General features: G+C 39.0%; 1 protein-coding gene across 5 annotated transcripts; it reads right to left on the bottom strand.

Moving 5' to 3' along the window:
* Nucleotides 1-5,325: 5,325 nt before the first annotated feature.
* Nucleotides 5,326-71,858, bottom strand: tfpia (tissue factor pathway inhibitor a). Of its 5 annotated transcripts, none has more exons than XM_036577531.1 (7): nt 71,596-71,858; nt 31,814-32,014; nt 16,199-16,369; nt 15,037-15,120; nt 13,182-13,247; nt 8,805-8,984; nt 5,326-6,501 (listed from the first exon to the last, which is right to left on the bottom strand). In XM_036577531.1, exons 1-7 carry the CDS (start codon nt 71,660-71,662, stop codon nt 6,434-6,436), a joined length of 837 nt encoding a protein of 278 aa, XP_036433424.1. In that variant the 5' UTR covers nt 71,663-71,858; the 3' UTR covers nt 5,326-6,433. The 5 variants fall into 5 exon arrangements, with proteins under 5 accessions (XP_036433424.1, XP_036433418.1, XP_036433409.1 ...); XM_036577525.1 differs by having other exon boundaries at nt 15,037-15,117; nt 31,814-32,017; nt 71,596-71,857; XM_036577516.1 differs by having other exon boundaries at nt 31,814-32,017; nt 71,596-71,856.
* Nucleotides 71,859-110,056: the final 38,198 nt, after the last annotated feature.

The raw sequence follows: 110,056 nt of genomic DNA, 5'->3' as shown, positions 1-110,056 counted from the left end.
TAATATCATATAAATAACTATTATATACAGAATATTAGAGTATACACATGTGATATACACATTTGTAAAAGCTGTGCAAATAAGCACTCTCAAAAATAGTTCCTCAAGGGTTCTTTAGTAAAGATATTTGTTCTATCTAAAACCATGAACACTGAAAGAACCCTTTGCTTGGGTTGAATGGTTCTTTGCATGGTGAAATGGTTCTTCAGATTGATGGAGAATGTGTTGTATATGGTTCTGTATATCACCAAAAGGGTTCTTCTATGGTTGTCAAGCTTTTAACAATAGAAGAACCGTGTTTGGTTTTAAAAATGCAAATGGTTCTTTGGGTGTTCAAGGTTGTATATAGACCCATTGTCTTTACTGAAGAACCCTTGAAGAACCTTCTTTTTGTGTGTGATAGAAGGAGTTATACTGTGATACAGTAAGGAGGTGTTTGTTAGGTTCAGTTATTTTATTGGCTAAGAACTTCATACAATATCTATACAGTTACTGTAAGTGTGAGGGACAAAAGGCCCCTGTTTTACCACTTTCTCAAAGATAATCGTCCTCCTGCAATCAGAAAGCTGTGAGAATCTACTTGAATTTGGGGCATTCTGCATAAGTAATCTGTTTTAACACGTCGTCGCTGTCCAAAAAAGCCATGTAGCCATTGTGATCTTTATTTTTATAAGATTTTTTTGAAAATAGCAACTGCTTTTTACATGGTATAAAATTTAATGATGAATGGACAAATAGAAATTATCAAAAAGTTTCCAAAACAAAGATAAATATTATGCCAATATTTTTTTTTAAAAGTACTTTCTTCCTTGCACACGTAGGATGGATTTCAAAGTATTTTGAGATACTAATACCTGTTCACTTCTACTGAAGTACACTACTCCAAAGGGCTGTAGATCCCTGCCTATCCACTTCCTCAGAAATCAAGGGCATTAAAAGATTTTTCCAAAAAAAAGCGAAATCAAATCATTAGGATGTGAACGGTTTTTGTAGTTTGATATGATATTAGATATTAAATATATTTGATATTAGAACCGTTTACACTGGAACCAGATGACTGGATCACTCTAAAAGCTCCCTCGCAGAAAGTTATTACAAATAATGGTTATAAACACACTACCTGATGCTGGAGACAACGTTTTATGATCGTTTTGAGATAAAATAGTCCATGGAATCCATCCATTGTCGGCAGAGGTGTGCATGCAGGGTGCTGTGAAGCAAAGCAGTCCCCAAAGCAAAATGGGTTTTCTCAGATGTTCCGATGTTCTACCATCATTAATATTACATACAAAACTATTACATATAAAAACAGCAAATGCAGATTCACTGGTCTTTTGGATAGTTAATAAAAACAACGGCTATATTTGTGTTGTAGTCATGGTGACGTCTGGTTCCTATCACCGTCACTGTAAAGGAATCTGAGTCTATAAGTTTCTCTTACAATGAACCATTTCACACCAACCACTCTGAATGACTTCACAGCTCAACCACTGAATTATGTCAGTTAATAAAAGAGAGGAAAAAAGGTGGAATTGTGTTTAATAGAGAGGAGGGTTTGCTGCAGTAACAGCCTCGACTCTTCTGGGAAGGCTTTGCACTAAATGTTGGAACATTGCTGTGAGGATTTTAGTGAGGTCAGGTACTGATGTTGGGTGATCAGTTCTGGATCCCAAAGGTACTGAATGGAGCTCCATCACTCCAGAGAACACAGTTGCACTGCTCCACAGCCCGAACCTGGGGGGCTTTTGACCCCTCTAGCTGACGCTTGGCATTGGGCACGATGACCTTAGGCTCATATGAAGCTGCTCCAATCCTATTGGTCAATGCTTTTCTATAGACAGGTTGTTTGTGCACAATTGAACACCTGTATTATTAGCAAAGGGGGCACCTTAAAGTAGGTCAGTTCACTCATTACAAGGACTATGATTAGACTTTTGAACAGATAGTGTAGCTTTGGGTCTACAGCAGAGCCATCTTATGATTTAAAGAGATTGGACTGAATGTTTTAGTTAAACAAGTTAAGTTTGCATTAGTTGTTTTCGCACTAGTGCAGATGTTGCTGTGTTGTATGTTTCATGGTGACCATCTGGTCATAGTGTGCTTGTTTAGCAGTAAGTGGAGTTACATAGAGGCAGACTGTAAAATCTAATGCAGGCAAACATTAACATTAGTATTTTTATGCTAAATTATATGGAGTATACAGTCGTATGCAAAAGTTTGGGTAAAATTACGTTTTGTTGATTTTCTATGTGAAAATAAGTGAACATGTACAGTCCCGTACAGAAAACACACCTCTGCACAGTTTAATATGCAATTATAATATTATTAATTGCTGAATTTAACATATTTGGAAAAAATAGAACATAAAATGTGGGCTGTGCAAAAGTTACGGCACACTTATTGTTTTATTTTTTTCACAATATGTTAAATGTAGCAAACAAATAGAAATTGTGCTCTAAAATGTGCAGAATAAGTACCATATTTAAGCATGTGCTCACTTTTTACCTAGAAAATCAGCAAAACGTCACTTGACTGAGGGGGTGTTCAAACATTTGCATACGACTGTATTTGTGAGTTCTGTTTGTAACAGATTTGTGATCTACTTTTTCTCTCTTCCACTTTAGTCTCTCAGATTTAGTTCCTAATTCATGCCTTGGGTTTAATTTCTTTCTGTTCTGTTGGTTCAGCTGCTGCTGTGCTCTCAGTTTGGAGATTTAGCATTTTATTTTAGACCACACGCTTTCCAAAAAGAGAAAAATAGCTCCTAACTAACTTCAGCTTCAATGTTAGTGGTTAGAAAATAAGAAAGAAATCATTATACTGGTACATTTTGCTTAAAGGGCCAATATCATGGGAAATTGACTTTTCCTTACTGTTTTTTATATGAATAGATGAATTAAAGGTAGTATGTAAACATTGATATGGATGTGCTACGAAGTTCCACTTCAGTTCTATAATTTGCTCAGTACTCGAAGAGTTTAAGACCTCAGGTTGGTTTTTAGTTACCTTTTTTACTACATGTGAAGTAACACTTTTGCTAGAGTGATTAGGCTTCACTGCTGATAATTAACTGAAAGTAAGTGTGTTACAGATTACTGTGCTGCTTGTGAGTGTGATCTACTAGCCAATGCTGGGCCAGGAGCTGTGTTTATATAAATAAGATGGGAAAAATAAGAGCAAAAGCTTCCATTAATAGTTTATTTCTACCCCCAAAATGGTGCTTTAGACCAGGACACCCAATACATATCAACACAAATAACTATATTCCTGCTGTTTTGGTGAACAGCAGGTGTTATAAGATCTTTTTGAGAGAGCTAAAGGTAAAAAGTGCTCCGCTTTTACTCCAGAGTTCAACAGCAGTCAAATGAATCGTAATTGTGCTCCATCCTGTGTAGAGATACAGAGAAACTGACTAATTATAATGTTAGAAACGCTCCTTAACCCAACCAATAAGTGTTGTAACAGTGCCATCTAGTGGCTAGAAAAGAAGAAAGAAATCATTAAATAAAGAAATCATGCCTAAAAGGCCAAGCTGATTGGAAATTTGCTTTTCCTTATTTATTTATTATTTTTTTTAATAAACATAAGGTATTAGTAGTTTAGTAGTTTAAGGTAGCATGAAAACACTGATAAAGTTTCATAACATACCTATAACTGCCAAGTCCATACAGTTCATACACGGAGACTAAGCTGCAAAAACAGACCATTTTGAATTCATTGCATTTGTGATGACGAAAACCAACACATTTACATATACAGGCTTATTCAGCCTACAGCAGTTTAGCCCCACCCCCTCACACCAAAGTTACAAGAAGTGTTTCATTCTGTACTGCTTTCTGAATGAGGCCAGCCAATCACAACAGAGCTTATAGACATACATCCATACATAAGAGCATGATAGCAAAAACAGTATGTTTAATTGTAGAGTACAAATAGAGGTTAAAAATATTAATGTCATCTAAAAATGAATTATGGCTGTTTAGGTTCATAAAATCACACAAATGTCAGGCGAAAAAATTTTAAAGCAAGAAAAATGTAGAATGAGCCCATTAATGCCAAAAAGGCGATGTCTAGGTGATGACAACCCCCTGGATAAAATAAAAGTACCTAATTTGTCATTTTTTGAAGAACATTTTGATTACTAGGTCAGACATGCACATACACTATACTGACAAAAGTACTAGGACACCAACACATCACACCTACAGGAGCTTTTATGAACCCCATTCTAAACCCATAGCCTTTAATATGGAGTTGGTTCCCCTTTACAGCTATAACAGTTTCCACTCTTCTGGGAAGATTTCTACAAGATGTTGGAGAGACTCTGTGGGAATTTTAGCCCATTCATCCAAAAGAGCATTTGTGAGGTCAGACACTGATGTTGGACGAGAGGGCCTGGCTCACAATCTCCATTATAGTTCATCCCAAAGGTGTTTGATGGGGTTCAGGTCAGGGCCATATCATCATCCCTCCTCCAACAAACTTTACAGTTGGCACAATGAAGTCAGGCAGGTAATGTTCTCCTGGCATTCGCCAAACCCAGACTCGTCCATCCGACTGACAGATAAAGAAGCGTGATTTGTCACTCCAGAGAATGCATTTCCACTGCTCCAGAGTCCAGTGGCGTCGTTTTACACCACTCCCCCCGAACGCTTGGCATTGTGCTTGGTGATGTAATGCTTGCAGGCAGCTGCTCGGCCATGGAAACCCTGCCATGAAGCTCCTGGCGCATCGTTTTTGTGCTGATGTTGATGCCAGAGGAGGTTTGGAGCTCTGCAGTTATTGAGTCAGCAGAGCGTTGGTGACTTTTATGCACCTCAGTGCCTCAGCACTCAATGGGTGACCCCGCTCTGTAACTTTACATGGTCTGACACTTCATGGCTGAGCTACTGTGGTTCTCAAATGCTTCCACTTTTCAATAATACCACTCACAGTTGATGGTGGAATATCCAGGAGGGAAGAATTTTTGCAAACGGACTTGTCTCCTATTACAGCAGCATGCTCAAATTCAGTGAGCTTTTTAGAACGACCCAATCGTTCACAAACGTGTGTAAAGGCAGGCTGCATGGCTAGGTGCTTGTTTTATACACCTGTGGCAAATAGACTGAACAAAACACCTGTATTCACTGATTAGGAGGTTTGTCCCAATACTTTTGTCCATGTAGTGTATGTGCTGAGAGTGCTAATACTGTTCATGTTACTATGTTAATAGCTTATACTAGCAATACAGTTGCTATCACTTTGCTGCCATGTCCGATTCTGCCAACCTGTCTTTAGTTCAGCTGTAATTTAAATCCTTGCAGCTTCTATTATTGTTTTTTTTTCTTTTATTGACATTTTGCAACATGATTATATGAATGAAAAATAAGCAGCAGACACAAACAGAACTCTTTATCACGGTTCTTCGTCATTATTCAAAGATACAAGGACACTGACAAACAAGAGGATTGAGGTACAGACCTATGATACATACAGTAATGCAAATACAGTATATACACAGTTTGAATTAACAGAATCAGGTTAATGAGGGTGAAGTATGGGCTCTCTAGGACCCCAAACACTGCACATATTTATCATTTCCCTGCTACATAAACAAATAATGTATTGAAGTACATGCACTTTGCATTTACATCATTTCCACATGAATGATATATAATCATATTGAATATATCAGCACAATCTGTTACTGCCTGAAGTCATCTGAAAGGCAAAACTGTGCTGATGTAATGTTTTTATTCATGTACATATTTGAATCAAGTAAACTCAGTGAGTCACTGTTTCCAGTGTACAACTCAACTCCATTAATGAAGGGCTTGAGAACTGACTGATGAATCAAATCCGTTACAGTACAGCATGGAAAATGGCAAAATGTACAAAGCATGGAGTCAGAGAACAAGTCAAGTACGGTCATATGCGAAAGTTTGAACTCCCCTGGTCAAATGATATGTTTTGTTGATTTTCTGAGTGTAAAAAAGTGAACACATCCTCCACGGAGAACACACTTCTGCACGTTTTAATGCACAATTACCGCTTATTTACTGAGTAAAACATATTGAATAAAAAATATTGGAAAAATAATAAAACACAAAACACATGTTATTTTTTCCGGCATGCTAAATTCAGCAAATAAATAGAAACTGCACACTAATGTGAAGGATAAGTGTGTTCCCTGCAGATGGTGTGCTAACCTATTTTCACTTAGAGAATTAGCAAAACATGTCATTTGACTGGGGTGTTCAAACTTCTGCATACAACTGTAAAGGCTAAACAAAGCACAAGATTAGCAGTTTATCATCAATACACATCTTGTAATATAAAAAAATAAAAAAAACGGAAAAACTTTCAGAGCTGTTAGCAAACATTTATAACTGACTTAAATATTCCATAGAGGAAAAAGGTAGTGTTGTATACGATTCCATGGAGTTGTTGTGTCTTATATAGATCGGAATAAGATATTGGAGGTCTTCTTCTTTATTCGGATTTGCACTGGCATTTTGTGACCTGTAAAAGAAATCAGTTTAAACATGAAGTTTAAGCATGAAACTGTTCTAAATAGACCCACTGCCTTTACTACAGAACCCCTGAAGGACTATCAGAGTGTATGTAATGGATTTATGGATGGGTTTTTCCCATTTTCTAGCTTTCAATAGCAGGCAGAGCTGCTATGATCAGTATTAATAATTCCAGTGAGAGATCCTCTGTGTTTGCTAACACTTGCAGCTGAAGCTAATGGCAGTTTAGCGATTCAGTTACTCTTCTAGATGAGGATGAAGTTGCCCAGCACTATTATACGACCAAATGTAAACTAGAACAGTATGTTAATGTGCTGATTGCTGTTTTGTTTAGTCGTCTCCAATTCCACCCCTAGTTAGGACTCCCCCAATCACACAATACCACCAGCGCTAGGAGGGTGAAGGCCAGCACAGGCTTCTTCCGAGACCTGCGAAGCGCCACCACATCTTTTCGTACTGCCACTTACGCAACGTCATTAGACAGCAAAATGCGTTCGGAGGAAAATACCAACCCCCAGATCTGTTACGTCACCTAACTAGCATCACATTGAGTGATGGGGGAGAAGGTGGGGGGGGGGGCAGAAAGAGTGATGCCAATTGTGCTCTCTTGGAGTCCTGGCTGCTAAGATGCACACGGTGTGGGCGCAGTGCGTCATTTCATATCAGCCAATAAGCTAAGCTAAGCTAAGCAAAGTAGCTAATAAGCCTAATTAGATGCTTTAGAGTGACATAAAATGACCAAAAAGACCAATAAATAATAATCGTTGTTATTTTAAATAGTTCTAGTTGTCTCTCGAGCAGAAGGGAAACGAACTAGGATTAGGACTAGAGCCACAAACTCAGCTGGTTGTCTTTGAATGTGGGGTGGGTAAACACCTGTATAAAGCCAATGCTTCTTTATTAAACCCTGCACTGAAACGTGCGGCTGGTGCTTGTTCAGGATTAACGGAAGAGTGCAGTATTCCAGACAATGCTTCGGCACTTTTCGTGTTTCGGTAGTTATTGCGGAAATGCCCGAAATCATATAGGATGTAATGATTGGTTGGACTCTGTATAATCTGCCTAGCAACCAAAATACATTTTGATTGGTCATATTTGGTTTACGCCCTGTGATGGACTGGCGACCTGTCCAGGGTGTATCCTGCCTTCCGCCCAATGACAGCTGGGATAGGCTCCAGCACCCCACCGCGACCCAGAAGGATAAGCGGTTTAGATGATGTATGTATGTATGTATTTGGTTTACTTTCAAAGAAATAACAAGACAAGTCATCAGTTTGTGCCGTCAGTATTCCGTACACCATCTTCCACAGAAGGAGCAGTTTTCCGTACCGTGTCTTCCTGCATTTTATTTTAGTTTTATGAAATCTAATTGCATTAACTGTTTATATGTTTTTATATTAACTAATATAAACAATGTGTGCAATGAATGAGGCTACCATGGGAAAAAAAGCCTATTGAAGTGAGTGGTGTGAAGCTGCGCAGCTGCAAGGAGTCTGATAATGTAACGTAGCTGACGGTGTGAACTTAGATTAATGACTCAGTATTAAATATACTGTATTTCACGGTGATAATCCACTGTTTAATATTCGCTGGAGTGTTAAATATGATGTTTAAATGTGCTAAAATGCATTTTAACTGGCCATGAAAGTTTTTCCTAACTCATTCACAGTGGCATCCCTTTGTTTCCCCGCCTGCCATTTTCATGTGACGCTTGGTGATGGTCAGATTTGATGTCCAGACTCAGTTTAGATGGTCTTGCCAACCATTTTAATTGAAACAAGCATATATGACAATGTCTCAGATGTATTGTTGATAAATGACCAAAAAAAGTGTTTTTTATTAAATAAATTGGAAAATTTGCAAGCGCATGGAATACATAAATAAATGTATGGAAAACTGCGCTCTTGAGACCATATGACAAAATTGAAGTTATCGATCTGGCAAGATAAGTTTTCTGTTTTTCCAATATCGAGTACAAAATCCTGTTGTTCCACTGCAGTGCTGCCTGCGCTATCCCCCCGAAAGTAAGTTCTTTGCTGTTGTTATGCTTTATTGCTTGGTTATGAAAACATTCTCTGTCTAATCTACAGTCATATATTCAGAGTTTGTGCTCCACCTTGTGATAACTGATCAAACCATTATTATCATGGCAGTTTTTGTTCAAATTCTGTACAATAATATCAGCACTTGCTTCAGAGTTTAGCATGAGGTCTAATCAGTGAACACAACAGCATTAATGAACTTCATCAGTGTAGAAATAATATGAATGATTGAGCACTAGTGACGCGTTACCTGGCATGCACTTTTTCATGCAAAGCTTCTTGGTGGTGAAGTTGTTCTTGTTGCCCCCACAGCCACTGTAGCGGAACACCTGGCAGCGTTTAACCCTCTGGCTGTACACATATCTCCTCTCAGAGCCGGCACAGTCGCCCCGATTAACCGGACTCAGGCAGATGTCTGGAAGAGTGAATTCTGAAATCATAGACCGAGAGGCATGAGAAGTCACAACAACTCCAAAGCTCCGAAACAACACTCAAGTGCAGCAAAGAGAAAAATCATCACATTCTCCTCTATTAGTGAGCGAAACATGGACTCAGGGAGGGTCTCTGAGCAAGCTGAGAGCATTTCCCTACATGGAAGGTGGGTGTGGTGGGAGGGGAGGCTAAATATGATATTACTGGTTAATATTATTTGGCCCTGCCTGCTGGTACACGATGATCAAAACTCAAGAAACATGAAAAAAATGACTAAACTTTCATTAAAGACAATAAACATGTAAACAGGAATTTTGTCTTTTATGATATGATGAATCAGCTTAATATAACCAAGGATATAAAAAAGGTTCTTTAAAGCTATTATATAAAATAATCATATAAAGGCTAAAAAGTTATTTCAAGTTATCAAGTATAAAAGTTGTTTTTTTGGGCCAAAAGTGCAGATACTAAACTTTTAGGTCAATACAACGTTTCTGGTTGTGAGTAGAAGATGAGACGTTTCATTATGATTTGCATTTGATGAATAGGTAGAGTTTTGTTTTGCCGAAAAAAAAATGCTTTATGGTTTTTGACATCTGAACAAATGCAGTAAGTCTAAACCAAACCTGTTGTTATGAAAGGTGAGTTGAATGTAAACTGTAATTCATTGTATAACTCACTGTGTAACTCCAATCAGGTATTTATGGTTGACTTGTATACAAGAATGACAGTAATAACTCTCCACTTTTAAAGCTTCAACTTTATAAGCTGTTCTCTATCCCACATTTATGCATTTTCCAAGCTGTTCAGCCCAAAAAAATAAGATATTTGTTACAAAAATATTTAATCTATAAAATAGTTATTTTACATTATGGATTGAAAATGCAGAATAACCTCCAGAATTCAAAAGTTCAGAAAAGAAAGCAAAGAATGAAAAACGTAAAGACAGACAGTGCCTACAACACAATGCTCATTCAGATTTCTTCATTCTGTATAAAATGCTTTTGCCTCTTTACAGAACAGGTGGTGTCTAACAGGTGCAAATCAGACTAATGGTAAAACTGGTAGTCAACCTCAGTGGTTCCTAAATCAGTCCTCAGGAATAACAAACAATGGAAGTGGTAGCTAGTGAGACTGAATAAGCTGGCTGAAGGTTTCCTTCACTGTCATACTTGCATTGTTTAGTTAACCCCTTAACAAGTCTTGGGCCTGCCGGCGGGCCCAGACTTCTATTACACACTTCAGTAACCCAAGAACAGTTTCATTAGTTAGCACTGAAGTCCCTGTAGTTACTGGATAACAAGCCCGTGAGGGAATTGAACCTGGATCTGTAAGCTACAATAAGTGCTTTTGATTTTGCGGCACTAGGGAATGCACTAGTACCAAATATCAACAGTCCTTTATGAAACTCACTAATAACTTGCCTGGCACAAGCGCAGTGGGTTGCAGTTGTTATTCTCAGCACTGTAAAAAATCATGATGACCTGAAAATTTGAAGATGAACTGACCAACAGAAATGGTCGAAATTACTTGAAAAAACATTTTTCCATTAACTTCCATTAAAAATGAAGAATGTTAATCTTTGTCCTGTAAATTTACTTTTACCTCGTATCTCCGAAAAGGTAACTTTACAGGACAAAGAAAAACATTCTTAATTCTTAAAGTAAATGGAGAAATATATATATATATCTATATAAGTCTGAGAACTTGGGCTGGAGTCCTAGGAAGCTTCTGCCTGTAGCTAAAAGGCCAGCCCCCCCACCAACATAGCTGTAGCAGGCCTAATGCAGGACTGAGGAACAGGGAGGAGATGGGGTGGCGGCGGGATTGCAAACACTCCGTCACGGAAACAGAAGGTGAGGATGTGAATTTATAGGGTGTTAGATTGGAAGAAGGAGGTATTTCAGGCATGTTCCTCCCCCAAACTTTAGTTATAAAATAACTACTGTATATATATATATATATATATATATATATATATATATATATATATATATATATATATATATATATATATAGTGCACTAATTATTTTACAACTTATCTGCAATAAGAAAAAATGTATATCATGACATCCTGTATTATAACATTACATTTTTGCCATATTTCCCACCTCTATTTGAACTTGAACTGGTTCTGTTTAATTTCATTAAACAAATTATGCAAGTATTTTACAGATTTGGCTTTATCATGTCTGCACACTATTTATGGAAGCCAAACTTTCCAGCTATAAATAACAGGCAGTGTCTGAGCACCAGGCGGTGATATCTTCTCTAACGCAGAGAGCATTAGTTCACTGTCGGCTGGGCAGAAGGGGGGAAGAATAATGTCCGCTCTGCTGCCCTCTGGCCCTCGACACACAGGACATTCGGCACGCACACACTCCGCCGCCTGCCCTCCCTCATCTTCTTACAGTGTGCGCATGAGTGAGTGTGTGTGTGTGTGTGTGTGTGTGTGTGTGTGTGTGTACTCTCATATTTCTTACAGTGTGTCGACCAAATCTCCTCACAAATAATGTAAACAAATCGATTGTTAGGTCTATTCTGATAATCGTGACATCTGAATATTCATTTTAATCAATACTGAATATTTAATCCAAATGATCTGTCTGTCTTTTAGGGCTGCACAGTACTGATATTACAAGTGAGCCTGCTAGTAAATATGTTTTGTGTGTTGTGTGAGAATCCTGACCAATCACAGATGTTTTAAATGAATGGTTTTTTGGTATTTTGATAAAATAAGACATATGAAATCATCATTTTGCTCAAACTGATGCAGGTCAGCCTTTAACTACGTCACATTGAATGTGTTTACATGCACGCAATAATCTGATCCTACTTGGATTTCTGCAGTTGTCTGATTATGCAAATGGTCATTTAAACAGCACACTGATTTCTTAGATAGGAGTAAGGTCTAGAAATCTGATTAAGGAATCTGATAAAGAGGCTGGATTTCAGCTCAGTAATCAGATTTCTCAGTGCATGTAAACTCTTACTCTGATTTCTTTCGGATTTCTCAGTCTGAGCATGTGCGAAAACAGACTGCAGTACCAGAAATAAGCGAGCAGTGTTGCCACGAGACACTTCTGGAGCAACGCTCAAACGAAATACATGCTTGATGAAATGAAGGATTTAAATATTCTTCATCTTCTAGATGATGTATGTTGATATTTTCATTTAAAGCAGCTCAATGTTTAAAAAAACCTGCGGTATGAAGTTTGAGTTTCACATTACGTTTACGTCACATCTTCTTCTGTGAGTTTATTGGCTGGTTGCAAAGCAGAAATCCGATTACTGTCTGACTCATGTAGACCTGGAGTTTCCCATTATCTGATTACTCAAGTGCATGTAAACGCGTTGATTGGATTACTGATTGTAAATGCACTCATTGTGGATTCACCAGTGTGTTTTACAATATCGTAATGCATACTGCTATAGCAACATGAAATATAAATATAGTACAGCATTTTAGTCATATAGTAGGTACATTTCTATCTATCTGTCTATCTATGTACGGTAAGTATAGTTGGTAAAGGGTTGGGCTTGGCTGATCAGGGGCAGATTAGGAGTTAATATTAGATTAGTATTTAGAAAAAAATCATTTTGGAGACATATACACTACATCACTGTTCAGAAGTTAATAATCATTGCTTTCCATAATCTAAACATGTATTTAACAGATGCATGTATAAAATAATGCTTATGTAATCGTCTTGTTCAACTTCACAGGTTCTAAATAATTAGTAGGACACTAGAAGGAAAAAGGGATGACAAACAGAGCTAAACAACATATAGTTGTGCAGATGTTAACTTATTTTCACTTAGAAAATCAACAAAATGTGTAATTTAACCCGCGGTGTTTAAACTTTTGCATACAACTACATATGTATGATATTAAAACAACTGAAAAACTCTTCAAGAACGAGTATCCCCAATTCCTTTTATTGGTGATTAAATCGCAAGGCCTATAAGTTGACAAAAAAAACTGTAAATTAATAATTACAGTATTTATAGATTAATTTCACTTATTTTTTGTTTCCAACTTAATCATTATAATTGAAAAAAAACCCAAAAATCTAAGAATACCTTTTGGTTCCAAGACATTGATATTTAAATCTACACTGCACAAGTCAATATTATATATAAAATGACAACAATTATTAATAACAATTATTAATCTTAACTCAAAGCTCTTACTTGTGTCTTTCTCTACCTGTGGCTGGATGCCGGGCAGCAAGTGTACTGTGGTCTCTGTGAGCCTCTCTGAAAGGAACAGAAGTTCAGTCAAGGTCATATTGTTACTCAGGTAATAATTTCATATTTACATTAAATATAACAGTTTCAAAACATTATTTAGACATTGAGCTGTTAGCTGACTAACTGTACAGTAACAGATGGCACTAAACAAATATATATGTCAATTGTGAGATTACTGTGATGTTCTATAAACAGTGTACAGTAGCTGATATTGCCTTGTATGTAAATGATTTTTATAGATGTGCAGTTCCTGTTTCTGAAGACAGGTGTCAGTATATCCTTCATCATTAACAAATGCATGCATTTCTTTTAAAATAGTGTTAATAAACATAGTAGGGCTGCCACGATCAGCTGACTGCAGCAGCAATTTCACAAATCAGTGATTAAAATGTTCTTTTCCAATTAGTTGGCATTTTACATTATGATGTGCATTTTAAATTCTCCTACTGATCTGTTTTTCACAGTAAGAAACAGAGCCTGATAGACTGATAGTCATATGCAAAATTTGAACACCCCCCTCAAGTTAGGCCTAAAGTCTATTTTATTACATTTAGACGGAGTTTAATCTAATTTTAATGACTTTAGTTCAATTAATTTTTGATTTAGAGAGAAAATTAAACTCACAGAACAATATAGACATACAGTCGTATGCGAAGGTTTGTATGGAGATTACATGTTTTGTTGACTTTCTATATGAAAATAAATTAACACATCCTCAATGGAGATTACAGTTAAATATGACACTTTTCTGCAAATGTTAGTGCGCAACTTCTATTCATTTGAGTTTAATAATTTGGATGTGTTAACTTAGTTTCACTAAGAAATTCAACAAAACATGATGTCATTTGGCCAGGGGTGCCCAAAATTTTGCATACGACTGCACATTCACTTCATGTGTCTTTGCATTTTGTGATTGTTACATATTTTAATGTTTCTCTAGCTTGTCCATTTTAAGAAAAAATAATGTAACCTTTGAAAAGATATAGTTTGTTATTGGTGAACTAAGTCTATTTGTTTATTTCCTTATTTATTTACTTAATTATTTATTTATTTGGTCTGATTGTTTGATCAATCATGAAAAGAACTCTTCTGTTACTTGATTACTAATATAATCAATACTGACAGCCATATGTGACATTAACACTTAATAACAGTGACTCTTCTTTGCTAATTAGGCTAAGTATTGTAATATTCTCATATACATTAAAGTCACAGTATGTAATATTTAGAGATTTGGAGACCTCTCTGGTGGAAATGTGCACTTGCATGCAACGTGTGGGAGAACATTTTGTAACATGGGCTATGTATCGGACCCCTTCCCCGAGGGGATGAATCTGATGATTATGAATATTGAAAGAGAATTCAAAGAGAACTCAGTCTAAACTTGGTGAAGGACGTGTAGTCTGAGGATGTGAGTGAATTATTTACTATCATCATCAAATCTTTATCAGTATAACATTGATTTTTGCATGTGAGACCTAAACATTGAGCTGGACCTTCTTTTTGAGCCTGTGTGTGTGTCGTTAGCACATAAAGATGTAAGATGTGGTCCGAAAAGCTCCCAACCCGACGCCTCTGACTTTTAAATGATTATTTCAGGCTTTACAGAGGGACTCACAGCAGTGCAGGCTCACCATATTTTAGCCTGTTTATAGTCTCCTGACTCCGTAATGCCACTTCTTTCGATTTTAACAACATTTGACAAACAAATCTTAGTGCAACTTTACTGACACTACAGTGAAAACACAGTTTATGCATGATTAGCTGAGGAGCAGATGTGGTGTAGCTTTTTTACCATGTGTAATGAGAGGTGCTCCAGAAGGCTTGGCCACATCCCCAGGTTTTGGGTCACGTCTGGGCTCCTCAGTGTCATTACCTGCTGAGATAAGAACACATTTCTCTTACCCTCTGCACTTTAATTTCTCTTTAAAACATCTTCTGTCATCACAGAGTGCTGGATATCGCTGGTTTATTGCATAATTACTCAACGGCTCTGTTCTGCTAGACACAATCCAGCGGCTTTTTAGGATTATTTATGTGTTGGAGAGGCATCTGAGCCAGCAAAGCCTATTTGAATAAGACACAATTGTCTCCTTGGCCAAAGCAACACTTGAGTAACTTTGGCTTCGCTCCACTTGCTGAGAAGCCTTTTCTTTGGTGCCGACAGTGAAAATGAACACAGCTAATTAGAGGCAGGTTGAATATGTGACTGGATTAAAATAGTCAGACGCCAAAGTACCACAGGGTGAAGGTAGTTTAGGGCAGAGCAGACAAAAAGGCCAGGAGACTTTATCATACTGATGGTTTGAATGACAACTTTGACTGTTAGTAACACTCTTAAAGCGGAATTCCACTGATGTAGAAACAAAAATGTTCATGATTGAACAATTAAGATGGAAACAAGGCCATTTAGAGTGGTTTGTTGTGCAATGCTTCATTGTAGAGAAACTTACTGACTCAGATTTCTTTACAGTGAAAATAGCATTTCATCTGCTTTCCTAACTGACCAATAAATCAGTGTCTTCTGAGCTTTTTTAAAGCTGGAAAAAAAATCTTTGAGGACTATTTTGCATTACAAGGCCATGCATGTGCCTCTCTGCCAAGAATGGCATTTAAACAGTACATTTTAAAGGAAAACCTTCTCAAAACTATCATAAAATATGATTTATCAGACATCAGGCAGCAAACTCATGATTTCATGTAATAGCTTTCTGTGAGGGAGCTTTTAAAGACATTAAACTCTTCAGATGTCTGGTTCCTATCACCACCACTGTGAACAATCCAGGCTCTCTAGTTTTCTACAGAACAGCGCAATCCACATCAAACCACTCCGACTTTGTTTGCATCTTAAAAATGTAATTATAGAGAAATTTCAAAACATTGGTGGAATTCCCCTTTAATCAACAGGGCCAGGTTAACACAGAATCCCGAAAATAGCTTTAATATGCAGCACATACGCTGACATCTGTTTTGGCACTCTTTAAGGGTCTTGAAGTTGTTTGCGTTCCCGAAGCAGCCGCCGTAGAAGAAGCGTCTGCACTCCTGTTTCTTGCTGTCGAAGAAATAGCGGGGCACCAGCCCCCGGCACGGACCCGGCTCGTCCTCCAGGTGACACGGACTCTTATTGGCTACAAGGGAGGGAGAAAGGAGAAGAGTCAGCTTGGGAAAAAGGAGAAAAATAAATTGCCACAGGCCGTAAATCATGTGCTTTTTATAGCCTCTGCAGTCTCTAAGTGAAGCCTAGTGGGAGAATTCTCACACTCTTGGGAGCAGCACATACAGGACACTGAAACGCTGCACATTAGCCTTTAGAACTGCCAGTTATCAGTGATAAAAAGAAGTGTGGAGTCATTTTATATTAATTATAGTCATAAGTCTGGACACATCTGGTCAAATGACATGTTTTGTTGATTTTCTAAGTGTAAATATATTTACAGATCCTCTGCAGAGACACACTTCTGCACATTTTAATGCACAAATACTGTTTATTTACTGAACTAAACACATTGCAAATAAATAAAACATAAAAAATAAAATGTGTCATAATTTTTTTGGTAACACTTTCTATGAATGTCATCTTTGTAAGCATCTATAAACACATTCATAACATGTTATAATGCATTCATAAGGCATTATAAACATGGCTATAAATATTTTTAAAAATGCATTATACATTATAGCCATGCTGATTATGCGTTATGAATTGTTAACATAATACATTATAAGTACTGATCATAACAAATTATAAGAGCTCATAAGTTGTATTAGTCCTCTCTAAGTAAAGTGAAGCGTACTGTACTAAAGCCTCCTCCAGTGAGGCTTCAAGTTGAAGTATTTACTGAAGGATTTACTGAATCACTAAAACATACACAGTAAAGCACATTACAGGCTCCAAATGTCAGAGTTTAAACTAGTGCTGCCATCAGTGTTTTACCCAATGTGGGAAAGGTAATGTACACCACCGTTAGCCTGGTATTTGTCTTTACTTTACACTCTCCAAGCTGGGACTGACTTCTTTGGCACTGACATTATAACATGTTATTAACACTATTTATAATGCATTATATTAACAATTCATAATGTATAATAAACATGGCTATAAAGTGTAATTCAGTGTAATTCATTTTTATAATTGTTTATAATCATGTTTATAATGTTGTATGAAGGCATTATAACATGTTATAAATGTGTTTATAGATGCTTACAAATGCGACATTCATAGAAAGTGTTACCAATTTTGTTTTACAATATGTTAAATTCAGGCTATAAACACTCATTGTGCATTAAAATGTGCAGAAGTGTGTTCTTTGTAGAGGGTGTGTTGCTTTATTTTCAGTAAAATCAACAAAACATGGCATTTGACCAGGGGTGCTCAAATTTTTGCATATGACCAGGTCTGAAACATGTAGTACATTTTTGGATTCTAAACTTTCAGCGCAGGCCACGATTATATAGAAGAGGAGATATTTCATTATAATTTGAATTTAATGAAATATTAAGGCTGCAGCCACTTACATATTTCTCAGTAATTATCCATAAATCAATAAATATGAGCTCGTGAGCCGTGATCTGAAACTCTACTTCTGGTTGTACTTGCAGTGAGCCATCAGAAACCACTTTATTCATTCTTAACGTCAGTTTAATGTTAGTCGAAAAAAAGTACTTACTTTGAACATTTATTAAACATTATAGATGTTCAGTTCATCAACTAACTATCTGGTGAAACTCCATATATGACTCTCAACAGTGTTAAGGTTAGGGTTAGGATTAGGACCAGGGCTGGAGTTAGGGGAAAACCGTGAATGTGATAGATGTTTACACACTTGAAAAAGATGGTTCTTCAAGGGTTCTGTAGTAAAGGGAATGGTTCTGTTTAGTTCTGGATGTTTCTTTGCATGATGAAATGGTTCTTCAGACTGATGTAGAATGTGTTGTATATGGTTCTATATAGCAAGGGTTATTCTATTGTTACAAGCCTGACACCATAACAATAACAAAACCATTTTTGGTGCTATATAGAACCATTTTCAAAAAGGCTCTACACAGAACCTTATACAACACATTCTCCATCAATCTGAAGAACTGTTTTACCATGTAAAGAACCATTTAAGCATGACATAGTTCTATACAGAACTCAGTGTTCTAAACAGAACCTCTGCCTTCACTAAAGAACTCTTGAAGGACCATCTTTTTTAAGTGTGTAGTTGAACATAAGTGAAATGTTAGGTGAGCACCTGTTAGGCATTTACAGTGGGCTTTCAAATGAAGTGTTACTGTGATTTTTAATGCACTGAAACTTTCACTCTGATGAGCTCTTTTCTTTAACGCTTGAGGGGGAAACATCGAGCAGTACTGGTAAAAGGTTATCAACTCAAACAGCCCATTCTGTTAAAAAAGTTTCGGGTGGTGCTATGTGATTGAGGGAGTCCTAACTAGTGGGTAAAACTGGAATATGACTAAAATGGGGAAAAAATTACCCCACCACCACCACCAATACTCACTAATTATTGTACTAACTAATGTGAGTGTTTTCAAAACTTACCACTGAACTTAAAACTCAGACTTGGGTATTAAAACTCAGACTTGGGTATTAAAACTCAGACTTGGGTATTAACAAGGCCTTAGACTTTGACTCTCACCTCTGGTGTGAATGTAAACTGTACAAAACATATACTGATTATTACTGTAAAACATTTGTGGTTTAAAGCAATGAAAATATTGATATTTATCAAGAATTTCATCAATTTTTCAGAATTGCTTATCGCCCCAGCCCTAGTGCATGCAATCCTGCTGTGTGGTAAGAAAACCTATTCTATATATTTTTATTTACTTACTTACTTTTTATTTATTTTTTTACTTATTTATTTATTTAAATTTCTGACATCAAATCACACAGAAAAAAAACAGAATTACAGACCCTGTCAATACAGAATGTAAACAGAATGTAACTGTAATTCATTATTCAATATTACATACTGTAAAATACATTAGGTAACATATAGTAACTTCACTCAAATAGTAAAGCAAAACAGCAATAATAATGCTACATTTCTAAGGGTTAAACTGTATTTGTGCAGATGGTACGTTATCAAGATTTAAAATAATAATAAGCTTGTTATTAAACATATTGACCCACGCTTTTAAAGGATTCTGAATGTCCAGCATTTAAACCTCACAGAAACCTGAAAGTCAGCATAATATAGCATAACATAGCATAATATAGCATAACATAGCATAATTATACACCCCCACAAAAATACTTCTTCTCCATGGCTGTTTATTGCGGAGCTCTACATCAGCAGGCAGCTCTCACTCGGCTGAGAGATTCCCCTGGCTATGCGCCAGGCTGGGTCAGGGTGATTGATGTCCTCCAGCTTCATCTATAGCACACATCCTGCTGATAAACGGCTGCCTCGGACCCCCAGGCCCTCAGATAAAAACTCAACACCTTTTTATCTTTGTGATGCAGAATTTATTGATGGAAGCCAACAATTGAAACACTTCACTTTAGGCAGATATGCATCACATCAGGTAGCGCTAACACTGCATTCCCCTTTTCCGCTCCATCCTATCTGCTACGTGTTGTGGTCCAAAATGAGCTGCAGTTTGGTCTAGTCTCATTATGATTGTCATCAAGATCATGGTTACACCAAAAACTCCACCTTATTCACTTAATATCATGGTTTCCTGGTCCACTCTCCACCCTGTTCTGTTCCTGCTGCTGTTCTGTAAGCTGTCTCCTCAGCTCCGCCCCCCTAACATTACACTCACCTGTCTCTTATTGTTCGTCCCACCCTTTAAAGGGCCCATATGCTACATTTGTCTTGTTCATTTCTGCTGTTTGTTTAGGTTTATGTAACAAAAACAGTCATAATTCATTTTTACATTACCATTTTATGTTCTCTCTTTATCCCTGACACTCTTCAAATGATGTTTTTTCAAAGATCTTTTAGTAAAGAAGATGTTTCTATACAGAACCATGAACACTCAAAGAACGCTTTGCATGTTTAACGGGTTCTGTACATCATAAAAGTGTTCTTCAGATTGGTGGAGAATGTGCTCTAAATGGTTCTATATAGACCTTTTTTGAAAAGAATTCTATATAGCACCAAAAAAGATTCTGCTGTTGTTACGATGTTTAGCCTGTAACAGTGGAAGAACCCTTTTTGGTTGTATAGAACCATTTTCTGTACTAAAGAACCCTTGAAGAACCATCTTTTGTCAGTGCGATTAAACAGGCTGTTTATGTCACTGTGCCTTTAAGACTGATACATGTAAATATGTGAATGTTCTGATTGGCTGCTCTCCATTGTGCTTCATTTAAAAAGCAGTCCAGGCTGAAACACTCCAGCATGGATGGGCGGAGCTAAAGTTGTGTCGACTGAATGTATGTTAAATGTGTTGTTTTAATGACATCTTTATTCATGTTTTTAATACAGTTTTGTTTTCCATGATATGGTCTTTTTAAACAAAGTTTCCTCAGTAGCCGCGTTTACATGCAGCCTAATAATCCATTGATAATCCAACTAATAGGTCAATCGGCACAGAATACGTCCATGTAAACACCTCATTTAGAATAGACTAGTCAAATAAAAGAGTTAAATAGAAGAATAATAACCGTGTAAACGCCTGTATCTGATTACATTCCCTATCAGAAAGTTTAAGTCTGTTCTGATCATGTTCGTCACGTCATAGTGAAAGTTTATACCGTTCAACATGGTGGAGCAGAAACTGGTCTGCAGAGGAGACGAAGTTTATGCTCTGATCTCTAAAAGACGGCGGTGGGACGGACGTCCAGCTTATCTGTCTCAGAGCACGACGTCTTCCTCTCGGCCTTCTTTAATAAGGACATGTGAAGGACGTTTTCCTGAGTCTGACATCATTTTAAAGCAACTAAAAACACAAGCGCTGCTCACTGCTGCTCATCTCTCTCTGACTGGACTCACGTGATGCTCGTTGTCATGGTAACGTCTACACTAAGTGGTTCTCTACGCATACATGTCATTACTTGTAGTGAGTATGTAAACAGATTTTCCACCAGATTGTTGAGCAGAGTGAGAATAAACACCTCAGTCTTAATCTATAATCTGAATGTGTTCAATCAGATTGGCAAAAATCTTTGCATGTAAACACAGCCAGTGTTTCTTGTCTAATTATAGCTCTCCTCTTTTCTCAGGCCTTTACCTAACATTACTTGTCCTCCTATGATTTTTTGCCCTGTTCTCCTCTCTGCTTTCATTCGTTTTTAGTTTTCTCTGTCATTTGATATTTAAGCCCCAGTACTTTATTTTTCTTCCTGCTCATTAATCCCTGCTCTAAACTTAGAGTTCAATAAACAAACCTCGCATATGTATCCTGCCTCCTCATCTTTGGCTCTCGCATTACACAGCAACGGCCTACAGAACTATTTTTGTTTGCGGAGCGTAAATAAACCAGCATGTTATTAATTCAGGCCCATACTCATATTAGTTATTATTGTAGATGTGTTGCAAAGTGCATATGAGCTGACTGTGGACAGAGCTCTACCATAGAAAAGATTCCTAATCATCATTAGACCATCATCATTGTTGTTTTTAAACTATGACCTTTTAACTGTAGTGGGCTTACCTGACTTTTATTACCACAATTCACACTCATAAGATAATTATGAGGTAATATCATTGTCCTTGCTTCAATCACTGGTTCTATAAAGCCCCTGAAGACCTTTTCTCTTTTTCACAGAACAAAGATCCTTCACTTTTTGTTTGTAGGCACTAGAACAGTCAACCAGTCATCCTCATGGAGAATAATGATATCTTAAAAATGAATTCCAACGATTTTACCAATTTTCTACATAATTAAACGGTTAAGATGTAAACAATCTCATTCAGAGTGGTTTGGTATGAAATGTTTCATTCTAGAGAAACTTGCAGAGTCAGAATTGTTCACAGTGGTGGTGATAGGAACCAGACGTCTGAAGGGTTTAATGCCTCTAAAACCTCCCTCACAGGAAGTTATAACATGAAAAGGTTATGAATGCACTGCCTGATGTCTGAGACACTTTTTTATAATAGTTTTAAGACAAGATTTAGGCATAAAACATAAATAAGTTTTCTTTGGGGGCTCTTTTGCCTTACAAGCAGAGCGTTCTAAGGCAAAACAGCCCCTATTTTATTCAAATTTATCACTATTTTATCATCATTAACATTACATATTAAAACCCAGAAGAGCAGGTTTGTGTAGGTTCACTGGTCATTTTGACAGTAAATATAATGTCTATATTTGTGTTGTAGACATAGTGACCCCCGGTTCCCATCACCACCACTGTAAAGAAATCTTTTAGTAAATTTCTCTAAACTGAACTGTTTCACATTAACCTCTCCAAATGACTTTGTTTACATTTCAACCACCAAATTATGGTGAACTTTTGAAAGAATCAGTGGAATTCCGCTTTAATAAGACACGTAACACTATGACAAGTCAATTACCATTTATTTCTAATGAGAGATGATTAGAATATCAAAAAATAAACAGCCTAAATAAGACAGAAATGGATTTAACCAGCGTAACAGATGAAGTTATCTAATGCTGTCAGTATTCGCCTTGTGTAAACTCGCAGGCCACAGCGGGCAGTGGAGCGATGCCTAAATGGACATTCACACACATGAATAATGCATAATGGCAGTTCTTGGGAACAGCACCTTGGGAGCAGATAGAAGAGGCTATGTTTTAGGGTGGCATTCCGTTTTGCTCCCTTTGATGGAGCTTTTAGTCTGGCCGCATGTGTTCCTGACCGTTTCTCAAGGACACGGCTGTTTTCAGACTCACTATTACACTTTCAATATTCCAGAGGAAATGGATTTTGAGGATATCACTCATAAAATGGGCCAATCCCCCAGGAAAACCTTTGAAGAAAACACCTCCACCCCCCCAGCGCCTTACATGTACTGACCACACTGTCCACTAGATGGAGACACAAATCTGCCTCATTGTGAGCTGAGCATTAAACCTGATAACCTCGCTCCAGCATCCAAAAGCAAATTAATCTCTCCCAGAGCACAGAGGAGGAAATTATAATTCTTAATCACAACACTCAGAAGGACTGCATTCAACAGAGCGTCCATTCAACAGAGCGTCCATTCAACAGTGTCTAATAAGTGCTAGAATGCAAATGGGGGCAGTGGTTTAAGCGTTAAGAGCAGCGATATTGAGATGCTCTCTGTGTTTTCAGAAAAGTCTTTCTGAAGCTGCTGAAAAGTTGGATGGCTGTGAGGTTTCAAAGTTGCAATGCTGGAAAAGTGCAGAGGCTCTGGGCAGCATGTGAATCACAGGAAAATGCTAACGGAGGCTGTATTCGAAGGCAGGAAGGCACCCAGTCATGTCCGAATCAAACGCTTGCATAAAATGCTGCCCGCTGAGACACCTCCATCTGGCCGTGTTCTCTGTAGAGGATGTGTTAACTTATTTTAACTTAGAAAATCGATGCATTTGACCAGGGGCGCCAAAACTTTTGCACACGACTGTTCATGGCCTTCACAACTCAACCGAATGCTTCTCTGCAGTTCAGCAGTTCAGAAAATAGCTTTTTATCTGTGCCATTATGCTACAGTTGCCTCTGCGAGGTTATGATAGTCAGTTATTACGTTGTCTACTGTGTTTATTATTACTATATTGAAAATGTTATTAGAGCTAATCTTCTAGTACCTGTTGTATGTAACCCAGCTCTAATGCAGCAAGGTGAGAAAACAGCAGAAGGGACCGGCACCAGCACAGTCGTGGAGACAGACTTTTAACTGTTCTAAAAGATTTTTTTTAAGATTTTTGATGAAAAATAGAACAAATAGTGAGTAAATATTCACTTTGTCACCTCTAATAATTACGTAATTTATAGGGAGGTCCCTTATTTTTGCCTCTTGATCCAGTCTGAGTAATGTTGAGAACTGGCTGATGCAGATGTGATATAATATCTGTGTTTTCATGGATAATATAGATACAGAATTGAGTAAGATATGCTAGTTTGGTGATTATTACTACAGTAAAATAACTGATTTTTGGTATTTCTGGACTGATGTGCCTCATTGCTCAAATCCGATCTCTGATGGTTCACACTTGTTTAGGTAAGTGATTCAAATCTGTCATTAATGTGAACGAACCGGCGTCCTGAAATGACCCTCATGCGCACATCCTACTCAGTAACGTCACGTGAATGAATCACACGCATCATCAGCACAAACTAACGAGCAGAACGAGCTTCGCTGAGAAGATAATTAACTCTGATCAGCTCTCAGCTTCATTATTAGAGCGAGATGAAGGAGAAAAAGGTGAGATGTGTTTCTTTTCCACCGTTTACAGGCTTTAACTTCTGTTCGGCGCTGTTGCCATGGTAACGCTGAATGATGGCACACGCGCAGTGGAAAAAAAGCACATGAATTCCGATCTGAGCGTCACATTAAGGTCGCATGGCCATGAATCGAATACGTATCCGATCTAGGACCACATATGAAAGTGGCTAAGGTCAGAATTGAAAAGGTCAGATTTGTGTCCACACAGCTCTGAAAGCATCAGATCTGAGTCACATTGGCAAAAAAATCAGATTTGTGCCACTTCAACCTGGTAATGTTAACATAGCCTTATTTTTAGCATTTTTAAAAGCTACACTGTGTAAGATTTTCTTGTGAGTCGCCCTGTAAAGCCTGAAACAATCATTTAAAGTCCGAGGAATCGGGTCAGGAGTTTTTAAGGTCAGGTCATACATCTTTATGAATTAACATCACACACACAAAAAGAAGGTGCGGCTCAATGTTTAGGTCTCAAATGCAAAATCAATATTATACTTATGAAGATAAGATGACAATAGCAGATCATTTACTGACATCCGCTCAGCGAAGGGTTCTGAAGCACAAACCATGTTACAAAATGTTCTTATGCATGTCTCTTGCAATTACACATTTCCACCAGAGAGGTCTCCAAATCGCCAAAAATATTATGTAGTGAACCTTTAAATGACCATTTTTTTATGGTGTGTTAATACTGACTTATGAATGATTGACCTCCTTGATGAATTGGCTACCAGTAACTTTAATATTCTCTAATAAAATCCGTTCATTTTTGATATGTGAATTATGGTATACATTTTGAACTGATTTCTAATGTGAGATAACCCTTTTATAATGTTAAGCTGCTTCCTTCAGTTTTGAACACAGCTATGGTAAATGAGCAGGAGACATGAATCAGAGTGTTGCAGTTGCTGGCCCCTTCTGGCTCCACTGGGGCCCCGCTAGACGATCTGTCCAAAGCATTTTGGAGCTACACTCTCATCCTGTGAAGTGACGCATTGTGCGTCCCAAATCTGCTGCGTGCGGCACTTTCTATTTCTCTCAACGCCGCGGCTGAAGCCTTAAGCCAAGATGAGACTGTGGCTTATTTCCTCATCACATGACACGGTCTGTTTCACAGCGATTATTGTAGTGACCCTTAGTCAGGGTTCCGGAACAGCAGCCTAGCAGGAGTCTGTCCAATTCACAACCAGCCTCTCCAGAAGCCGTAATGAGATATGACTCACCAAACCACAGGGCAGTAAATAACCCAGTGTGGCCCAGGTTTTGTTGCACATTGCATATTTGTTCTTTTTTGTGTCCAGGAAAGAGAGCAGAACATTATGTTGCTCAATCCTTGCCCCAAAAATGTTTCCAACCATGATTGCCGAGGCAAACAGTGTGATGCTTTACATTTGTACCTATGCACGGAAAAAAACTGTAATTTCTACAGTAATGTACGGTGTTCAAGTCAGCGTGATACTTTACACGTGTTTTACAGTTCTATGGATGGAAAACGTTTACAGTACAAGCAGTTTATACTGTATAAAACACCTTACTGTAAGGCTGATGCCATATTTTTGTAACAATGTTGTAATAATACATTAAAACATACAGCATCATCAGCTTTACTGCAAAAGTTAAGCCAAAAGTACTTTTCTGAAGCAGCAAAGGGCCACTGCCATTTCATTTTTCAGTTCTGCATTATTTAAATGTTAAGCTAAGCTGCATTATTATCTGTGAAGTACAGTAAATGCAACAGGTTTATTCATAACTAGTGGTAAAGTTAGCTAACATTAGCCTAGCCTATCTTAAAGCATGCTAGCTTTCCTAGCACAATCTGTACCAATGTAATATAAAGCGCAGGACATCCAAGAGTTCATGTTATTTATTTTTTTGTCTTACATCTCATTGAACAGCAGAATTTTAGAAACTGTACTTCTCCTTTTTCTTTGTAAGAGTCTGAATGCCACTGCTTTGATAATGCTAATTTCAGCTAGCTATGAGATTCAGTTTCTATGTAGATTTGCAGTGTCGTGTTAAGCTAACAGTGTCAAACTAACAGTGTACATTTACATGCTCGAGCTTAAATACTAAAGACTTTTTGGGGCTTGTAAGACCAGCATGTCGTATATTTTTACTTTGTATATTGCAGTTTTTCAGTGAATACTAACTAGGAGTATTATTAAAGGAGCCTGTTAGCTTTTGAATGAATAGCTGTTCATGTTTTTGACAAACTGAAATAATATTTAATATAATTTAACCGATTCTTTTGTTAGGACTTTTGACTCTGTAAAATGTGTTCAAGATTGAATGACAGTCTTAAAACTACTGTTTTAATCTTTCATTTCCTTTTTCCAAATATAAGAGGATATTGTTGATTACAGTAATATGCTGCTATTAATATGTAGCCTTGTAAAAATACAGTTTTGTACTGTAAATATTCCAGTAACTACCCCACTCTGCCAGCAAATAACTATAAACTTACTTGTGTTTTTACAGTTACATTTCACAGTGTGACCCTGTTTACAGCTGGTCGTTTCATGTGTCCTGAGCATCGGGATTATGTCTGGAAAGAGATTATCCACATAAAACTGGTCTTTAGGTCTTGACCCGGTCTTGTGGGGGTGGGGGTGGGGGACTCTGGCCTGCCACTGCAGCTGAAAAAAATCCTAAACACTGTAGCATACCGTGAAAAAAGGTTCACTGGACTGTCACTAAACAGACATCGCTGCTCCTTCTGTTGAGCTCTTAACATGAGTTTTTTCTCTGAGTTTAATTCAAGAGCCTTCACTGGCCTGAGCTATAGCTAAAACAAAGCACTAGTTTAGTTAATCTTCACTTTGCCTCGTGTTTATTGACAGCCTCGCTTCAATACATTACGTTTAACACGTTTCATGACCGCAATGACTACTGCAGGAGGCTAATTATTTGTCTGTGATGGAAGTCATACAGTGTTGACCTGCCTTAACCAGATATGCATTTGAATACTAAGCGTACGTGCATGTGGTTACTTTTCTTATACGGCAACAGTCCACATACAAGTCACATGAAATAGCCAGGTGTAAAAAGGGTCTATGACTCTTGAGCATCCACTTTTTCGGTGACACTGTGAAATGACAATCACAATTCGCAGCCAGTGACTCTCAGACAGTACCGGCTATGAGATGCACCTCTATGTGATTCAGCATCTGAATTATTTACAGTGTTGAGAAAATGGGATGTGCTAAAGTAGGTTATTCCATTCCAAACAAATGTTCTCCCACAAGAACCACAAAAGCACATGTTTTTTCAGTTTGACAGGAAGCCAAGTAAAATTATGTCTTTGTTGAAAGACATTAATGTCTTGACAACTCATCATCTGAGCAGCATTTTGAGCAACAGCTCTGATGTGTGTGGTCCAGTGTGGTCCTGGAGTCCCCCTGCATGATACATCAGCATTTTTACTTCTCTGACTCACCTATTTTAAACCTTCTAGGCCAGATATTTTCAGCTCTGGTCTAAGAGGGCCTTAGTCCAGTCCATTGTGGTCACGTCCCTGCTCGACAAGGATGGATTACTGACCAGGCCTCTGGAGCCAGGGCCCAGGAGCCTCAACACTGAGACGGCTCAAGATGGCTCAAAAACTTGGGATAATCTACTGCAGATGTAATCTTGATTAACAAACAGCTCTTGAATATGTATAAACGACTAAATAAGTGAATAAATGAAGAATGTTACCTGTTCTCAGGCTAAAGTTTTCTGTTTTCAGTTATTATTGACCGAGGGTGTTGCTATTCAAATTGGGATATTAGTGTTTACCCTTCCGTTTGTGTAGGACCTCTTCTGTTTTGTATTATGACTCGGTTTGACATTCAAATATTGCACAAAGATCTATACAGAGATTTCTACAGTGCAGACACAATAAGATACTGCACATAAATAAGACTAATTTTCATGACTAATGGCAGTCATGACTAATCAATTAATCGATTAAAAACATAATTGATTACAATGTACCTTTTGGGCAGTGACTGGTTGAAAATTTGTATGATAGAAATGCATATTCTAAATTTCCCCAATGGTCTGTCTTAAAGTAAAAAACAGCCAGATGGACACTTGCAAACCATGCATAGTCTGCCTTGTGTACTATATATATATATATATATATATATATATATATATATATATATATATATATATTTATATAGTGAATACATAAAAAGTAAATTCATAATATATATATATATATATATATATATATATATATATATATATATATATATATTATTTTTTTTCTACTCTGTGCGCACCATCGTTCAGTATGAACATGAAAGCAGTGCCTAACTTTAAGTTAGTAAACTCTGCAAAAGCAATGCATCCAACCTTTTAGTGCCTTTGTCTTGCTCTAATAATGAGCAGCTGACAGCTGTTCAGAGCAAGTTAGCTTAGCAGGAAAGGCTTGTGCTGCTCGTTAGCTCATTTGATGGTTTATTCTCGTGACATTACTGATTCAGATGTCAGTGTGCGGGTTATTGTAGTGTGCAGGTGTGTTCACACTTACTCCAAATTCACACCAGATGCGACACATCAGCGTCAGGATATATGAAGTGCAAGCATCCATGCGTCTAAACCACACTGCCTCCAACTCATCTCTGTCACGTAAACACTTCAGGTGGGAATATCAGCTCTTTTTTCTCCTTCTTTTACATTTAAAATGGTTTTTTGGCAATTTTTGAACTTGATAGCACGAATGGCAGTTTTTTATTTGCAGTGAAATTACGAATATGAGTTTTTACCACTGTTTTTGTCAAATTAAAGCCTCGTCATAACAGTAGCCTCCACAAATTGTTAGTACAGCGCAGGAGCTGCACAGAAACTTCATGGCCAACAAGATCTTCACGTTTTAGTAAATTATGGATATAAACATAGAAAGTTTGTGCGATTTTACTCAAGCATCCCATTTATGCTTCACTCGCTCACACAAATAAACAAAATAGTTTTTGAGGGTAAAAAAACACATCAGGTTTATGTTTTGATGGATATAAGGTACACCTAGTGTTTACACCTGTAGTTCAGTTCTGTTGGTCCAGACCAGGTGTTGGCAACCCAAATGTTGAGAAGAGCCATTTTGTCCCATTTCAACAAAAATCACTGAAGTAATGTTTTACCATCTTGGCTGTAAATATGTCTCAGTATGTGCTGATGTACTGGTATAGGCTAAACTTTGCTCTGCTTTGGCTATAGCCGCTTTTCTTGTATCTCTGGCAGGAAACGTTTACTCAAAAGTAGAACAGTTTCTTGTAAAATGTCTCTTAACATTCAACTTTTTACAAGGCTGAAGTCAGCTTCTCATTCGCCAGCTTCTTGTTTGAACTTCTCCATGGAAAATCAAGAAGCTGGTGAACGTGAAACTGACTTCAGCTTCACAACTTTTAGTGTTTGACAGTTTCTTGTTGCAGATTAAACATATCAGGAAACCAACTGGAGTGATTATAAATGCAAATAAGTTCATTTGTCTCCACATTATCAATGTTTGTCTTAAATCTTTCTGTTTGCCTTTTTGTTCGCTACTAGCTAGGCCAGAATATTGTCTGTGTTGCTATGGTGACCAGCAGTCACCATAGGGTAAATTAGCAGTTATACATAGAACTCTAGCGTTTAAGACCATTTATTGTTAAACTGTGTTGAACGATCAGCAGAGCTTTATTTTACTGTAAAGGAGGATTATTTTATTTTTACCTACAAATCTAATTCTGCTGTGGAGCCACAACAGGACAGTAAAAGAGCTGCCTGTGGCTCTGGCACTGCCTGTTGCCAACCCCTGGTCCAGATCAAAGCAGAAAATGATACACTGATGCATTTTAGTTCTGGTTTGCTTGGCGTTCACACTGACAAATTTAACCTCGAACCAAAAGATGTAAGCAAAAATCATACGAGTAAAAGGTCACAACTGATTGGGCAGATTTTATGATATAAAATAACTGTGATAAAAAATTCCACCCTACTTTCTGAATCATGCTGTTCTCCATTCCGTCTGGGTTTGGTATTATTTCTGTCTTATTTTATCAGTCTTGTGTTATTACAGCAATAAGACACGAGACTCCATTAGAGAGTATTACCGTGGTTTTGCACAACACAAAGCCGTGTGAAATCCCTGTAATAGCCTCAAGTGGCTCACTGCTTTTACAAAAAGGAGAAACCTTGGCACCTCAATACATAATATAGTTTATGTGTGCAGTCAAATGTGTATATCCTGTATTTTATAATGACTTCAAACGTATCTCAATTTCAGTTTTAAAACCAAGACTATCTATTCTAAAGTTACCGATTCAGAGCTTATAAAAGAGGTGATAAAACATGCCCATGTCAAAACACCCTCAGGAACCAAATAAGTATTGTAGTTCGTTCTGTCTTTGGTCCTTTTAGACATCTTAGGTCTGTATTGCATTCATACTTCAAATGAACCGCATCCGAGTTCTTTTTGAAGCGAATCAAGACCAAGGTTCGGATGGTGCACACAGTTCGGATGGCAATGTTCTCACTTGCTCTAACGAACTGCTCTAACAGAGCAATCGCCGCACCTGGCTTGTGAGCCCTGATCACCATGGAAGTATATCTGATGATCAAAAAATGCTTCAGGAATGCATCCGGTGTAAATTGGCTGTAACGTCAGATACGGGTCGCTTACCCACACTAAAGTGAGCCAGAAAGATTGTATTTAAGCGAAAATGAAGGTTGTAATGCAAATTTAGCTTTATACAATTCAATAGAATAGCTCTACTCAGTAGTTATCTACCAGGTTTAGTGTGTGCTTAAAAAAAACTGTGGCACCCTCCAGGACCAGAATCAGACTCCCTGATCAGTATCACTTAAGGTTTGTTTTTCTCTACTCATCCACAGTTTACACTGTAACCAGGTCTTAGTTGTGCAATAATGATGACAAGCCATGTTTGTCATTACTCTTTCTGAGCTTATTACAATCAAGGGAACACCCTGGCGGTGAACTCTCTACAAACCCATAAAAATGTGTTATGTTATGTGCACAGCTGCGCCTACGATGGCGTAAGTCACATTTTACTGCCCTCAAGATATTCTTGTCTCAGCCAGACTGAAAAGCTGTTACTGTGGTAGACTGTAGGTGAGCCCACCTGCTACCTTACTGATTCACCTGTTAAATGAAAGAGGAGCTCCTCAAGGAGCGACCGCAATTGAAGGCTATTTCTGTTAATCTCAAGGTTGCTCTTAACAAGCGATGACTCCCACTAGCTTCTGAACGTTCACCCTTGAACAGCTTACCTTTCACTACGCACATTTCTTCGCACGCCTCCAAGGTCTCAAAGTTGTTTGCGTTGCCCTGGCAGCCTCCGTACTCGAACGGCTCACAGCGACCTGTGTCGATGTCGAAGTAGAATCTGTCGTGTAACGCCTTGCACGGGCCCTCGTCCTTCTTCAGGGCACATGAGTGATGGAAGATGTGGAGGCGAGGCTGCCCTCCATCTGCTGAGACAGGGAAGGAAGCCAAAATTATGATTCTGCCATGCTTGGGATAATTTGGGTCAGTTATTAGCTCCTAACCTGGGGTTCTGTATGAAAATAATAAAGGCGGATTTCGGATTTCTGGGAATTTCAAAGGAACTTTCGCTTTCAACAGAACAAAGACCTCACGCCGCTTAAAGATATTTTAACTGCAGTGGAAGGCTGCAGATACGCTGCCTGCCGTGGCTTTGCCCTTAGTGTTTTGAACCCGCCTGAAATCAGAGTAAACCACCCACAGTCCGTTGTTCCCAGGGTGAGCGGGAAAAAAACAGTAATGACTAATTCACTCCGACTTCAAAGCACGAGGAACCTCAACTAAGGCAGAATCTCTGCAGTGATAGATTAGTGCTCATAGCCAAAGAACTAAAAATAGGGATTTACAAGAGCAATTGAATTCCAATACTGAAATCACCATGGGGGTATTCGTTAAGGTGCTTCATGGGAAGTCAGTGAACATCTGATGATGTAATGTCCTCATTAGATGTCCTCTGTCTTAAAAGTCTGAGCCCTTTGGAATTACATCATTCATGTTTATTTTGGTGTCATAAAGCTACCGTCACATGTGTAGCACTGCAGAAAGCATGGCAAAAACTCAGCGTGACACTTAACGGAGTGATGTAAGCCTTGCGTGTTCAAATCTATCCCAGATATACGTCTGCACAGGCATGAAATCGAAGCCAGAATGTGACCTGACAAAGCCTGACTGGTGCTGTGAAATTTGACTCAAACTGCTCGCATTGCTGCAGGACAGCTGCATCCACAGTAAACACGTCACCAAAAAGACTGTTATTGCTCTTGTTATCATAGCCATAAATACAGTACTGCAATCTCTACAAACACACTAAAAGTAGCCCCTTTACCTGAATGATTGAGTCAGGCCTCTTTCAGTAATCCCTCATCACCTCCTGTACAGTCAGTTACAGTCGGAGTTAATCTCAGTCCAGGTTGTTATTGAGCAAACATTACAGATATATATGAAATGAACAGGCAGTCTCTTGGGGTATCAACAGCCTGTAGCCCAGGGTTAGCCTTTGGCATAGCAGCCTGCTGACCATGCTAGTATTTCCTACAGCTGTTACTCTTAGGATAACAACAGCCTGTAGCCTAAGGTTTGCCTTAGAGGCCTGCTAGCCATGCTGGTATTTCCAACTGCTGTTACTCTTGGGGTAACAACAGCCTTAGGCCTAGGCATAGCAACCTGCTAGCCATGCTAGTGTTTCCTATATGATCAGATTAGCATTGCCTCCAGTGCGCCTCTGTCGGTCAGTTGCATCAGACAACGCTGTGGTCTCGCAGCCTGGCCTTTCAATCAAGCTGAGAAATCCACTGCTGCTGACAGCATGAGTGACAATATTTACTGAACTCCAGCAGAATCTGACACTCAGATGATGTAAGAGTGTACGGAACGACATTTAGCACCATTTTTGCCGTGACGGCGAAGCAGTTATGTGCTCAGGCTCATGCACTATAGGCTTTTCTATATATCGGTCAGGTCTGTATATTCTATTTTGAATAATCAGAAATATTTAAAATTTGCTTCAGTTGGGAAATTTCATTCTTATCAAAAAAGAGCAGGCATTCTTGAAAGATAAGTCATGGTTAACTTACAGAAACAGAGTTTCTTAAGCATCTATAATGGTCGAATTGGGAATTATATTTTCGCTGTCCAAAAAAAAACATGCATTTCCAAAAAAGGTAAGTTTACAGGAGAGGGCAAAACGTTCTTTACTCTTAATGCAAGGAAACATAAAACGTTTTTATCCAAGGCATTTTTGGATCATTTCTACTGGTCCAATCATCATGAATTTTTTATATAATATAAAGAACAGCTGTGCTGAAATTATGTAGAAAAATATAATTAGAAAAGAAATTGAGATTTTTTTTTTGTTTTTTTTGAACAGTGATAATAGATATATTATCCACTGACTCAGTAATGTTTTATTAGTGACACAGAAGGCTACTTTTACCAAAAAATTAAATATTAAAAAAGTGAAACTGTATAAATATCATGATATTTAGGCACTTTATCCAGTAGTTTGATTATAAAGAGTCAGTATCTGTAAGATACTCAAGACTGGCATATACTTGAGGATCAGTTATCGCATCTGAAAGGAAAAGGGGGATCGGCGCACCCCTAACTATCCACACAGTAACTGTCAGACACTTGAATATCCATATTAGTCAGAAATGATCCTCCCTAGTGGTCAAATCCCAGTTATAGTACATTACCTGCTGTGTACACAGTCAGGATTTGCCTATGAAGAGAGAGCACGCTACAAACTGACAGATGGACAGATGGTCTGCGCTTTGACTGACAGCTTCCTGCATCGTTCACTTAACCTTCGGGGTCCTCATATCCATCCTGCTCTGAATCTCTCTTGTGCTCCAGACAAATAATCCTCAAGCAACCCTCACTGACCCTTCTTGAGCATCTGCTCTGGAAAGACCGGAACCCTCAGACTCAGCCCTCTCCTTCCTCTCCTTTGTGTAAAGATCTCCTGGCGCCCTGTGTGGATACCATTCAGCAGAAGAATGAAACCAAACACATTAACCCAACGCGGTCCAAGCTTTCAAAGCGACCGGTTTGCTTTTCCTGGAGATTCAATGTTTTCTGAGCAAAGGCCCAGATATTTGTATTTACATTCCTCTACACCAGCTGAAATGCGGTCAGAGAGTCTGTCCCCCAGAGGGGAACAATAAAAGAGAGCCTGTTAGCTGCCCTGCTCAAGTGTGCAAATGTGTACACTGCCCATCAAAAGTTTGGGAACACCTACCTTCTAGTGTTAATGAGAGTTTTTGTTGTCGGTTTAACACATTAAAGATTAACCAGCTTTGTTTTGTACTTTGTCGATCATGCGAAAGAGATCTGTCACGTTTCTGTTCCCGTGACTATTCCCAGTCTGGGAGCAGCAGAGCAGCACCGTTTGAGGCAGTGGGGGGTGCCTTGCCCAAGGGCACAACCAGGTAGAGCAGAGTTTCAATATGTGCTTTTAACAATAGTTTAGACAAGAAAACTGTCAAATCATTATTTAGGGCAAAACTGCTCTTCAAATCAAGGAAGACACTTTGATACTTTCAGAAACTTGAGTTTTGAGGATGAATACACCCCAAGCATTAGCTACTGTTTATACTAACCTATTTTTTCCACGTATATTTTCTTACTTAATTGAAAAGTAACAATGAAAACTAAAAAGGAAAAGTTTGTGAACAAACTTTAAGTCGGCTTGAAAAAGCCAGCTAATTACTTTAAAATGTTAAAATGGTCAAAGACTGTTGATGGTTACTAAAGTGTTGCTTAAATGTCGCTAGGTGGTTGCTATGGTATCACAGGGGGATGTTAATGCATTGCCAGGTGATTTCTTAAATTTTACCTTAAATCCACTGCCACCTTAAAAGTAATCATCAAATAAATTCACTGCCACCTTAACTTTACTAATACCTTAAATACCCTGCCACCTTAAATTTACTGATATCTTAAATACACTGCCACTTTAAATTCACTGCAACCTTAAATTTACTGATACCTTAAATTCACTGCTACCTTAAGTCCATTATTTGCGCTGTTATTGCTGTGCATTAGGCTGTAAGCATGTGAGTCCGTGTGTACTGTGTATGAGTGTCTGCGTGAGAGATGTGCATTGTGACATCACTTGTGGCACTTAGACTTGGATGTCCCGAACATTCGGCCATTCATTTCCTAAGGAAAAAATACCATCTTTGAGCGATCATTTTACGAAAACTGTATGTCGGATTGCTTAGAATAGCACAAGCACACTATTCAGGTATAGGTCCTACGATCCTGCAAAGTTTTGTGGTTCTAGCTCAAAAACTGCAGGACAAGAAACGTTTTATTTTTTGAGCGTAGAATAAGAAGAAGAAGAAGAAGAGGAAGATTACGAAGAAAAGGAAGATGGCTTTTCAAGCCAACTTAAGCATTCAAAAGCAGGCAAACCAAACTTTTGAAGGGCAGAGCAGGCAAACCTCCTCTCCAAACCTTTCAAAACACTGATGACAGAATAAGACTAAGAATTAGGTTTTGGCTGGAGAAGCCAGACACACTCTGGCTGAAGATGTGTACTGTGGCTGAGGATGAAAACAGATGGAGAAAGTGAGGGAACATTTGTCCCACTAAGCTGCCTTCCTTCTTACTTTGGTGAAAAAGAGTCTGTCTCAGACGGAGGCAAAAACAGGATGTCCTCACTGATTGATTTTGCTGATAGCGCCTCAGGTACAGCAGCGGAAAAATACTTTGCCATTCACCGGAGTGCTCCACATCCAAACAACTATTTTTTAAACTCACAATTCCCTGCTCAGTCTTTCAGAACACCCTCCTCTGTAAACGGATAAAACACGTGTGGTTCACATTTTCTTGAGCAGCATTTACACCTGCGATTTACACTTGTGCGAAAATTGATATGGAAGATGTTTGTTCCTGCTTGAGTCTTCAAAATGATGTGCAAAGAGCAGCTGTTCTGTTTTGTGGAACAGCCGTCTCAATCTTAACATAAAAAGATTTTTGTTATATATTTTAAATGAATTAATTAGTTTTGCAAATAATTGCATGTATTTTAAACTCAATAATATATTAATGGTGCTTTCTTTTGCAAAAGACATGCTCTATTACCTTCAAATAAAAGGGAACCTTCAGGGCCTTCTAATGATTTCTGGGAACTAAATATTTTACATGCCTGTAATTTTTAGTTAATAAGTGATATAATCATGCTTTCCGCAAGGAAAGAAAAGGGTTAAATTCTTGAAACAATGAGTGGAAAACCAATCAGGAATTATTTTTCTCCATACATTGTTAGAAATAAAGGTGCTGTTCAGGTACATTTTTTATTCATCAAGGTACAAACAGTGTAAATGTTCCCTCAAAGGAACAACAGTGGTTTTAAGGTCTGATTGTGAACCTTAAATAAGTTTTCCCAGGTGAAAAGTTCGTATTTGTATCTTTTCATAACGTAATGTTTTAAAACAGAACAATAAAATAAAAGCCTGGAGACGAGACGGGGTGTGTGGAGTCAGTACAGCTTAGAACATATCATTTCAGTGGATTATGGTTCAGTTATGTTCCCTGACTAAAGGTACTGAGATGTACCCTTGAGGGAACCACCCCAGTGACAGCTTAGTACCTTTTTTTCAGAGTGCAGTCTCTAGGCAGATATAGCTAAGCAAGCTCTCCTATTGGCTAGGACTTCGAGAGCTGAGGAGAAGTGCTAACACATTAGGTTAACTATAAGCATAATTACCAATTGACAGAGGAATCAATCACGTTTTGATTTCCAATAATTGGGACCAATTTCATGAAAAAAGGTCGCCTTCTGGAAGTCCTAGATATGTCAAAGACAGAAAATGAGTGGCAGCCTAATCAGTGGGCTGACATGAAAAACGGCAGCAGGAGCTCTACACCAGAGCTCACTGCTCACAGAGTCACTGTGAAACTGATCCAAGGTAAAATATATGCTAATATGTCAGTCAGAGGCTTCTAGTAAAACAGGGAATGCCTTTTAGAAGCTTCAAATGTCTGTGTTTAACCGGCTTTTTCAAATTTAAACAGTGCAGCAGTTACATTCTGGTGCCAACAAATTTTCCGTTCCACCTTAAATGCAGCAGTCATTGAATTCTGGTGCCTAAATGTGGCAGAATGTATGTGCTGCACCGTTTAAGGTGCAAAGTAGAATTCAAATAAAAAGCTTTGGCCTCATCAGAAAGTGTTCATGCTAATCACTATTAGCTAAGTGCTAACAAACTGCTGGAATCCTATAAGGATGCTAGCAAAAGTTAGCATTATCATTAATGTTTTAACTGAGTTTTAACACTTACGGTCCATATTAAAGGTCTAGCTCTAACAGTCACTGCAAATAAATATCTAAGTATCTGAAAATATTATTTTTAGGCGTACACAAAGATATCTTAATGACATTTGTATAAACAGATAGTTGCTGAAAATAATATTATTTATCTAAGTTATTGGACAGATGTTCAGATTCGACCAATGTTTTAAACTGATATTTGATGATGTGTTTACTTGCTTATTTACTGCACTAAAATAAGCTCAGCAGACAAAAAATTAGCCACCTGTGACTGAAACATACCTAATAGCATGTAATATCTCCATGAGCACGAACAACAGCTGGTTGTGAAGGACCTGCAATGACTTCTAGAAGCAATTCTTGCCCGGAAGCGAATCGATTTTTATTCATAAGCCGTGAAACAAGCCGGTGATCCCTGTCCATCATTTTTGTCTGACACTATTCTGACAAGAATTTCCTCTAGACTGGAATTTTTGCCACTGCTGGTCGACCTGTATGACTGTACGCATTGATACACCTGCAAATGTACCTACTTCTTTCACACTGTGGCCTTTACACACTCAAATGCAATCACTTCTTTTTGGCCAATCATTAACATCTGCTTTCCATTTTCCACACATGGAACAAGCTGCACTGCACTGTACCACCTTTTCTCAATCTATGAATCCCATCACCCAACCCACAGGTATTTATAGCCCGGTCATCCTCATACAACGCCATCTGCAGTAGCCTGAAGTTACTACCAGCTTAATTTTTCTTTTAATCCTCGAAGCTTATGTGCATTTTATTGATTGCACTGCATCTGTAACTATAACCTTACAGAAATAAATATTCTATTCTCTGTGATGCTAGATGTAGTGGTATAGGAAAATGTAGTCCTAGTTTCTACATTTATATATGTTTATATATCTAAATTTTCTGTTATCTACATTAAAAATATCAAATATTGGCATCGGCCCACAATTCCAATTTAAATGCATCCCTATTTAACTGCATAGGTATGCAGTTCAGTAATATAATAATGCTGTTTCCTTTGGTTCCACTGTTGTCATTATGCCTACTGTTTCATGCTGTAGGTGTACTGTTTTCCCGCAGTGTCCCGGAACAAGACGAGCCCTCCTTTCACAGGACGAGGCAGCTCAGCATTTCCCCTGAGCCGCATGCAAATAAATTGCCACTATTTATGTGCATCTCTTCACAATGCATCTGAATGAGGTTTGTTCGGGCCAAGAGCCACTTCTGCACAGCTCCCAGAAATATGTCATAGTCTGGAGCGGAAGGCACAGACACGTTTTTCAAACGCTTAAATTTCCACCGCCAGCTGTTTTTTGGCCAAGCAGGAGTGTTCTGCTCTGGCTGGTCGGTCAGCCCACACACACCCCTCAATTTGGATAATGGGCTGAAATATGCAACCCTGGTTTCGAGCCAAGTTCATTGTTCATGCAGAGGTGGCTCAGAGCCGGGACACAGCCCTGCTTCATTTAGAGCTCCGTCAGAGGTGCTGATTTGACCCTTTTATATCTGAGAGACTTCAGGGCTATCCTAACTGTAAATAACCTAGAATCCAGTGTATCGGGGACAGATTATACAGCACTGCATTCATTTTCAGTTCCAGTCAAAATGACCATTAAATACAAGCTATTCACTTTTCTGTGTCAAGAAAAAAAGGAGACACCAGCAGCTTCTTTGTTTGATATGTCTGTCTCCTTTTCTCAGTAGCCACGTCTACATGCAGCCTGATAATCTGTTAATAATCCGACTAATAGCTCAATCCGTCCACGTAAACACCTCAGTCAGAATAGTCTAGTCCGATTGAGGCCATTCGGAATACAATTTATCCTTGGTTATCCTGTAAATAATCCGTTAAATTGAAGAATAATAGCGGTATAAACGTCTGTATCTGATTACATTCCCTATCGGAAAGTTTAAGTCCGTTCTGATCATGTTCGTCATGTCATAGTGAAAGTTTATAGCGTTCAACATGGCGGAGCAGAAACTGGTCCGCAGAGGAGACGAAGTTTATGCTCTGATCTTTAAAAGACGGCGGTGGGGCGGACGTCCAGCTTGTGTGTCTCAGAACACGACGTCTTCCTCTCGGCCTTCTTTAATAGGGACATGTGAAGGATGTTTTCCTGAGTCTGACATCATTTTAAAGCAGGTAAAGACACAAGCGCTGCTCACTGCTGCTCATCTCACTCTGACTGGACTCACATGATGCTCGTTGTCATGGTAACGTCTACACTAAGTGGTACTCCACGCATGCGGATCAGATTACTTGTAGTGAGAATGTAAACAGAGATTTTCATCAGATTGTTGAGTAGAATGAGCAGATAAACACCTCAGTCTTAATCTATAATCAGAATGAATTCAATTGGATTGGCAAAAATCTCTGGATGTAAATACAGCCAGTGATGTTGAGGTCTGGACTCTGGGGTGGTCAGTCCATTGTTCAGCTTCTTTGTTTGATGTGTCCGTCTCCTTTTCTCAGTGAGGTTCTTCTTGAACAGCTACACATCCTTTCAGACCCACAGCGCCTGTGGATGTTTTCAGATCTGAAGCAGCTTGATTTTCTCCTCTCTCTCAAAGATGAAAGCTTAAAGTGCTGCTTATTTGATGGGGGCAGTTTTGGTGTCTACCAGGTCATCAACTCCAGTTTTATTTTCCTTTGACTTTCTCCTTCCCTACGAAACTGAGTTATCATTGACTCTCCTCAGAAATATCTCCTGAAAAATGAGTAACTAGTACTTCATGGTCATTTTGGCTGGAAAATATAAAATCAAGGGTAGTCAAATAAATAATAAATCAATTTCTATGTTTGTGTGTTGCGCTTGCATAATGAATCTTAGTCACCTAAGTGATGAATGAGTTATTAATGCAGTAAACACTGACTCCAGCTGTAGTGCTGAAACCTAGTGTTATCAAAAGTGTGACACAATGTTTAACATTTGTAAATCAGTAACTAGTGAATCACTTTTACACTCACTCCTTTGTCATCACTGAGCACTACAAGATTTCACCTTTATTCAAAGATGCACTGATTCAAGTAGAGAGAGGAGCTCATGTGCAGAACAATCCACGTTAGTTAAAGAATGACCCAGAGGACACTGCAGATACGCTGACTTAGACTCGTGGCCAGAAACCTGACTCACACTTCTTATTATCTGAATCAATCAGCGAGGAGATTCGGTCCAAAGTACAGGGCATGGTCACTTCACCTGTGCCAGTAAATCTTTCTCTGCTTGGCAGCCAAATGGAGGTAAGGAGAGAAAAGAGGCGACCCGAAGCTTTAAACCTTCTAATCAGCAGTCGCTGAGAGTCACACTAAAGCCAATTAGTTCCACAACAACAAAGTCATAAGACCACTTTCCCAAAACAATACAAGTTTACTACTCCCAGGTAGTAAACTCACAGCTGCCTGTGAAGGCCTTGTTTCTTCAATGATTTGGGCCTTAAAGAGAAATTCCACTGATTTTTTCAAAATTTCTAAATAATTAAACAGTTAAGATGTAAACAGAGTCATTCAAAGTGGTTTGAAGTGAAACGCACTGTTACCGGCTCACCGGCTGAGTGGTGGTGACGGGAACCAGATGTCTGAAGTGTTTAATGCCTCTAAAATCTAACACAGAAAGCTGTACATACAATGGTTATGAATATGCTGGCTACTACTTATAACAGTGAGTGCGTTTACATGCACTTAATAATCCGATAACCGCAGAAAATCAGATTTTGTCAGTAATTCGCTCAACACATTTATATGTATAGCATTTGAGTAATCAGATAATGTGAAACTCCAGGTCTACATGAGTCAGACAGTAATCAAATTTCTGCTTTGCAATAAACTCACAGAAGAAGACGTGACGTAAACGTAATGTAAATCTGAAACTTCACGCTGCAGCTTTTTTTTTTTTCAAAACATCGTGCCACTTTATATGAACATACATCATCTAGAAGATGAAAAATATTTAAATCCTTCATTTCATCAAGCATGTGTTTGGTTTCAGTGTTGTTCCAAAAGTGTTTTGCTGTGTCTCGCGGCGACGCTCCTTGCTTATTTGCGGTACCGCCATCTGTTTTCACTCATGCACAGACTGAGAAATCCGAAAGAAATCAGAGTGAGAGTTTACCTGCACTGAGAAATCTGATTACTGAGCTAAAATCCAGCCTCTTTATCAGACTTCTTAATCAGATTTCTAGACCTTACTCTGACCTACGAAATCAGAATGTGCTGTTTACATGACCATTTGAATAATCAGATAACTGCAGAAAGATTGTTTTATGATAAAACACGTGAGGCACAGAGATACTGGTGAGGCAAAATTGTCACCAAAAATGTATTTTTCTAGATTTAGCATTTTTTACCATTATCAACGTTACATATAAAAACTTGTCATGCGTAGGTTCACTGGTGGTTTTGGATAGTAAATAAAATGGCTGTATTTGTGTTGTAGTCATGATGACCCCTGGTTCCTATCACCACCACTGTAAAGAAATCTGATTCTCTACAGTGAACCATTCACACCAAACCACTCTGAATGACTTTGTTTGCATGTAAATGATTACATAATGCAATAACAAAAGCATGATGTAATTTTATTAGAATTATATTTTACTCACAACTCATTGAAACAAGCAAAGAAATTCGGTTAAAGTGTAGGTTCTACACTTCAAATCAATACCATCCATCAATATTATGATTTAAATTGGATGAGGTAAGTCTGTTTAGTCTTGTTCTACATTATTTGCCACATTTTGTCAATGTTTGACACGGAAACAAACAGAAAACGTCAGAAATGCAGACTCAAATATGTTGATAAGACAATGTAAAATTAATGTAAAAGTAATTAACTAACTCTGTAGTGTTATTATGTAATTACATTTAAATAGTATTGCAAATGACAGTAATAGCTTCCTCTAAAAGGTTAAATGGCAGGTAACAAAGTAACAGGAAGTTGGCAATGTGGGAAAGTTGAAGCATATTCTCTTGGGAATTGAGATGTTTTCCTGTCAGCATGTTTGCGAAACTGAGGTTAATTTGTCAGAATGTGCAGGTTGTTTACTTGGACTAAGGTCAAACTGGAGGTTGTTGTCTGGTCAGCCAGCTAATAAATGCCCTGTAGCTGCACTGCACAATACATAAACAGTCGCTAGCAGGATCACAGTGCTGCATTGTAACCATGGCAGTGTTTTGGTTTTGCCCTGTGACAGACCATTAGTGTGTGTAAACTAGTGTGTTCAGAGCGTTCCGAGTAATGGGGGTAAATCTATACCACCTGTCAAGGTATCCAAGCAATAAATCACTCTCGGATACTTATCTGAATCGACCTGACTAACAGGCACGTCACGACTCGCTGTGATTTGTCCCTCGTTCACCTTAACATAGCATATCCATACAGTCACGTACTTTCTCACGGAAGGTTTCTTCATATTTCCCCACATTTAGAATAACTAGGAAGACATAAACGTTAGGAAACAGGGAGGCACTAATAGTGGAGTTCTGGGCCGAGATTTTCTGTTGACCAGTGTATGTTTAAAAAACCTCACTTGCTCATTTTTGTAATTTTTCATTTTGTTCAATAATTTGAAAAGTCTAGTTACCCTTTGCCTTGTGCTAAAATTACGTGTGGGACGGACCAACAGAAATGTTCCAAACTAACTTGGGAAAAAATCTGGCTACAATACAAATACGAACTTTTTTCCTTCTCCTTTAAAGTCACGATTTTGGAGGTACAAGGTTTCGCTCTGACAGCAACGATATACATATTAATGAGCTGTAGATATTACGACTGTACCTGGATTTGCATCTCAGAGAAACGTAACACTTATTTGCTCAAGGTTACAAATTCAGTAAATACAATGTGTCCATTTTAGCACAGCATTGTCTAAACCAGGGGTCGCAACCTAAATGTTAAGAAAAGCTGTTTTGTCCTTTCAATAAAAATCAAGCCACCTTGGGAGCCACAACATATTATGCTCATTTTACCATCTTGGCTGCAACAACAACAGGGCAGTAAAAGAGCCGCATGTTGCCGACCGCTGGTCAAAACTATGCAACAGTCTTATGCAAATATAATTTTAAAACATGCCAATACCGATTTGATTCTCAGGCTTCACTACTAGAGCTGGGATAATAAGCATTTTGAAAAATCAGTAAATGGGGATAAATATCGACTTGCTTATGTATTTTTCATTGTCATGTTGAGTAGATCTAGGACAGGTTCGACATCAGAGCTCATCAGAGCTCAGCACTGCACATCATTTGTTCATTCCTTTTAATGCTCAGAGTCCCTTCAAACTCCATCACAGCGCTGCTGCAGAGGTTTTCTGTCTGTGATGAACCTCTTTAGCAGAATGGGCTGTTACACAGTGTCTGAAGCTCTGGACTTCAGGACAGCTCACTGACTTGCGTGCAAATGAAGTAAAACCAGGACTGACGTTTCGGATAGCCAATCAGAGCACAGAATGAGGGGCTATATCGTCACTGTCCAAAGAAAAACGTACCTCCATTTTTGTTGATTTTTATTTTTCTGTGTCATTTGAACACAGCAGTCCTCCTTCACATTATGTGAACGTTTCATGATGATCGGACCAATAGAAATGCCCCAAAATTAATTCGAATAAAATCTCTTTACATTAACTTACGTTAAAAGTTAAGGGCACTTTTGGCCTCTCCTGTAAAGTCACCATTTTGGAGATACTCGTTTTTCTTTGGACAGCAACGATACGTAAATGTGTCGGTTTTTTAATGATATCATAAAAACTAATTCATTCAAAACAAGTTCTTTTTGCAGTTTAGTTTTCATGTACAGACTATATAGTCTGGGGAGTGAATGTGATGTTTTTTGTAGCTTTGTTTGCATATAAAATTCAACCCCTTTATTTAAAGGAGTTTTTTTTTTCATGATATGGACCTTTAAACAAACTTAAACTTTAGCCCTTCATTTTGTTTTAAAAATAAATTCATATACAGACATTAATTTCAGAATCTACATTTGTTATGGAAATAAAATTAAAGCATTTAAGCATTAGCATTTGAGTCTAAAATGTCTTTAATCTCAAAATATACATTAAATGTGATATGTCCACAGTTCTGACCCGGCAGTGTACATGCGACACAGATAATGTTTTAAAGATCTCAGCTAGCTTGTTTGTTGTTGCGGCTTCTGGATATGATCTAGGCCTGGTAATCTTGAGCGCTGGTTTATCTATAGCAGCTCACATTGACGCTGTCTGCAAACCCCACCCTGCCCTTACTCCTGCCATGCACTGATTATCTGTTACACCTGGAAATCCCAGTTGGGCCAAAAACTTGTTTTTCTCCTGCTGTTCAATGATAACAACAACAATAACGCCAGGACAAGTAAATCCGTCTGGTGTCAAAGTCCGTGAAAAGGAAAAAAAAATGAGGGACTCCGAATGTGCCCTGCTGCAGCTCAGCACAATTATCTGAGGTCTGCAGTCCAGAGCTCAATGAAGCCAATAATCCGGTACAGTCCAATTAATCATCCTCACGGCCACAGGTGAACGCACGAGAGAGCGCCGTCCCTGTAAATGAGAGGCAGGCCGGTCACTGGGCTGGTGAGCCATATGGCGGCTCCTGACGCAGGCATAAGTTAAACATAAGTTGGGCAGGGCTGAGAGGGGAAAAATAGCCCACTGCACCGCACGCCGCCACGGAAGCGCTCACAGCTAGGCGGAATGAGCTATTTATGGCCTGCTGGCTTTCAGCAGCCGGTGAACAAAATAAGCCAAAGGACTTAACGGATCGATCCTCATCTATTTCTGCCAGTTAGGGGTCACTAGACAACAAACAGTCAACACAGCAGACTCAGACAATTGATCAGGTGTGTGATTATGCAGAGGATGTAGAGGTGAGGGGCATTATATGGAAAGGGTAAATGCATCTGCAAGCTGCTCTGGCATTGAACAGACTTTCTTCATAAACTATAGTCTGCAGTGGGGCTCCACAGATTATCAGTCCGGTTCATCATGGGATCTAATGTCATTTAGTTGGCTTAATCGTAGAGTCTACATGTGAATAGTATGCTTGTGCTTTTGGGACCGATCGCACATGCTAACGCACTTCACTCAAACACAATTTTTTTCCTCAAAGGAAAAAAATGTTGAGAAAATTTCAACTGCCGCAAATTAGCAACACCTTAGCAACCACCTGGGATAACATAGCAAAGGCCTAGCGACACCTTAGCAACCATCTGGGATTCCCTAGCAATGGCTTTGTGAAGCCAGCTTTCTTTCACTAACTTTGCCCCTTCTAGTTTTAACTTGGTCATTTAAAAAAATCTCACTTTATTATTAAATTAGTGTCCCTTTTAAATGTAAAGCATCTCATGAGCCTGGACTGTATCTCACTCACTCACTCTCTCACTCACTCACATGTCGCAGGCTGAATATGCTCCACAAGAGGGAGCTGTCAGCACTCAAAAAGCTTTTTAATGCTTAAGAGTGGTGCTTTGTGTGAGTGACAATGTGTGTCCTTGATTCATGTTTTACAGAGCTATTTAGTTAATTACATATTTTTATTTTTTGTTATAAGTTGTTATTTCCCAAACATTTATACTGTCCGGAAGGTCTCTTTACTTTTGTTTAATCCTATTTGTCCTATAATATTATTTTCAATTAGTGTATGTCATGTGTTCTCTGAATTTCCCCATTATAAACATCAGATTTCAGATGAATCATATCAGTCTCCATGATTAATAAAAATCAGTGTTGGAAACAGCCTTGAAAGAAGATATTGGTCGACCGCTACTGTACCATACATCTGCATCTTGGAGGTGATTAACTCTTTAAGGTCAACACAAAAACATAGCTATTTTGACCATTTAGTGTGGGGTCTCAGTGCTGTTGTTGAATGTATTCTAATATGAAAATATATATGTTTATGTACTTTGTGTCACAAACTAATGTGGAAGTATGTTTTCTGTGAAGGACGTCTTCATTATTTTCACTAAAAATCAACAAAACTAGACATTTGACCATGAGTATCCAAACATCTGCAAGTGGCACATCAGTTACATTCTATCATTACTGTGATGAAGCAAATCAGTAATGATCTCCTGCTGATCCCAGCTGCGCTCAGACTGGGCTTGAACACTCACTGGGGAAAAATCATAGTGCATCCAACAGTAAAGCAAGCCTCGTGCATCTTTTATACAGTGACACAAAACACTGCAGCCCTGATTAAACGCTTGGATATGCTTCACCGTGGCCAACGTGGACATGCACACGCCGACACTCCTCTGGCAGCAGATTTAAACAAGTTTAAGGCTGCTTTGCAAAGTTCTCATAAAGGATCACCGACGAGAAGCTTAGTTTAAAAGGGTTAGGCTGAACCATAGTGCAGAAAAACTATTCCAGTCAGAAAACTATCCCTTTTTTTCATCTTTAATTGTACATCATTTTATATTATACAGTTAAATATATATATATTTATAATGTCTCCACTGCAATGTCTTTCTCTGCAGTGTGAAACTGTATGTCATATATGTGGTATTAATATAACAAAACAAATATTAGGCAAAAAAGTTATTGCACCCCTTCGTGGCACATCACATTTACAATTGAACATTTTTACCCACAAGCACTCTGTCACCTTATTCAAACTGAAAGGTCACATCTGATTACAGTTCATGCTATTATATGAGAAAACTTTACAACCTGGCATCCAAAATACACACACGACAAAGTCAGTACACTGTAATCAGACATGACCTTTCACTTTGAACGAGGTGACAGAGTGCTGCGGGTGCTGCTAAAAGGATAAGTGGTACCACACTGAGAAAACACATGCCAGTTTTCATTGGTGTGAAGAACGGCTCCTTTTCTGCTTCAATCAAAACCATCTGAAACAGCACTGCAGCTTTTCGTATAATGTATATGATGTGTATGCGAGACACGACTGCGGTATAGATAGGAAGTTCAAGTCAAGTCAAAGTTTAGTTATATTTATATTGCGCTTTTTACATCAGATGTTGTCACAAAGCAGCTTTACAGGGAAAAAAATCAGGGTTTGAGACCCCATGAGCGTCGCAACAATGGCAAGGAAAAACGCCCTAAGAGCAAGAGGAAGAAGGCTTGAGAGGAACCAAGACTCAAAAAAGGGGAACCCATCCTCCTCCGGTCGACACAGGATAGCAAACAATAACAGCAGAGAATGAGGGTAGACTAATCAGGTTCCTTTCTTATTTAAAATTAGCCTTGTGAGCCAAACTTCTGCCCATCATCAGAGAATCTGGTGCATTTTTGGTATTATGTGGTGAAGAACCGCCTGCTTTGACAGGAATGGGCTGTTTGATTGATGTAAAATAATCAACTGTTATAGTTCAGAGATGCCCAAACTTTTTTCAAAGAGGGCTAGAATGGACCCTATTAACATTCCTGAGGGCCGGTCATTCTTTGCCAAAATATTATTTATAAACTACTTTAAATATTCTATAGTCAAAATATGAAAAAACAAACATATAAAACAACCCACATTAATTGTACAAACTATTGAATTTGTTCTGAATAAAAGCTGCTTTAGGTTTTTTTTTTTGCCTTCTTGCCCTTTGAATATTTATTGTGATGTCCATACTTTAGTTTTCATAATGTATTTTAATATTAAATTCATTACAGTCTCTTGACATATAAGGCACACATTTGTTGTGGCTCTTGATGAATAAGTATTCCTGCACTGTTTGTGACGAAATACCTGTTGGTAAATTGATTTGCAGGTTAATTATAAATTAATTGTAGGTTTTCATTACTAATGCCACCACCAAGTGAAAGGAACAATTGCAACATATAAGCCGGATGGCCGGTTAAAATCAATCCGGGGGTCACATTTGGCTCTGGTTACCGGACTTTGGACACCCCTGTTTTAGTGCGATGTGCAGTGATAGGCAATTTTTGAATTGGGGTTGCGACAAAAACACATCCAGTATGAGTTGGAAAACACACCTCATTTACTGGTCACTAAATTTTAAACCATTTTTTGACCTCCAAAACCATAGTAGCCAGTAAATGCCATTTCCACTGGTTTTGGAGGTCTCTCAGTTTTTGCATTAGACTTGTTTTCACTACAATAACATTGATAAAATATATTAAGACGGAATTGTTTTTGTGTTTTCTACAGTAATTTTGTCTTCTTGTGTAAGCAAGTCAAGTGTTTTGTTGAAGCAGGTTCTCACCACCCCTCCAGCCCTCGTTGCCCACCAGCAGCTCAATACAGAGTCGGAACTTTTCACACAGAGAAAATGAGGAAAGCATTAGTTAAAAATTTTCAATTTGATTTCAGTTCTGCCAACAGAACGGCCACTAGAGGGCCTGTAGAAAGAGGTTAAAGAAAAGTCTTGAAAAACTTCACAATCCATCTACTATAAATCACACAGAGATACTTGACACAGTTTGTTTCCCACTGGACAGATTAAAGCTAACCAGAAAATCACTAAATCTAGATAGCTGTAGGCAGCTTAGTGGTCAGTAGATATTGGGCATCTAAGGCTGCCCATTTGAGCATCTGAGGCTGAGGGTAAGCTAAAAGAGATTCATTAGTGAAATCACACAGTGTCAAGGTTGGAATGAACACCTGTTCCACTATGACTCCCAACGTTACAGAGCTGAGTGCCCCAATGTACATTTTAATCATTAATCTTTGTATCTGAAAGAAAACCAAACTCCGCTCTGACACTATCAGAGGATCCTGATTGTGGCTTTACGTAAAGCAGCCGTGTTCCAAATCAATGATGTACCACTGCGTCCCTGAGGAGTGCTAAATAATTAAAGATGTGCAGGCAGACGAAACTGATGAAATGATGCAGAGACGTTTATTCGATTACGCGTTTTCCAGTTATCAAATACTGCACCGCCGAGATTGCTGATAATTTCATTATATCACGCTACTTTCTTGGAGCACAGCCTGGGAGAGTTCAGTCCTCAACACATACATACTTGAGTTCTCTTCACATTTTCTCCTCTGAAGCATATTGAGCTTTTCTGAACATGAGACGTTACAAAGACGGGGACAGATCACTGCTTGGAAAGTGAATATGAAACCTAGTAATGATCAACAAGGCCTCTGTTTACAGTGAAGGTACTGGCCTTAATAAAATGTTTCTGTTATGGAGATGTTTGAATGCACAGCAACCAGAACAAGCTGAAAAAATAAGCTTTTATGTGTTATTTGAGCCAAATGCTCAAACTATTTATGCAATTTTGTCAGATTTCAGCAGAGATTTCAAACAGATCTTTGAAAAATGAATGTGGCATTTGGTTTGGGGTTTATAGGTCCCTCTTCATTCAAAGAGACCGGCTGCTGGTCTTGTGGGACTGAAAAATTGCCCGGCAGCCTTGCCAAGATGACCGCTAAGTGGACAGATTTTTTTAGAAGAACTTAGGGCCATCACAGGCTCCATAGGAGGGCTGCCCAGTGTGCGGCATGTGGGCCAAAGTGCCACCCAATGAGACAACACACATATTTTTATACTACACATTTGTATAGTTCATATAATTCATATAGGTGCCATTTCTTTATTTATTGGTACTTTACTGTTGTCTGATGTGCTCGTCTAGTATGCGCAATGTCCTTGTATGTGCGATACCTGCCGCCTGCGTACTTCTATTCATATTTCACCTTTTTATATGTAGGGCCTGCTGCTGTAGTATAAGAATTTCACTGGATTTTTGAATGCCCTGTTTTCCGACTACAGATGACAATAAATCAGTCTTAAATTGAATGCTGGATGTTGTATGTAGGGGTGGGTGATGTGGCAGAAATATCATATATCATCATCATGATACTTGAACACACAGGTACAGTGTACTAGTGAAGCCATATTTAAAAACAGCCATCAAAAACTATGAATACAGTGATTTTTATTCAACATTTCACATACTACACTGCACTAAAGCTACTCAAACAGGAGTATTAATGGTCTCTTTTTAATGAGACATTCAGCTGGTCAGTCTTTCTAAGTACTGACCATCTCCATGATATACTCAGGAAAGCACATTTTTTAGCCCAATAATAAAATGCATCACGATAACGATAAAATTCCATCATATTTCCCACTTTCTAGTCATATGCAAACATTTCACCATGTTTTATTGATTTTTTAAGTGAAAATAAGTTTACACATACTCTACAGGGAGCAAAATTAAATATGGCATTTAGTGTCATTAATTTTAACGCACAGTTTCTATTTATATGCCATGTTTACATATAAAATGTGCCATAACTTTTGCACAGGCCACATTAATACATTCAGAAATTCAGCAAATAAACAGTAGTTGTGCATTAAAATGTGCAGAAGTGTGTTTTTACTTAGAGAATCAATAAAACGTGTAATTTAATCAAGGGTGACTAAACTTTCACAACGTTTTTATCAGGAAAATATACTGTAAAATATACTGTAATGTCATAAAGTACATATTTACTGACTCAATCTAAACTTACCTCCTTAATTTGTATATTATTTTGTCTTTTTGACCCAACACAACATGCCAAAAACTTTGGGCACCCCAGCTCTATGGTCTATTCATGCGTTTAGCATGCAAACATGTCAATGTATTTATTCGTATGCTTGTTTGATTGTTTACAATTTAGTGTCATTTTTACTTTAGTTTTATTTAAGCCTTGACTAAACTGCTTTCAACCCTACACGTTCTGGATCAAACACGTAGTTTAAGAAATGAGCAAAACAGCTGCTGCCGAATTGGCTGCACCAAAATAAATAAATAAACAGAAACAAAGAAAACGCACATTTTCTCTTGCCTTTGCCATTTCTCTTGACTGACGTAGCCCGGCAGAGAGAAAAGAACACAAAGTAGCACGACATTAATCACTCCGGCGAGGAGGCTGGGAGAATATGGAAAAGAAGAAGCTCAATATTTGCCCATGCATGCCTGAAAGTAGCTCCCTCCCCCATCCTGCTGCTGGAAATGTCAGTGCAGAGGATGTGATTGTGGAATCAATGTTATGAATAGAGACGGTCCCGGAGCTCGAGAGCTTGTCCCTCGCTGATGAGTTCATGCTATAATATAGATCCAGCGATGTTCTTGATGAAATTAAAAGATCAATATGTGTTTTTTTCCCTGAAATAATTCACACAGTGTGCGTGGCATAAAAAGGAGGCTGGTCTTGCCAGCCGAACCCTCTGCCAGAACAAAAGGAGGCTTTTGTACTGCTTTTTTGGCGTTTAATTGCAGCGGGCACAGATGTTGCACAGCAAAAGCGTTTTCCTTTTTTTTCGGAATGGAGTAAGATGTATTCCAGAGCCAATCTGGTTTGTCGGTCACGCCACAGATTTATTAATTTGAGCGAGGAGAGCGAAGGGTGGCCTCATATGCAAGCTGTGTGCTCACATGCAAAAGCAAGCATTAAACAAGCAGCAACCGAGTAAATGAAACAAGGGCCTCTGAGCTGCCACGTATTGTCCCTCCATGTCGGGTTTAATTACTGGAGCTTTAGTCCCTGCAGAAGCGATTAGCAGAACTCAGAGTAAAAGAACCGTCCAAACCTGCTCCGCATTCCTCTCACAGTCACCAGTTCACAATGCTGCTGTATAAAGTACCTAACATGCAGATCACTGCTGTCGGAACAAAACTCCAAAATGGTAACTTTACAGGAGAAGGAAAAAACATACTCTACTTTTAATGTAAGTCAATGGAAACAGACTTTTTAACAAGTCAATTTAGGCTGTTTCTTTTAGTCCATTCATTATGAAATGTATACACAACGTAAAGTTCAACAAGTATTTTCAAATTCTGTGAAAAACTGAAAAACGACAAAAATGGAGAGGTTTTGTTCCGACAGCAGTGATAAGTAAAATGAAAGTGCATGGAAAGGTTAAAGCAACCTATGAGAAAAATACTCCAGAAAATTTAAAGGAAAAGTTTGGTAAAAAGTCATGTTTACATGATTTTCCCCTTACCCCAAATGGAGTCAATCAGCCGACATATGTTAGGTGTCCAAATTTTGCTTCTTTAGTTTTGAACAGGAGCTGTTAGGCTAACGGTGCTAACAATGGAAGTCAGTTGTCACCCAAACCGTTTCCACAACTACATGCAAAAATCTTTATACATTTGCTTCAAATTACGTCAGTATGCTACGTAAAAATGGTAATATGGCACAGACCTTATTTACACATTTAAGCTGAAATTGGAACTAATTTATCACCTACTTAACTATTCCGGGACTATTCTGCCAAACTTTGGGAGGATGGGGCGCAGGGGTGTGTTGTAAAACATCTCTGTACAAGTAGGTAATGTTAGCACAGTAGTACCTAAAGCTCCTCACTATAAGAGAGTTAGGCCCAATCCCATTTCTTCTTTTTACCCCTACCCCTTGTTTTCGAGTGTCACCTTAACCCCTTGGAACTGAGTTATAAGGGGTAGTGGTTGAAATCTTGCTGTATGAAATGGGACCCTCAAATAAAAAAAACAAAAAACGAACATTACTTCATTAACAGCTACCAGCGCTGCTCTGTAGGCGACCCGGCCAGTCTGCAGTGACAGCAGAGGAGGGTAAAGTTCAGCACCTCACTGCTGGGCTTTAGTTACATTTAGGGCATCATATGCCTTCAAAGAGGGGGACAATTATTTATTATCACCCACCCCTAATTCATTGGTGATACAAAGCTGAAGTCAGATATTCACCAGCTTCTTGTTTGAATTTTCCCGTTCCACCTTAAATGTAGCAGCAGTTACATTCTGGCACTTCAGGCGTCAGAACTGCTGGACTATTTAAGGTGGCACAGGAAAGTCAGCTAGCTAGCTACCGAGACTTTTACCGAGATTTTTAACGGGGAAAATTTGTGTGTTTTTTTGGTCTCTTATTCAGCCATCTTACCAGTTTTTTTTATTTTTATAACACTCTTATAAACACTGTTTGGAGTCTCTGAAAAACGTCCGTTTGGAGGACCATGTAGCTGTAACACTTCCCCCTACCCCTCTATCTCAACAAAAATTGGGACACCCTACCTCTAGACGTGAACGCGAAAAACAGAGGGCTAAGGGCTGAGTGGTAGGGGCGAGGGGTGAAACGGGATTGGGCCTTAGAAATCACACATCCAAGAACAATAAACCTACGAAAATGAAGTGCTTTGCAAAAACAGAACGAAGAACTTCACAGGTCGTCTGATACATCACCTACAGTTTCATACTCATGCAAACTGTGGCTTTGGCAATGAACCACAAACTAGCAACAGAGCTGTACAGTAAAGTTACCGAGCAACATCTCTGTGCTGATCATTTTTCACCTGACGATTATAAGGAAGCTCTACAGCTGGATATTCTAATATCTACAGCTGTAGTACACTTCTATGGACGACACCTCAGAGAACTGAATCTGAGGTAAGAGCCGTTTACTGTTTCTCCGTCTTCGTTGTGCTCACTTACAGTCCTTCCATATGTAGCTAAGAGAACAAGGGTGATGTTGGATGACGGTTTGGGTGACTACTGACTTGCAGTTTGTTAGCAATGCTAACCTAGCAGCTCCAGTTTTAAACTAAAGAAGCAAAATGTGGACACCAAACATGTCCTGCCTGATGGACTGCTTTTGGAGTAAGTGGAAAATCATATTTATTAGATTTTTCGCCAGACTATATCTTTATCAAAAGCACTATTAAGTGCCATAAAATGTCCAAATGGTTTTTTATGTTTTACATATAGTCAATGCATATTTTTATACACAGTTAACAAAAACAGCCAGTCTGCCATTTTTGATCCAACTGAAAATGTGTTATTATAGTAATAATAATAATATGATTTTGTAAAGAAATGTCCATGCAGTGTACACAAACTGGTCATACTGATTACAGGGACATTTTATTTTTCAGTGTGAGGTATTTCCTCTTAACGGAGGAGAAACATCCTTCATAGTCTTCTTCAGCATCCAGCGGTTGCTGGTTGGGTTGCTCCACTATTAGCTCACTATCCCTTAAATCATTATTGACCACAACAACGCAGCACTTATGGGATATTGTACTGGCCCAGAAATTCCATAGTAGTCTATTCCTGCCTTAATCCCTTCCCGGAAAGTGGTAATGCTCAAACTACCTAAAAATAAGAATAGAGATTGTGTAAAAACCGTCATTTCAGAAATTTCCAGTCAGTAACTGATATATGCTGAACTTCTTGCCTCCTCAGGAACATGCGAGAAAGTCTTATCAAGCCCCAGTGGCATCCTGTTTGAGATACGTGACAGTTCACTCTTCTTAATTCAGAGTGGTTTGGTGTGAAATGCTCCATTCTTACAGTCAGAATTGTTCACAGTGGTGGTGATAGGAACCAGACGTCCACCTCTAAAAGCTCCCTCACAGAAAGTTATTACATGAAATGGTTATGAATTACACTGCCCAATGTCTGAGACAAAATTTATGGCTTAAAATGTTTTTTTAATCCATTTATTTTAATCCATTCATGGTGGAGGGGTACATGCAGGGCGTTGTGAGGCAAAATAGGCCCCAAAGAAAACTTATTATTTTCAGATTTATGACTATTTTACTGTCAACATTACATATAAAACTCAGAATACATACATAGGTTCACTGGTGGTTTTGGATAGTAGATAAAATGGCTAAATTAGTGTTGTAGACATGGTGACCTCTGGTTCCTATCACCACCACTGTTAAGAAATCTTTACAATAAATAAGTCTTTACAATGAACCATTTCACATCCAACCACTCTGAATGACTCTTTACATCTCAAGGACTGACTTATTTAGAAAGTTGGAAAATTGGTGGAATTCTCCTTTAATAACTTGGCCTGACAGAGACAGATGTCTGGCAAGTCCAGTATTATCAGGGGTGAGTTAGCACCTGTATTCCTACAAGCTCAAGAGAAGCCAGAAACAAACACACCGAACAAGTAAATGATCACTCACAGCTCCTCTGAAGCTGTCTGAGAATCAACCTGATTTATTAGGTCATGTCCAGTAGATTCTGAATACTGGACATATCAACACTGTAAAGAGGTGACACTGTGTATCAGACCAGTGTGTGTTAGAAAAGGTGCACAGGTTTAGAGCAGAGCTGAGGGTAGTTAAGCACATCTGACTGTTCTCAACAAAGTAATCACATAACACTGAATTAGACAGTTAGTTATTTAGAATTAAGTTTACATTCAATTTGTACTCTGTACTGAGAGAGTCTCCCCTCTCTCCTCTTCTACTTACTAACAAAGCTTGGAAACTGCATTTTCCACAGGCTTTCTCTGCTTGTCTCAGAAATGCTAAGTATACAATTGTATCAAATCAATTAAGTCAAATTACATGAGAAAAATAACATTTTCTATGTGAAAATAAATCACATTTCAGTGCTTAATTTCTATTTATTTACTGGGTTCCACATATTGGGAAAAAACAAAATACACAATATGAAATGTGCAAAGGCCACATTTTATGTTTTATTTTTTTCCCAATATATTAAATTTAGCGATAATTCAGTGGAGGGGGACTGGAGCTCCACTTTGCTGTTGCTTTTGTTAGTTTGCTGCTCATTGATTTATCCATAGAGCTCTGTCCAGTGTAGTCTGCTGAAGGTGCTGAAGGTATCGCTTTAAAAACCATTCTGCGAGTTTGGACCGTGTCTTCAAAGTAAGGTGGTAGTATGAGGGAAGGCTGTGTTTGAGGGAGCGGAGAGAACTCTGACAACTTGGGCTGGAGTTCTGGGCGGCTTTTGCTTGGAGCTAGTAGGCCAGACCCCCTCCACCTACTGTTGTAGAACTGATATAGGACTGAGGAACTGGAAAGAGATGGCGAAATGGAAGGTAGAGCTGGGAATTATAGAGAAATAGGAAGGAGGAGAGATTTCAGGCATAGTTCTCCCCTCCCAATTCCAGTTATTCCATAACTCAATTTAAAAGTCATATTTAAATAAGAAGGCTACAATCTCGGATTCTATTGGAGTAAAATACAGTGCACTGCAGCTGGGCTTTAGCCTGGACTACTAGAGACTGTTCAAAGGGTCAAACAAGAAACAATTAAATGACCCTTATTAGTCCCACCACTGGGAAACTTCACCTCCGTATTTAACCCATCTGAGCAGTGAAACACCAAATACACACTAGTGGACAGCGAGCACACTTTCCCAGAGCACTGGGCAGCCCTAACAGCAGTGCCCGGGGAGCAGTTGGGTGATAAGCGCCTTGCTCAGGGCACTCGGGAGATCGAACCAGCGACCTTCTGGTCACAAGGCTGGTTCCCTAACCTTCAGCCCATGACTGCCCCAGGCCTTGGAACAAAACTTTGTGTCTCCATTTTTGGTGTTTCTTACTTTTCTAGTTAATTTGAAAATGCCAGCTGACCTTTACATTGTGTAAAAAAAATCATGACTTGTACATGGTCCGAAATTACTTCATTTCATATCAACGTTCAGCTTCAACGACGATATTCAATAACTGTAACTTCTAAGGGTCGACCAACTTTTCTGGAAATAAAGAATACGCCTTTACTGGTGATGATGGAGATGATGACGAGGTGATGACAAAACTCTCCAAGCTTGCCACTCATATATGCGGAGTTGGCATTTAACCTTTACTCTCAAGTATCTCGCGTGATAATGCCTTTCAGCACACAATGCACAGTAGTAGCGTGAGTCACAGGTATGGCTGAGGCCGGCTTTATGATCAGTACATTACTGAAATCTGATCTTAACGATGTTCTTGCCAAGCCCATGAACAAACAAAGAAACGGTGTCAACGCCTGCCTCGACTCGACCTCGTTCCTCACGGCCTGGACCTGGCTGAAAGGAAACTACTGAGGCAAGTCTTCTCTTCACAACACAGGCTGCATGATGGGTCTTGCTTAGTTCCAGACTTCAGCACCATGTGACAGACCTGCACTACAAACATGAAGTCAACCTTTTCTGCATTCGTCTGCACATTCTCTCCGACCTGTTCAGACACATGCTGAACTCCGTTACGCCCCGAATGATGAACAGAAGCTAACAAGGTCATTGAGCTTTACTAATCGGACCCCAAATATGAAAAATATTTATTATGTTAGAAAAGCTAATCTCCTTTAGAGACTTACACTCTATTGTAAGGCTCAGCATGACTTAAGGTTAAGTGTGATTACAGGCTGCAATTTGTCTTGGCTACAGACCTGCAATCCAGGATCAATAATGCAAACATGCCCACAGCAAGAGCAACAGTGTCAGTTAAATTTAGCTTAACAAATTAACACTGCTTGGTTAAAGGGCCCATATCATGGAAAACTGAAGTTTCCTCTTTTTTTTCCACCTCTTTTTTTATTTTTTTATTTTTTAGTAATTACAGTTACATACTATTCACTCTCCAGTCAATATACATAAACAAGGCTGCCAAAACAGACTGTTTTGAATTCACTATTTTAGTGATGTCACAAAAAAACAACACATTTCCATATATCTGCCTATGCAGCTCACAGCAGTTTAGTCCCACCCATTCATGTTGAAGTTATAAGAAGCAGCTTTTATGCTGTAGACTGGGGTTTAATCCCCTGTGTAGGCAAGCACCCTACATTATACCAATAGGAGTCCTTGGGCAAGACTCCTAACACTACCTTCGCCTACCTGAGTAAAATGATCAAACTGTAAGTCACTCTGGATAAGAGCGTCTGCCAAACGCTGTAAATGTAAATGTAAGCAGCTTGGGCTGCTTTTTGAGTGAAGCATGATATAGGGCAGCCAATAAGAACAGAGGACATTTACATATATTTCAAAAGCACAGTTACAAAGGCAGTCTGTATAATTAATTTTTGAGGGATAAAGGAGAAGCTGGAAAACGGTCAAACATGTTTTTGTTGCCTAAAACCATAAAGATGTCATATTCGACATAAGTGGGGAAATTAAAGGACAAGAAAAAATGTAGGACATTGACCCTTTAATGTAAGGAGTTAAGGTTAAATCCTTAGATGTGGAAAATTCCTTAAAGGAATTCCACCAATTTTTTGAATTTCTGTAAATAAACCGCTGTAAACAAACCGCTTGGCATCACAGACACCATATTTCAATTGCCATTACATCATTTTATATATATATATATATATATATATATATATGTATATATATATATATATATATATATGTATATATACTCCTCATGATTGCTAGGTTCAGGTGTTGGGAGTTGGGTTAGGGCAAAAATGTGGTCCACAAGGAACGGACTAGGTAACAGTGTTGTATAACTGGACCAAACAGGGTTTGGAAACAGGAATTGCCAGTTTATTAGGTACATAAACACCCACCTAATATCATGTCCATCCTTTTTGGCCTTAAGAGCACCATGAATTTACCCAGGCATGGATTCAACAAGATGCCAGATGAACTGTGCAGGAACGTTGTACCATGCGTAAATGATTGCATTGTGCAGTTGCTGCAAATTAGGGTTCAGATTTGGGGCCTGTGCAGGCCACTGGAGTAATAAAAACTTATTGTCGAGTTCCTGGAACCATTCAGTGCCTTGTTACATGGTTATCACGCTGGAAGGACCCTGAACTTGGTTTGTTACCATGTTCAGATACACCGTGGCATTCAGACATTCTTCAGTGGGTTTCAAGGCCCTGAGGTGTGTCAGGAAAACACTGCCCACATCATTACGCCGCTATCACTGATGTGTACAGCTGGACAACTCCATGGACTCATGCTGCTTGCACCACATTCTGATTCCTCCATCAGTGTGACACAAAAGGAACTTATAATTTTTTGACCAGGGTTAACTTTCCGGTTCTCAATGGTCTCCTGGGTGTGTTAACATGAAGCTTTCTTGTACAACATCACAGTCATTATCTACGGTTATCAGCGGGTTATCTACTGAAAATTTCCATGCAAATGAACACAGGAGCAACTTTATAATTAACATAGGACCAGCGCAATATTACCATGTGTTTTGCTCATAAGCTTTTGGTGTGAAAGCCGTTCTGCAAGGCAGTAGGAAAAAAGGCTTTAATCCGTCTGTTCTGTGGTTAAACTTTTACTGATTAGGTCGAAATAATCACTTATTTTCTCAATATTTACTAATTCAGAATAATGAAAAAGTTGGCAGAAACTGTTATTACTTGTGAAGAAAGTGTGTGTTTATTTCAACATAATAATTATTTTATTATTGCAATGCAGGAATAACGGAGTAAGAAGTAGCTTTCGTAAAGCAGCGATTGCAGAGCAAAAAAAAATTAATATGTGCTTTTAATAATCATCAGAAAATCGTCAGATCATTATTTAGGCAAAAACTGCTCTTTTGACAGAGTAAAATCCACTCAGCACTTTTTATTTAGGAAATAGTTTAAAACATTGTTTTTTTTTTTAAATGTTGGGCCTCATTCACCAACATATTCCTAAATATTTTCTTAAATTTGTTCCTGAGAAAGGTCCTAAGAAAAAGTCTACGTCAGATGAATGTTTTTCACCATATTAAGAATAACGTGACATGCATAGCAGGCAGAGCAAGCGTTATATTCCCACTGAGAATAAATATCCCATGGAAGCTACAGAACGCTGCACTGACCTGTGGGATATGCGTGTGGGGCATATCCACGCAATGTGGATGTGATTTATGCCAGAGTTGTTTGTCTGTTTGGACGGACAATTCTAGCCAGCTGTCGCCGGTCACGGTCATTAAGCACCCATGGGTGGCCACTTCTCTGTCCACTGTGTGTGGTAATGCCTTCTGTGATGTATTCCCAGTATGCGCGTGACACTGTGAATTGAGGAATGTTAAATGCCCACATAACTTCGGAAAAAGAATGTCCCATCTGTCTGGCACCTACTATCACGCCTCGTTCGAACTCTGATAATTCACATAGCCTTGCCATGAGCACGATAGCTAGTGTTCTACCTCCCTGACAAGATAACACCCCACAACTTATACAGGTGTGAGCATTCCCAAGTCATCCCCTGAGTTAACGGCACTTCACAAGCAATGTACATACAGCCCATGACTTTTGGCACATCACTGTATATTTGTCTACACTGTATATGTAGTGAGACAAAGGTGCAAGAGACTACTTAGTACCATCTGACAGACACTCAATCGTGAGTAGTCATTTTGTATTTCACACACTGTAAGTAATAAAGGTTCAGTGCAGGTATATTTTTCATTCATCAAGGTACAAACAGTGCAAATGTTCCCTCAAAGGTACAACAGTGGTTTTAAGGTCTGATTGTGATCCTTAAATAAGTTTTTCCAGGTGAAAAGTTTGTATTTGTACCTTTTCATAATCTAAAGTTTTAAAACAGAACAATAAAATAAAAGCCTGGAGACGAGACGGGGTGTGTGGAGACAGTACAGCTTAGAAAATATCATTTCAGTGGATTATGGTTCAGTTATGTTCCCTGACTAAAGGCACTGAGATGTACCCTTGAGGGTCTCACCCCAGTGACAAGTGAAAGTGCACCAAACTGCCGACTGCCAACATGATGCATGACTTCCAGTACAAAACTTGTGCGTCATAAATGTCATGGGAACTGGTCAGTAGTGCAGGGAACACAATGGTCAAATGGAAAAAAAAAAAACATAAGGGTATTTTTTTGTTGCTAAATGTCACATCACTTCTCAGTTTGATGATAAAGCCAAAATTAAAAATTAAATCAAAAATTTAACCTGTAACATGTTCAATCTTGCAGCTGGTAATGGTAGACTCTAAACTGAGACTGTCTAATTTAAAGACTTGGAAAAAAATATTGTTATGATGCATCTTGAAGTGCTTTGTGGTAGATATTTGCGAGGCCTGGCTGATTTTTTTCAGCTGTATTATTTCTACACCAAAGAAACAAAGTTTGACAACCAGTTGAGGTTAGTTATCACTAAGCTAGCACAGCAGATGTATTTATTAGCCTCTAGATCAATGGCTAGCCGTCAAGACTGTTTAGTATAGAGAGTTGATGTATTGGCATAATGTATGCTGGGTATTGCAGTGAGTGAGCACCGACAGATAAAAACACAAAAATGATCCAAAATCATAAATTCTGTCAAACTGTTAAAGATCACATATCCTACATTTTTCTTATATTTTTGCCCACATATGATGTTTGTGTGCTTAATGTACCACAGGGGTGCCCAATCCTTGTCCTGGGGACCGACCACCCTGGACAGTTCAGATCCAACACACCTGGCTCTAATACTCAAATGCCCCCAAAGGCCTTCATTACCTGGATCAGGTGTGCAGCGTGGGCACCTCTGATGTACCAAAAAGCCCTAATTCGTTGCTACTTCATTTCCCAACCTGTCTTTATCCCTTAGATTTAACCAGGCTGTTTTTGTTACTGTGCCTTTAAGACATATGTAAATGACCTTTGATCCTACTGGCTGTCCTGCATCATGCTTTATTCGAAAAGCAGTCCAGGCTGAAACACTTATTATAACTATGTGTGAATGAATGCGGCTAAACTGCCGTCAGCTGAACGGACAGATCTATGCAAATGGGTTGGTATTTGTGACATCACAAAAACAGCCAATTGAAATGAACTGAAGGCTGTTTTTGCAGCATAGCTTCCATATAAAGACTGTATAGACAGAACATTTAGAGAAGAAACTCTAACACCTACTATAGCAGAAAAAAGGGTCAAGGGAAATTTGGTTTTCCATGATATGGAATTGAAATGAACCATGATATGGAAAACGATTGCAATGCCGCACTGAATTAAATGCCAGCATTAATCGTAAATGCCCTTTAACTATCATTTAGCCTCCTTTCCCTAGATAAGAAAACATGTAAGGGATGTACAGTACGATTTTACTTTTCCTTTCATTTGACTTATCATTTTATTTCCAGTCAGCTCCTGGGAAACTCATGACCACAGTCCTGAACCATGACCAACCGAGTGGGCGTCAGTGTAATGACACCAGAGTCACTCGCAGGAAGGGCACATCGTCTGCATTCTCTTAGAGATAAGCTGTGACCATGTGGTGCCACCCCAGTGACTACAAGGCTGTAAAAGCATAGACAGCAGTTCATGGCAGTCCATGCACATCGCAGTGGCCAGTCTGGTCACTGTGATCTCTGGCCCATGACAACATAATGCTGTCACTAACGCAATATGGCAGCAGCTCTGCCTCCCTAATGCAGACTAATTACAGGAGTGCGGGTTCTCTTTGACCTTGCTCTTTCAGCGAAACCTCAGACACCACACAGCGCTTTCAGTAGGTCATTTATGACCTCCCGAGGGACGGCCGTCATGCAGAGATGCTGAGTAATTCTCTGAGCAAGCAATGGAAAGGGCCACTGGAACCTGGGAAAGACAGCCTACTATCAGCGCACACATGGCTTCCTCTAATGAGTCACACGAACCACACACAGCCACACTTACAGGGGAATTCCACCAATTTTGCAAAATCTAAAAAATTCAATAATTGAGATGGAAACAGAGTCATTCAGAGTGGTTTGATGTGAAATGGTTCATTGTGGAGAAACTGACCAACTCAGATTTCTTTACAGTGGTGGTGATCGGAACCAGAGCTTGCCATGACTAGAATTAAGATATAGTTGCATTATTTTTATTATATATATATTATACAGGGAGATTCACTCGAAAGAGGCCCCAGATATTCTGTAATAACTCTCGCTAGGATGAAGCAATCTGACCAAAACAATGTGCACTGTGCTCCTCAGTATATGGAGCTTCACACAAGCCGGGATGGTCCTGTGTCGGAGCGATGAGGTAGGCACCGGACAGCCGTTGCTACGTTTAGCCTCTGTTTGCAACTTCCAAATGCATACCCCCGTACCCCTTCATGTGTCTGGCAGAAAACGGAGATCACTTCCAGTATCACATGTATTGCAATCGATTACACATACGTCAAGGTATGTAGCGTTTTATTTGGTTCAGATTGCTTCATCCTAACGGGAGTTACAACAGAATATTCGGGGCCTCTTTCGAGTGAATCGCCCTGTATTTTAATTGCTATCCAATAACACTGTCTATAAGCATTTGCTACAAAACAAGTGAGTTTCTATGTGTAATGCTGATGACTGTAAAACAGTGGTCAGTCTGAAAAAAACGACTTATCTTTGGAGACTATTTGCTGTAAAACACGCTGCATGTACGATTCTGTCATGAATGATTTTAAAAAGTACATTTTAGGCCAAAATTACCTCTCAAAATTATTGCAAAACAATGTCTCAGGCATCAGGCAGCATAACCTTCTGCAATATAGCTTTTAGAAGCATTAAACTCTTCAGATGTCCGGTTCCCATCACCACCACTGTGAACAACTCTGATAGCACATTTCATATCAAAAAAACTCTCCACAACTTTGTTTACATCTTACTGATTTAAATATTCAGAAAGTTCAAAAAATCATTGGAATTCAGTTTTGAACATGGATTAAGCCTCGTACTGGATTAAACTGCAGTGCTAATTGTAAATCAGCACTAGAATTTTTCATTTTAGTCTAGGCTTAGACCTAATCTGAGTCTGGAAAACTGGCCCTTTATTATTAACCGTGTTTCTTGAACAAACAAGGAAAAGTCGGAAGTGTAATTTTGTAATTACATGCAATGATTTGTGTAATATAAATCAAACAAACAGCCAAATAACTACCTTCAAACTAATGCAACCCATAGCAGTGTGACAGAGACATGCCTGCAGGGCACACATAGACAGTTGTGCTACACCTGGAATTCAATCCCAGTTGTGCCATGTACTGTCTCTTTTGACTCTGTGACCTCGTAACGTCAGTTAGTCAGGTGACAGCACCGAAACTAACAAAAAAACATGAGCAGTCTCGAGCGTGAGAGTAAACACTGGTAGAGCTGAGTGACTCTGAAAAATCCTTAAATCAGGACAAAATTATTGAGATTTTTACAGGTATTTTCTGTATAAATCAAGTTTTTAAAGCAAACACATAAACACTGCACAGTTAAAAAAGCAGGTTATTCAAAGGTTCTTTACTAAGGAAAATGGTTCTATACAGAACCATGAAAGCTCAAAGAACCTTTCGCATCATTAAAGAGTTCTTTGCATCATGAAACGTTCTTCAGATTGATGGAGAATGTGCTGTAGATGGTTCTATATAGAAACTTTTGGAAAGAGTTCTAAATGGCACCACAATAGTCTTCTGTTGTTACAAGCTTGACATCGTAACAATAGAAGAACCCTTTATGGTGCTATTTAGAACCATTTACCCTACTAAAGAACCCTTGAAGAACCATCTTTTTTTAAGAATGTACTGCTGTCTTTCACAAGAGTTCATGTTTGCTGGCAGGGCTGAACGATTAATCGTTTCTGTATCGAAATCACAGTTTGAGTACAATTTTCAAATCACAAGAGGTGCGATTTTAATTAGTCCAACATTATTCACACACACACACACAATCTTCTAAGCCGCTTATCCTTCTGGGTCGCGGGGTAAGCTGGAGCCTATCCCAGCAGTCATTGGGTGGAAGGCAGGATACACCCTGGACAGGTCACCAGTCCATCGCAGGGCCTACAATATTCAATGTTTTTATAACAAAGTGTGGAAATGTAACCTAATACAGTGCACAGTGCTCAGGCACAACATGGAACAAATAAAGCAACAAATTTAACCTGATTTCGTTGCTGTTTTTTGTTAATTGATCATTATCGGTTTAATTGATAGGTGCTTCCAGACCTAAGCAGTTATACCTTCATGACAACAACAACTAAGACAATAGCAAAAAAAAAAAAAAAACATAATGAAGGTCATTTCTTGCTAATTACAGTCCTGTGTAAAAGTCTGGGCGTCCCTGGTCGAATTACATGTTTTGTTGATTGAAAATAAGTTAACTGTATCGTGACAGAACCAGCCAGACGCTCATGGTTAAAAATAAGAAATGAGGCTTTATTAGTTAAGGGTTTGGCAAAACTCGTGATCAGTAAACAGGCAGTGGTCAGACCCCAAAAAGACCAGACACAGAAAAAGGGGAGAGGCAAAAAGACAAAGTCAGGAAGTCCAAAAATACAGTAAGATACACAAGCAGGCAAAACAAATATACAAGAACCCTCAGCAGCTCTATCAGGAGAAGCAATGCCTCACAAACTCGGATAAAGCCGGGGCTCATATACTGGACTGTACAGACAAGTGAGACAGATTAGTACTCAGGTGATTGAGAACGGTTATAGGTGGATTGTGGAGGTTCCACTGTCATGTGACACCCCAAGGAGTTCTGGGAAATGGAGTCTTTGAGAAGATCAGAGCCGGAGGGACACATGACATTAGCACATCCTGTACAGAGAACACACTTCTGCACACTTTAATGCACAATTACTGTTTATTTATTGAATCTAGAAAAGTGGTGAAAAAATTAAACATAAAATGTGGCCTGTGCAAAAGTTATGGCACATTTTTTATTTTATGTTTTCGATTTTTCCCCAATATGTTACACAAATAAACAGAACTTGTGGACTTCTATATGCAGAAAATACCACATTTAAGTGTGTCCTCTGTGGAGGATGTGTTAACTTTTACCAGCACTGCAAAAAAATGGTAACTTGTCAAGTGAAATGATCTTAAATCTAGTCGATATATCTAACATTTCCCATTTTGAGATGGTTGTGCACTTATTATAAGATTATCTAGCTTATTTCCAGCAAAGTTTACTTGTTTTAGGTCATTTTAATACGTAAAATTATCACTATACTGGCTTAAAACAAGCTAAATTATCTGCCAAGAGTTAAATAATCTTAAATTAAGCTTACAACAATCTCAACAAGAGAACTATTAGATTTCTCGACTATGTTTAAGATCATTTTCCTCGAAAAGATACCATTTTTCGCAGTGAGGGTTGTTCAAACTTTTCCATACGGCTGCTCTCCAATGTTAAGTCTAACTTTGAGTCTACATCAGAAAAGAGGAAATAACCATGGGATGACTGCTCTTTGTGTTTCCTTCATTTTTTGGACCATTATTTATCATTTTCTTCTCCGTCAGTCCATGGGAAGCTCCGGCCCACTGTTTTAATTCATTAGGAACAGAGTGGGCGTCAGCGTAATGGCACTCCCTGATGAGATAAAGCTTTGGAACAGCATAAGAACAGAATAAAAAATGTTGGTTTGTAGAAAACACAAGCCCGATTCGTAATGTGCTTCAGTGCTGCACGAAGGCAATTAACCTTCTTCTGCTTTTCAGAGAAAATAAGACTTTAAAGAGCGAAGTAAAAGGGAAACACTACAGCGTGCAGCGCCAAGTCCCCAGATTTCCACTGCATTAACACTTGAATGTGCTCGCATGAATACTAATGTATCTTTAAAGCCCTGCATATTGAAATCTTTAATGAATGACAATGAGTGAAGTGTTGCATCTTCTTTTCATCGATCAGAAGCAGAAAGAGGTTCAGAGTGGAGGACTGGCTGGCTGCAGATTTGAGATCATGCTATGTGGCCTGCGGCCAACAGACTAACGAATCTTACTGCAGCTTCCACTGTTTCTATGCCATTTACAGGCCAGATGCTGCACCATTACAGCAGAACTGCTCTCCCTCTGCGCCGGACATTTTCACAATAATGTAATAATTACATGTAATTACTCACATAACCTGCACAATGGTCTCTCAGGATGATGGGTACACCTAGTACAGGGACTCTCTCTCTCTCTCTCTCTCTCTTTTGACAGTTCCACTTAAGAAGCCCATTAAAATCCTTCAATTAAAATCCTAAAAACGCCTTTTGTGTAGCTTGAGGTTTTAGTCTGAAGGACTGCGGCAAACACAGAGTGACTAATTAAATTTCCCCACAAATTAACGAGACTCAAACTCTATGACGCTTTCAGTGATTAGCGGTTTTGATAGCAGTGATTCATTTCGCTCTTTAGTCTGCCGTCTCAGTTATAGCAAAGCCCGAAGATGCATCATATTTTACTGTTAATGACACAATATGAATTGCAGAAGGTGCCAAATAGAGTACCAGCCCACTTCTGCATATATCACTCCAGCTACTGTGTCTACGCCAATGACAAATAATGCCTTCAAAACAGTCTAATGAAAAAAATTGTTGTTAAAATAGGTCACATGCATCTACAAGAATCTGTCCAATTTGTTTAGCTTTGAGAACGATATAAATTCATCTTTAAACAGGATCGTCAATTTTACCAACCAAAAAATATCAGGTGGTGCGACCAGACGTTAATTATGCAGTTCCAGGAAAGTTATTCACCACTAGGGGTGGGCGATATGGAAGAAATACTCTATTACAAGATAAAAAGACTTTTTCATGATACTCAATACGTATCACAAAGTAACACAATGCACAATGCACTAGTAGTGCCACATATAGAAATGTCGATTATAAAATGGATAGTTCTGGTCTTAAAATCTGATTGGCTGAGCCGCGTTCAAAGCCACTGTAAAATTCACGATATATGCGCACCTATGACCACCTCACAACAACTGAATTGTGTTTTACTACACAATGGCATGAAAAAAAACCTTGTGCTGTTAACTGACTCTAATGCTGCTCGCATGGACCACAGAGTATATTGATAAAGTAAGAACCTATTTTTTGTTTAAACTGAGGGGCTGGCAACTTATGCTCTTAACTAGAACTAGGCTGGTCAGCTAGCTAAACAGGCTAAAAGAGCCAACAGCCTAAACAACTCCATCATTAATATCACAGGCTTGAATTAAAGCACTTACAGTATGATTTACTGTAAAACTGCACTATAAAAGTCTAAAAAATGTCACTTGAATGGCTCAAATCAAATGTTCGTGTTTCAGTCAGAAGTCGCGTCAAACCCAGGCTGAATCCCAAACGGCTCTGTATTCCCTAAATAGTGTTCTAGCTATGAAAGTTTAGAGTCCCAAATGAATGTTTCTTAGCTGTATTTTACACTGTTGGGCTGCAGGATCCAGTATTTAAATTCCTACGTAGTGCACTATGTAGGGAGCAGGGAGCAGGGAGCCCTTCGCGTCATGCCTAATAACACCCTTCCCATGATAAAATTGCAGTGACACACGGCCTCTCGTGGCTTATTGCTTTATTTTAAACTATCAATACAATAATTTTTATTTAGCGTCTCACATACTGAGCTGCACTGAATCCAATTAAAGAGGACATTTAATGCTCCCTTTGTAATGAAATATGCAGTAGGTCAGTGTTTTGATATCCATGACAACATAATTTATCACAATAACGATAAAATTTAATGACATTGCCCATCCCAGTTCACCACTACTTAAAACATGTATAGACTGGTCTTTGTACTTGGACACCCATTTAAACCTTAATCCTTGAACCCAAGGTTAAACAAATAAATACACATTATTATAATAATAATAACACATTTTTGTGGTTTTCCTGAGTGGCACCGCCTGACTTGGTTATCCAAACCAGCCTCAAAATTGCATCTGTTTATTTTTAAAAATTGTCAGGACTACAGACCTCAACATTGCACCATGAAGGTCAGTTGGGTTCTCTGTTATGATGCAGTACACTGCCCACTCTTTCATAAAAGCATGCCAGAATAAAAGTCCTTTTTTTTGTTGGTTGTGCCACATCGCATCGAGGAAATCAGAATTTATGTTTTTCAATGAGTTGAATACTTTTAAAGTTGCCCTATTGTGCAGCACATCATGATTTTGAAGGTTATAAACACAAAATCATGCCAAACTATTTCAATTATTTTTTTAATTCATTTTATTTTTTTAATAGAATAATCTCAAATATGGTTGGACGGTCGCACTACGCAACTTTGGAAGGCAAAAAAGCCTAAAGGAAGTTTGCTCTTATTCCTTGAAAATGCATTCACACACAGGAGGTAATAGAATAATGTGATATATATTATGTATTATTACATTATTTAATAGGAGAATATCAGACCCATCTCCTGCTATTCAAGCAAAAACATGTATTAGGCTCATTAACCACTGTGTAGTATACGGCACATGCTCACAGCCTGTCTCTACAGCATATCTTCATCCAGTACTTTTTTGGTGGAACTCTGGTTTCTGCCTTTCTGTTGGACTCTCTGTTCTTTCCTTGTTCTTCTCTTGTCTTTTCGTCTTTGAAAAGCCTCTGTACATTTACATGTCCTTGTTATTTTGCAGACAGCACTCAGTGTGATAGATGTCCCAGAGCGTGACGGTCACAGAAGTGCCTCATTTGAGACCACATCCTTTTGGTACCCCCACCCCCCACCCCCCACCACCCCCACCAAAGGATTTCTCAAACTGGGGCAATAAGGAGCACACTCACAGAAGGAAGAGATGACGTGAGTTTGGACTTAGTCCCAGACAGCGAAGTACAGCAGAAAGTGAAGCTTTCAGATATGACAAGGTCTCAGCAGGGGGGGTTTAAATGAACATGGTCTCGACTAAACGTAGCCAAACCGCATACCTGCACCGCTTTTTATCCCTATTTGAAGGCACTGCGTTGTTTATAAGTGAACTTTAGATCAAGGGGACATCAGTTCTGTCCACTGAGCGTTTATAACCAACTAAACCTGGCAGTTAAATATCACACACTTTTCTTATATTGTATTTTATTATTTTTTCTAGTCCACTTATGTAGTCTGCGTGGTATCATGTGCCACAGTCTTAATTCATTTTCCAACCTCTTTTAACCCCTTAACATTCCAGGCTTATTACATACTAAGGCTTATTATTCAGTAACTACAGGGACTTCAATGCAAACTAATGGAAGCTGTTCTTAGGTTATAGAAGTGTGTAATAACACTTTGGGCCTATGACTTGGTAAGAGGTTAGTTCTGCAGGCTGTTTTTGTTACTGTGCCTTTAAGATTGATACATGTACATTACCTCTGTTCTGATTGGCTGCCTTGTAATATGTCTAGCTCAAAAAGCAGCCCAGGCTAGGAACTTGAGCACACTATTTAAAACCATTTATCTTGGCAAAAAGACTGTTTTGCTTGTTAAACCTCCATATATAACTAGAATACATGCAAATAAGAATCAATACAGTTAAAAGTTACAAGAATCTGCCCATTTTTTGGCTTTAATGCAAAGAACAAAGTTTGGTTTCAGGTTTCTCCTGAAACCTGAATTAGCCGAACCAGGTATTGTAACACTGGGCTTCTTCGAGGGGAGGTTTGGAAATGGTTAAACGAACACACAGACAGAAATTCTGATTCATTTATAGTATTTATTGCTATATAAGTGTTTTCCAAAGCAAATAAATGCTTAATAACCAGATAAATAGTTTTTTTTTTACATTTAATTTTCTCTGGAGCCTAAAACTTTTTTTGTGACATCACAAAAACAATAAATCAAAAATGGGCTGTTTTTGGCTGAACGCATGGATTGGGATGTGAATGGCACATTATGAAATTTTCACAGCGTTTACAATACTACATGTACTTTTAATTGGAAAAAAATCCATGATATGGACCCTTTAACTGATGAACTGAATCACGTATCTTGTATTAGAGCAAGAACATCACCAAAGTAAGGACCAGAACCGATGAGCCCTGATCTAAGAGAGTCTTGTTGGTCTGTATGACCCAATAACCTACTGAAACCAGCCTGGTTCAAGCAAATTGTTTGCTTATACTGACCAACAGTAATTATTTAGAGTTTAGTACAAGTGGTAATTGTCTTATAAGTGATCCAGTGACTGATAAGAAAAGTGCTCTAAACCTGCTGTAAAGCAGTGTAAAGCAACTTCTCTTGCAAGTTCACTCGCACAAGTTCAGCTGGACCCTCAACAAGTGTGCTCCCTCCACAGTACAGCACTCAGAACCTGTTGCTTGTCTCAGCTGTGCGACGCTCAGCTCAAATGTTGGTAGAAGTGATTAAAAGAGCGCTGAACCTCCTGATTTACTGCTGTTGGTAAAAGAGCTCAGACTTACCTCTGAGACGATGCGCGCTGCAAAATCCAAGATGCGCGAGGAATAAGAGAAAGAGGAGCGGAGCCATTTCTGAGGAGCAGAAGTCGCTTTAAGTTCACACTGCGCTGAAACTCTTTATGCGCTCGCCTGTCCCACACACACGCACGCGCGCACACGCACACACGCGCACACACACGCACACACACACTTCCTCCCGATAAGGGCAGTTTAAACTCTGCCACTGGGAAATATGGCGAACTCACTATCCCTGGAAAGCCTCGTGTTTGCAACACCTCTTGCGCAAGCGGCCTGATGGTTGGCGATAAGACAAATGCGCAAAGGCTGCTCATGGTACAGCGTGGCGAGCGTTTATTTCTACTGTATTTTTGCCTTGATTTACAGCGTAGTGTTTTTTCAGCCTGTTATGAGACATTAGTTTATTATATATTAATCATTACGCCGAGGTATTTAATCATCTCTTTTGTTTCCGTTATTAGTGGACTAGGAGAGGATACATGAGTCATTGTACCATTGGGTGCGACTGTTTGTCAAAATTATGGTGTATAATTTATAATTTTAGTGTAAACTGTGGTCTGTTTCATTCAATTACGTTTCATTTTTTGAATAATGCCACATTTTATCAGTGGTGTTATTGATGTTTTAAATATATGTATTTTCAAATATGAATATACTTATTTTTTAAAGATACATTACAGCAGATAAGTGACATGTATATAATTATTATAATAATATGTTATTATTATTATTATTATTATTATTATTATTATTATTATTATTATTATTATTTAATTGTTAGTTACATAGTTACATACACTGGAATACACCTATATATATATATATATATATATATATATATATATCATTATACACAAAAGTGTGAACAACTTTGCACCTTGTAATTTTACAGTATTGAATAGTTACATCAAACATATATTAATGATGAATTAACACCACTGGCTACGTCTTCTACAATATACCACAAGTCCAGTCACTTTAACATATCACTACCAGGTACTTTTCCACACTACTGTAATTGACTGTAATAAGATTATACCACACGTCCAGCTGTTTGGATTTAGTGTTGGTTTCCTGAACATGGATTAAGCCTAAACAACATTCTGAATAGTGATTTTCCATTAAAAGGACAATATAGTCCAAGACCAGGATAACCCCTGTTCAGTAAACCGGCCCACAGACAATATGGCTCTGGCCTCCATTTCTTAAATAATGTACCAGTCCACCTTCTTTCCTGCCATAATGTCACTATTCATAAGCCTGAAATGAAATATTCACATCATAAGTCCACCAGAAGTTCATCTTTTGACAGAAACTTCCATCCAGGTACTTCATTTTGACATATTTATTCTGATCTGAGGCCTTTGGGGATTTGAACTCGGAGCAGAATGGAGGTTTCATTCTCATTTTGGTGAGATGCCTGTCTGCTTTCATCTCTTCATGTCTAGAGTTTTTTTTCTTTTGCTAAAATCACTGCACTTAACTCTGTCTCCAATATCCTCAAGCCAACCCTGAATCCACATCAGCGGCGTCTGTCTCTCTGACAGCAGCGATAACAGTTTCTTAAATGTAGAATCATTGAGTGCAGTTAAAAGGTGTGGAGAGATTGCAAACAAAGGTGAGTCCACAATGACGTTATTTTTCAGCCAGACTGCGGAGTTTCCTGAAGCCAAGATAGTGTTGAGATCATCTGAGCTATCAGAGAGAGTATTCACAGTGACACTGGCTCTGCCACCTTACGCTGATCTCTGAGCTACGGTGCTTTTGTCAAAATGGACAGGACTGAATCTAAGGGAAAATAAGAGGAGTAAAGGTGAGGATGGTTGGTCTGGGTGAGGTGTTTGTGCATGTTGAAAACATTTAAAGAACTGTCAGAAACATATCGCTGTTGTCAGAAAAAACCTTGTATCTCTGTTTTTGAAGTTTTTCGTTTTTTGACATAATCTGAAAATGCCTCCTGCTCTTTATACTGCGTGTACATTTCATGATGAGTGGACTAAAAGAAACGACCCAAAATAACTTGGAAAAAAGTCTGGTTCCATTGACTCACAGTAAAGTATGTTTTTTCCTTCTCCTGTAAAGTTACCATTTTGGACATACAAGGTTTTCCTCTGACAACAGCGATATACACCTTAATGCCTCCTGGACAATTGAACCATTTTGACTCCTCTCAGGGTTTCGTTGTTATAGAAGATCTCCATAGAGCTGCTTTATTATAACATCTATAGCGAAAAGCACTATACAAATAAAAGAAATTCAGTTGATTTAATACATAGAACTTCTTCCTCCCCATATTTCTGTGGAAAGTTCCAGTCATTCAAGTCAAAGAATAACACAGCAGCAATGGCTAGATAGCTTTAACATAGAGAGGTGGATGGAAGATGAATGGATGGAAGGATGGGTGGGCGGGTGGATGGAGGGAAGGGATGGACGAATGGATGGACAGATGGATGGATGGATGGATGAATAGATGGATGGATAGATGGGTGAGATGGATGGATGTATGGATGGATGGGTGGATGGATGGATGGATGGATGGATGGATGATAGGTGGATGGATGGATGGATGGATGGGTGGATGGATGGATGGGTAGATGGATTGATAGATGGGTGAATGGATGGATGGCAGGATGGCTGGATGGATGGATGGATGGCTGAGATGGATGGATGAATGGACAGATGAATGGATGGATGGATGGATGGATGATAGGTGGATGGATGGATGTAAGGATGGATGGGTGGATGGATGGATGGGTAGATGAATGTTAAATCAAATGAAACTGATTTAAAAGCACTTTTTATACAGGCAGCAGCTCAACGTGCATTACAGACAGTTGATGTTGATGATGACTGTTCAGTAACAGCAATAAAAGAAATAAAATTCTTTGGCAAAATAAATACCAAAGACATTTACAAATATAACTGAAAATAAGCTGTAAGTTAGCACAGATTACATTAAAAAGATGGACTGAGCACAGAGCAAAAAACAAATGACAGAAAAAAACAACAAAGCTCTCCAGCTTAACACCATTTGCACTCATACAAAAATACTCCCAGAGAAACATATATTATCACTGTTGGAAAAAGTTTTACATCTCCATTTCTGTGATTTTTCATTTGTTTTACATAATTTAAGAAACGTCAGTTGTTCTTTAGGATAATTAGATAAATTAGATAATTTAGGATAATTAGATAAATAGAAAATTTAAAGAAATTTGCCACATTAACTGACATTAACAATACAATAGTAATGAAAAAATCTGTTTTTGTTGTTAATGAACAGTATTCAGTTGTGTTTGCTTTTATACATCATCTCAGAATTAGCCATGAACGAGGTAGAAAAGAAACTGGAATAAAACTGAAAGTTTCTCACTGTCATAACATTTACAGAATTAAGTTGTTATTTTAGAGTTTTCTACTAGCAGCTTTGTTCCAAGACCTTTTACAGCTCAGCAGTACTGAGTCAGTACCAGATGTGCTTAGACGACTGGACAGTATTTGTGGTATAATCATGAAAACATTTTGCATTTTGCTGCTGGTTTGAGAGGCAGTTTTAACTCATATATATATACATATATATATATATATATAATCATGACGATTATATAGAGTATGTTATCAGAACTGATAAAGCGAAAAAACACATTGTGTCCCACAAGGTTCAGTTTTAGGGCCTTTGCTTGGTACATGCTATCTCAGATAATGTCATCAGCCAACATGAAACTAATTTTCATTTTACTCCTGAAAATCAAGATTCTGTTAACAGGCTTACCACTTGTGGAAAGCCACTTGGTTGATTGGCAAAACTAGTGGATTATGACTCACTTCGACTGTGACTACCATACTCTTCTTCCCCACTATTGTCTCTCTATAAACTCTAGTAACACTGCATGAATTGTATCATCTCTTCCTCATAGACATACTTCTTAAGCTCTCCAGTTGGAGAGCAACTGTACTTGGAGTGTGAACAGTCTTTTGTCTGAGACGATTTGACTCACTGCTTTAGCTGGCCCACAATTCACCACTTCTGCCTGTATTTCTCTTGAATCTATGGTGAATCACCCTGGTTAAAAGCAACTTTCAGTATACGCCTTCAGTGTAGGAGTGACTGAGACACACTCGTGATTAATCCTTTCAAATACAATGGCTAAAAGTTCAGGCCTCAAGCTACCCCTGCTGACCTAATTTACAGTAGCTGTGAGAACGTCACAATAAGGCTTTAAGGCAATCTGCTTAAGCGTTCTGAATAGATTTCTCCCGAAAAGGGAGAGTAAGTACTCTTTCCACGATGGATAGTCCTTTGAGGTCAGCAGTCAACAAGATTGCTTTGCATTTTAATTCAGTCTGCAAGACAAATGTAAATCTCTCTCTCCCTCTCTCTCTCTCTCTCTCTCTCTCTCTCCTTCTCTGTCCATCTCCTCATTTGTCCACCCTCTCAATTAATCGTGCAAATTGGTCGGAAGGAAAATGTTACCATTCCAAACAGCTCCTTTCAGTACAGCAGTGCTTTTTTCTCAAGAGTAAAGCCTTCACTGAGGCAGTCAGGCTCTTGGATGCACAGCTGAAAAATGAGTATTTCCATCCTGTTTTTCACTTTATCTCCAAGCCCTGGTCTCACTCCAAACCCTGGGGTGGGGGATGAGCATATCATAGCGCTCCCTTCCCAAGAATGCACACAGTTTTAGGTCAAAACATTTCAAAACTGTCTTACGTTATGATACACAGTGTTGTGTAATGTTCAGACTTGCTTGAACTTTGCTGGTGGGTTTGCCGGAATCACATTTTTGTCTAGATCTTGATATCCTCTCCGTGTCTCCTACACTTTAGCAAACTCAAAAGTACCCGCAGCAATCCATTCAGAATGGCTGGAGTCCAAGAATGAAGGCATATGTCCAACCACACAAGGGGAGGTGGATTAGCCTAAGACCAGCTTTGGAAAATGAAGTAGTGAGCAAGACAGAACTTGCCTTCATTTGGAAAAAAAAAAGACCACAATAAGAATTAGACATAAGAATTGCGGTCTTGCTTAGCTCACCCCTAATATTATATTTTATTAATTGTACTTTAATCAACTCCAAAAAATCTTAGCAAGCTGGTCAAAAATGTAGTCTCTGAGATTAGCTAACCAGCTAACTTTTCTGGGGAATTCAACCAACTTTATGCAGAATTCAGTCATTCTAAACAAAGTCATTCAGGGTGGTTTGATGTGAAATGGTTCATTTCTAGAGAAGCTGACCGACTCAGATTTCATCATATTGGGGGTGATAGGAAGACACAATGTCTACAACACAAATATAGCCATTTTATTTACTGTCCAAAACAACCAGTGAACCTACACTTGTCTTCTGGGTTTTTAGATGTAATGTTGATGGTGGTGAAATAGTGGATAATCTGAAATATTAGCTTCTTTATTTTGCCTCAGAATGTCTCCTAAATGTATGCTTTAGTCCAAAATCTAACCTCTAAACAATATCTCAGACATCTGATTTCTGTCACTACTACTGTGAACAATTCTGACTCTGTAAGCTTCAACAAAAGTGCATTTCACACTGAACCACTCTGGATGACTTTGCTTTCATCTCAACAATTGAACTGTGCAGAAAGTTTAAATTTCCCTTAAAACTTAGTTTAACTGAGTTATATCACCATTGGAAATTATGCTGCACATCTAACCCGCTCTGAGGTTCATTTCAGGGTTACGAACTATAAACAGCTCTTGGACCAATCAAAGCCGAGCTTCTGAGCAATCAGAGACAGGCTTCTCCTTTTTGTTTTTATTTCTTTGTGGCGTCATCAAAACTATTGCTTCTCAGTGGAGTAAAGAAGTCCTACTACATGTACATAAAGACAATAAAGCACTAATAAGCACAGTGGCAGTAGAATGTAATGCATATGTACTTACTTTGGAAGAAAAACGGACATCTTGTCCATTAAATCTGATCATTTCCTATAAAGGGAACCCTGACTGTTCTCACTTGTGTGCCTTAAAATAGTCCAGTAATATTACAACATGATATATAAAATAAACGGAAATGTTTTGTTTACTATAGAAAATATGGCAAAGGGCAAAATCCCTAAGTAGTATGTTGTCCTAGTATGTTGAACTGAGATAATGTCATATGGTTGCACTGGACTCAGTCCAATGGAAAATAAGACAGTCAAAAAAGTTTTTCTCTTGGGTAACGTCACGCTGTAGCTGAGGCTGGGAAGGCTGAAAGATTTATTTGAATGTAATTCGATATTTAGCTCAGCGTTTCTTGCTCAGTGGAGGAGAAAGAGCAACCATTTAATGCCGCAACAAAAATGGCAACCTACAAGTAGAGGGTAGATAATGTGTTTTGCTTTTAGTAGTATTGGACAACACACTGAGGCTTACATGCCTTAACAGTGTCGTGTTCCTTAAAGATTTGGTGTGTAAGATTTAATGGCGTCTAGTGGTGAGGTTGCAGATTGCAACCGACTTAATCCCCCTCCCTCACCCTTCCCTTTCCAAGCGTGCAGTAGAACCTACAACGGCAGTCAGGTTTTCTGCCATTGTCTGTCCCGATTTCACTTCTTCATGCTTTCGCTTCCTTTTTTTCAACCTTCGCTTCCTTTTTCTTGGGCTAAATAATACATTTGATCCTCCATTTGTCAAAATGTGGGCTGTCAAACTTCCCACAACTCAAAATGGTTAGGCAGTAACTACTGATTCTTCCAATCAATGCTACAGTACCACCAAATTCAAGCTGCACTTCAACATAAAAGCTCGAAAGGTGCTCTCTAGAGCCATCTCCATTCCTATTCCATTTCTGCTAATAGATCCTCCTGAATCTCACACACTGCACCTTTAAGACATCTAGCGTCAGTTTGGTCATTCATCAGTTTAACCTTTGCCGTATCTGTACGATCAAACTCACGTCTGGTAGAAGTGTGTCATTTTGAGCATAATAGTTTAACAACCTGAAAAAAAAAGACTTTATTTGTGGTTAACTAAGCAAAGCGATTATCAACATTATCCAGAATACCGGTTATAATAAGAATAAAAGCAGAAAGTAACAACAAGAATTTGTGCAGATGCCACTCTCAAGCTATTTTTACATGCACATTAGCACAAACAAATTCTGCAACTATTCCATGTTAAACATATTACACAGTACTTTTGTTTTATACTGACTATTGACAAAAAATAAATAATACAAAACACTTCTACTGCAGAAGCATCTCATACACTGTAATACTACAGCATTTAAATGTAGTTTTAGGAAATGAATCACATTCTAGCAATTTAAAAACTAAAATGTTTTGTTTATTTCACATTTTATTCTTTCCAAATGTTATTATTTTATCACTTTAAAGTTGGTCAGTAGAAGGCACATGCCTCAAATAAATGATACATAGAAACGATAATTTTCATATCATTTACATGAAGCATGGCCTAATTACATGGTGCTTGATTTCAGGCACTGAAGCTGATTCATCACTTGTGCTCAAATCTCAGCTTGTTTCCTTGATGTAGTAGTTTGTACCTTGCAAAGAGAGCAAGTTCATCATCCTCGCTTATTTCCTTTTTGTCATTTGAAGGCCATGTCTCATGGGGTCTATTGAGTACAGACAGCAGTAAACTATTTTTATATACATATATATTTTTTTACTCTCTTCTTACTGCAGTGGGCTTCATCAGTACTGGAGGAGAGGATGGAGAAACCCTCATATCCAAGAGTAAATGAGCCAATAACGATCCAGCACTCAGTGTAGAAGCAGGTTTGCTAACTCATTTGGGTTCCTCTCAAGTCTTGCCTCATGCTTTTTTGAATGGATTTCGTTTTTGGAGCGAGTTTCTGCTTAAATTGTTATTGAGTGGATTTAATTCAGCAGCATTTTATGTTTTATATCATTTATACTGTAACATTTACCATGACAAAATATCCAATTATTGTGTAATTATGTCTGCTATTATTTAATGGGAGCAGAGGATTGAACTCTGACATTCAGCTGCGTGGCCTTTCCGGCCTCTGCGGAGTACAGTTATTACTTGTGGAAAAGTGAATCACTTTGTGCCGAGCGCCGGGTCAGGATCATTTATTTTCTTGGGTAGCTGCTTGCCCACGTGTCCGAGGCAGGCTGCTCAGATTGGTGTTTATCTGAAGACAGGATGGGAAATATGATGAGGCCAGACGTTCTTTCACCCTGCAGTACCACTGGCAGCTGACGTTGCCTGGAAACAGGTGGGCAACCACGTTCTCTCATCCATTTGTGGCTGTGAGAATAGAATCTACGGAAGGCTGGAAGCAAAGGCAGTAGTCCACACAACATATCTGAATGGTCAATGGACTTTTAAAATTAATTGATATTGCCTTTAATAACTAATAATTTATTTATTTTACCTAACATATGGTGTCCACCACCAATGTTTGCTCAGGTTTTTAAACATGATTGTTAAACACTTTTTGAATTTTTAGCCTATTATTTACAACATTTACAAACCTACATCAAGAAAATTATAGTTTAAAACTTTGTCAACAAACCTTAAGTTGGCTTGACAAAGCCGTTGCTATGAAAAAATTCCAGGTGGTTGCTAAGGTGTTGCTAAGCCATTGCTATAGTATCCCAGGTGGTTGCTAAGGTGTTGCTAGGCCATTGCTATGGTATCCCAGTTGGTTGCTAAGTTGTTGCTTGACCATTGCTATGAAAAATTCCCAAGTGGTTGCTAAGGTGTTGCTAGGCCATTGCAATGGTAGCCTAGGTGTTTGCTAAGGTGTTGCTAGACCATTGCTATGGTATGCCAGTCGGTTGCTAAGGTGTTGCTAAGCCATTGCTATGCAAAATTCCCAAGTAGTTGCTAAGGTGTTGCTAGGCCATTGCTATGGTAACCCAGGGGGTTGCTAAGTTGTTGCTAGGCCATTGCTATGGTGCCCCAGGTGTTTGCTAAGATGTTACTAAGCCATTGCTATGAAAAATTCCCAAGTGATTGCTAAGGTGTTGATAGGCCATTGCAATGGTAACCCAGGTGTTTGCTAAGGTGTTGCTGTGCTGTTGCTAAGGTATCCCAGGTGGGTACTAAGGGTTTGCTGGGCCATTGCTGTGAAATCTCTTGCAGTTGTTAAGGTGCTGCTAGGCTGTTGTTATAGTATTTGAGGTGGTTTTTGCTTGGCCATTGAAATGCAAAAACATTTTGAAAAGCTAGGAATCCTCAAATTTTGACAGGAAGTATTACATGGTCATAAGACTGACTGACTGATCAACTGACTGGCTATTAAAACATCCACATAGTATCACCCAGTCAGTCAGCATTGACTTATCCTGCAACAGATACATCAGGCAACCCTTAATTATACGAAATGTTGCTTTTTAGCACAGTAGCAGACATTAATAAAAAATTACAAATAATGTCTGAAGCAAATGACATAGAGCTTGAGGGATGTATATCTTTGATGCTCAAGACCATTTTAATGATTTCGTTATTGAAAAATAATGAAACCTCTCAATAAATTTAGCTTCTAGTTTGTTTCCACCTTCTGTTTACTGTACTGCTGAGTGATCAGCAAGATCACTATTTACAAGCAGAAGTATGAAAATATTCCTCACTGTAGCTTTAAGCAGCCGGCTCAGAGAAAGTTTGAAGGTCGCGGTGTATTTGGGGAGGCTAATCAGCTCGCTCCACTCATTTAATGCCACGGTATACCTGGGGGGACTCAGGTTACACCTCATTATGCAAAATCACTGACATTTAAACAAATGTGTGTCAGAGCAAGGAGCAAGAACAGCACTTAGTTCTAAAGAGAGAGACGAAAAACACTTGAGTGGAGTGGCCACTAGGAAGGCTGGATAACTGGGTGACTGATTGACTGCCTCACAAAAAAAGGAAATAAAGAACAATGAAATCTGCGGCCATAGTTCTGTTCACATGTGCGTGGATTATTTAATAATCTATAGCCGTGTTTGAGCTGGAGTAGTTTTACTGTAATGTAATGTAAAGGATTCGACTGGCTGATTCAGATGGGATAAAGTATCTGTGTAATTTCCGCAAATAGTTAGTCCAGGTAGATCAGATACTCCGAACAGAAACGTCATACCCTGGACATTCACTTCAGCGTTAAGATTAGAATGAAACAAATCCAATCAAACAAACAGCCAAAACAAACTTCCAGTTAATACCAGATAGAATGGCATTAGGCTCATAAAGTGGGCTCTTGCGGCTTAACAAATACCACCCAACAGAACAGATGTCGCATTGCCCTTCGAGAGGCACCCTCAGGTATTTAATTTCATTCACCTTCTAATTAGCCCTTCACCAAAAATGTTTTAGATTACAGTAGTTCTGTTCTGAATTTGAGGCAAGGCACGTTTTCACAGACAAAGGCAATTTGATATGCTTTACATAAATAAAAGCAAAAAAAAAAAAACCAAAAGCAAAAATAAACACAAAGTAAAAATAAAAATATAAAAGAAGACATGCAGTACAAAGTGTGTTAGCATAAAGAACTGAAACAACTAATTAAAAGGAATATTTAAATAATTGGGTGAGGCAAAAATGAAAAGGAATTAAAAGGAAGTACAAAGTATATAAAAGCAAAATAAAAAGGGGTGTAAGTGTTATTAAAATTAGCTTATTGTAATGGGTCAAAAATGAAACGCAGGTTTCCCCTGAGAGGCATAAAGAGTGACCCAATAAATTCAAATAGCTTGCTAAAAATAAAGTGGAGTAAGAATGAAGTGTGAGTGTTTGAGTTCAATTAGTGACACAAGAGAAATACTTTCAACCTGGATTTAAAAGTTGCCACTTCTCTATCAGCTGCATTCTGAATGAGCTGTGGCTGTTTAATGGTCTTTTTGGGAAGTCCAGCTAAGACACCATCAATGTTAATGTCTAGTAGTTTTGGTGATGCTTTGATATGGCTTGTGAAGGTGAGATCTGAGTCTATTATGCCAAAATATTAGACTTTGGGTTTTAGAGCCCTGGAATCAATGACTGCACTCTTATTAAGTCTCTTCTCTCTGTTACCAAACTCATCTAGTTATTTAGCTGTTCCATGCACTGGCATAGTGAGTATATTGGACTGTAATCATCTTGTGAGAGCCAGATATATCTGTGTGTTATCTGCATATCTATGGAAATCAAAATTGTTCTGTAGAAAGGGAGCATGTAAAGATTGAACACAAGGGGCCCGAGGACTGATCCCTGTGGGACTCCGCATGTCAAAGCCACCCTATCAGACTCATAGCTACCAATATTGAAAAAAAACAATTATGAACTGTTCCAGTAAGTTCTACCTAATTTTCCAACCTGTGTAGAAGTATTCTATGATCTACAGTGTCATATGCAATAAAAAAAAAAATAAATAATAATAATAATAATAATACCAAAACAGATGTTTTATCAGAGTGAGTATTCAGCCATATATCATTTAACATCTTTTTGAGGGAAAAGGAACTGTGTCAAGTCACTTCATTTTAGCAATTAGCCTAGCATTTACTGAGAAGTTGATTCGATCAGGACTACTATTACTGTAGGAGCTTTGAGTTTGATAAATTAAAAAAATAAAAATAGGCCCTAAGATCTTAATCCAGTACCAATCTGGAAGGTTTGTAGTTTTTACAAGTCCGCTGAGTAATAATTCCTGAGCTAATTACCTTCTATAACTTACCAAACCTGGAGCTCCTTGCGAAATAGCAGTCCTGCTCTAATCAACATCACAGTAATGTTATGACAAAACGGGGAATTTTTTTCTTTCTTTTTTGTGACCTGAAGACAAGGCTTACAGCCAAGGATGTTACTCGATTCCTTAATCCTCAAGTTTAAGACTAGACTACTAAATTACAGAGATCCTTTATCCCAGACGTATAGGCTAATCAAGTCATGCACAATTTACATTACTGGACCTCCTCTGTTAAAACTAATCCAGCTCAAATAGGGCTATAGAAGGTAATTTGCTCTGATATTTTTAGACTTAGACGCAGACTTGTAAAAACTATGGACACTGCATGTTCATACCGGAGCAAAATCATGGATCTCATTGGAAATCAAGCAAATTACAGCACCTCCCCAAGCAAAATTAATCCAGCTTGAATAGGGCTTAAGACATACTTATGTGTAAAGCCTAGACTGGAACTAAACTGCAATGTTAGTGGCGATGCACTATATCATTTTAAGACTAAGTGTAGGCTTAATCGAGACCTGGAAAGTAAGTGTTCAGTGGCCTTCTACTCTGATTAAAAGATGCAAAACTCCATGAGATCCATGTCGTTATTACCACCACTGCAAGTGTACTTGACAGCTGTGAGTATTATCATTTCACTGTCAGGAACAGCTCAGTGAAAATCAAATTTACACCACAGCAAAGACATTCGCCATGAGGCGAAAGTAGATAACAAGCAATGTAAGCATATTAGCAATTAGCACTGTGTTAACCTGCTTGTTAACAACACGTGACCACTGCATGCAAATATATCTCCCTCCACTTCATTCACCAGTGCTTTGCCATCAGAGGGCGTGTCCATAATGCAGGACTTGAATGAACTTGTATAAATAAATTCTCTTCTTATTCAAGTAGGCAACTCTTATGGTTTTTGATTCTTTTAATTCTTGTTGTGAAGCATGATAGACAGCCGTAGTTAAAGTATTCCTCGTTTATATTTTGTATATTTACAACAACATTCAATAGCACACAATAGCTCAAATAGGCTATTTTTAAACTCTATTCTTTTATACATCTGGAGTCTAGAAGCTCTGAATAAGCTACACCAGTGGTGCCCAAAGCTGATCCTGGAGAATGACGAGTTTTGTGGCATCTCCAAGACACACTGGGGGGGGGTTCCCATAGTTTATTCAAGAGTTTTCATCCAGATGGAACCATGTAGGTTCATTCATAATGTCTATGGAGAAGCTGTTTTTTTTTCCAACTGGTCAGTGTTACACAGCTGCTGCTAGTCTAGACAAGCTTGACGTCTTCCACCACGTCACTTGCTCTCCCAAAACGACTAATGCTACTCCCTATTTAAAACAAATGGGAGTGAAATTTTGGACATTTGTGTGCAGTGGTACTATTAATCATCCCACACTTTCCTCAAACCACGTCGGGTTGTAAAGTAATGTGGTTTTTGACACTGCATGACACACTGTCTATAAAAATACATGTGTCACATAGCTGAAAACAGTCCCAGCCACCTTAAAGCCTAATTTTATCATTCTCCCAGGGCCAAATATGATCTTGTAGCAAGAATACATGTCCAAGTACAACTTGATAAACATTTGATGCTGGATTGAGGCTAAATCTACTACAAACAAGGGTACGTCCCCTCTAAAACCCACCATCAATCTAGTCTGGGCTCTTTTAACTACAATTGATAACACAAGCAAATCAAGCTAGCTAGTGAAATGCTATCATTAGCTAACAGAACTGTTTTTCTCTTGCAGTAGGTGATTATTTCCTGTATGTAATGTGTTCTCTGCACACATGACTCACATCTACATGCTGGATTAGAGTTTTTGGGGGGAACTTCTAGCCAACTTATGTTACTTCCATGGGCCAATAACAGGCTTGTTGTCTGTCCAATAATGTTGCTGAGTGCACCAACACTCAGTTTGTTCCCACCCAGAAACAGCTGTATACAAAATTTGGGCACTGCTGGGTGAACATATTTTGTTGATTTAAAAAAGAAAACAACAACAACTGCAGTTTATTTAGAAATAAAAAGTACATGTTTTCTATAAATGTTAAAGCCCAGTTATTATGTATTTGATTAACTTAAAAAAATAGAAAAAAATCCATAGTAATTGTGGCATTTATAAGTAAGTCAGTACTCAGGAACAACCCCCCCCCCCACCTTGACAGATATGCTTAGTTTGAAAACGCTATCTTTGTTTCAGGACTCTTCACCCACTCTTCATGCTTCTAGTTCTATGATATTCCTAAGTTGTCTTGAATGCATAGCTTGTTTAAGATCTATACGCTTATTTTCAATATGTTCAGGTCAGTAGACTGTGAGGGCCATTTAAAACCTTCAGCTTGAGTTTCTTAAAGTAGCTCATGATGCATTTTGATGTATGTTTCAGATCACCATCCTGTTGTAGAAGCCAGCCTCTTTTCAGCTTCAGTTTCTTGACTGACTGAGTCCCATTTGCTTTCAGAATTCGCTAATATTTAGTGCAATCATTCTTCAATCGACGCATGCGAAGTCTCCTGTGCCAGAGGCTGCCACACAACATCAAAGCATAATAGATCCACCCCATGCTTAACAGTTGGCAAGGTGTTCTTAACATCAAATGCTGCTTTTTTCACCAAACATGCCTTTGAATACCAATTCATTTTCAGACCCTCAGATAGCGGCTTAGAGGAGCCCATGATTGTTGTTTGTCAAAACAAGGTTTGTCAGAGAATTAATCACACTCTAGAATTATAATCAGCTGACAACTCTTAATGACAATTTTTGCCCTGCCCTACCAGTCCTAATAAGTCAATTAAGCCTTAAGAAGTCAATTAAGTTCTGAAAAACTAGGTGTCCAAACTTTTGCACATGCCAAAAAGACTATTTTTGCATGTTTTTTTCAGTTCATCCAATGTAAAGTATCAATGAATTAACATTGCAGAAAATAGTTTGTGCAGATGTTGTGTTTACTTATTTTCATGTCAAAAATCTACAAACTTGGCCAAGTTCGAACTGAAAAGCCTCCATTCTCACCCACGTTTAGCCTTAAATCTCTTCTAGTCTCCAGATGTTCTTGTTACAAGATCACGTCTGGCCCCACAAGACTAGAAATTTGTCCGTCTATTTGTCCACAGTGCTAATTAGTGTACTTAACCATTACTTGTTTCCTACATTAGCCTTGCAGCTTGAGGGCAAAACTAAAATAGCAAACCTCTGTCTACATTTGAGAAAAGCAGAAAATTGCACAAGTTAAACTGTTTGCCAAGCTATTGCTTTAAGTCAAAAGCCACTCTGTGGATGATTACTGTTTCCCACAGAGTGAGCCTAACCAAATTAAGTAGTTTGGGCCGTGTGAAGCTCAAATACGTCTAGGCGCTGTCTGTCCTAATACTCAAGTCTGCTTTGCGGAAAATGGCAATCGCATCTGAAGCGACAGTCAGCTCCACTGAGCGAGACAGCGGAGCATCACATCAGGGTTTTCACTCATTCGTCCTCTGCAAAGCCATCAGCCTCGGGCCAAACACCTTGCAAACTACATTAGTCTAAAAGCAGCAACTCTTTTTTGTTCTCTCACTCGTGTAGGCAGATTTTCCACTGGATTTCCCAGCACTAATTGGTGGAACTAAAGCTGTGAAATGCCTCTATGAAAAAAGTAGCCTAGTACAGGACAAATGGGACATTGTATATTAGGCATTGGGCTTTTTTCTCTTGACTAATCTGGGATGATTTTGTCCCAAAGACCCTGGACAAATGTCTCCTGAGGTGCACTGGTGTAAAAGCCAGAAGTGAACGTTATCTGATTAATATGTATTTGGGTCCCATATTTGAGTTCGAGCAAAACGCCTGAAGGCCTCTTAGAATATCCCTCTTACATAAAACAGACTACAAAGGCTTGAAGTCGTAATTAATGACTGCAACATGACTGAATCATTGATGAATTCTGAGGTTATGGTTTGAAGGAATGTGCTCCAAGGAAAATATTACCAGCATGTGACTGGTACCCACAAGTTGAAAGCCCTGTGGGACCACAACGCTCAGGGAGAGAATTCTGAGAGCACTGGTTCTGATCCAGGATCAGCTTTTTGTGCCTGTAGTCACCATGAAAAGAGGATGAATATGATGTTAGATCAACTCTGAGATGCCTTCTGGGGAAGAGCCTTGAGCATTTTAGAAAACAAAGGAAGGTACAGAGCTGTGGGAGACGGTATCGTATATTGCGAAACTGTACAGACTTGTTACATAATACAGACATGAGGTCACCATTTCTGAAGCGCAGTATGATTTATGACATGGGCAGGGTGCTGTAAATTCAAATTATGTTTGCATTCTGGTCTGCAGTCTACCTGTAATGGCTAGTAGCTATTTTTTTGAGTGAGCCCCCAAAACCTCACGGTGAAGAGGAATGAGACGTCCTGTGCACAGCATCCTAAATGAGCAAACATTTTGTCAATATATGGACAATAGGTAATATTCACACAATGTACATATTATTTACAGACAATATTTAGATTATAAGGGGCAAGCAATATACATAAGTGTGTGTGGTTGTGCAAACAACAGCAATCTACATCATCTATGGGAAGGAAATTGTGGTGCACAATGGTCTGAAGCAGGGTGTAATAGCTATCTGGAGAAAACAGAGGTACTGTGGCCCAGGAGATGATATTACTGGTCAGCTATTTCCGAGGATGATGGCATGAGGAAAAAACTGCTCCTGTGATACACTATATGGACAAAAATATTGGGACACCTACACGTTACACCTACAGGAGCTTTTATGACATCCCATCCCCACTTTGCAGCTATAACAGCTTCCACTCTTCTGGGAAGCTTTCTACAAGAGAGAGAGTCTGTGGGAATTTTAGCCCATTCATCCAGAAGAGCATTTGTGAGGTCAGACACTGATGTTGGACGAGAGGGCCTGGCTCGCAGTCTCCGTTCTAGTTCATCTCAAAGGTGTTCAATGAGTTTGAGGTCAGGGCTCTGTGCGGGCCAGTCAAGTTCTTCCACACCAAATTCACCCAGCCAGGCCTTTATGGACCTTGCTTTGTGCACTGGGGCTCAGTCATGCTGGAACAGAACATAAAGTTCTTCCTCAAACTGTTCCCACAAAGTTGGAAGCATAGAATTGTCCAAAATATCTTGATCTGCTGAAGCATTAAGATTTCCCTTCACTGGAACTAAGGGCCCTAGGCCAACCCCTCAAAAACAGTTATTAAATTATTAATAATATACTTCATTTATTTATAGGCTGCGCAATTAATCTCTGCCTTCTACACTGTAGACTGGGGCTCATTCCCCGCCTGGGTAAGCACCTTACACTATATCAAGAAGAGTCCTTGGGCAAGACTCCTAACCCTACCTTCGCCTACCTGTGTAAAAATGATCAGATAGTAAGTCACTCTGGATAAGAGCGTCTGCCAAATGCCATAAATGTAAATGTATTTGCTCAACTTTGACCCTAACGAAAGATTTCTTCCATTTAAAAATCAGTGCGTTTTGTTAAAGTGAACAAAATATGTTTAATCAGGATGTACTTATTACTTTTAACAATTCAATACTCAATTCATTTCGTTGCGTGAACACAGAGTTCACATCAACCTCAATATGAAATTCACTCGACTTCCACACAGAGTGAACAGTCTCCTATTTTCATCAGTAGTATCTGCATGTTCCAACCAATAAGTGTGTTTACGCCACATATATCTTATATGGAGTCAATGTTTCAGCTTCTCTGTGGTTGTAGGAGTCTACGTTAACAAAAGTTTAATAGACGTTTGAAGGAAGTTAATGTGCTGTGTTGTGTGTGAATGTGCTGAAGTTGTATTTTAGGCTGCCTATTTTTGTGTTTCTCCTTATATGGTCATGTTATCACACCTGTTACTTGTCCTGTATAGGCTGGGTCTAATCTTGGCATCAGTCCAGCTATAAAACTGTGACAGTCCATTGTCTTACGGGCTGGCTGGGTGTCTGGAACCTGCGCGCGCAACGAATAAACCTCACTTGTCCAGACAACAGATCGAGTCTCCAGGGTTTGGATTCTATCACGTTTTTTTTTAAAAAGAAATTTTTGTAAACAAGATGTGTGAATGTGAACATGAAAAGCCTTTCTTAAGTTTTATATGGATATTATACAAATTAAACTTTTTCACTTGAACTCTCCAAGCCAGGAACCATTTAGGAATCTTTATTCCTGCATTTTGGAGACACATGATTTTCTTGCAATAGCGATAAACTGTAAGACTGTATGCGATGGGAGCAATACAAGCCTTAGGTCACAGGAGAACAAAACAGTGATGCTAGGTCTTCAGTCAGCCTCTTTTTTCCCCCTCATCCCCCTCATAAAGTTAATTATCTGCAGGCTGCTTCTCCATGGAGACCCTAAGAAAATGAATTTACATAAACCTTACTCAAGTACAATCAATATGTAGCCCTCCCTGTAGACTGCGCTAACGGGCACGAGACTGCACCCTGTGGAGAGGAGAAACAAAAACACCATTTAGGAGATGGCATGTGTTTTGGGGGGAAAGTACTCTCTGTGCTCTCACAATGCACAAAGAGATTAACGAATGCTTATGCGTCCCTTACAATGCTTCGGAATCCTTGCAGTGTTTAGAGTGCTGGTTAGAGTGGCCAGTCAGTCCATGCAAAGTGAAGAAGAGATGATATAAGTGAACATTGAGTCATCTTGATGCTGAAAAACCCTCACTATGATACCCACTAGACTCATTTAGAGCTTTTATTAATAATGTAATCTCTTTCTGCAGGTCCCCGAGTGGCCCTGGTGAAATTTCAAATTAGTATAATCAAATGAAATATATTTCCCTGTAACTTTTTTATCAGATGAACAAGGAGAATGAGTGTGTTTACATGCACTCAATAGTCTGATCATAATCAGATTACTGCAGTTCTCTGTTCTTATTCAAGTGGTCATGTAAACAGCACACTCTGATTTCTGAGATCAGAGTAAAGTGTGCTAAACAGACAGCGGTACCAGAAATAAGCGAGCAGTGTTGCCACAAGACACAGCAAAACACTTTTGGAGTGATGCTGAAACCAAATACATGCTTGACGAAATGAAGGATTTAAATATTCTTCATCTTCTATGTTCATATTTTTAGGTAAAGTGGTGTGATGTTTAAAAAAAAGACTATGAATGAATGAGTTTTACATTATGTTTACATCACGTCTTCATCTGTGAGTTTATTGGCTGGTTGCAAAGTAGAAATCTGATTACTTTGTTCCAGTCAATCTCCAAGGATCTACTGCCCTTCATCACTTTTCTCATTAACAAGTCCTTGTCATCAGGTGAAGTACCATCAACTTTGAATACTGCAAGAGTACTTCCCATCCTGAAGAAGCCCTTGCTTGACAGCTCTGATGTCAACAACTACAGACCGGTATCACTCCTTTCTTTCTTTTCAAAGATTCTTGAACGTGCAGTCTATAATCAGCTGTCTCTCTTTCTCACGCAGAACCAGCTCCAGGACCCCAACCAGTCTGGCTTCAAACGAGCGCACTCAACAGAAACTGCTCTTATAGCAGTGACTGAGAAGCTCCAGTCAGCAAGATCAGCCAGTATGTCATCTGTCCTGATTCTTCTTGACCTCTCAGCAGCTTTTGACACGGTCAACCACACAATCCTTCTGGACGTCCTCACCAACCTTGGAATCACTGGCTCTGCGTGGAAGTGGTTCAAGTCCTATCTGGAGGATCGCTCTTATCAGGTAACATGGAGAGGGTCCATATCCTCTCCATGCAGGCTCTCCACTGGTGTCCCACAAGGCTCGGTGCTAGGTCCTCTTCTCTTTTCTCTTTACACTAGCTCTCTTGGCAATGTAATATCATCTCATGGCTTCTCTTATCACTGTTATGCTGATGACACTCAACTAATGCTTTCTTTCTCACCCTCGGACACACAGGTTTCCAGTCGGATCTCGGCATGTCTGTCTGACATCTCTTCATGGATGGCAGCTCACCACCTGAAGCTCAATCCTAGCAAGACTGAGCTACTATTCATCCCTGCAACTACAGGTCCTCATCAAGATCTTGCCATCTCATTCGAGAACTCTATGATTGTCCCGTCAGCAGAGGCAAGAAGTCTTGGTGTGGTTTTGGATGGCCAGTTATCGTTCTCGACTCACATTGCGAACCTAACTCGGTCATGCAGATTTCTGCTGTTCAACATCCGGAGGATCCGACCCTTTCTCTCGAGAGAGGCCACCCAGGTGCTAGTGCAGTCTTTTGTCATCTCAAGGCTTGACTACTGCAACTCGCTCTTGGCTGGTCTTCCAATGCGGCCATCAGGCCTCTGCAACTCATCCAGAATGCAGCAGCACGACTCGTCTTCAATCTCCCAAAGTTCAGCCACGTCACCCCACTGCTGCGCTCCCTTCACTGGCTTCCTGTAGCTGCACGCATCAGATTTAAAACCCTTATGCTTGCCTACAAGGCCAAAAATGGACCAGCCCCTCCCTACTTGATGGCAATGGTCAAATCTCGAACTGTACCACGAGCCCTTCGAGCTTCGAGTACAGCTCGGCTTGACCCGCCGTCCTTCAAGGCGCGTGGAAGGCAAGCATCAAGACTGTTCTCTGTGCTGGCACCCAGGTGGTGGAACGAACTCCCACTGGCTGTCCGTACAGCAGAGTCTCTCGCTGTCTTCAAACGCAGACTGAAGACACACCTGTTTATTCAGCACTTAAATGAGCACTAAATTAAGTATTGATTGTAATGTATTGTACAGCACTTATGTATTTTATCGTATTGCACAGTTCTGTGTTTAACTCTGTCCCTTTTTCACTAGGTGTCAATGACCTTCTGATTCTACCAGTATCTGAGCTCAGGACTGACTTTCTCTCTAACCTATCGGTAGCTAGCGAAGATTCTTTCTCTGGATAGACAAAGCACTTTTTGTAAGCCGCTCTGGATAAGAGCGTCTGCTAAATGATGTAAATGTAAATGTAAATGATTACTGTCTGACTCATGTAGAGTCAGAGTGGAGTTTCCCCATTATCTGATTACTCAAGTGCATGTAAACGCGTTGATCAGTTTACTGACAAAATCTGATTTTCTGCAGTTATCGGATTATTAAGTGCATGTAAACTCCTTGTTGGCTCTCTGTGTGTGAAATGTTGTGATTTTTGTTGAGCTGCTAGCGAGCAATGAGGGGCGAAAAGGGAGGGGTAAGAACCCCCAGCTGTCACAAAGCCGAGTGCTGAGATAAAACAGACAACTACAGCTTTCTTGATATTAAAATATCATCTGCCATTTTCAAATTGGCATTAAAAAACAACATGCAGCGACATAACAGTGATGATATGCTGGCTATATATGGCAAGTGAGTGAAAACAACTATTTACACCTTTTTTTTTAATTACACGCTTTAACCTAAGAATAGCTCAGCCAGTTTGCATTGAAGTCCCTGTAGTTAGTGAATAATAAGCCTTAGTGTGTTATAAGCCTGGGATTTTAAGGGGTTAAAAAACTTCCACTGCATAGATCCACTACACATTCACACACGATGTCTTATGAATGTGTATTTATAAATATGAACAAAATGTATGTTTTTATGAGCACAAAGATTAGAAACACTAAAATGATAGGGGAAAAAGACCACAAACTAATAACAGTAAGACTGTTATGTTGCAAAGCCATTGTTAGCAATTACAGCTTTGAGATGTTTACAGTAAGAAGTAATTAGTTTTTGCAGTATTGTAATTAAATTTTGTTGCCCATTCCATCTTTAATGTGAGGGTTACAAGGGTCCAACTGTTGGACTCGCAATTTCAAAATCTACCATTAATTTTCAGTGGTGTCAGGAGATTGGCTAGGCCATGCAAGCACCTTCTGCTTTTTTAGAAACCAGTTTTGCATTGTCTTGGCTGTATGACAAGACGTCGTTGTCTTGTTCAAACATCCATCTTCTCCCCTTTCTTGGCCAATAAAATTTTCCTCTCATATGTTCCAGAACATTGTTTCCTAAAGATGTATTGTCCCAGTCCAGTTTGCAGAGAAGCAATTCCATATCATGATGCTACCACCTCCATGCTTCACTGTAGGTGTTCTCGGGATCATACATGCAACTCTTCTTTTTCCAAATATTAGCTGAATTATAGCTCTTTTTTGTTTTGTCTGAGTGGAATACATTGTTTCAGGGCATACTGGCCTTCTTTTTTTTAGCAGAGGAGTTTTGCTTGGGTTTAGGAAGGGAGGTAATTGCTGTACCTTGCTTATTGTTCTCTGTGTAATTGATGTTCCTGTTGTGTTCAAGTAGTCCTGCATTTTAACTCCATTTTCAAGTGATTGCTGGCTTTTGTCTTACCCTCTGAAAACGTTTCAGTCTTTTTTTAAAATATATCACTCCTGTCGGAAAAAAAAAAAACCTCATATCCCTGTTTTTGTAATTTTTCTGTTCTTGACATTATTTGAAAACGCCTGTTGCTCTTTACATTGCGTGTAAATTTCATGATTAATGGACCGAATGAAACGACCCAGAATGACTTGTGAAAAGGTCTGGTTCCATTGACTTACATTAAAAGTAAAGTATCTTTTTTCCTTCTCCTGTAAAGTTATCATTTTGGAGATGAGGTTTTGTTCCAACAGCATCGATATCTTCGTTTATGCTTATGAACACATACTTTTTTGTTCATATTTATAAATGCACAGTCAAAAGACATCACGTGTGCAAATGTGCAGTGGGTGTATGCACTAGAAGCATTTTAAATAGCAAAAGTGTCTGACTACTCATTTGCTTTCACTGCATATCCTAAAACATGAATACGTGCTTTTCCACACAAAAGAAACTGTGACATTTAACATGACATGCTGAAAGACATAAAGTAATGACTTTCACAGAAAACCATAGCGATATCATGAGTGAAAGTATTTCCTGTTCTTTCTTCAGTTTTTCTCTGGGAAGGACAGTCATCTGGTACTCGGTTATAGGATTTATTAGTCACTATTTATCTAAAAGCTTTCACTTCTCCTTTATCCTCCTGGGTTTTCCCACTGTTGTCATTGGAGCGTCTCAGAAAGTGTCGGTGAATCTGTCGTCACATTTCCTTGATTGTGCGAGTAACACTGACAGTTGCCCTTTTCCCTGGTGTGGAAAATTCCAGTCTGGACTTGGACAGAATGGTCTTGAACGCGAGAATGAGCGTCGGGGAGGGTGACTTCATCTTCACGGTTCAATGACCAGAAGCCGTGAGAACTTTTGCCTTCGCCGCAGACTGGTGTTGCTTTTTTAAGGAACGTTTCCCATTTTCCCATAAGAGAGAGAGAGAGAGAGAGAGAGAGAGAGAGTCAGCTGTGAAGTCAGGCGTGTGTGGGCTACTCCTCCACTCGAACTTACTGTCACACTTTGAGCAAGACTGAAAGAACCCGTGCGCCTCGCTGAAAAGGGTGCCTGATAATATTTCCCCAAAAGTCATGAAATCTGGAGATTAAAACACGCTGGGAATGACAGAGACGGAGCGGGTCGGGGCTTTCGGTTTGGGAGCGGTAATTGAGGCCCCAGCTGATGAATAAAAATGAAAGGTTGTGGTCTTCTTGCTGGAGATGTTTTGATCAGTCTGAAGCGCACTCCAGCGCCTGATAAGTATGCAGAGGCTTATCTGACTGATTTGGGTCTGTGGTGAGTCCCACCATTAGCCTGGCACACATAGTAAGACAGGCCATTACTGGGAGCTACTCTGCTTTAAAGAGCTCATTGAGGGCAATTAAGAAGCCTCCCTATGAAGCTTTAAGCAAGTTCTTTATGATGCTTGGAGGTCTCAGTACCATTCTATCAAACTCAGTATATACTGACTGTCAAACGATTGGCAACACCTTGCCTTCTTTGAATTTTTTCCTGATCCGTTTGGGTTTTTAACCATTTTATATTCAGAAATAAATACCTGCAAAGACTATGTTAGCAGGCTACATGCTAATCCAGGGGTGGTGAACTCAAGCCCTGAAGATTCCTGCACCGTTTGGCGATTTGCATGCTCAAACACTCTGACTCAACTCAGTTTCCCAAACGTGTGCTAATCAGTGGCATGCTGGGGCCATTTATACAAGAGTGCCCCAGTGGGCCAGAGTTGGGGTGGGTTTTTTACAATACTATTAAACATATAAAAGGACCATTAAAGAAAATTAATAAATCAACAAAGTCATCATTTTTTATAAAAACCTTTCTCTGAAATCCAGTGTGTACATCATAACTTTTAAAAACTAGCATTTCCTTCTTCCTGGATGCACTGAAGCACTTTGTTAAGTAAAACATTAGATACAGTCTGTTTGTTGTGAATGTTATATTTATGTAATTTACAAGTTTACAGCAAATGTACGTTTTAAGTTAGCAAGTAAAATCATAGTGCTTAATTCCAGCGAGTCAAGTCTTTTATTCTGGCTGGAAGTCCAGTCTGTTTTTTCCGCTTGTTGCTAGCATTATGCTACTAGTGTGTTCACCTGCAAAAACACACTGCAGGAACGTTCTGTGCTGCACTGTTTCTGGTAGAGTTAAAAGTCTTGCAGCTTGATGATAAACCTGTATGGAAAATTGAAAAGAGGGATCACCAGTAGAATATAACTACTTTCTCCAGGGGCATCATGGAGGTTACTAAGGAAGGTCGTTATGGCCTAACACAAGGTCGTAATGGCCTTATGTTCGTCTTCACCGAGGACTGCTCTGTGACCGGCTAGCCACTTTTCTTATTCCACATTCTCAAAAGAAGGATATATGCATATGTGCGTAATTTTAATGCCTGATTATTTATGCTACTACATACCCCGATCAGGCATAACATTGTGACCACCTCCTTGTTTCTACGCTCATTGTCTATTTTATCAGCTCCACTTACTATATAGGTGCACTTTGTAGTTCTACAGTTACAGACTGTAGTCCGTCTGTTTCTCTGCATACTTTGTTAGCCCCCTTTTACCCTGTTCTTCAGTGGTCAGGACCCCCATGGACCCTCACAGAGCAGGTACTATTTGGGTGGTGGATCATTCTCAGCACTGCAGTAACACTGATGTGGTGGTGGTGGTGTGTTAGTGTGTGTTGTGCTGGTTTGAGTGGATCAGACACAGCAGTGCAAAGGTTCAGTTTATCATGCCGGGTGGTGTGACCTCAGGAGAACCATGGAAATGTGTAATTATTATAATAATTTTATTTATTTGAAAAGAAAAAGTAAGTATAAACTCAGGCTCAAAGAAAAATGTTTTTATGTATGTCTAAGTAGATGCCTGTTTAATTTGAAATTAGTCTGAAAAGTCAGGTGGCTCAGCCAGTCAGTCAGATGATGCAACCAGACCAGCAGTTTAATAACTGAATTAGGCAATTAAAAGTTTTGCTAACACTAAATATATTTAAGATATAAAATGTACATAGATATAAATGCAAACATATATGCAGATAGAAAAATGCACATCATGTCCTTTTTAAGAAGATTTTGAAAACTGTCGTTTTGAAAAACCTTATTTATCATTGACCCATAGAAGTTTTGATGGCTTTTTAGTTGATTTCAGCACAGTTTACAAAATGTGCGAGTGTTCCCTTAATGACGCTGTTGAAAGATCATAAATATCTCCTGGTTTTATCCTGTTAGGACTCTGAGGTGATCCTAAATTTTACCACAATCACACCCACAGAGAAGACTAGTGATGTGACAAAACAGTCCCCAAAATGTTTTGAGAATCCACCGGTTTTAAGGCTGAGGCTTCGAAGATACAATGGTCGTAGTATGACTGTCCTCTTTGAGAAGTGCTTTGAGGATCCAACCCGATTATTAAAAAGCAGCAGAGGACTATACCCATCCCTACGGACTGATGATGACCAATGACCGGTCAGCTACCAGCTTCAGTGTGAGGGTGGGAGGAGGGCACCCATGGTGTCCAGTCAGATTTCAGTGGAGACCAGTGTCACCCCAGGACTGCTAGACGTGCCACTAATGATACTTGATAGGTATATTTTGATTCAAAACTCAGTTTCATGTCCATCAACCGTTTTCCTTGCTGAAATAATTAAGTGAGACTTTTATTTTCTAAGCTGTTGTTAACAGTTCATGTAGGGACTCTTTTGGCTCAAAGATGGTTTAAACACCTGAAAGGTTTGAGTGCTGATGAGTGCTGTCATTACCTATTACATAGAAATACATGGGAAATACGTGGGCTTTGGCATTATTCCCTCTGTAAGGCATGTCAGTGTTCTTTTTGCCAAGAAAAATGACAGAATCTAAACAGTTTTTGATTGAATACGTTAAGTGATTGCAAACTGACAAAGACTCTGCTCAGAAAGAAAATGCTCAGTTGTACTGAAAACATTAAGAACACTGTCCAAACCTTTAAATGGACAGTGTCTGTTTCTTGGGAAATGCTGGAAGACAAAAAAAAGATTTTGGAGATAAAACAACTCATTCAGTGACATTTGTTCTCCAAATTTAGCCTCGATGAGATTTGCGCTGATCATGTCTCATTAGATTGCAGCCATCTGTGATTTGAAGAGGTTTTGCTGAAGTGAAAAGGTTTTTTCCCTCTTATCCTCCTCGTAAAACAGGAATAGCTTTCATTTATTTTGATTAATGTAAGAAAAGAGCAGCTAAATCACCAGTTACCAGCAATGTTGCCATATGATTTTCTGGAGTAGTCTGGGTATTTTTACATTCTGTAAATTTAACCTTAATTTTTTCTTGATGAAATAATTGTCTAATAGCAAAACAATTACAATAACCTATACTGTGCTACTGTGCTGGAAATGAAATAAATGAAGGGCTGTCTCTGTCTTTTGCACAGTGCTGTATACCTACATATCACACTCCAGTAACTGCATGATGAACTTGGAGACTTCGAAGAAATACTAGCTGCAGACCCGTACTTCATCTGACCACTTCTCATCTGGACAACGAATAAAAAGTGGTGGTTTCCTTTAAAAACCCTTTCCAACTTCATCATTAGGGGCTAAAATATGTCAGCACTTTCGTATAATGTCCTCTTTGTGACCCGGGAGAGGAGAAAAGGGTCGATTTGAACAGATGAGTGGAATTCCTTTTAGATTTTTTATATGGCTTCATTACGAATTCTCTATCTGCTCTTTCACAGCTTCTTTCAGGCCTCTTCAGTCCACTCCTCTGAATAAAATACATCAAGCAGTCTGTGTGCAGTCCTCGTCTGGGTTGTTGAATGAGGCCTGGGTGAGATTTCTCCAAGAGCTCTCATACATGTTGAAGCTGTGCATTAGTGTGTTTATTTTAAGGCGCACTTGTATAGTATTCAGTGAGCATATGAGCTCAAGACATTCATACTCGGGAAAAGATTTTATGAATTGTAACTACAGTCACAACCGTATAGTTACAATGTATTTTGTATGTAAGTCAAGCTTTTGGTAACTTGTTTTTCCCGATAGATAAAAGGTGCAGATGTGGGGGTTCATGGTCATGGAGTATGATGGTAAACTGGGAGTGCTGGTGCTGTCGCCCCGCTGCTCTCACGCACTCACTCAGGTTTGTTGATGTTGAAGCGGAGGGACGCTGACATGTCAGGGAGCCCTCATGGCTCTGTCACCTTCTGTCTGTCCCCATTAGTTAGGCTGTAATAGCTCGGCCTGCTGGAGTCTCTGCTGCACTCTGATAACACTGTATACTGTAATCAGTCACTCTTAACAGGACTAACGGTCTGATGCTGTTGCTTCATCTGCCTTGATCAGGTGCCCCCTGCTTCCCCATCTCCTGGCCCCGTTTGACCACAATGGAGCTTCCTGCTGTGCAAACCTCACCTGCATAAACTGACCCTTTTGATGATGCTGTTGCTGCATAGTCGAACTACTTAATCAGCCATTGCTTCTCCTGCTTTTCCCCTTTTTCTGTATTTTAATATTTTATACTAATGTAAAAAATCTTTTGTTACTGTTTGCTATCCTGTGTCGACCAGAGGAGGATGGGGTCCCCTTTTGAGTCTTGGTTCCTCTCAAGGTTTCTTCCTCTTGCTCTTAGGAAGTTTTTCATTGCTACTGTTGCTTGGATTTTTCCATAAAGCTGCTTTGCGACAATGGCTGAGGTAAAAAGTGCTATATAAATAAACCTTTAAAGAACGATTTATGCATTCAAATGGCTCTGAATTGTCACAGTTCTCTATAAAACCAGTTCTAGAAAAACTCAGAATTGTTTACAGTGGTGGTGATAGGAACCAGACGTCTGAAGACTTTAATGCCTCTGAACGCTCCATCACAGAAAGTTATTACAGAAAATTGTTTTGAGTTTGTTGCGTCATGTTTGAGACACTGTAACATATTTGAAACATATTTTTAAATACGTTCATGTAAAAAAGGTACGTGCAGGGCATTCAACTGCAAAACAGTCCCCAGTGAAAACATATTTTGTTATTTTACTGTGATCAACTTTACACCTGAAACTCAAAATAACTCACTGGTTGTTTTGAATTGTAAATAAAAAGCAAAAGATTTGTAGACATTGCAGACATCAGCGCCACTGTAAAGAAATCTGAGTCTGTTTGTTCCCCTCAATGCATCATTTCACATCAAACCACTCTGAACGACCTTGTTTACATCTCAGTGAATGAATTTTGCAGACGTCTTGAAAAACAGAATTCCCCTTTTAAATAAAATTGCTTTCAAACAATGTTGCAGTTTTGCTTTGACAATGAAGATAAAGCAAACAAAGTAAAGGAAACATTTTGAACTTTCCTGAATGGCTTGGTAATGTTACCATGTTCAAGCGACCTTGTTTTAATGTAGGATTACTGTAACATCCTCTCTTGTCCTGCTTTGTCTTTCCTTGTTTCTGTCTGCATGGGGGACATTTGGGGCGGGGTGCATGGGGGTATTTGCCCCTGCTAAAATATTCGTCAACTCACTTTAATTATGGAATATTAACAAAAATGTCTACTATAGAGACTGATCTCCACTACACTTGGAGGCAGCCTTCAGTCTGATGCGACGAGTTTTCATGCAATGCAATGTACTATCGACAGCAAACAACACTGGAACTTTTATGGGAAAGGAACTTTTTTTGCTTGTGCTGGTTGAAAACTTATATGAGAAACACTGTGGGTCAGGAGAGACTGTCGGACATTGCAGCGCTGAATACTGAACAGGACATTCAGATGGACTTGGAATGGAAAGTCAGTGCATTTGATGCCGTGCCCAGTGGGCATCGTCTTACACTTCACTATGGTATGACATCATTTATACTTTGATAAATATAGGTTATTTGCTAAATCTACGTTTTATACTTACTATATAGTTGACTGACATGGCTTGCCCTCCTGACATAAGTCTCAAATTTCACCCCTATCTTTCTGTATCTGCCTTTATTTATCTTCCCTCATGGGTCGGCCATGTGCTTTTGTTGTTTCAGTCAGTCATTTGTCCCACCTGTGTGTTGTCTGTAGCCCTGTCCTCTCATTAGCCCTAGGTGTTCTCATGTGTTTTGTGAATATTTATTCCCCTTGGTTTGTTCCTTGCTTGGCGCTGTTTGTAGTGTGTTTTGCTGATTCTCAGTTCAAGTTGTTATTCCTGTGCATTTTGTTCTCTGTTCTTTGCTTTTGGTGGTACTTTTCATTTCTTTAGTATTTTCTTTATTTTGCTTTTCTTTTGTTTCTGTTATTTTTTATTATTTTTTTTTGCTACCTTCTCCATGGACAATGATAAAACTGCACATCACGCACTTGCATCCTGCCTTCTCGTCTCCTTCGGCTTCCAACACGTTACAATTACAGATATTAAACTCCTGCACAAAGTAAATGAGATGTGGTTAGATAGAAAACTACATGCTTGACGAAATGAAGCATTTAAATATCCTTTATCTTTTTGATGATGCAGGTTCATATTTTCAGATAAAGTGGCATGTTGTTTTTTAAAAAAAGCCGCAGCATGAATTTTGAGTTTTACATTACGTTTACGTCACGTCTTCTTCTGTGAGTTTATTGGCTGCAAAGTAGAAATCTGATTACTGTCTGACTCATATAGACCTGGAGTTTCCCCATTATCTGATTACTCAAGTGCATGTGAACGCGTTGATTGGATTACTGACAAAATCTGATTTTCTGCAGTTATCGGATTATTTAGTGCCCATAAATGCGCTCACTGAAGATTTTTAATGTGTTACACTTGCCTGGCTTACGGTGGGGCAACATGAAAAGGGGACACACACACATTGTCTATGCCATTTATTCTCCTGGGTTGTGGGCGGTGCTGGAACCTATACCAGAAGGCAGGAAACACCCTGGACAGGTCGGCAGTTCATCACAAAGCAGACACACAGACATATACACTGGGAGACCACACTTGAATAGAAATTAAGCAAAGCTATCACATTTATTAAAAAAAAATACGTAGCAAGGTGCAGGAAGATGGGGAGCCCTGGGACTCATTGTAAACAGAGCTTTATCCTCATGTCTCAGCCCAAGCCAGCATTGTGGAAATCGGCCACACCTGGTTCCAACTCAGAGCACTAGAGCATCAGAAAACACAAAATGTAGCCAGAAAAAAAAGGAAAAACATGGAACGGAACCAAGCAGGGCCATGACAGAGTGCAACAGAAAAATCAGCACAAATAAGCTTTATTAATGATTAATGATGTCACAGTTTCCCCAATGCCCCTCTGAGTGTGCCTGGTTCTTCCCCTGTGTTGTAGCCATGTGCTTTTTAGCCACATGCTTTTGTTTTTGTTTTGGTTCCTTTGCTCCGCCCTTTTCCCCACCTTCCCTATTAGGATTCCCACCTGTTTGTAGTTCCAGTCTCCTCCCTCTCCCAGGTGTTCCTTTTTGTTTCTAGCCTATATGAGGCCCTTTGTTTCAGTCCCTTGTTGTCTAGTCTACACTGTCACACATAGAGGTCATGTGTCTGCCCTGTGTTTCGTTTGCTCTCTGTGGTTCTTGGTTAAAACCCTTGTTATTTGGCATTTGGTATCATTCCCAGTGTTTGTTCTAGTTTGTTTTGGATTATTAAAGCTTGCTTGTGCTTATGTCCAGCTTCATTACTCTCCACACATGACAAATGAGATGTTTTTGCAACATACCATCTTCAAATTCTCTTTTATTTCCAGTACAGAGCTCACAAACACGTCAATCAGTTTCAAAACCACTATCGTTGTCAAACCGAATACAACAGAATGGGATTAGCATGGACGTTAGCTGCTGTAATTAGCTCAGGAAATGACAGTAGTTTGGAACAAAATTGCACATTGTTAGGCAGATTTCATGCTGAATTGCATAATTCTGAAATATACCACCCCAGTCACACACCCCCCCCACGCACACACACACTCACCACTAATGCATTCATATTCTGCAGGACTGTAGAAGATAAATGATAAAGTGTTGCTCTAGGTTGTTGCCACACTCCTCTTCTGACCCTGTCAGAAAACACAGGCCGAGTAATTCATCCTCAAGCGCACACACATACCTCCGACGGTTCGCTCACGTCTCGCTGAGACCCGGCCGCTCTGAAGCTGAGCTGCAGTGCGTCCAGGCTCTATCGCTAATGCTCTGACTGTGTGTATGTGGGTTCAAAACCACTCTCCCATGCTTTTAGCACAAAACAGCACTCTGCACATCTCAGCGCTTTCATTTAACCCAATATTACGGCCTGTTTTCCACTTACTTTGGTCAGACTGCTGTAATTAATCCGTCTGATTAATTTTATCACCATACAGATTAGTTGTGCAATGGTTTCTCGTAATAGGAGTCGGTCAGTCAGCAGGGGGCTTTTTGCTCTCTCTACCATTCAGTACCTGTAACAGACAGGCCCCCAGGAAGGTGACTAATAAAGCCAGTAATCTATGCTGGTTTCATTTTCGAAGAGAGGGGAAAACCCAGATATGCCAAAAGTTATTAAAGGAATAGTCAAGCATTCTTTAAAGCCTCAGGGAACCTAAATCTGTGTTTCCTTTCTAACTAAGTAGGTTAATCTTGCTCTTGTTGCAAAGTATGTCCTGTGAATAACTATCCAATGCCCACTAAATGGCTGATGTATTTCACCAAAACTCTCCTCAATTGATTTAAAAGTATTGGGACACTTACACATTACACCTAAAGGAGCTTACATGACATCCCATTCTAACTACAAGATTTTGGAGAGTGTCTGTGGGAATTTTTGCCCATTCATCCAGAGCATTTGTGAGGTCAGACACTGATGTTGGACGAGAGGGTTGAGGTGGCTCTGTACAGGCCAGTCAAGTTCACCCAGCCATGTCTTTATGGACCTTGCTTTGTGCACTAGGTTTCAGTCATGCTGGAACAGAAAAGGATCTTCCCCAAACTGCTCGCACAAAGTTTAAAGCATACAGTTTTCCAAAATGTCTTGGTGCTGAAGCATTAAGATTTCCCCTCACTGGAACTAAGGGTTCTAGGCCAACCCCTGAAAAACAACCCCATATCATCATCCCTCCTCCACCAAACTTTACAGTTAGCACAATGCAGTCAGGCAGGTAATGTTCTCCTGGCATTCGCCAAACCCAGACTCGTCCATCAGACTGACAGATAGTGAAGCGTGATTCAACACTCTACAGAATGTGTTTCCACTGCTCCAGAGTCCAGTGGCGGCGCTTTACACCACGCCATCTGACGCTTGGCATTGTGCTTGGTGATGTAAGGCTTACATGCAGCTGCTCGGCCATGGAAACCCTGCCATGAAGCTTCCAGAGTTTTTGTGCTGAAGTTGATGCCAGAGGAGGTTTGGGCCTCTGCAGTTATTGATCAGCAGAACGTTGGTGACTTTTATGCACTATGCTCCTCAGCACTTGGTGACCTGCTCTGTAACTTTACGTAGTCTGACATTTTTGTGGCTGAGTTGCTGTGGTTCCTAAACGCTTCCGCTTTTCAATAATACCTCTCACGGTTGAACGTGGAATATAAAGGAGGGAAGAAATTTCACAAACTAACTTGTTATAACGGTGGCATCATATTACAGCACCATGCTTGAATTCAGTGAGCTCTTTAGAATCACCCATTCTTTCACAAATGTTTGTAAAGACAGACTGCATGGCTAGGTGCTTGATTTTATACACGTGTCAATTAGACTGAATGAAAAAACCTGAACTCAATGATTAAGAGGTGTGTTCCAATACCTTTGTCCATATAGTGTATTAGAACCATGCCCAGACAGTTCTCAGATAGGTCTGATCTCACACACACACACACACACACACACACACACACACTAAGCCGCTTATCCTTCTGGGGCGCAGGGCAGGTCTGATCAGCATTTTTTATTCCATGTTTTTTGTATTTTGTTTGTTATATTTTTATTATATTTCTATCACTCAAAATGTTTTGTGTTAAATATTTTACATTTTTGTGTCATAAAAACGTTTAATGTTTTACACTGTTTTCCATCTAACTTTATTTCTGTCTGCTGTATGTGTAGCATACAGTCAATAACCACAGACAATCATTTCCTTGTTCTTAGGAAGGCACAGAAAAACTGTTGATTCAAACCCACATATAATAGAGGCTGGAGGGCGATGCTGAATCACCTGCCCACTGGCTTCTATTATAAATGTATTTAAAATCAATGTTTCTTCTCTTCTTTTTCCAACCACAGGGAAAGGCTCTGAATGACTTTCCAGGGTAACAGACCGTATCCTACACAGCAGATAGAGACGAGTTGGAAGACTGCTGGAGTATTTCTTTAACTCTTTTTTATAGCCAGAATGTTGTAGAGGTTCCTCTGTTGATTCATGCCTTTTGTTTCTTCAGTAACGCTGGTGGAGCATATTCTGGTAGAAAAGTATATAATTTACAAAATAAGATTTTCGTCTATGCTAAATTTCCTTCGGGATCAATAAAGTATCTATCTATCTATCTATCTATCTATCTATCTATCTATCTATCTTTCTATCTATCTATCTATCTATCTATCTATCTATCTATCTTTCTGTCTATCTATCTATCTATCTATCTATCTAGTTGAGTAAGCAAATCAACATTTATAAATATGTTTTATTGTGTTTAAACACTATTTTTTCATTGTGTCCGTTCATAATTTTTTATAAACTGCTGAAAGCTGCAGTTGCACTGACCATTGTATCACTGCAGGGGGTTCCCACCTCCCCTTTCACCCCTCATTGCTCACTAGCAGCTTAACACACCAGTCACAACATTTCACACACAGACAGCCAACAGTGTCCTAGTTAATCTGATAATAGAGTTATAGGAAATACATATTTGATTGAATATATTAACTAAAAATAGCTGTGTCGAATTCTATTCTGCTGGTTTAATGGCCACAAGGGGTTAAGAGATGGAGAAAACCCAGATATCCTTGAAAGTGTTAAGGGAAAACTCTGAACACTCAAAGAACCTTTGATTTGCATTGTTAAAACGTTCTTCAGACTGATGCAGAATGTGCTGTAGATGGTTCTATATAGAGCCTTTTTGAAAAGAGTTCTATATAGCACCAAAAAGGGTTCTGCTATTGTTCTGATGTCAAACTTGTAACAATAGAAGCCCTTTTTGTGCCATATAGAACCATTCAACAATGGAAAGTGCTGAACACTCAAAGAACCCTTTGCATGATTAAAGAGCTCTTTAATCATGCAAAGGGTTCTTTGAGTGTTCATGGTTCTATATACGGTAAAACCATTTTCTCTACTAAAGAACCCTTGAAGAAGTGTGTTGTGTACAGGCAATTATCATAGACTACACACTTAAAATATGGTTCTTCAAGGGTTCTTTAGTAAAGAAAATGGTTCTTTGCATCGATAAAGCGTTATTCAGATGGATGGAGAATGTGCTGTGTATGGTTCTGTATAGAACCTTTTTGACACAGGTTCTGTGTTGCACCAAAAAGAGTTCTTCAATTGTTACAGGCTTGACATTACAACAATAGAAGAACCCTTATTGGTGCTATATAGAACCCTTTCTATACAGAACTATCTACAGCACATTCTCCATCAATCTGAAGAACCCTGTAACGATGCAAAGAACCCTTTATTCATGCGAAAGGTTCGAGTGTTCATGGTCTATATACAACTAATTTCTTTACTAAAGAACCTTTGAGGAACCATCATTTTTAAGAGTGTATAAGTTGCTTGTATTTATAGGAAAGAACTGCTGACTCAATCCTGCTTATGAAAGAAGCTGAAAGGCAAGTGCTGATGCAGTCCAGGGAAAGGCGTCCAGCAGCCGTACGCTACACATGCAGCAGATAGAGATTACGCTGAAGAATGCTGGATTATTCGTTACGTCCATAGTAGTGTCCACTCTCATTCATGGACATTAGCAGGGAAAAGAAGAAGACTCACATCTAAATTCCCTCATAATAGTCACAGAAACAGATTAGTTCCCATTTTTATCCCCCTCTGAAGGCTCCTCTACTGTTTTAAGCTGGGGTAGAGGGACGGAGGAAGGGCTAATGCATTTTTAGACTGCCTAAGCCGCCTATCTAATGAACCCCAGCAGTATAGGCAGAAGAAAATCATTTTTGGCACTGGGTGAATAGCCAGTCTAACTGCATTAGATAGACCACATCCACAGCTAATTCAGATGAAATTTTTATCCTTGTAGAGAGCCAGAGGCGTAGTTCCCTCTCTCCATGCAGATTTTCCTATTTCTGTCAGTTTCCCACCTCAGCAGGAAGATGTTCGTGCTTAACCCTTTCAGGAATACTGGTTCACTGCAGTGTTTGGAAACTACACATAACAGGGACTTCCATTTAGGTGTTTTTCACACTACGCTGCCTATGGCTGCCTCACTTGGCATTATGTCCTGGAACATCATCCATACATTACAGTGGTTTTAATAGATCAGAACGTTTACATTGGCTGTTTCACCAATAACTGATGTTCCTTGTGACTTTAATTGTTATGCAATTCAAATAAAGGTGATATAACTTTCTATTTAATATGACATTACAGCAAACCAACAAGCTCATTTTTATAAACATTTTAAAAGCTGTGTTTTCACACTTTGAGGTGTTGTGTATATGCACTTCCACGGCTGACATGCAAGACACTGAGCTTCTTATATGACAGCAAAAGACCACATTACATCACCACAGCACTCAGCACAACACAGGTGTAAGTCAAACAAAACAAAACGTTTCAGCTGTGAACTGGCTGAACACATCGGGCCTGATTTCCTTTGTAAATCTGACATTTCCTTCAGTGCGCCTGACCTTCGAGCCTCAAAGGAAAGTCCAGAAAGGTCATGGCCTGGGCCGAAAAGACAAAGCGGAGTAACAGTGCCAGCACAAAGGAGCGGGAACAAACCCCACCTTGTGAAATGGCCTTTTTTGAAACTGTTTTGAAACCCAACCCCGCTGCATTCCTAATGTAGCCTTTGGTCCATGGCCTATTATTTTGTTGACGGAATTCTGTGTTGGTTGTGCAATTCCATGTTGCGCTCTGGAACATGCAGTCCCAGCATGCCGTATTAGCTGTAAACAATAACATGCTTTTGAAAACAACACTATTGATTCTTTGTCTGTGACCGAGTCAATGACCAAAACCTCACACCCTCCCAGTCCCCAGTGTCTCATCTGAGAGCTTACACTCCCTCTGGGAGCAGAGACACTTTTTCATTTAATATCAAGTCAGCCTAAAGTTCTCTGCCTTTAAGGCAAAGCCTGGTGAAAAAAAATGATCCAAATACATTTTAGCAGCCGAGATTTGTTTGGTGTCTGGAGTTGGCGTCTTTGCAGAAGCATAAATTGAGATGGAGGAACACAACATGAAAGTTTACAAGGAGGAAGGAAAGAGGGAAAATACATTTATAAAACATAAATTCAGATGGTAATAAATACATGAGTGAAGTAAAGCTAGTAAAGCTTGAGTTGGTGTGTGTATATATATATATATATATATATATATATGCACTGTTATCTTAAAGATTGATGAAATCAGTTTTGCCTTTACCTCAAAAGTGATGGAAGCCAAAAGCCAACTGAAGTGCATGTTTTCTTTAAATTGCAAAAAAACATAGTCAAATTACATTAATGTGGCTATCCAGCATCTACAGGGAATGGATTAGTTTTATCACCCTATAAAATTCCTTCATGCAGTGAGTCCCACCACTACACTAAGATTCAGTTGAATGTAATTTACTGTCCATACAGTGAAGTGAGATGTACAGCAATAAATGCTTAAAAAAACCGATAATTAAAAAGAAGTCAAGTATATGTGAAATATGCCTCAGTGTCAAAGCAGTTAATGACCAAAGGGATAAAGCGAGGTCATTTTTATTTTGGCTGTCCAGAAATAAGGCATTTTACTGTAAATAATATATTTTTTCAAAATAAAAAAAAAAATTGGACTTTTGTTTTGAAAAATATATCTCAGTAAAATGACAAGGTGGTCCATATCAATATAATGTAAAACGTGTATACTTTATAAATATTGATTAAACATTCATGAACACGGTATGAAGTGTTTATCTAAGATGTGTTCAACAGTCAGGGTGCGTACACGCTAGACAACACAAGGACGGTGTGGTAGACGCATGCAGACGTGCCTCAACGTCAGAATCCGTTGCAGCAAAAGTTGAAATGGTTTGAACTTTTTCGACGCTTGCTGAAGCGTTTTTTCCACTGCATACTGCTCCAGTGCAAAACTAAAGAAGCAAACTTCAGATGCCAGACGTGTCTTGGATGATCGACTACATTCGGAGAAAGATGAAAAATTGTGTAAATTGATTTTTCAGCGTTTTCCTTTAATCAGATAAGACATTCATGTGTCTAATTGAGGAATGCTGATGTCCAATCCCTATTCTGTCTTGTAGTGCATGAAAGCTCTGGTTTGCTTGTTACTTGAGTGTTTTCTTGGTTATGATATTGGCCGTGATTGAGAGTGTGGCAGGGCTGCGGCAGATCTAAGGCCTGTTTAATTGAAGTCTGTGTTGTACAGCAGAGTTCAGAGGCTCCTGCTGAGAATGCCATTAGACCCATTTACTGCAGCTCTTAATCCAGCTCTGATGCATCTCCATCACAACACATTACTCGCTTCAGAGAGGATACTTCTGCAGGAGCAAAAACCGAACTGCATCAAGTGAGAGATCTTTAACAGTGCTAGAGTGCTAGAGCACCCTCTTTTATTTTTATAGTGTACTTTTATGGGGAAAATATAAAGCCTTAATTATCTGGACATTCACTGACTAATCTCAAGTGCTGTAATGGTGCATTAAATCCTATCAGCAAATTACTTGGGAAATCAAGTCAATTTAAGTCTGAGATGAGGCGTAATCACTGGAAAACCAGCCCTTTATCTCTAAAACTGCCATTTAGATGATGTGCACGGGAGTAGGTATGTCTACTGATCTGTAATAAGACCTAATAAATGCATCAAATCGACCTTAAGTGCATTAAATCCCATGGCAAAATCAATACTGCATTGATTGTTTTAAGCACTCATTTACTAATACCCAAAACTGCCTGGACTACAGGCCAAAATGATCAAAATAGGCTTGCTTATGCCAAATGAATGGAAGCAAGAAGTGGTTTTAAGATTTCAAAAATGAGTTAGTTTGCCAAGCGTCAAGGCATGTTTAGTGACATCTAGATTTATTTGGATGAATTCCAGAGTATTATATTATTCTAGCAAATGGGAAATCTCATGAGCAGAATCTCATAATAAGAACATCAGAACCATGAGAACTTTCGGGCTAAATTTTGGTGGGAGCGAAGACTTATTTTAGTGGGACCAAATTTATTCAATTATCTATCCAGAGCCTTTTTGAAAATGGTTCTACATAACACCAAAAAACGTTCGTCTATTGTGATAAGCTTGACATCATATCAATAGCAGAGCCCCATTGTGGTGCTATGTAGAACCATATACAACACATTCTCCATCAATCTGAAGAACCATTTCACCATGCAAAGAACCAT

Source organism: Colossoma macropomum, unplaced genomic scaffold, assembly GCF_904425465.1.
Source record: "Colossoma macropomum unplaced genomic scaffold, Colossoma_macropomum, whole genome shotgun sequence".
Lineage (NCBI taxonomy): Eukaryota > Metazoa > Chordata > Actinopteri > Characiformes > Serrasalmidae > Colossoma > Colossoma macropomum.
Note: the sequence above shows the minus strand (reverse complement) of the source record. Positions and strands in the feature narration are given on the sequence as shown.

Coding starts and splice junctions, on each gene's coding strand:
- tfpia (XM_036577516.1), bottom strand. CDS start 71,662: ATGGCTCCGCTCCTCTTTCTCTTATTCCTCGCGCATCTTGGATTTTGC. Junction 32,018..71,595: donor CAGCGCGCATCGTCTCAGAG/GTAAGTCTGAGC, acceptor TCCCTGTCTCAG/CAGATGGAGGGCAGCCTCGC. Junction 13,248..15,036: donor AGCACCTCTCATTACACATG/GTAAAAAAGCTA, acceptor TGTTCCTTTCAG/AGAGGCTCACAGAGACCACA.